General features: G+C 42.6%; 1 protein-coding gene and 1 long non-coding RNA gene across 2 annotated transcripts; one reads left to right on the top strand and one right to left on the bottom strand.

The window, feature by feature from the left end:
- Nucleotides 1-36,256: 36,256 nt before the first annotated feature.
- On the bottom strand, nucleotides 36,257-50,944 carry sall3a (spalt-like transcription factor 3a). Its single transcript, XM_084026460.1, has 4 exons — nucleotides 50,354-50,944; nucleotides 38,800-41,952; nucleotides 38,306-38,643; nucleotides 36,257-37,899 (listed from the first exon to the last, which is right to left on the bottom strand). Exons 1-4 carry the CDS (start codon nucleotides 50,433-50,435, stop codon nucleotides 37,468-37,470), a joined length of 4,005 nt encoding a protein of 1,334 aa, XP_083882586.1. The 5' UTR covers nucleotides 50,436-50,944; the 3' UTR covers nucleotides 36,257-37,467.
- Nucleotides 50,945-54,013: 3,069 nt separating this feature from the next.
- LOC311024551 lies at nucleotides 54,014-113,654 on the top strand. Its single transcript, XR_014598312.1, has 4 exons — nucleotides 54,014-54,108; nucleotides 54,296-54,371; nucleotides 100,041-100,118; nucleotides 113,390-113,654. It is a non-coding gene; the product is annotated as an uncharacterized lncRNA (long non-coding RNA).
- The last annotated feature ends 30,525 nt before the right edge of the window (nucleotides 113,655-144,179 follow it).

The raw sequence follows: 144,179 nt of genomic DNA, 5'->3' as shown, positions 1-144,179 counted from the left end.
ATCTGAGAGGATGGGAGCTTAATACATGATGATATCGAGTGTGTTTCCTGTACATGTGCACCATGTTTACTTTACCTTTACTTCCATTGTGAAATAATTAAATTGAAATAAACAAAGGCCTGTTTCCACCGGAGACGTTTAACCAAATACATTTTCATGTGCTTCAGTCATATTGCTCTCATGTTACTTTCCTGTGATTCATAAGGCTCTTGTCCAATCAGAGAGCGGAGGCCTGAATATGGGATACAGATTAGTGAAGGGAACTATGTCATGTGCTCTGAAACTAAATACAAAGTTTGAAAGTTTCTGACTTTGGCAACTTATAGTATGAAAACAAAATTAAAAAGACACCACAGTATTTTTCCACCCAACTGCGTTTATGCATAAGTTAAATTTTCTGCTACATGCCTCCACTCCACCAGCCCCCAAAAAACAAAAGAAGAAAAAGAGCAGAGGTATCAGGGCTGAAACTTCAACGTCATCTTGATCCAAATCCAGATTGGGGCCTTTGTCACATCACCTCCCTTTCTGGTAACACCTAATATAACATAAGGGAGGAAGGCAGCAGGAAAAACCCAATGTATCAGTTTGTGGTGGTCAATTAATTATGTAATTTTGTCAGGTGTGCTCTTGGGTAGTGCCACAACCTTTGCCTAACTGATACTTTGTGTACTCAAATACTCAAAGTGTGAATTCCCTTGACCCTGACATATACTGTATAATGGGTTAACAACAAATCACTCCAAACAGGCAACTAATATCACACTCATGATCACAATAATAACCTGAATGTCAATCAAATCACTGTATTATGCTTAAACCATGTAGCAGGGAATTAAAAAACAATAACTAATCACTTGGTGTCACTTTTCATCCCTGCTTCTCACAATCATCAGCATAACTTCCTGCCCTGCCCCCCATTGTAAGAGGCTTCCATCAATCCGCACAGCGCTGCAGGGGTTAACTACTCTAACTTTATATTATCAGACAACAGCGCTGCCTTTGCCGTTACTATATCTGTCCACATAGGAAGCTATCAATTTGAGAAAAAAAAAAAAAGCACAACCACTACGCACACATCAAGCAGTCTATTCTCACTGGGACCACCCAGGTACAAGAGGTAATTACTTCAACATCTTCGCGTTACAGCAACACTCTCAACCCCCAGCAATACATCATCTTCATATCTTGGCTTATTAAAGACTGAGCTTCATATGGTAACATCGCAAATAATACGTCCTCTTCTCTTGTCCTGATTTACGATTGGCTGACTTCTCCGGTAGCATGTCTAGCTGTACTCAACAACCAGCCTGTCCATGTATTTATACTCACGTTTTTCCCCCCTCTCTCGCTTTCTGAGAAATTATTGTCATATCTAAACATCGCTGCAATTACGTTTCCCATTCTGCTGCGCCGGTAATGTCATTACCAAGCAATAATGTGTCTGACACGGGCGGCGTGTATGCCGACATCTGTTCATGAGCCACGCAGCGTCCCCTCCGATATTCACTTCCTATTGTGATCATTTTCAATTGATTCTTTATGAGTCATTTCGGAGCTAATGGCTTGTGAGCGGCGCGGTGAAGAGAGGACCTTTGGGAGGAAGTACCCAGACTGACAGAGGGGATCAGAGATGAGTCGTGTTCGAGACGGAGGGGAGGGGGGCGAAGACAGAACAAAGTGATCAACAATCTGCTGAAATGTGTGCATAAAAGACCACAATCACACCGCTCTCATCCATGATTATAATCTAAAGTGCTAATTATGTTGCGTCAGAAAACTACAGTGAGAGGTTGACACTCTACAATAAAGCGCATAATTTCCAGTTGGAGGAACAGAAAAACGTTAATATGAGGGGTGGAAGATGGGGTGAGGAGGATCTCAGTTAAAGGAAATAGCTAATAAGGTTTAATGGTGCGTGTCAGGCAGCCACAGTATGCAGGGGAAACACAGCTGGCTTCATTTTGTAAACTATTTGATATACACATCTATCCAGCTCACAATTATCAGCTGCTCTCAGGCCACTGGGGACAGTTTAGGATCACCAATCAGGGACTTTTTCTCCACACTCTTCAATTGTCAAGGAAAAGGCATTATGGTTCTTCTGTGAGAGCAGACAGGCCAAGTCGCACCCAGCGCTGCTTTGGGAGACTTTTAGATGCATAATGTCCGAGAGTTCATCACCCTTGGAAGCAGTGAGGCGTGTGAAATATAATGAAACATTGCAACATTAAGGCAACAACCCACATACTTGAAAACAAAAATGCGTTCAATGCCTTCTAACTCTTTGGCTATTCACAGGGACTGTTTACCTGCATGCAACCATGAGCCACTCAAATGTTATTGGTCAAAACTACAGCACTCCCGATACCTAAAATCGACCAACTCAGGCTCTCAAATGTCAGTCAGCTGCTGCTGTGAGACCCACGCAGAGGATTGAAACGTTTCCACAGAAAGCTGCTTTATGCTCTTTTGTGAAATGGAAAAAAACATGTACAACAGCTGTATTATCATTTCTTACACAAAACAAGTGAGAGGAGCTTAAATTTCTGTTTGCCTTGAAGAAAAAAGTCACGTTGTTGTATTGTATTCTCCAGGAAATGTATGTGATACTCTATACTACACCTCCACTATACACACAATTAAAAGAAATTATATTATGTTAAGCATAACAGACGATTCAAGTCCCCGTTCGAGAAAACGTGAACGCCTTTACACACAGGATCCTTTTTTATGACCCAAAAGGAAGTCTGCACTTGTATTTAAAACATAAAACATAATTGCTTTGCCTCCAAACTTCGGAACCTTTGTGTTTTTAGCGGTTGAGTGTTCAACTTCCTCACAAGGGTCAAATAATTGTCAGTGTCACCGGCAGATTTAGAGACTGAAGCACCGGAGGATAAACCACTGGAGGGGACAACACTATATTCTCTGGCTGGTAGGATTTACACTGTACTGCAGCAAGGATAAGCCCATCATTAAATCATTATGATTGCAACCCTTGACTCCTGAGGTTTTCCCCTTTTCCTTTTTCCTTTTCTTCTCTCTCCTACCCACCACAGCGTGTGAACAAAAAAAAAAAAGAGTATCCTGAACTTCAAAAAATTGGATGTTGTCTAACAAGCCACTTGCATTTTAAGGGGCCTCATTTAAACTATTATGTTCTTGTGGTTTCCTGATCCTATTATAAATATTTGAAGGGAAGTATTTATCATTGAGATACTGTATATCAGCCCAGATGGATTTCCTGTGCAAGCAAAGGTCAGTGATTTAGATGTATAAACATGTGAGTGGGAAACTCTGTGCCTTGACCTGAAAATCATAGCCCGTGATGACAAACAGGGGCATGTGGTCAAGTGTGGCAGCGGATCCCGTTAGATACACTCGGTCTGAACCCTAATACAGGTACAGTCTTTTAGTGTCAATGGAGATTAGTGGAAAGGCACATCATATCCTACAATAAATCCCTTGTGTGTTGCATTGAGCCTCTCCCTCCTCTCTCTCTCCCACCAGCTCCGAGGCGGCCTAAACAAGCGCTGCGGTGCCGCGGCTCGCCACTGGTAACGCCAAGTGTTTATCGCACTGCGCAATGTGCAGGTGACAGTAATTATCAGCAGATGATAGTGGCAGTCCCCAATGTGGACCAGATGGCGATACAAGGCGTCATGCATGTACAGCTGCGGGGGGTGGGGGGCGAGGAAGAGGGTAGAAAAGACCAAGATAAAAGGCGAGGGAAGGAGAAAGTAAAAGACCCGCATGGCGGGGGAAAAAGCCACAATAGGTTGCCTCATTTTGAAATGTGAGAAGTCAAAAGAAGCTACAGGTGATGCTTGGAGCAGCATGATCTGGATCACACCACTTGTTGTAAAATTGCATTGAGGAAATGAGCCCTGCATGCCACGTTAGCTCTCAAAACCTGTGCACACAGTGTGTAAACTCTATTCTGGGGGATAAACCCTTGCACATACAATGGCGCATGCAAAGCACAGCAGCGACGGTCACAGCCACTGTGATCGGAAACCACACAAAGTGGCGATTACTGTTTGAAGTCAATGGGGGAAACTGATGACTTATACCGCAAGGCACTGGTTGGCGGTGAGCTCTCCGGAGCTTCCTTTAAAGGCAAATTTACTCCAGATTTCCAATAATATGAACTTGCTATTGCTCTATGTATGTCCTCCTAATGCATGCTGGGATGGACTCGAGCTACTGGTAGGAAAGTAAAGGATTCATTTTGGATAACTTTGGTCACTTATTAACACAAAACTTGATTTTATGTCATTTCACAACATAAAAACTTGTATTCTACATTCTCAAATTAACAGAGACACATTGGCTGAGGCTCACAAGTTGCCTGATGCCAAAAGGTTTTACCTGCAACTCCACAGCTCACACCTATCAAAGGCATGAAAGGTGCACCACTCTCTTCTACAGTAAACACAATACAGCTCAATCAAAATTAACAATATTGCACAAAAATGATTTGTGACTGCAATTGTCCAAACACTAAAACTGCATGTTTGCCATCACCGCACTAGGAACTGCATACCGCATAAAAGAAATCCGACGCTGTGACTGTTCTTTCCGCGGGATTAGGTGTCTCGTTAAATGCCACTCGAAAAGCCCCATTAGTTCATTTCCCTCTTGGTTAATTAACATCCGCCCCTGACCTTTCCAACAGATAGGGGCAACTATATCTTGAAAGTCAAGGTTACGAAACAATGTATCAAAGCAGATTGATTAGTGATCACTGGACTGAGGGAGCGAGGCTTTGGCAAAACGCTGCGACACCAGTCACCCAGGTGACGCTCAACACAATATGTGGAAACCAAGGAGGAAAATATGTGTCACAAATAACAATGTAATGAGTGGAGCGGACAAGCTGGAACTAATTATTTGAAACAGCTATTCTAACTTGTTTTTTAAACCAATATTACTATTTTATACATATATAATTTATACAGATTATTCAAATACAATGTGAAACAACATGAATTACTTTTCCAACTGCATGAATACATGTGTGTTTATGGAGCCAGGTTAAACACAAAAAGAAATGCTACACACTTACAAATATCTGTATCACAGTACCACATTCAAAGCTTCTGCAATAGGTCAGAGGGTATTATAATCTAGCAAAATGGGCGCATCGTGGAGAAACGCTCGTTGCACCCTAGGGTGCTCTTGATCCTGCAGAATGGACTTGTACTCCTCTGCCATTACGATGCAGAAGCGCACTCATCAGACCTAATGAACACCGGTAGATTATTAGGTTACATATCCCCGTCTATGCTGCACAGTGAGGGACAGAGCAGTTGAGAGCTTTCTGTCTGCTGAGGCTGTTTAGATTGTGTTGTAACCTTTAAGTTCCCCTGGCCAACGCGTGTGCAAATTCAATAACCAACATTTTGGTCTTGTTGCAGCTCTGCGAGTTGCTTAAAGGGGCGCTCCACTGATTTCATACACGAAGATCGGTTTCCTCGTCACAAGAAGTGCTATTTGGCTTTGTGAAAATAATCGTGCAGTATATTGTCTTCCGTGGCAGATGTTGGAGAAAATAACCCTGATGCAGTCATCACATGGCGTCTTCACGTGTTATTCCGTGGTGGTTACCCCTGCTGTTACCCTTATAGTCACACCATTTGAACAGCCTAAATTAACTACTTTTGCTGTGTTAAGTACTTCATTTAATTATGAAACCAGATTCAAACAGACTGTGTATGGCTTCTTTTAAATTACCTGGATCCATTCTGTTTGTGTTAATACTGGATTTTATTTAAATGTAACTATGCAGGCAGATGCCAGCAACGGTGGCTTTGCGGCCATTGTGCCACTGGTGCGCTGATACTTCCTGTAGTTCACCAAGAAATATCGTCACTGTCAGAAACTCCCGATATCTCAGACTCAACTAATTACCACTAATAGGCTGATGGTTGAGGTTGTTGTTTTTTTAATGCTACTTGTAAAACAATAAGATGTGAATGCACGCCATAAGATGTAATGAATTATGGGAAATGTAGGAACTAATGTTTCTGGAGCTTGACCTGAGCACTTAAAGTCTTCAGTTCATTTCACCATTTAGCTTTTTTATGGAAGTGTTGCTAGAGTAGCCCTTTAATGTCATATATCACATAGGTCATCTTTGAAAGGTAATGGATACACTGCTGTTAGCATTCAGCTTTATACGGCTCAATGTGTCACTGCTTTTGTGATTAAAGTCAAAGCCCAATTACTAGCTTTTCCAGGGGCTTTCAACCACATTTCATGGTTTTCATCACGGAAGGAGGACTTTGGCTCAGTTGACAAGGTGAGGTGTTGTTTTTTTTCATGTTCCTACTCGAAATGTCCCTCTTTATCATGTGGCGTTTCCATTATTTTATCCAGCCGTTACATGCCTCCTCTGGGAGCATCCCAACTTTTCACCCCTGTCTCTCTCTCTTTCTCTGACCTGGAATAGCCCCCCCTCTCCTCCACTCAACATAAGAATAAACAGTGATGTATGAAGCACGCCATGTCTCCATTATCCACACAGGTCGCCTTTAAAGCAGGACTCTGATCCCTATTCATTACGTCAAAGTGTGTAAGAGACGTTTCTATTACCACACCAGATGTCCAAATCAGCCATGTTGTTTCAGCGCTTACTGTGCCCAGCCTCCCCCGTCCCAGCGTTTATTTACGTAGGGGAGCTCTGGCGGCCGGGGGGAGTCCGGGCTAATTGTGAGCAGCTGTAATATCACAGGGCCATCATTAAGAGGGCAACGGCTTTGCACACAGATTCATAATCCAGCCTGAAATGGAATAGCAGCAACGTCCGCCGATCGCTACTGAATTACCAGATTGTTAGTGTGGCCTAATTTTTACACTTTGTTTATGAAAGACTAAACCGCTCAGCGTGATTAGCACCCACAACTGTGTGATATTTCTCCAGGGAGGTGGGGAGGGCCAAACTGCACCATCAGAGGGAAGCTGGAGCTACGCAACTCGAGTCGTGTGGGTCCGCGTGTGGAGTGATTAGATGCCAACTAATCAACAGGTGGTTGAAATCTGAATATAAATTCCAGGCAGTGTTAAGAAGCTTAACGTAATCTAATTGAGTCATTTCTCGTTAAGAAACAACATCAAGAAATCTTGAAGCTGAACCAAAAACAGTTTATTTATCTGGTTTACTGGTAATTTATTGATCAGTAACTCAAACTAAATTGTAAAATTAAAAGATATCCAGAGCTGGTGATGTACTCTGTAAGTACACGAAGGGACTGGAATAACCTGGAAACCCCCACCTTGGTTCACTCCCTGGTATTCCAGCTGTTTATAGAACAAACCTGAAAATAGAATGATGAAATATAGACGGATAATGTCACAATAACCTTCAATTCATTTACTTAACGGTGTTTACACAAGCATTGGCAGAGTGCTTTGGGTGCCATTTTTGTCATATCTCCTTGTTGATATTTGAATTTGTCAGTGCATGTCGAGACTCCAAGATGTTTTCATAATCTGGTTTTATTATAAGCAACACTGGCCAATGTTGAAAAATGAAGTCAAAAAGACAACAACGCGGCCACCGCGTCCATCCGCTCGGCAGACCGGACCGAAGTGGACCACACACAGTGTTTCAGTAAAGCTTTGCATAAAGGAGATATTAGAATACAAGCAAACTGCAAACAAGCCCCCTCTAGCCACTCAGCATGCTTTCTCTGCGTGCTACGATTTTAATAAACAACGGCGTCATTGCAATAGCATGATTGCAAACGCTTCTTTTGAATATGGGCCTTTCGGTATTGCATGTAGACAAAAACGGAGTGTTTGCAGAACATCAAGATTTTCACATCCTGTATTTCAAAGTGTGTTTTGTGAACGCTGTCTGTGTTTGTGTGCGAGAGAGAGAGAGAGAGAGAGAGAGAGAGAGAGAGAGAGAGAGAGAGAGAGAGAGAGAGAGAGAGCGAGAGCGAGAGAGAGGCAAAGGAAAAAGTCAGAGACATAAAAGGTTTCAATTTCATATTTGAACTGCTTAGAGAGAGCTATTTTAATATAAGTTGTCACTGATAAATACATATATGAGATCTACTTATATTTTCGACTCTGATGCTTTCGTCATGAGAATTTTATTTATAGTTTTTCTTCTTTTTCCTCTTCATTATTCCAGCCGACACTGACAAATGAACCGAGTCAGGTCTGTTGAGGAATCACCTCACTTTTCCAGTAACACTTAAGATATCTGCCTCTTGTCTGTTTATGCTGAAGGTTTATGCAGCCAGACAAACAGGGTTATTTCAAGAGGGCCCTTCTCCATTTTCATGAGCGAGCATATGCAGATTATAATCTCTACCAGCGTCCTGATCCCAAATCAGCCCCTCATTACCGGAGCTTAGCTAAGAAGATACAGCATCAATATTAGATGACAATGATGGGAAGAGGTGTAGGGCCACTCATAAGCTTATAGCCCCCCCCCCCCCCACCCCTCCTCCCTCCTCACAGCACCTTGTTCACAGCAGGGCCAAGGCAAACGTACACCAGATACATAGTTCTTCTAATACTTTCTTAATATTAGGTGAAGATTGAGGAACATTGGGCAAGTCAACAGTGAATTGAAGGATCTCTATACTACTATCTCTAGTGTTTAAACCTAAAGCGAACAACATGTGACACAGGACCAGAATCTCCATATTCTATGCTATCCACCTCGACTTTCTCCCTATGATGACTCTGCAGTATAACAATGCAACATTACAAAAATTGGGGGACATGAATTGACAGTAAACCATGCGGCAATTAGAGTAGTCCAACACATACTGGGTGAAGTATATCAACACATTCGACTGGCATTACGGTTGGATTTTGGCTATATTTTTCTTTCTCAGATGTCTGATGGTTTGCATGCTTAGCACAGGCCACTCTGACAGATAAAAACTCACTTCATAGACAAAAAATGTGAGACCAAGAGTCGACAGCCATGCTAGCAGCACTGTGAGGCTGTATTTCACTTGCTTTACGCCAACACAAGCCTGATCAAAATGAGTTACAGTATTCACCTTAATTTAGCCTGTTGGCATGCTAATTAGCACTAAACACAAAGGTGATGTGAGGCTCATGAGAATAGTTTTGCACCATAGCAGCAGTGTTTATCTGTTTTAAAAAATATGAAAATTACTTTTTGCAAGCCATATCAGACATTTTTAAGTGAGTGCAATAAGTACTCATTAGTGAATACTTTCTAGGTGTATACTTTAACAACACTTTGTTCATTAATGCAGACTGTTCGTGGGATTGAATCCAGGGATGATCTTCAGCATGACTTTGGAATTAAGCAGTCTTCTCGCTCCTTCTTTCATCAGAGTAGTTATGCTTCTGTCTGCGTATTCAGAATGCAACTACAAAGTGCTCCTGCTGGGTTCCCCAGAGGCAGATCAAGGTCAGGCCAGGAGTTGCACGGGCAGTGGGACAGTACACTGTGTGTGTGTGTGGGTGTGTGTGTGTGTGTGTTGGGGCAGGGGGAGGTAGACGGTGAGAGGGACGCCTCAGGACCCTGACAGCTCCGGTTGCCTGAGCCATGACCGCCGGGTGGAGGAGGCTAGCCGCAGATCGATGGTGGCGGAGCTGGATCCCTGCGATAGGGGGGCGATTGGATGCAGCGCGCTGGGACTGAATGACATAAGCCCAGACGTCTAAGTGTCCCATTAGCAAGACAGCCGCTCATGTCCTGGTGCTCTCCTCTCCCACCCCCTCGCCGATGCTGGCATCATATGGAAAACGGCTCAGGTGTTCCCCTCAATTGCTTCGAGGACGACTGCAGCGCAGAGGGCAGCAGCTGACACTGGGACAGCTACAACCCCTCTGCATGTGGCACTTCTGATCCGCCATATGTAACCAAAGCAATTATATCTTTATGGCCTTCATGAATCAGTCGAGGGAGCAGCAGCCCAAAGTGCATGTGCGCACGTGTGTGTGTGTGTTTACATACATATGCATCTTCGTATTTGTGCGTTTGCATATGTTTACAGCTAAGCGGAGCAGGGGACGCCTGGCCACGTCTGCGCTTTCTCCACACTCAACTCACAAGACGGCGCGCTGTGGTCAGATTGTTGCGGACCGTTCCTAAACAGATCAGAAATGATGACAAAACAAGGGAGGCCACACACAGAGAGGGCTGCTGTGACACACTGCCTGCTGGGCCCAAACACAGAGGCAGAGCCAAGCTTAACTAGGCTCCGCTGGAGGGACAGCCCGCATGTTTTATTACTCTTCCACCCACCAAATGAGCATATTTACATGTCCTTAAAACGTGCTCCAGGGCTAGGAGATCCTGCCCACGGTGTCCATCAAACTCCGTGATTATAACATAGTCACCGACATGGCGTCAAGCAGGGGATTTGGAACTAGTAATATAATCTGTCAACACCACGAAAAGCTGTCTATCTTCATGAAAACGGAAGAACTTTGGCCGAGGAGCTTATCAAAATGAGCCCGAATAGTGTATAATTCTTAATAGAGAAAGTGCGTCTCTCATGCTGCGTATAGACAGACAGACAGACAGACAGACAGACAGACAGACAGACAGACAGATAGATAGATAGATAGATAGATAGATAGATAGATAGATAGATAGATAGATAGATAGATAGATAGATAGATAGATAGATAGATAGATAGATAGATAGATAGATAGATAGATAGATAGATAGATAGACTTAAAGTACATTTTACATATAGACTCAAGTTTTGTATTATTGTGAAGTTCATCCCTGTTTAAAGTTTAACCCTGTCTGTGCCAGATTTAGTGTTCAGTAACTATCCCCACACACAAAAACCTGTTTTTATAAAAACACTAGATACAGAGCTTTAAAATCCTTACTTTTGTTTAAAGACAGGTAGATAGACTTATAACTCTTTTTGGTTATATTCATTTCCTTGATATTAACAGCACCCATGGGCCCCTTTTCCTTCCTTTCCTGATTATCAAAACCAAATGTCGAGTGTACATGGGTCCTTTAGGTTCCCCTAGGGGTCTGGGGGTCCCATGGCTTGTTGGCTGCTTTACTCAGTTGCTAATCCAGGCTTGCTGATCAGCCTTGATGATTATTATGGTTATCTAGTTGCAGCATGAATCCTTCTCCATAAACTGTATAGTGGTGAATCATACAGTAAAAAAAAGGATACCACAATGATATTGCAACATAAGAATGTGAGTGAAATATAATGCATTCAGACGTCTTTGATTGCTTTTGTTAACAGAGATGCGAGTTACACAGATGATGGAGTGGAGAATGAATCAGTACAGGAAATGCTCTCTTGCTAAGCCCTGCGTGTGGCCAAGAGAGATGGTCATAAACAAAGCTCCTCTCTGTGACTCCTCTTCACTCTCTAGTGCTCTCTGTCTCTTTTATACCTAACTGTCAGTCCAATCCTGAAGTCACGCACTTATGGCGCGTCTTAACCCGCCTTAAAATAACTTTTCACATATGTCTTAAAAAGTCACTTCAGCAGTCCGGCATCACCAAGCAGTCACATTGAATGGGAACCACGTGCCTGGACAGAAATGTGGGACATTTGAGAGAACAAAGTGAAAATAAATACTGTCTGCATCTGAATTATGTAAATAATAAATAAGCCAAGGAGCATGAACTCCAAACCTCTGAATAACTACAAACACCAAAATAGTCTCGGGGAGCGCTGATCCTGGGAGCAGATGTGCAGGAAGTTACTCTTTTAGCCTTCTGGAGGTCCACAGATGACTGTGAAGACAAATTATTTTTGGACGGCTGCCATGCTTACTGTAGGATTGTGATGACTGTATGAACAGAGATATTGAATCATTTTAGGGTGAGATGAGCTAGATTATGTGTCCATCTGTCCATAGAAACACTAACGCAAACTTCTAAAATGACGGAGATGAAAGTTACTTTTTTTAGTTTTCACATGGAAAAGTCAGCAGTATATTATCTATGGCAGTTTAAGGACATGTCTGTTGTTTGTAAGGAAATTTGAATTTAAATCTAAAGGAGTCTGGGGTTTATGTTGGTGCAGATTAAAATCAGAGGCAGCAGAAAGGCAGGGAGATAATATTGCCTTGATCCTCTTCCCACTGTGCTCGCCTAATGCATTCTCCCTCTCACTCACTGTAATTGCAATGCAGTGATGTCAGCATGACAGGTGAGACTGAACGCGAGACAGCGTTGAATAAGCCGCCGCCACAGTATCAAGAGCACAAAAACGTATCTGAGACACTCTATGGGGTGTCAATTTAATCATGCTTAAACCAGGTATCACCTTCCTCCCTGATTCCACCATTGACAAAGAATCCTGCATACTGCGTTGCACAGAGCGCAGCTACGGCCTCCCGCTTGATAAGGTATCTGTGACTGACGCGCTCAATGACACACACAACGCTTCGCAGTAAGCATTTGATGGATGGTGACATGGAGGATCTGGCACGAGCTCCCCATCACCCCGAACCGGCAAATAAAAGACGGTTTCAACTGACATCAGAAAGAAGATTCAACAAAGTAATACAATTGGGGGATAGAACGTGAAAAGAATTCGACACAAAGTAAATAACGCCATGACTCACAGAAGCAACATTGGATACGCTCGGTGCTCAAGCCGCTCTACCTGTAAAGTCAAACTGAGTCATAGCATTGACACCCTCTCCCACCCATTACTGGCCCCCCAGCCCCCATAGACAGTCTGCGGGCAAACAAGAAATAATTCATTCGGCCTCCCACACAGGAGTGGGTGTCCTGTATCAGCCTGTGCGCTCCGCTGCCTGTCTGTTATCACCTGCAATTGAGGGTAATCCACAGGACTATTATACTGCAGCTTATTGCACGGGAGAATATAGCCGCCGTCTGCACCAGCAGCCCCTCCTCCACCACGACACCCACCTCCTCCTCCACCACAGCCAACTCATACCTCTGGAAAGTTGACATTTGTACTGTAAAAGTGTACAAGTAGTATTAAAACAAAGCTGCATATCACCGAACAAAGTAATATGAGTGTATTACCCCAGATGTGTTCTCTTTGAATATCAGGTTATCGAATAACAGCACTTGAAGCAGCAGATTTCTATTATAACTACTTTATTGTTGGAGCTGGTTGAGGTGGAGCTAATATGTACCACTTTACATGCTGTAGTTCAGTTAAAAAAAAAACCCAGAAAGACTCAAGTACAAGAACCTCAAACTGTACATTGATATAGTATTTGATAATATAAAAATACACTAAAGTTACTTTCCACCACTATTAAACAGTTTGTGTGCGTGTGTGTGTGTTATGAGAGAGAGAGAGAGAGAGAGAGAGAGTGTGTGTTTGACCAAATAAAAAAACATTCTTAGATCCTATCCAATCATCTTGTTACCAATTATGTCCATTTTAATAATACTCCATGGAAGTTTTTCATTTGTCAAACAGACTAATTAAGTCATTCATAGTACTCATCAGCGGGAGCTTATCTTCTTTAAGAGTGTTACAATATTTCATTATGATACATTAAGATGTTGTTGCTACTTTACACAACGCGTATCGTTTCGATTAAATTATTAAATGATGTTATGAATGATTGCGTGTTTTATTTTATTTTTTCTAAAAAAATAATTATCCGAAAAAGTTCTCTGTAGCCAAAAAATGTGTTGGAACGAAAAGCATAAAAAGGAACCGGTGAGGTTTGAAGTTGATGTATAAAAAGTAAATGTTCATATCAAGTGCAGGTACTTAGTTCCTTTCTATGACTGCATAGTTACCAGTCTGCTACATTTTTATAACTATACTTATGGACGGCTGTAAGCACATGAGCAAAGAGGTAAAAGGTTAGATTTCTTACAAGATTTGTTTTCTTCTTAGGTCAAAATTTTTCCTGTGTTTTACTTAGAATCTACTTTGTCTTTACTGTTTAAAGACAATAATACGATGTCATCAGTTTCAGGGGAAAAAGACAGAACTCTGTAAAGAGAAAAACAAAACAATTTGCATGCTCTCAGTCAACAATAAAACAGCATTTTGGAGGGTTAATAATTAAACACTAAGTTGCACAGTCACACAAATACCCATGCTCCCACAGCCTCTCGTGTTGCCACGGGGCCAGAGAGGGCATTGTACAGGGAATTGTCAACATTCCCATGATGAGCCTGCAGGCCCTGTGGTCCGAGGAGGTGTCGAGATGAGGTGGGGGCCAGAATTGATTGTAAACGCTGAATTATTCAACCGAGCCCTCCGCCATTTGAGTGAGTTTCTTCGGTTACGATGAGAAGAGCTTTCATAGCAAAACAGGAGAAGATTATCTTCCACAGGCCCCCGTGGAGGCCCTGAACGCCTCTCATTAATGAGACAAAGCATCTACAGCCCAGACACACAGATACAGGCGCACGGACACAAATTTACACACGCACAGAAATTCAGACACACGTGCCTAAAGTGCTGCTGACATTGATATCTGATAGCTGTACACATACAGCACACTGGCCCACTTCCAAATCATACTGGCCCACTGCACAGGATTATAAAAAAAAGGGAGGAAAAAGTAAATGAGCATGAAACTATAAATTTGTCCCAGTTTTGAGTTGTCTTTCGAGCATTACAAGTCTCTCAACACTAATCCCTTGAAATACATAAAAAGCTCAACAAAGTGTTACTACTTTGATATGCTCCATTCATTCAAGTGTAACTGAGAAGCCCTTCGCTCACTTGAACAGCAGATACATTTTCAAAGAATAAAAAAAAACAAAAAAAACAACAGGAGATGCCAGCTAATCCATGGCCTTAAGCTGTTAAAAAATTCCTTGAAAAAAAATGTCCTTGTGATGTCTGTATTCACATATTTACAAGATTCCCGGAGCGTTCGCTGCACTTTTATTGATAAAAAGACGTAAAAAGATATCATGAACCGTGGCTGTCAGTTCAAGGGCAACATTTGCTCTTCTTATTTAAATATGGTTTAAACCCGCCGTCAATCACGGCACGCGCTTCATTACGGATAAAATGAGCGAGGGGCTCAATAAAAGTAATTATATGTAAATGCTTCTCCTTTACAGTGTTGTGGACCTGTTAATACAATTCAGCCTGACTCCATTTACAGAAAATCCTGATGACCTCATGGCCCATAATAAATCTACCTGATCACATTAAACGGTCAGGGAGCGAGTAAGGCATTCACTGTGATGTGCTCAGCACGAAGGTGAGTGGGCCTCGGGATGCCAAAGATATGACTGCAGAACCGCAGGAAATTCTAGCTTGGTGTTGTGGGCCCTTTGGCCCGGGCTATCATTAAGGACTTGTTGAAATTTTAATTCTCTGATCACATTAAGTGCTGCGGGAAGACAACAAACTCTGCGGCGCAGATCTTGGCGGTGTCATCTCTACGTTGAGAGGGATATTTATAAAGGTCCTTCGGTATAAGGATGCTCGTTCTGGTGTCTTATGGAGGCTTGGGTTACACCTTTGCATAAGATGATGGGTGTGTGTGACAGCTCGTTTCACCACCCGGACATCCTCACTGCTCGGGGCATCTCTTAGCAGCATGAAATCAAACAGGTGACATGCCACCACAGGGAGGGATTGACACGAACCTGAGCCTTGAATCAAACCCTCTCGACTACATGCCTTAATGCTCAGCCTAACTCTAAATACATTTATTTCTAAATCACACAAATCTCTGGAAGCTCGGTTTACAACGAACACAGAGAGAGACTCCGGTCTCTGCTAAGGTAGACATGTCTCTACTATATCTTTATATTAGTTGTTTACTGTTATATTAATGCTTGAAATATCAAAAAGAGAACATTTACAGTCATGCACACATTTGTTCAGAAGATGTGAAGGTAGAAATAAAACAACAATAACTTCATAATAGCACGGATCACTGTTGGAGGCAGCCATAGAGGAAATATTGTCCTTGTTAACTTCATACCAATAAAGAATATTGAAAGAAAAATTAAATAAATCTATTGTAAGCGCAGCAATATATTTAGTGCCATGTCTTCTTCTGATCGACTGATCGAACAGCACAGTTCAAACACCTCTTCTTATTCACACTCTAATTTGCAAGACATCGGATTACTAGTCCAGGTCATGCAGATACACAGCCCTTTTAAGGTCCACTCTGACCTCATCAGTAATTACAGGTCATGCATTATGGAAATTGGTTTTCTGTGTGTTTGACAGGGTCAATTTTCTGTCAATATTTCTGAGGTCTTATCGTTCAAGGTCTTGCCTCAGTTCTCTACACGCATAGCACGAAGGGAAGCCGAGCTCACTGCAACAAACAAGTTGAATAAAAAGGGAAGGTAATCTCCTCATTGTCCCCATATTCTCCTGACAACAAATGATGCTTGGTGACGGCTGCCAAATCAAACATAAACAAATGGAGACCTCTTTCCCCTCTGGCAACCTGATGAAAGCAAGACCCGCTGAGGCCTGAGGTTTTGGATACATCGTTTGTAGGAAGAGTTTTCGCTCGGGCCTAATTGATACTAGTTTTATCCTGTTCCAACCCTCAGGGAAGCCAAAGGTGATGTTTTTATAAGAGGATCATGTAAATAAAGGCTACGCAAGGAGAGGACCCCTACCAGCAGAGCATCATGGGAAGGGGCTGCAGGCAGGGCCCACACAAGACGCTCATCGTGACACCAAAAGGTTAAACATGGACATCGTGCTTGTGTTAGATTTCCCTCTGACCCTCTTGACTACAGTTTGATTAGAAAAAGCCCTTTGGAAATGTGCACTGCTGGTCCCTTGAAATTATAACAGTTATTGCAATTATTTGCAACCCAATGATGCTTTTATTTAATCTTATAAAGTACATTAAGGACTAAAGCAGAAATACACACTGACATCATATGCTCTGTTTTATACACTATGTGGTGATGTCCACACATAGACACAAGTGATTTGGTTAAATATGACTCTTGTGATGATGTGACAGCTGTCAATCAAACCTTGTAAGGCGCAAATAACCGAACCAAGACCGCCTGAAAAGTGGTTTGTTTGTGGTGTGAAACCAAAGGAACAAACCACAGGATTTTATGATAGCAGATATGTGGTTTTTAATATGATTTAAAGCCTAACTAACAAACCCATGTGCTGATTGTGAATCTGGATTTATAGACATGTATAAGTACGTCAGCGTGGGGAATTCCCCTAATTGATAGGTCAAAAGGTGTTAAAACTGCTGTGCTTGTTTCCAACTCTGTGCACATTTTCAGTTCATTAAGTCCATAAAAAAAGGTGCAACAGTGATCTCACAGTGATACGGCTCATGTGCGCTCTCCGACATTTGCATTTACACCCGTCATCTGAGATCTGATATGATTGGTCCCGTCTCTACCATTATTAAACATAACATGCACTTGATTTGCGGTTTAGCAATGCTAATAATGCTTATAATTGGTTATTTCTCTTTGACAGTAAATAAATGTGCTTAACTGGAATCTGATTTCCCCACACTGGTCCTGATGATGCAGGGTGACTATTGCTTAAACTATCCAATCAACACGTTTCCCATCAGTCTGGGTAACTTTATGTTTACTCCTCTGGAACAGGAACCAGACCTGAAGTAAAACTGCAAAACTGTATGTTTCACTTAAAAATATCTAACTCAGGACAATGCGATAATCTTGTGAGTACAAAAACATGTTCCAAGACGTAGTAGATTATGTTTTTATACAGGAACCATTTGAATATTGTGAAAAGAAATACAAAATAAAGTTACAAAACAAATTTCAAAGTTCAATTATTTGTGCCTACAGCCAGGTACGGATACCTTTTGCAACTGTTCTTTTTGGTTGTTTTTGTAAAAAGGTGACAGAAATCCGAAGCTAAACCTTGCAGTGCTTTTGACCTCTCAGTGGTATTATCTGATTACACTGCTGGCAGCCAAACAATACTACACCAGAGGAGCCAGGACAGGAGCTAGACATACCGTACACACATTCATTAAGCTCAGCTGGTGAATGGCTTTCTTCTTGGTGAAACGCAGCTTGTGCAGTGGAACACACAATGTGAGAAACCCTGTCCTAAGTGGGGACAGGTATGAAAACTGTACATTTACAAGGCTGCAAAAGGGAAAAGTACATATTTCATTCATAATGGTTTCATGTTGCGGGAAAGTCCAAAGGGCAATGAAAAAACACACACACCTGAAAAGCTGATATCTGAACAAACCAAAGCAATACGACTCATTACGATACAATATACTTGTGTTGTCCCCTGAGGGACATTTGTCGTGGACTCAAAGGCTGCACACATAAATGCCTCGACAGTTACACTGAAAAAAGCAGCATATAAACAAACAATACAGCACCAGCTGTAGCATTCACAACAATACCTTACACATAACAAAAGTATTGCACACATGGTGGTAAAACACATTATGCCCACACCCCATAGTAAAACACCATGAAACTATTGCACAATCAGCCTCAAGCAGCATTGCTTAAAAGTTTAAGAGGAAGGAACAAAATGAACTTTTAAAACGGTTGAGCTTAACGTGAGGGACTCAATCATTTAAAAATAATAATAATAATTTGTTCTTTTTAAGTCAGGACAGCACTTCACAATTTTTTTACGGGAGGAGGGATGAAAGAGGGAGAGTATTATTATTATTATTATAGTATAATTATGGTTTTTACTGAAGGCAGGATAGTCTATTTTGGGAGAGCAGGGGAGACTCCTTTTTTAATATCATATTAAAAGGAGATCAAAATAGTCACGTAAAAAAATAGCTTTCATGTGTGCCATGCTAATAGCTGTATACGGTTTGGAATATGACTGTAATGATATGTAATGCATATTGGTCATCCACAAATTCATGTTCCATTAAGACGTTGAATAATTACATCAGGGTCCATTATTTTAAATGATTTATGCTTTTCCTCTTTTAGTAATTTTCTGTTTTACAAACCCTTATCATTTTCATACAGTCTTAATTTGACTTGTTTGCTTTTGAAACTAGTGGCCTCTCAATGATTCCATTAACTCAGTGGTACGCTACACTGGCATATGAGGATATAATAAGCAAAACACAAAACAGATTGCTTTTCTCATGATATAATTATTTTTTCTTTATGCAGATGATTTACTGAAGGTTTAACCACAGGGTAATTTCCCACTACATCACCTGTCACAACTGCAATAAATGGCTATGAAAGAAAAAAGAAAAGAAAAAAGAATGCGGTCGCTGTTCTTTGCGTTTTGAGAATGAGCTAATTGTCAGAAAGTTGGCAGCTGAATAGAGCCAGAGAGTTTAATCTGACCACAATGACATGTTTGATTGGCCAGGGCTGGGGGTGGGTGGGTGCCGGCGGTTGCGGGGAGGGTAGCCCTCTCCTGTGGCAGTGGAGAACAAACATAAATCTTCTTCAACAATCTATTTTCCATCATACTTATTCACAGGGGACATCTCAAAGTGGTCTTTACCCTTTCTGTCAATGGCTGCCCTCATCCATCAATTTCATAGAGAATTATACCCCAGATCGATGTAGTTCACGACCGCTGAGCATTTGTCGAGGGGTGGTGGAGCTGCGGGGGAAGGGGAGGGGGGGGTGTATGTGCCGCTGCTTGCTCTCAGAGGCCCGAAAGCTACTTTGGGTTGGTCCACTCGCTGCACCTCGCGGTTGAGAATGAGAAGTGATGCAAAGAAGTCGAGCAAACGCAGAAACTCTCACAGATAAACGAGACGGAAATGAACGAATGAACGAACGAGAATCGAGCCAGCCTCGCAAAAATGCCACGCCACTACGAGCAAATTAAAACACAATGTGAAATGGATCGCTGAAATGTTGCATACTTACTTAAACACCAGCAGGCAGAGGCCACATCAAACAAGACTTATAGTTTGGCAAATGGCATATTAGTTCTTAACAATAGATCAGGAAAAAAAAGACATCCAAGTCCTTCAGAGCACAGCCTTTTAAACTTGTGTCCTTGCTATCTGCTTGTTGTCAAACTCTATTACTCCAAAAAAGAAGCTCAATTTAAGGAGAAGGACACACTTATAATGGGCGTGAGGGACAAGGCCCCGTCTAGCCATTGTGCAATATGCAACAATACCATTACACACCCTCTGACAAAGATATTCAGGCTGGATAATGGAGCTATGAAGAGCTGTAGCACAATGCATAATTGCTCCTTCTGAAACATTCATGAATTAAATGAGGGGGGTGGGTGGGATCAAATTCATAAATCAAATTACAGCACCTTTGCTTCTGCACGCTTAAACAGCCGAGCACTCCTCAGAAGTCGCTTTTCAAATTGCAAGGCGGCTAAAGTAAATGAAGTAGGCATAATTATGTGTATCTTCTCACTCCGGCATTGTCTTCGATGAATTTTTAACAAAGGCGACCATTAGCTACAAGCTAATACCAGTTAAGCCTCAGCAAAGCTGAATTATTAAATCTGTCAGCCAATATCCTGTTACAGGCTACTTATGAATAGTTGATTTTATTTTGTATAATTGACAAGGCTTATCGTACAGCAGGGCCTTTCTGTGGCAGCTTGGGTTTTGAGATGCGACGATATGCGTATAGTGCCGCTGGTACAAAAGGCCTCGGCTCACGTCAGGTTCATTTACTGCGGCTGGTCGGTTTCCTTACAGGCAGGATCTTATGACCCATCATAACCGCATTATGGAGCGGTGGAATATCAGGCAGGAGCTGCTTCAACTGTATGCCTGAATGAAAGACAATTATTATCATTATACAGCAAAAGGACGACCGCACATGTGAAGCACATATTGAATGATGAAAACATTTAAATGTAGTCTTGTAGATGCACAAACTTTATATTGGCAGTAATTAACTGTGAAGGAAAAAAAGAAAAAAAATCTACATAAAGTAAATGCGTATGCACAAATAACTGCTCACATTCCACTCCTAATATGCAAATCTCTCTCCCGCACACACACTCACACATACACACACTTAAGACATTAAGTCCTCAACCTGGACCAGGCTTGTGAGGGTTATTGGCATGTACACGAGATTGATGAAAATTACTTCCAGAGCATTTATTTCTTCTAATACCACTGAAAGAGGAGTGTGCACTCAGGAGATATTTGATCTGAATTAGGGAAACTGATGAAGCAATTGATTAATTGGAATTTAAGCCATCAGTCACCGGAGCCATCAGCAGCATCATTTACATTCCAAACAATCAGCTGAAGGCCCAATAGGACACTAAGTATTAATACGCAGGAGTCAATGTGATACCGCCACTTTGCCACCAACCCTTATTGACAAGCACAATGACAGTTTTAATCCCCACCTGATCAAATTGCATATATTTGGGGATTTCCACACCAATTCAATATATCTTATGAATTGTTAATCTGGTAGGAGGAGCAGGGGCTTTAAGCCATAGAGATTTATCTTTTCCTTTCTTTAAGGTGAAATGCACTGAGACAGAAGGGGAAGACGAGATCCATTATTAATTACTTCCCTCCGTTTTGTTTTGTTGTTGCTGGTATATTGTGACATGAATTGTTTTTTTAAAAACAAGAAAAGTACCCCTTCACTGACACTACATCACGGTCTAAATGTGTTTCTTTGAATTGATTTTAAACGTAATGATATTTCCCGCAATTTACTATCTAAAGCAATAAAGATTTAATGCAACTAATATTGAGGTCAGTTTGGACATGATAGCATTTCGTCCACAACTACCACTTTGGAATGACTGTTCTATGATACTTCCGAATTACCTTCTCACAAAATCTATGTTGGCATCATCCGGGTGATCACGATTTGGCAATGGCACTATGGTGTATGATGTCATCACTAAGAGACCAGCAAGCCATTTGATGCATCGGCTGTGACATGCAGGTGGCGGTTCATGTTAGCATCCACCCAAATGAGCTCAAAATGTTCCCGACACAATATTATGATACTGTAAATACACATAAACAGCTTTGGAAACGGATACTTCCCGGGGTGAGCCTACAATAAAACATCTGACATTAAAACAACAGGCTTGTAACAGGAAATTCTTTGCATACAAATAGAGACTAAAAAAAAAAAAAAAAAAAAAGCAGAAAAAATAACAGCACCAAAAAGAAAAATGCCAGGACTTTCTATGAGTCAGACTGAGGGTTGATGCTGCGACTCATAAAAGGACATGTGTAACCTTTAACTTTGCTTCTACGCACTACAAATAGTTTTTCTTCTCATGCTCTGGCACAAATTCACAGACGCAAACATGAATTACATGCCGGGGCTATATGATTCACAGAAGGCACTGATTGTTCTCTCAAAGTGCCCATTACAAAGGCCTATCATTGCAACATCAAACCCTCCTTCCCATTGACAGTGCTGACGTTTTCCCACTTGGCCTGAGCCCCCTACTGACAGCCACCCCCCCCCCCCCCCCCCCCCTCTCTCTCTCTCTCTGCTGCACTCACAATGTTAGATTTTGCTGAAGAAGTTAGTCATTAGTTGAAACAGCAGAGTGTTGTAATGAAATCTGCCGGGCACAGCAATAGTGTTTACTGTTGCCAGTTTACTTGGCTCCATGCTTTTTGTTTATTTATTTATTTGGTGTGCAGCAGCACAGCATCACTGTAATGATGTTTGGCCCTGCTTACATGCGAGTGGCCGAGCCATTCCTGTGTCATATCTGCACCTGGATCACATCTCTGTAACATTTAAGGAGCTGTCCACCATGTACGCTGTAGCTTAATCATTTATCAGCACCTCATCAGAACCCACTGATGGATTATTCTCAATAAAAACTAGTTGGTTAGCCACATGGTTGGCTTACTGGGAGAAGTGCTCAGCTCCAACTGGGTTCTTTTCTCCCAAACCTAAAGCCCTAATTAAGTAGCCAAAGCACTAAGTTACACAGTTTCAGCCAGCGGGAACCACAGGAGACAGGCTACAGCAGCAACGGCAGCATGCAGGCCCACTCACTGCGATCGTTTCCTCAGACGGGTGTCAAAACACCCTCGGTCTGCCTCCCATCAAGTCCCCTGCGCCGAAATAGGAAGTGAGCCTCTGAAAGGAAAGATTAAAGTTTTCTGGAAGTGCTGTTGGCAGCTGCACATGCCCTAAAGATAAACTTTATCCGGCCGCATGTGCAAAACTTAGCCGGAGCTATTTGTCATCTTCCAAAGTAATACATTTCCAAGTGGGTTGGATTTTAGACAAGAACATGAGACTGGCCACCGCATTGTGGTCTGCTAGTGGTCCACTGTTTAGATGCAGGGGGACGAATCTGAATCACATCCAACACGTGCAAAAACAAAGTGCACCTTTGCTATGTGCACCTCTTTATGGAGAATTCTCTCTTTTTAATTATTTTACCACTGGTTGAGAAGCTTAAACTGCTTAATAATTCTATCTGTTCCTTTCCATTACTGGGTACGTTTCTTTCACAGAAATGTTTGAGTTAATGAGAAAAATGAAAGGAGGGAACATCTTGCTAAGGAAGCACAGTCCATGACCGACATGACAGCGAAAGTCTGAGATGGATACAGACAGTTACACAGACGATGCTCTCCCTGACCCAGAGCAGCCGTCCAAGGTGGACCTATATGTCCTTTTCCATAGACTTTTCAGCCTGTGCACACAACTGATTATCAATGAGGCCTGTACAATAGACTTCCTCAGTGTAGCCTCACTAGAAATAACCAAAAAGGAGACAAAACTCAGACATTTAAACAAAAATGTTCAACAAATAAAAATACTGTGGACCACATACATGAAATAACACTTCTTATAGACTCAACAGTAGAATAAAGCATCACCATAGCGGACAACACAAACGGTTACGACTACTGTTCCATACACCTGAATTTTAGAACACGTATAATTCCCGGAGTGTCAGAATCTCCTTCAGATCAGAAGAAGATGAAAGGAAGAGGAAAGGTGGATGAATAGAAAACGACAGACTTTAGATACAAAGGAACAGGATCGCTCTAGAGTATGATCATCGTGTTGCCGCATATGTACCACAAATCTTTTTGTACCAGTGGTTCTTGCATGAGGCCCAAATTGCTATTCATACCCACTTAACCCTCCCCAACACACACACACACACACACACACACACACACACACACACACACACACACACACACACACACACACACACACACGTATACACAACCTGCCAATCCATGCCCTTGTGCCAGCTAGCCATCTGGTCAGAACACGATCATCATATGCAATCTGCCCACCCAGGCTGGCACTGATTCATCAGACCAACACTCCAATTACCCTCATCATGCCAACAGTACAGAAGAAAAGCAAACACACACACACACACACTCACACACCACAATGAGACCCACCTGTGCAGGGGTGGAACGCCTGCCAGATAGACTTGTAAAGAGAGGTCGGTGTGTCATAAAATTGAAAGACTCAGCTCTACAATTAGACGCGTTTCCAAACATAGTACGACACTCGATTAGCCTTTATAGTGTGTAAAGGAAAACTGTGATCATATGTTGCGAGGTTGGATTCATCTCCCACTAAATCGTCTGTCTACATCATCACAATGGATTAGGGCTGCGAGGTTGTGACCTTTGAATGATCAATAAGCAAACACAGTCAATGCCCACCCAGGATGCACACGGTTGCCGATGCAAACATAAACGAAGAGACAGAACATTAACTTAAATCCATCCACGTATCTGACGGGGTTTTTTTTTTGCTGAAGTTTTCCGTGAAATTAAGAGCAGAAGTTTTGTAAATGATGGATTTCGTCTCATCAGTGAAACCTGACCACTACGTCTGTGGCCCCTATCAGCTGATAAGCCCACTGGCTCAACATTGATCCATCTCTCAGCCCATCTCCCTTTTCTTAATTTTAATTTTCCCTTTCCGAGCCCATGCTTATTCATCCCCTCTGCTGTATGATCCATGGACCATGAGGCCTCGGCAGCACAGAGTGCCAGGAAGGGTCACTGTTAATTATATCCATTTAATACCCACTTATGTCTGCAGCGACGTCTTCCTCCTGGGGTCACGCAGACTTCGCCCTGCACTTTATCCAATAATCTCACAGAATATAGGCTCGGATATTCCGAAAGATCAATGTCATTAACAAGAAGCCACAGAACGCATTTGATTATGGATGTAATTAGTACAGGCTTGAGGGGACTTGCTCCTATGCACAAAGAGGCAAAATCCATTTAGTATCAAAATTGCCTTAAAAATGGACACCACTTTGAGATCATTTTTGCAACTGATGACCACCATAATGCAATTAGTATCACTAATGACAGGGAATTAGGGCTCATATACATAATACTTATGTCTAACTTTGACGGATAGAAAAGCGCATTAAGTGTGGCTGAGAGCGAGTCATGTTCCAAGTTGTGGTGAGATGGTTCAATTTACCATCGCCAAGTCAGAGTGGGTGATGTTGGATTGGGTGCTCGTCCGTTCTTTGCCAATTTACCTGTGGTGGAAAAAAAAGGCAGTCCTATTGGGCAAGTGTCTCTGGGGACCTGTGAAAGGTGACACCGTGGATGCTGCATTAAGAGGATGAGCTTTTAATAATTCTGTCACAGGGCCGGGGAATATCAGGCCGGGATCACTTTACAGCCCAACTAAACATCCAGCTATCTCTCCCGCTGACTTTATCTCTGCGTCATCAGATCGCTCCTCTCTCCTTCGTTTCATTCTTTCTTTTTTGTGTCTCCAGTGTGGTCGCCGTCAGCTTTTTGACATCACAGAAAGCACCTAGAGGCGTCGCTACTCATCAGCGATGCACTGGGTTCATGCAACTAAGTCAGCCACATCTCTAGTGAACGATAAGTTAGTGGTCATATATATGCTGAATATGCACCAACGAGCCTTTGATATGTCACAATAAGCTCTGCGGTTTTCTGCTTATGTAGGTGGAGGAGCAACGCATACCTCTTTACTGAGGACAGTCTTGGCCTGCAGTGGAAACCTGTTGCGAGGGATGTGAGACAAAATGACAGGACTGAGGAGAGTTTCTGTGGCTTGTATTGGATTGCACTGCCCTGAAACTCAAGCCTGCGTGGTAACAGGGTACAGCCACTTAAGATGGCAAGATAGCCATGGTGATGGACAGTTTGATTTTTATTTATATATATATAATATCCATGGCTTATTATACTTTGCAGAAGGGAGAGACGGGGGACAGAGTTGAAGTTTCCGAGTGTAAAACATTCTATAAACTTGTTTATTGGTAAATAAACACTCACATGGGATGATATTAGATATTTTTTTCCTACTTTATTTTAGTTCCAGGGGCTAAGGTAACTAATAATCTCTCACTTGCACACATGGCTCAAATGTCAGATCATTTAATACATACATTTATAGGCACCAACAAATGATAACATGTAGCCAGTGTACAAGTGTACTCCGCATGTTAACAAAACCTCCCATACACCATCAAACATCTCATGATACTCAATTATAGGACTGCATACGTCTTGTAGATTAGAGGACCTTAGCAAACGATGGAAAAAAGGAGGGGGAAGCCTGCTGCATAATGTCTCGCTGATTTCACTTTATAGTAGACTACTAAACCGCCGTTAAATGCACACATGCTAAAATCCCTCTCTGTTTTCCATCAAGCTGCTGTGTAGTGGCCATGTTAAATGTAGGTGGTAAGCTCATATATCTAATTATACAATAGCCAAACATTTTTTGTTAATGAAATGGAAGGAGTGTAATTGAAAACTTCAGCATAATTGTTGCTTGGTGAGTGGCTGGCTTCGGAAAAATTGCACGTGTAGGAAGAGGTCTCAGCATGGGGGTATCCATGACTTATGAATCAAGCTATTTCAAAAATCCTTACAGAGCGGCACGTGGGCACTCACGCCCTCACTCATTATTATCATTATTATCGCTGTTAAACAAGGAGCCAAAAGCAGCAACATCACTGGAAAGAGCAAAGAGATTCTACCAAATCCATTTCCCCTTCTGGATAAACTGGTCATGTGCTTTGCTGACTTAATGTTTGCATTTAAGATCTTCCTTGGATCTCGGAGTATGTAATGGGTTAAAAAAGGTAAGGATATGGATAACTTGGGACATCACCTCATAGGTCCTTATGCAGAGAAACCAGAGCAGCCAAGACACATAAAGCCAGGTTGGAACGGCTTGGCAGCCGCGCTAACAATGTTTGTCACAACTGCCCTCTTTCCATCCTGAGCTCAAATGAGAGAAGTCGGAGAAATATGGGATTACCATGAGTTATTTATGACGCTGAAACCCAAGAGCCCCCTTTATGAAATCATCTCTGCTGATTGGGTCGCTCTTTCGCCGCGCAGCATCTGATATGATTTCAAATAGGTTAACATCAAAGTCGCCTGTGTAAAGTATGAGTAGTTTTGCACACGTTCAATCAAAATACAGATCTTTATCGGCATCATGCTGATTGACATGAGCGGACTGTTGTGAAACAGATACCGCGGCTGTCATAGTCATTATGGATTGTTCGGTTTTCAAAGATACAGCTAAGGGGGGAAAGGAAAAAGCATGTGGCCTTCACGCTGAAGTGTTCTTTAGCCAGCAAAAGACAAAAAAGTTTGGCGGAGGAAAAAGGACAACCTCTTTAACTGTTCTCTTTCATACTTCTGGAATCAAAAGTGTAAGTGATAAAACCAGAGTCAAGTGATAAAAAGTGCATTTGCAGTAAATTTTCCTCCATTTACACCACGTGACAAGACTGGAACATATGTGGGCTTTCATAGGTGGAGCAGAATGGCAGCACAGTCAATAAGCAGGTTCGAAGCAGAGAACTACACAAGGATACAATCAATGGTAGTCCATAGTTAATGAACTTTCTGACCTTTAGGAAAATGTACACTGCTTAACCAGATTCTACGTATTTAATAATTCAGTTAGAGAGTAAGAGAGCTGAATAGAGGAGCATCTCTCACCCAATGTAGTCGGGGATATCATTTTGTCGGGAGACAACGGTTGACGTTATATTGCTGTGGCCAACAACAAAAAAACTCATTATGGAGACATCCATTTGTGGGGGTTTTAATAAAAAAGACTGAATTGAAGGCACTGGACTAATGGGAAAATCTATGCAGAAAACTAAACTCCCAAATGAGGGTCCTGGACATTTGAAGTCATTAGTGTGGAGATTGTGGTCAGCAAAGAGAATTTACATATATGGCTTTAAAGAAAGTATCCGGAAGAAGTTGAGAGTAGGGAGAAGAGAGGAGGAGACAGTAGCTTGATCTGCCATTGAGATCTTCTGAATGGGAGATCATAGGTGCATTATTGATGTGTCGCAGTTTGAGTTTCAGCTCCAGAGGAAATGATAAGGTGTAATGCAATGGTCTACTGTGATCATGGACAGCTTTGTCCCACATACTGTACAGCAGGGCTGCTACGGTGGCTGCTGCCACACCATATCTCTTTGTCTCATTGAAGTACTGTTACTTTAAAAAAAAAAATGGGATGCAAAATACATTGAATTACATGTCAACTTATATGCGCAACATCAGCAATAACACGCCTTGTGTCCAAAACTAACAGATGGGCGCTCTGCAGTCTTTGCATACCACTGATTGCCAACTGCCAATAAAACATCACCAAAGCCGACAACATGGACATGTAAACAATACATCTTCACGGGGGCTACACAGCCTAGCCTAGCATATTTCTATGGTTTTAACATACCGCGTAGCGCGAACACGCAACTACGTTGCCAGGCAACGTCAAGTGGTTGTAGACTTCTCATCTGAAATACAGCAGTGTGTTGTTGTAATTTACTCACCGCCAAGCTCTCCACAGTCTGCTCCAGGTTCAAAACAGTGAGCCAGTCCACTCGTCCGCAGTTTACCAGTCCACTCGGCCTCTCTGGTCCCAGTATGACGAGTCCTCTCGGCCTCCCTGGTCCCAGTGTGACCAGTCCACTCGGCCTCCCTGGTCCCACTGCGCTCCTCAAATTCTCATTCTCAAACAGCAGAAAGTCCTCACGCCTCACTGGAGGTCAAGGTTCTTCAGTGAATTCGGAAGTCATCCACCGTTACCATGTTAGCATTTAGCGTGTTAGCTAGACCCAACACTGTACGTAAGAAAACAGTGGGTGTGTTATTAATTAGGTAAAAAGATGCCTGAATTGCTAGTCCCGTTGGTCTTGGCGCGTGGTACGTCTACAACCCGTGACGTAAACGTTTGCGCGCTGTCATTTCCGTAGCGTCACCTCTGTTGACGTTGAGCTGCGCCCTCTTGAGGCAGCAGACACACCTGCAGCTCCTTCTCTGCTGCAGAGACTGATTTCTCTCCTTTCTTCTGTTCCCATTCTCACACCAGAACTTTTCCATGTCACTTTTGTTTTGACTCTGTACCAGATGTGAGTTGAAATGTAGCAAAGTAATTCAAAATTAATTAATTTAAAAAAAAAGTACACAACTTTCAGTGACCAGAGTAATAGGCCTTATTCATTAATCACCTTCTGTGTTTATGATGAGAGTACTCAGCACATGATTAATGCCTATTAGTTACAATAATTTGCATTGGAAGTGTGACATGTTAAAGGTTTAGCATGGACACACATATGGTTTCTGAGACAGTCTCTCACAAACTGGGCAAAGTAATCAACCAGCCCCAGTTGTTTAAGTGGACATCTTGCAATGCAGAGTGCATATGAAATGAAGAGAATGTCTAATGCCAAAGAGGAAATGGATGGAAAAAAACCTGCCTCCTAACTTGATTGTTATTGCACAGTGCTTACGGTGTTTTCTGGGCCTGCACATGCAATCAATAGCCCCAGGCAATTTTAAGCGTGATCAGTTTGGATGGATTATTGCTTGGCAGGAAGGCTTTTACATTGATCCTCTCATCATGTCAATCACTGACAGTGACAACTCTGAACTCTTCAAATTCCATACATCAGCAAGTACTGTTCACAATCTGGCCGCATCAAAAACAGTATGAGTCAAGAGGGTGCTTCGGGATCTGCTGAGACTGGGCTTCTTATATTTTAATGCACACTGTAATGTATTTCAAGGCCCAGTGCAATTGAAGTGCTGTGCATCATTCATTCCTCTGTGCAGTTCTCTATTGCTTATAGTAGCCACGACAAGAGCCAATAGATACATTTTATTTGCAGAGTAAACTTTGCAGCGCTCTATTACCAAAAGTGTATTACGATCACTTATTTAAGGGTCGCTATAAGAAACTTTATTCACTCTTATAATCTGTAATGCGTTGGTTTTAATGATCACACAGTTCCACCAGAAAAAGGTCAAACATCATGTATTAAAATGTGAGAGGACTGTAAATCTGTTAAGTCAACATGATGTGGAGTCTGTAAAATTTGAAACCAGAGCATTAAATAGAGTTGTTTGAATAATAACAGCCGCATGTTGAGCTGCAAAATGTTTGCATTAGATTTCAGTGGAAACAGAACAAGAGCCCACTCTGCCATATTTGTCAAGTGCAACTGCTGGAGTAGTTTTGCAAGCCCTGCCTTTATTCGTTCCTGCAGCTACTAGCGGAGCTGACATCTCATCTAATGAAGAGCAGATAGCAGAGACTGGTTCAAATCAGTGTTGGGAAACTGGGGCTGGCTGGTGAAACACAGAGTGAGTTGTAATATCCTCAATTTCCCCCAGCTGGAGCAGGCTAGAAGCATGTAACTGATAGTGTCGCATGCATATTTTAAACTACAGCCCAGGTGTAAAGTTTCAGGGCTTGCAAGGAGCTGAACAGATTTGACACAGTTAGGCTGTAATACAGGTAGGAAATGAGTACGCATCGACTAAATCTGCTAATAGTTTATGGCTGAATCTGCAAAAATCGAAATGGAAGTTACCATATTTACCAGTTCGGAGGAACCCTGCTTTGTTACACATAAACCGAACCAAAAAAAAACACACATTGTCCCCTGCAGCAGAGAATAGGACCTTTTCCATTTCTCTATGATGTTAAAATTCTATGGCAACCAAACCACTGCGAACAGAGCTTCAATCAGGTCTGCCCCAGCACACATTGTACATCCAAATCTTTGTCCACATCTTTCCCCCTGTTATCTACATTTCAGAAATGAGACATGACATCAAAGTTGGTGTGTGTGCATGAAATAAAAGGAGGGTTTGAAAGAAAGTCAAAAGAGTGGATCACAATGCACATAACAACAGTGCAATTACTGGCAACTCTATAGGCCCATACACCAATAATGCAGTTAAACCAGCCGATTAAAGCTGAAATAAGTCAATATTTACCATTGCATAACTCAATTGCAAAACTCCATTTTCTCATAATGGCCTTTGATAATGAGGAAGCTCTGCGTGGTCACGTGACCGAAGTGGAGCCTAATCATTGGACTGTTACAGTAAGTCATGACAGTTTATTGGCATGGAATTCCATAATGCCGCGGATCAATAGCAACCCAGGAGGCTTTCCTCTCAGCCGGATTTGACACATTTGAATAAGTGCCGCTGAGGGGGAGCAGGCTTATGTTGAGAGGACTCGATCCCTCAGCGAGCCAACGACAAGTTAACCACTGTGATATTCATCTGCCGGGGAATAATCCCAAGGCGAAACAGACTGACACGGCAGGTACGAAAACCCTAATGAGAAGCATCAAACTTTCCTGCTTGAGGACAGGGGGGGGGTGGGCGGGGGGAGGGGTCGTCAAAAGCCATGAAAACAGTGCGAGCAAACGATGCCCATACGTTCTGAGAATAAAAGATACAATCAGACTTTTGCCCTTCTCACCCCTCCTCCTCCGTTGAGATCCCTGTGTTGGGAACAGAATAATATAAGGCTTGAGGGAGCAGGTTGTGAGATAAAAGGCCACATCACAATGATGATCTCTATCGATCGGCAACCTTGGGCACACAGAGGAGATCCGGCATTTGTCACGTCGAAGCTGAACCCAATAGCTGATCCACGGTCGCTCTCTGATGAATTGGCCCCTGTTCACCAAGTTTGTTTAATTGATGACGCGTTCTCTTTCAGGTGGACCACCACTGCGTTGCACGGATTCATTGATTTTCCAAAACAGCCCCCCCCTCCCCTCCCCCGCCCCACCTTTCTCCGAGTTCCCCCCCCCCCCCACTTTCTTTAAGCACCCAACATGCCCGAGACAAAACCCACCCCCACCTCGGCTAGACCTCGGAGACATGGCAAGAGGAGTGTACTTCAACCTGTTCTGAGCAGCCAGTTCCACTTCCACAGATGGATATACAGTGCCTCTTTGTTAGTATAGAGGCCTACTAGGTGTATCAACTTAAAAGTATTATGAGAAGTGAGCAAAAAGTCAGGTCTCAGCTCGCATTCCTCAAAGGAGAGACAGAGCCGGTAGCTAAGGGTTATACTGAAAAACGCACACATTTAGCTGCACAAAACTCATCTCAGATGTACCTGAATGTCAAAGCTGTCACGGCACTAATGCCCATTAAAGCTGCGGTTCTCCTGACTTAAATTAATAGCGATGCTTTCCCTCGAAGCCTTCTGAAACCTTCTCACTCTCTCAGCCCTCTGTGGTGAGCGGTTATAATAACCACTGACCACGCAGTAGAGTGCATTAAAAGAGATTTCTTTTTGTCGTGGAGCTTGTAACCACAGGTGTCTTCTTTGGTGTGCAAATAGCGAAAAACCGTTGATCCCACTGTTAATGTTTGGAAAATGCTCAGGCTATAGTTGCGCCACGCTTCGGCAGCTCTCAACAATCCATACAGGAAAGAATTTGAATTTGTAGACCACACAATCCTATTCCAGGGGATCTGGAGTGCGTAACTTTGTCATCTTGAGAGCCTGCATGAAAACTAACACTTGCCGGAGCAGCCAAGCAAACCAGTCAAGCGCTAGGTAGGCAGCTTTCGGCCATCAAAGGGAAATTCCAGCCTAATGGAGTTTCAGAGCTTCCAGTGTGTCCCTTCTACCGTCTGCAGAGAACACGATTACCTGAGGACTGTTATCACACACACAGGAGTTTGTACTTCAGGTGGATGCACACGCTTTAGACAGGCAAAATTATTATTATTATGGGACTTTTAAACAAATAAGGATAGCAAGCGAAGCAACCTAGCAAGCTATGCAATGACACAAGAGTGGAAGCATTGACGTTAAAAAAAACAAAAAGGAGAGGAGCAGTAGCAACAAAGGCAGAGAAATTGGGCAAAATAAAAAAAAAGGCATACTTTTGGATTTAAAGCACCTATCTCAGATCCCCGAGCCTTGAGAATGGGATTGGATTACTGTCGGTTAGATTTACTCCTGTGGCTCTTCGCCACTACATCATCGTAGGGCCCCCTGCCTCTGGATCAATGGGGATATTTACTGCGCCTGTTTCAGGGAGACTCTCACAGTAGGCAGGGCATTAAACAAACAGCCGACAGCCCCCGTCCCAATGATGGCCTGTCTGTTCACACTGTGCCATGCCCAAACGTCACGCACATTCACTTCAAACAGGTAGCACACAAACACGAGTGAAGTGCAGATAAAACAAAACCAGAAAAAAAAAATAAGGCCAAGCAATTTGCTCGGCACGGTGAACAAAGAGGAAAGCTGCCACATTTCAAGAAAAGAAGAAAGTAAAAAATATATATATCCGAGATGGATGGAAAGGCATGTTATGTTTACTTTTAGATTATTAGCCCTGTAACCCCTCCAAAAACTGCACTTGTTAAATTCCTCTTAAATAGACGCACCTCAAATCCTTCATTCTCTGCATGCGGTTGCTCATAAACATTCAGTTTTGAACCGTAAACATTCCATTGTCAGCTATTGCTTCATGGAAAAAAAAACAGTCACATAAGGGCAACAAACAATAACATCAAAATCCGGGTAAAAACGCTTAGTTATGGAAATAACAATTAACAACAGCGTCACATTAATAACCTCATTTGACCCGGTGTTGAGGCATCATAATTGAAATCACTTGAGGTGAAACAGCCCTCCGCCACAGAGTGTTTCTATGAACGCTGCAGCAAACGGCCTATTGAAGAAAGAATTGCCATTATGGTGTCAAAACAACAGTCTTTACATGCACGTATGCTGCCTGCCTGCAAGAGCGTCAGCTAAACGCCAGCGCATGAGTGGAAGAATGAGTGGAATGTATTTTGCTCCTACCCAAATATGAGCAAAATAAGTGCCTTCATAGAGAAAAAAACAGTCAGTATGAAATTTCTTCATTACTCGACAATTCCACTGACTAAGCCCGCGCTATCAGCTGACAGTGCAGTGTCAAACAATGGGCTTACAAACAGCAGCACGCATTACCGAATCAGCCCGAAGAGCTCCCGGAGGGCAGACTTAACTCCCCTCGTTCGTCAACATGAAAAGTAATATGTGTGCGGGAGTCAAAAGAAAAAAAATAACACGAAAATAAACACTCAGGGCTCAGTGGTGAAAGCTGATGTAAGCTGGACTTTGAGGGACCAATCATCGCTTCAGCCACGGCGGTTAACGTTCCCGCTGGCTTCCAGTCGTGCTGTACGTTGCTGCCTGTACTCCTAATATATTTACATTTAAAGGTTTCCCAGAGTGGCTTGGCTAATTAGCACGTGTAATAGCCGTCGCTGCCCAGAAACACCTGGCGTGCATTAGATTGACAGGCAGGATGAACACTGAGGAAATCAGATGTTCAGATTTGTCGATGTAGCGTGGCGCTAACTGTTTTTCTATTTTTTTTATTTCTGAGCGATTTAACGCCACGTTCTGACCAAGTCATGGGAATGTTACTTTTGCACAGTGAGGAATTGGCCAAAGTCAAGTGAATCACATCTGCCGGTCCCATGGCCACAGATAAGCCCTGAAAAACGCTTTTGTTCTGAGCCATTAAAGTTAGCATTAACTTTCATCTTGCACCTGATGTGGCGGCACGGCGTTCACAGCAGGGAGAGATTTCTCTTTTTCTCCATCTCTAAGAGCATTTGGTGTAATTCTCTTTTGTCTCTTTTGTTGTTTTTTCAAGAAAATGAGAACATGGGTGTGTGTGTGTGGATGTGTGTGTGTGTGTGTGTTCGCTCACATGTGGACCATGTGTCAAGTGTACTGCACCGCAAGGGCTGAATGCTGGGAGGAGGCCACCGCCGATTTACCGTGGCGTTCACACACTTGGTTGTGAAGTGAAATGCTTTGGCACACTGCTGGACAAACACACAGATTGTCTCGCACACAAACATGTGATTTTCTATGACACAACAAGCAGGGCAACGTTTAAGGTTTCTATACTAATACTAATTCCTGCCATATAGTCACTCATGATTTGCAGTATTGTGATATGGATTGTGATTCTCCTCATCAAACATAAGAACGTTTCTATGATTGCTATAGATTAAATAAGCAATATCCATTAAAGGATGAGAGCTTTTGCCCGGATTAACTTCATCAGTGTATTTAAGGAAATTATTTTTCATAATATGGCATTTTGCAAATGCTTTACATATTGTGAGACTTCTTTTTACTTTTGTGTGTGACTAATGAATGTATTGTTACATTGTTATCCCTCTGATATATAAAATTCCACAAATTAGTGGATGATTCGAGGATGTAAAGGAAAATCAACAAATCATCAGCTGCAAGTTGTTTTACTAATCAATATACTCATCTATATAGGAGAACACACACACGCGCACACACACACACACACACACACACACACAGAGAGACTCACAAACATACACACGCAGAGAAATTATTCAAGGTAGATTCAACAATCTTTTTTCTTTGCAAAATGAAAAAAAGCCCATTCATAGCAACAACAATGACTATTTATCAAAGGCACAAAATTAAATTATTTTTGATGGGCGTTTTTAAGGGATTTCTTCCCCACCAAAGCCACCATTAAACATCTGAGAAAAATAAATGTTTCCCAAAAGAGAAGATACATTCTCTTCTGAAAATAAATGGGCCATAATTATGGAGCATCTAAGAAGCAAAGCCAGGCGATTTTGAAAGTTAACTGCTCATTCCTAATTAACTAATCATTGTATTAATAGTGAAATGTCAAGTAGAAAAGTGGTTAAATAAATAGTAAAATAGGAATGATTTTTAAATAATTGACAAAATAATACTGCTATTTTTACAATCTGTTGAGACGTTCTATTATGAATTAGGCCCACAACACAATACAAAATAAAATGTTGCCTGGTCCTTTTCTTCTGCCATAATCTTTAAGCTCCAATATCTTGAAAAATGCATAAATGAAAAAAAGGGATTTCAGTACATAACATTAATAATAATAATGATAATAAAGACACCTCGTCGTTGTTTGGTCATATGTATCCGGTGTTTCGGATTTAATTTACGGAAATAAAAGGGTGACACAGAAAAAAGGGAAGACATGAGGCAGATAAGGAAACCATCCAAACACACACATGTTCTCTTTTTTTTTATTTAAGAAGGTTTTGATTGAGTGATGAGTTTGCATTCTGACGAGTAGCACAGATGCAATAACAGAGAACCGACTCTGCAAATTGTAGGAGTGGCACGCTGAAAAACAATGAAAACAGCACGGGATAGATAGCCCAGTCAAAAGGTTAACGGTAACTCACAGACAAAACGTCTTGTTTTTAAAAAGTGCATTCACAAACATGACAAATACTCTCAACTCATGATGTCTATTTTTATGTGATACAAAATATGCATACCTGTTTTAGATTTGTCTGTATTTCTATACATAGATATTTCTTCAAAAGGATCACTTCTTTTTTCTTTTTACAAAGGTTAAAAGCAGGGTTGTGGTCATAGCAGCTTCGGATATCTCTAGCCTCTTTACCATGTAACGAGATACACATAGTCTCAACAGATATCCAAATAAAACCTACAATTTTCTCTGTTGTTTCAACTCAAACGACATACTGTCTTTATTGAAAGAGATACTCATGTGTGAAGCCTGCAGTTTAGAAAAGAAATGGATCAATAAAATGCTTGGGCCATTAAATATATTTTTGTATACCCGCTTTTTTGTCAATATCATAAATACTAAAGACACAGGACAATATTATAAGACAATGCTGGGAGACTAAATGTAAAGATTAAAATAGTTCAAACATTATTTTTTTCAAGTTTTCTAGTTCATGAGAAAAGAAAGAAAATCAGGCGAGCACAGAAACACTATACTTCAATCTTTTCTTCAGTCTGTCCAAGGCCCTTTTATATTTAAAAGAGCAATCAAGGGTGCTAGACAAAGGCCAGACTGTCTTTTTAAATTCTGTTTTAGTCCTGCCCAGATATGATGCTTGGCCATCATAACTGAAGCAGGATCCTGGTATTTCACGGAATTCATAAAAGCAGTCAAACATACTGATAAAAACCAATAAGTACCATGCAAATCTTGCAAGACGACATATTCTCAAACAAGAGACAAAGTATTCTTCGTATAGGCGAAATAGTGAGGAGGGGATGGGTGAAAGGCAAAGACCTCTAATCAATACTAAATACTATATTTCCAAAACAAAAAACAAAAAATATTTAATCTGTACATAATATAGTACGCATGAGTTCAGACTGGATCAGCAGTTTCTTTCCTTATTGGTGGATTCTTAGTCTCTGCCAAACGCCTACCTTGGAATAATACAGAAAAGTATTTTTAATTGATCCCAATCTCTTTGTTCTCCTCCATAAATCTGGAGAAGGGGCGGCCGGCCCCGACCTCCAGACCAGCCTTCTCCATACCCGCCATTGGAGGGCTGCTACCGGCATGAACACGGTCCATTCCTCCCGGCATGGGTCCCAACGAAGTCATTCCCGTGCCACCGAGGCTGATGGGCAGCTGGGTGATGCCTCCGTTCTGGATCACAGAGATCTCATTGTTCTTCATGGCCAGCCCGTTGGTGATGGCGGCCGCATACTGGTTCCAGAAGCCCGGGTCGACGTTCATGGCCCGGGCCGCCAGGTCCTTCTGGAACATCTCGCTGAACTTCATGGCGTCGCCGCCCAGCAGGGCCATGGGATTCTCCACAGACAGTCGCCGGCCCCTTCGAGCTGGGGCGTTGTTCCACATGTGTGTACCCATGTGGACCTAAAATTAGCAAGAATATAAAAAGAAACATTGTGAGTCGCAAATCTTACATCCAAAGCAAATGCAACATACAAGCAAACATTTTATGAATGGGAATGGAAGGTGAACAGGCCAGAATTAAATGAAAAAACAAACATGCTTTTGGAATTATTTTGTAATAGATTAAAATGATTTAAATTGACATAAAATGCACAGATATCACAAAGTCATCAAGCAGCTTCATTTCAACCAGGAAACCAGGAGAAACACGAAAGGAATGGGCAAGAGTGGGGACATGCAGCACTCCAAAGGTCTTTAGCTAGAATCGATCCCAGAGTGTTACATGCTACGTGGCATGCATCTCTGCAACCACAATGACCCCGTTTATGTAAAATTCTAATTGATGCTGCATTAAACACGCTCGTACCTTTAGATTGCCCTTTGTGGTGAAAGCCCTTCCACAAATAGAGCAGGCGAAAGGCTTTTCCCCAGTGTGTGTGCGCTCGTGGATTTGCAGGGCACTGGCGGAGGAAAAATTCTTCCCACACGAGTGGCAGTTGTGCTGCTTCGGAGTGCGTCGTGGAGGCGGGGGAGCCAACATGGGGTTGAGGCTGGGGCTCATGGTGCTCTGGGGTGCTGCAGCAGGAACCTGGATGCCCACGTGCAGGTGAGAGTTGTCGCTCAGAGACATTGACTTGCCATGTCCATTCATCTCCATTTTGATCATGTTTGATGCAGTGCTGGCCAAATTAGGAGTGCTCAGCCCTGAAAAAGAGGAGTTGAAATGAATATTAGAACGCTTAAACATTAAAACTGCATAGGTTAATTTAGCAAATTAGGAGGCATTTGTTTACATTAATATAGGCACACTAAAAATTACACAATAGTGTAGTAGTTTCAATTGATTTTGCACATACACACCTCGATCTCTATTTAGAAACAGCATGCTGAAGTGGCTCTCCTCCTTGATAAAGTGCCTGCCAGGTTGAGTGGCAGTCAGGTCAAGGGCCCCGGTGCCTTCACTTGCAGAAAGTGGAGATGGGGTCTCTGATTTTTCAGACTTCACTGTTGCCAGGCCAGATGTATTGTTCTCCTGGCCCTCCTCCACTGTCATGGCAATGCTGTTGTTGTTATTGTTGAATGTAGCTGGGGACTTGGATCGCTGGCTCTCAGAATGGCTGTGAGCGGGGGACAAATGCTGCATCGAGCCAGAGGACTCCGACAAAGCAGGGCTCCCCAAGCTTTGACCTTCAGCGTCCCCCACTGCAGACAGGGAATCAGCGGCAAAGCAATCTGTCTCCCCTCCAAAGCTGAAGCCGTTCTGCATGGGCTTTTGGCCAAACGAACGGGTCATGTTGGCGGTGGAGTCGATCATCTTCATCTGGTTCTCCATTGCAGCAATGCTAGAGATGATGGAAGGTGGTGGGGAACACCCAGGTGAATACGGTTTACTTGGGTCTATTTCTCCCTCTTTAAAATCGGCTTCGTCTTCCATAGCTTGCTCCATTTCATCCAGAAGATCATCATCGTAACTACTCATCGCATCTAAGCTCTTCTCATCAAAAGAGAGGTCGGTGTCCATCTCCTGCAGGCTTTCGGGGACCGGAGTGTTGGGGATCTGCCCTCCCATGTGCATACGGATGTGTTGCTGCAGCACAACGGCATTGGTGAATTTCTTCTGACATATGGGGCAGGAGTGCTGGACCCGGAGTGGAGGTTTGGATCGATGGACGCCAAAGTGTGTTTTCAGGTTTCCCTTGGTGGTGAATGCCCGGCCGCATATCTTGCATTTGAAAGGCCTCTCGCCAGTGTGGATGCGGTAGTGCATCTTGAGGGCACTCTGGCAGCTCAGAACGCGATGACAGATGACACACTGGTTTGGGTCAGTCATCTTCTTGTCAATGTTCTCAACAAGCTGTTGCAACTTTGATGTCTCTGAGGTTTGCATAGAGTCTAGGAGGCCTCCAAAAGGAAATTTGGCCTTGAACTGATCTGAGAGCATGGGGAGGACAGGATGGGAGACGGGATTAGAAAGAGAGTTAGGGCTAGTGATGGGTTCAGTGACTTGGCCATTGCTGGGCGGTGTGGTGGAGGTGATGGTGGAGGAAAGGACCACTTGAGTTAGTGTAGTTGTGGTGGTGGTGGTGTTCTCTCCTGGCCTAGAGCAGCTTGGCGGAAGGAGAACACCTTCAGATTTCAAGAGAGGAGGGGCGTCGCTCCCTAGACTGGGTTTTGGGGAGGGTGAAGTAGTGGTCATGCCAGAGTCAATAAGGATATTCGGGGACAAAGACGCACACTCGCTTAATGGTGGAGATGGCCTCTGAGGGGACCTGTTGAGCGGCGTGAGGCTTGGAGAGTCGCAGAAACCTCCCATCATACTTGGCAGCGTGGGGGGCAGCTGGAGCCCGACTGACGTGGGTACCGTGGGGAGGACGGGTTTGCTGTCTAGCCACGTGGTTACGGGCTTTTCTGGGGGCAAAGACATACCGTATGGAATGCCCGAACTCGTGGGCACGTTGTCCAGATATTCTGGCACGGGGTATGGGTTCATCTGAATATGGGGGTATTTTTCTTTGTGCCTCTGGAAGTGGACTTTCAGATTGCCCTTGGTGGAGAAACGGTTGCCGCATATGTTGCACTTGAAGGGCCTCTCTCCAGTGTGTGAACGCAGGTGGATCTGTAGGGCGCTGTCACTGCCAAACACCTTGGCACAGAACCGACACTTATGCTTGAAGAAGGGGTCCTCAGAGCTAGGCTTAGTGTCAAACACAGACACATTTGGGGGCTTCCCCTTGCGGTGCTTCATCAGAGCGGCGAGGGGGTCGAGCGCGTTGGCCGTGGCGGCGATGCTCGCCAGCGGGTTGGGGAAGATAACGCTGCTGGATGAGCTGTGAGGTATCAGCGGTAGATTGGAGGCAGAGCTCAGGAGGCTGCTGTGGCTCAGCGAGGGAGGGCTTGTGGAGTTCCTGGGAAGAGCCGAGATGCTGCTAATGCCACCGCCTCCCGTCACACTACTGCTAGTGCTAATGTTGTTTGTGAGCGATGACGAGCAGGAGGGAAGTAGAGATGACAATCCAGTTCCACTGGGCGAGGGGAACACCGAGTTATTCGAGCATGCGTTGGGTATTGAAGAGTTGGACTGCTGGCCGCTACTTTGTGGGGTTTGAGAGAGGGGCCCTTCCATCGCTGAGGTCAGGGGTGAAGGGCCTTGACCACTGAGAGTGGCCGGCAGCCTAACAGGCAGCTGATGGACGGGGGGAGTGATGAAGTTGTGTAGCTGAAGCTGACTCACGACAGGAGGGGCACAGGAGGACACAGGCCCCTGGTTTCCGGCAGCATTGCTGTGATGGTGGTTCAGAGCAGGCTGTGAGGCAGACTGTCTATTCATCAGAGCCACCTGACTGCGTATTTGTTCTATCAGCTGCAGCTGGTGTATCTGCTGCTGCTGCAGGGCCATGAGCTGGTCCAGGATCATGGGAATAGCCATGGTGGAAACCCCGCTGCCCACCGCTGCCCTTACACTCTGTGAAAACTGGGCAACTGCAACCCGGGTGCCATGCAGGGTCTCCAAGGTAACGTTAGTGCTTGGCATGGCGTAGCTTGTGACAGTGGAGGGGACGACATCATTGAGCTGAGGTAGGGAGCCGTCTGGCTCAGGAGATGTCACGTCTGTCTCTTCAGGATCCATGTGTTTTTCCGGTGATAGCTCAAGCTCCATAGGCTCGTCCTCCTTTTCTAGGACACTGACCCCATTTAATGTCGCTGTCTCTGGGATGTCATCCCCCTCTCCAGCAGGACTGTGGATGCCCTCCCTGGGGTCCTCGCTGTCTGCCTGCTCGCTAGGGCAGCTGGGTACAGGGGAGAGCTCTGTAGGGTACTCTTGGGAGGGGTCGGGCGTAATCTCATTGTCATTCACAATGAGCACCAGGGGGTTTTTGGTGCAACTCTTTAAATGTTCACAGAAGTCTGACCACTTGAAGAATTCAGCGCAACACTTCTCGCATACATGCGTCTCTTCGCTGCCGCTGCGGCTCTCGTTCCCGCTGTCTGCATCATCCAGCACCACACCTCGGGCTAAAGGGGATGGGGGGAAAGAGAAAAAGAATTCATGAATAAATAATCAATAAAGAATCCACACATATTTTGCAGCGCAGTGCTGCAAAGATTTAACCTTTGATTTTTTTCTCACTCTTTTAACATAACCAAAATCAATATTCTTTTTATTTATTTTTTTTTTACTCCAAACAAATTGCCCCAGTTCACCAATTCTCAGGCCCCAGGTCTGTGCATTCACACTCTCTCCTTAGAGCCAGCTAATAATTTTCTTTGTGCAATCCATCAAATTATGAGGGCCTATCAATTGTGGATACTGCCGCTTAATGAAATTCCATAGAACCTATTGATTTCCAATATTTCATACAATTCACGGCTGCCTCATCTGTTGGGTACAAATCAGGTCTTTGATGGCCCCATTAGGATTCTCCTCTACCGTCAAGCACACTCATTTCCACATGAATTTCAAATGCCTGGGCCTTTTCATTTAGCATTGCAAAGGTAGTACTTTCGCTCTGAATGTATAAGCAAGGGGAATTTTTTTATGACGTGATGAAAACTGTGTTGTCAAAAGTAAAAGCGGGGATCTAATCAATCTATAGCACTTATGCATTTCCTGCACCATTCACTGTTCAGTTGGATCGTTTCAAATATGTACAACCAAAGTATGCATTTTAAATCATGTCCATTTTGAAATGCTCTGAAATACAAAACACTACCTTTCAGTTAAGAAATCCCCAGTGTTACTCTCTCCCTCTCCTGTGCTCTCTGAAATCAGACTCAACAAATCACATGCTAGTGCCATGGCAGCAAAGTCTCTGATTAGTTACACATGTTTAATCACAGTTGTAGGAAGCCACTTCCTCTTGCACATGCAACCATCAAGAGTCAAACAAGCCGACGCAAGCTGGACCCGGTTCACACCTGATCAAGACCATGGAAAACCGGTCTACCTTGCTTGTTTATTTTTTTTTACGTGTTCAAGCACAGCTATACTCTATGTGTGTGTATGTGGTGTTCGTGGCAGTGTACGCATTTCCCTTTCATTACGGGTGGGCAGCGTTCTCAATCACTGCAACAGCACCCTGCACTCCTGTTCAGTTTCTAAGTCCAGCACATGATATGTTGGTCAAATAAACATCAGAACTATTTATATACAAATTAAACTATTTTATATACACATAACACCAAAAAAACACACACAAACACATTCCTGAATAAGGTATGGAAGTAATTGAATACATTTATGCAAATGTGCTTCCACTAATCGTAGGAGCGCCAACTCACGCAACTAGGACTGAGCTACGAATGTAAGAGATAAATACACGTTGAGAGTCACATTACCTAAAAAAACGACTTGCGTGTCACAGACTGTACCTGTTTACTCAACATGAAAGACCTCGCAATGCGTTGCAGATGAGTAATCGTGAGATTCATCCAGTGCTTGTCGTCATTTTAAAGGTTAAAATGGAGCAAGCCATGGCGAGGCAGACATGAAGCATTTGTGCCAATTACAGTGACTCATTAGTAAAGCGTATTCATCACTCCTCCTGTAATTTCTGGCCAAAGGGGGCACGAGCTATCAGGGTCTGGTGTCTGTAACTTAATTAATTATCAACAGAAAGGCTTTGGACAGACTCCGTGTCCTCACTGGGGGCAGGGCTGACAAAACAAGATATTACTTTACTTCATCATGTATGTTGCCAGGTTAAATTATAATAATAAAAAACATATGTAAAGCAAATAAAGGAAAATAAAAACCTGCTTTTCATTTTGGGTTGTGAATTTTTGCAATAGCACATCGATCCTTAATTTTCCAGTCAAAAGTCAACAAACTCAGTATGTAAATTTGAGTTCAAAACAAAACAAATAATGATAATTTTCTTAATTTCTATGGGTTTTTTTTCCAAGTGAAAAAGGTGCAAGTGACTGGAAACGGCAGCGACATGTGACAGCAGGCTGAAAATCTCTTTAGCCCAGCAGCGGACAGCAGAACTCATTTCCATAATTGAGGGTTGAAAGGTCAACGCAAATGAGTAGGCATTGTGTTGAGCTGATTAGTTATTAGAATGGTATTACTGTCAATCTCTTTTATTCATTCATACAATTACAAGTGGGGGTCTTTGTATGCCTCTGACTTCACACACACATACACACACATACACACACACACACACACACACACACACACACACACGCACACACATTGTTTCACACGCATATGTAGACAGAAAAACAACATACACTAATTACGTACATATGTATAGGGATAAACATTTTTTTTAAATGCCACACAGACACACACACACACATTCTTTTTGCTGTCTCCGGATTAATAAATAACTGTAATGTAAATATAAATGACTGTTCTTGCACAGGCCTACCGCATCAAAATATATTTTCTATACTAAAAATAGAGACTTTGAATTGTTGTTTTTGAATATTATGTTGGAATCCCTGTTTTTTTGTGCAAATGCTGTTCTCATGCATTTCCAGTTTTGTTTTCCAAAGGAATATAGTCACGAATATTATGACGTTAATAGCTTGACACATTAATCTCATGCAAAAATGTGCACGCTTAAAGCAGATTTAAGAAACCACTGAGTGATTCTGATTTTGCTGTGGTTTCTGGCAGTTGAACTTTGCAACACTTACTCAATATTACAATATATGCCGAGTGCCACTTACTGCAATATTATTGAAATAATATTAATAACACTGCATGTGCCGATGAGCTCAAAATAATACCATTTGCATTCACAATCACCATTCACTCCTGAAACAGTGGGGGCCGTCGTGTTGTGCAGCTGTGTAAAGACGACATTTTGTGTTTTTTATGTGCTTGCAAGACAGTGAAAAAGTGTGTGTGTGTGTGTGTGTGTGTGTGTGTGTGAGAGTGTGTGTGTGTGTGTGTGTGTGGGGGGGGGGGGGGGGGTATTGATTTTCCTATAGCATGAGAAAGGAAAGGATGAAAAAAAAATCCAATCCGTTTTTCATTCCTTTAAGAGTCTTCATTTACTGAGATGCAAATATTAAGCTGGACACAGTCAATAGGGGGATTGTAGACATTGAATCTGTGTGTCCGCTATCTCTCTCAGCAATCTTTGGCATGCTAACTGAAACCGCTAATCTGGCATATTATATCAGATGAGGTATTCACGCTTTCCACAGATTCTGTGAAAAGCCACAGAGCCGAGCATTGAGCGAAGCATTGAGCAATTACAAATTCTCCCATTCTTAACAATTTCCAGATTTGCTTAATGAGCACACACACACACACACACACACACACACACAAACAGACACTGACACTGGTAACATTTATTCTACGTTAAGGCAACGATGTCGCTATCTCATTTTAAAGGGGTCGTGTCAAGTGTCCGGATCCCTACATTTAAACTATTTTCATCTTCAATCCTCTTCATCAAACGGGGAGATTTTTCATTTACGTTAATGCCGACAGTGAGAACACAGCCATCTTCAAAAAGGGCCAGCACTTACAGCTTTGCTAGAAACGCCCCTCCTTCTGCTCCTTTAAAATGCAATCTTCTCAAGCATCTGGGGATAGCTTAGGACCCTTAAAGAGAGATGCATCACTGTAGGGCCTGTCCAAGTTGAGAGGGGAGGGCAAGACAAAAAAAGAAAAAAAAAAGAAAAGAAGAGGCCTGCTGGATTCAACAATGTGGGAATTCTTTGATTACACATCATCCACTCTATTCTCTAAGAAATTCATTATTTCACTTTTTTTTTTAATATTCAAATTGATTTGATTGATGTATCATGGGCATGTTGCCACATTTTAATCTGGTGATTTATCTGTCAGCAAGGGATCATTCAGGCCATCAATCATTCTGATTTCACTTTGATTGGGCACTTTTGTGACGTGTTGATTCCCATTTAAAAAAAAGGAAATACCAGAATCTGTTTGGCACATTGTTTAAGCATTGCATTAATTCCTCTTAGTACCTATTACTATTTGTGTGTATTTGTTTTTTTCAAACAGCAGATCCTTAAAAAAAAAAAAAAAAATTCTGCACGACTGCTCGACAGTCATTTGCTCCGTGGCCATAAATGCATAAAGCATCTCCTTGAATGATCCCCTGCATTCTCAGACCTGCGGAGGCTTGAGTGTCCTCTCTCTCTCTCCCTGTGTGTGTGTGTGTGTGTGTGTGTGTCATCGGCCTGGTCAGCCCTACTGCAGAGTGGTACAGTCATATCTGCACTAACAGAGAGGCCTTTGTCATCGCCTGCAGATGTGGAGCAGCCAAAACATTAACGATTTGTTTGTGTAAGCATTTGCAATACAGTATTCAATGACGGCACTCTGTCCAGATGACTGTGTCATCCGTCAAGATGGCTCTCTGTGTCTGGATGCACAGAGGTGAGGAGGAGGAGGAGGAGGAGGCTTTAGGATGGAATGGACACTCGTCCACAGCTACACATTAGATTCTATCTTTAAAATTAGATTCTTGGCTTTCAAGTAAAAAAAAAAATCATTTTACTTTTATTTCACACCCAAAAAAAGGAAAGCCCCATCTACAAACTATTTGCCCATGGCTTTACTTCCTGAATGAATCAGTGCTAAAAATCACTGAAACAAACCCAAACGAAATCATCCGAAGAAAAACCACAAGTGATAAAATGCACCTCTTCAGCGGACGGGCTGTTAGCTTTCTCCTCGATCCAGTAAAAAATCTGCTGTTTTGTCTTATTTTAAAAAAGGAGTCCTGTCAAGTTCTTCCTCTCAATCAGGATATTACTTGTTTGTGTGTGTTTTCGGTGCCGAGAAGTAATTAGGACACGGCCATATTTGAGTACCTTCTTTGGCACAGCTATGTGGGTGGTCCAGAGGCCTGCACCCAATGGTGAGAGGGGATTAAAACAAAAGCCAAACAAAGCCCCACTGCAGGGGAACCATGTTGTCACTGTCAGCGGGGATTTCCTCACTGTATTAGACTTTTTGCACCTCATAACTACGTACATTCCTGCCTCGAGCATTGTGCTGTAGAGTGCTCTGCTTCAACATCGTGACCGCGACAATTCAACACAAACGGTCAGCGGTCAGCATGACGACATCTGTGAAGAAGGCATCAAAAAATGAGAACTCAAAGCACGTTTGTGATCATCCACCTTTTTTCCCATTAAAAGCATGACCAACGTTATTTTCCTGAGGAGTCTCCTAACATGTGGAAAACAGATTTTTTTTTTAACAACCAATAATATTGGTTGGAATTGATCACGTACGTCTCCGTCCACAGCTTTGGGATAACGACCTTTGGAGATTTCTCTCTCAATAGCACGAGTGTGCCCATGTGCAATACGCACACCGCTGCCTCCCACTCGTCTCCACACGCACACCTTCAAAGACAGTGGATGCAGGGAAGGCGGGTGGCGACATGAAAAGCCCCGTCGCTGTTCACACTTTCTAGGACACGAGGAAGCTGTGCTGCCAAGGTCAACGGCACACATGTTCTAATTGTACGAGGGGTTTGACATCCAGAGGCAGGACCTGGCTGGGCCGGGGCGAGACAAAGGTTAAGTCAGCAAGCTTTATAAAAGCACTCCTAAGCAGACGCCCCCCCTCCTCCTCTCTCTTCTCATCTCCTCATCTGAACACACACACACACGCACACACACACACACACACACACACTCACACACACACACCCCATGCCCCCAGGGGGCAAGTGTCCGGAAGGCCTGAGGGGGAGGTGATGTGCCAGACAAGAGCTTGTTGGCACTTGATTTTAGTTTTTCATCTTTTCAGGGATGCAGCACATTAAAGAGGTCCTCACTGAGCTGCAGTGGACAGCAGAGGAAGAGAAATTCTCACACACACACACACACACACACACACACACACACGAAAGGTCGGATCAAATTGAAGATTTGGAGGAAAAAAATGAACACACAAGGAGAACTTCATAGCTCGATTATCTCGCTCTTTTTTTTTTTTTTTTTGCTCGATGGTCCATTTCAGTGGAATGTGCTGCAGACAGAATGTGTGTCCTTGAGCACAATTTCAACGCCACCCTAACGCTCGACTCTCTCTTCGCCCACCAGCCCGAGCACAATATGGATTTTAAGTCTAAATCAAGCAGCGACTGACAATTGGAACTTCTGAATTCCTTCGACATTATGTGCAATGATTTGTCAAGGCCGGCGATCGATAGTGTCGTCAGGAGCCGCATCGAGGCAATAGGCAGCGAGGAATCTGATCATGCTGCAATGATACAGCGACAGTCTGACATTTGTAGCTCGTCTATAAGGAAGCTTTGGATGAGACACGGCGTTATTAGGTTTATTTAAGTGTGTATGGGCTCCACTGTGCTCTGCCAAAGATTTGGGATTGTTTCACTGCGACGTCTGTCGTGGAAACAAGCGAGCCAGTAATAGCTGCTCCAACGAGGACAAGGAAGAACATTCCACAGCCACTTCCAGTCTCAAGCACAATGGTGTAGATGCTGTAGGTTACCCACAACACGGTGTGTGTGTGTTTATTTTCAAGCATCCATATTGGAGTGTGTGTGTTAAAATGGAGAAAAGAGTGTATGGATTTTTCCCTTATTCTGTTTTCTGCATTGCAAATTGCAGTTCTGACTTTTTAAGGGAAATTCTACCTGCATGTAAATCACTGCATGTTTCATTCCGTGATCCTACAAGAGAGCAACCTGATGGACGTTTGGTATCCCTCGCCACAATCTATGAAGGGTTATCTCCATGTTGAAGCAGAGAGAGAGAGAGAGAGAGAGAGAGAGAGAGAGAGAGAGAGAGAGAGAGAGAGAGAGACAGCGTTTGAGTTAAAACACACTGGAATGACAAACATCCACAGAGTGAATGGGACAAAAGAGCCAAGAGTCACCAGTGTGATTTCCCAGCCCTCACACCAACATTTCCCCATGCAGAGAGAGCTGCTCCCCAGAGATTACATCACACATTTGTATTGTAAAGAAGCCCTGCAAAGTGTGTGACTGGGTGTGTGTGTGTGTGTGTGTGTGTGTGTGTGTGTGTGTGTGTGTGTGTGTGTGTGTGTGTGTGTGTGTGTGTGTTGGCCAACATGAGCCAAGACAGTGAGGTATAAATAATAGCAGAGATTTATCACCCAGCCATGAATATCCAAAAAGAAAATACATCTTTAAACACCAAGAAAAGTGTGGATCTTAATAGTAAGACAAAAAATATAAAATTAGGAAATGAATTCATCCTAAATCTCAGAGATAAAATTGGATTTTATTCTACATTTATTGCACTAAAATACAGCAATTAGAAATACTGAAATTTAAAATATATTTTTTAATTTAAAAAAACAAAACATGTAATTGGGTTTTTGCACCACAAAATATAATAATAATAATGCTAAAATTGTCGACGTGTTCCTATATAATTACAGCATTACGCCTTGCCTAAGATGTGACTTTAGCTCTAATAATGATCGTTTTATTGCGCATAAGGCTGAGCACAGAATAAAAGGTGAATTAGGCTTTTTCCCCCTTCCACATGGCGAGGACGAGCCCTGTCAACTCATCTTGTCGACATTGTGAGCAAAAGGGAACAAATCAAGTGTGCTAAATTTATGTGAGGGGGGTAAACAAAAACATTTCCATAACAAAACGAGGCTTCGACCTGCAACAGGATCCGCATTTTGCTCCTCGGAGAGCCAGACAGGCGCTCAGGGACAAAAGACACTAGTGCAAAATAAAAAATACAATTTAAATAATCCTTTTTTTAAATATATATCGAAAAAAATATACATTGTGGCACGCTTCACTTATTTTTCCGCGGAATTAAGAATCGCACAGCTGTGAGGGAGAATATCAAATATTTTTCAACTTTCAACTCAAATGCTGCGCGTGTGCACGTGTGTGCATTTGTGCATTGGTTTTGGCGCGCGCGCACGCACACCCAAAGTCAACCGTGTGCGATTTCAAAGACGCGGTTTAAGAAAGCGGTCGCGATATTTGACACACGGTCAAGTTATTAAATAAATTCAGGATGTCCAAAAGGCCTCGAGCACATAATCTAAAATACAGCAGAGTGTGAAAATGAATATAAATAAATACATATATATGTTAAAGTCACCCATCAACCCAGCAGCCGAGGATGCGACGAAGCCTGGACGAGGTGCAGGTTAAACTGACACAACTTCTTCAACGACAACCGTACACTTCCCCCTGTCCACCGAGCACTTGGCTTAACAACCGTATCATAATAGATTTATTAAAAATTACCGCGTCCGTATTTGACACATAAATCTCATCGGCCTCCAAACAAATAATCCAAATAAATGCAAACTTTTTCATCCGAGATGTAACTTAAAGAAGTAAAAAAAAAATAAAGAAAAGTGAAATGAAGGAACAACAACAACAGCGTGAAGCAGAGCTGCGAGGAAGGGAAGTTTCTCAGCTGGATCAGATCCACTCACCGTGCTCGGAAATCACCCCGGCTATTGCGGGATCCTCGTCCGACTTGAGGTGCTGCGGCTTGGCTTGCTTGCGTCGGGACATGCTGCTGGCGTCGGTGCTGCTGCTGCCGATGCTGCTGCTGCTGCTGCTGCGTTCGCGCTCCGTGATGTCTCTGCGTTTTGCAGATACATCAGCGAAGAGCGAATGAATCAACACACGCGCGCACAAAAAAAAAAAAGTTCGCAAATAGTCTGGTGGCGGAGCGATGGGGAGGAGGTGGTGGAGGAGGAGGGGAGAGAAAGAAAATACACACACAAAAAAAAATCTGAAATTAGCCGGTGTTGCCGCTGCTGCCGCGCGTTGGATTGCGCATGTCGGTATAATAATTACGATAGTGAATAATGCCTCGCGATTAATGGCACCGTGTGAAGGTGGGGAGGATTGGCTGGAGTCCAGCGGACGCGCATTGGATATGGTAATGAGGGACGGACTGAGCAATTAGCCGCTTCGCTCTCAGACTTTATCCGTCTCTTTTCTCTTTACTATCCAGCCTCCCCAACAACACAACACGACACAACACAACACAGCAAAGCTCTTGTTATGCCCGGCTCACGAGAGGGGGGGGGGGGGGGGGGTCTTCAAGGGGAACGTCACACACTTTTTTTTTTTGCCTCTTCTTTCACGCACCGACTCTAAAGTGCTAAAGATTCACTTCTTTTCCGAAGCATCTCTGTTGTTCATCTTTCTGACCTTTATGATCCCTCAGAACTTCAGACGGTCTCATAAGTCTCATATCTCGAGAGCTTTGGCTCGGTAACTTTCGTGTGCGCGCGCGCGCGTGTGAGTGTGTGTTGAACGCCGAGGTTGAACACGCGCACCTCCTTCTGATTGGACTCAAACGAAGCGATGTTTACAGTCTTTTTGAGATGTTTCGGGGCTTTAAAGTTGTCTCGTGTTGCTGGACATGTTTCCGGTTGACTCGGTGCAACCGATGAGAGGAAAAGTGGACAGGACGAGTTAAAAAAAAAAAGTTCTTGACGACAGCAATAAAATTGTTACCGGGGTTCTTCTTCTTTTTTCTTTTTCTTTCAAATCGCGCAGCTCCGCTCTCCAAACTTTGACGCGGGTCTTCCGAGATAGGAAAGCGGTGCCACGATGAGCAACAGTCCTCCTCCTCAGTTACAGCACCAATGTCAAAGTGCTCAAAAACGCATCTGTCCCGAAAAAGAACAAAAAAAAACAGAGGAGTTGCTTCAATGCTTCCGATCGGCGATGAACTTCCCCTCGTCCTCTCCGCAGCTCCCCGGTGCTTTGCGCCTTCGTCGCGGTGCGCTCTCCAGAAAAGTGGCTTTTTTTTCTGGATGTCTGCCGGCCAAAAAAATAAATAAAAACACCTCCGAATGCCGCTTGTTTCTCCAAATTACAGCATCAGTCAGTGTCTTTCTCCCCTCACTTCCGCCGGCTCACACGGAAGCCAAAGTTTTGAGTTATCTTCTGGCGGACCGCTCGCGCTGTCGGTCTCGCGGCGTCGGGCACGGCTCCGTGTGTGTAAGGGGACTGCGCCGTGTGTGAGAGTTAACCCCCGAGCAGAGGTTCAGCCCATTGCTTTCAGCCACCACTAGGATGTACCACCACGTTACTGTTCACTGGCTCGTCCTCGCGCTCCACTGTCAACACCCAGATTTGACCTCCCATCATAGAATATCTCGCCTCTGTCATATCAATCACCAGAGAGTATTTTCTATTATTATAATTAATTATTATGACTCCACGGAAGCCTTTCCCAACACAACGTCCTACCTTTTTAATTCACTTTGTTTGTAGCTTATGCAACATGTTACACACGGGCAACCATTGGACATGTACTGCTTTGTTGACAGTCATTACATTCTAATATACAGTAAAAAGATGAGATTTTATATCGTCCTGTAAGACGTGATGTCCTATTTAAAACATCATAGCAAGATAATGTATACATATTTTACACTTTGGAAGCTTGTTTCTCTCTCTCTTCCTGTGCTGCTCAATAAACACATTTACGTTGCAAATGTGCATTTGCATTAAAACCTCTGGATGCATGGGGTCACATTAATGGGAAAGGGATTGGAGGGATTAAGATGTGGGAGGCCGACTAGCATGTAAATAAGACAGGGAAAACCTTTTTATTGATACATATGATTATGAACAATGTTAAGTTGTCATATATGTTTTACCTATTAGAAACGTCATGTTTTGTCACAAGATATTTTAATTGGGAATTATAAAGACTAACTGGTTTTAATATTAGGGTACACGTTATTCTAAATAATATTGTCCCTTGGTTATCCTGTTGGTGTATTTGTTCCAGCGTGTAAAACGTGCATTTGTATATAAATTAGAAACCATTTTACTGTAACGATAGATCCTGAGGTTTTTTCTCTTTTTTCTGTAGGGGGGGGGGGGCTCAGTTAGAGCGCCCCCTCCCCCTCCCTCGCCCCCTCCCTCTCCCTCCTGTCTGTTTGACTTGTCTATTCCCCTGTGTGCACCTCATATGAGAGACAAATCTGTTGACAACAAGGTCGTCCTGTGAACAAACTTTCCTTTTTTTCTCCCTCTCCTTCTCCCTCCATCATCCCCGTGGAAGTTATGTCCAAAAGGCTGTTATTATCTGGTATTAATAGATGCAGCCCCAGGAAGACAAAATCAGCTATTGATAATTGCAAGGAGTATACGGCAGCTACTGTATCGATCGGCGTGTCCTCCACTCCCCTGGTACCGGGAGATAAGGAGACACACTCTTTAAAGCAATATAATTTCTTTTGACCTATCTGCTTGCTACAGACTTATGATGAATAGCCAGAGTGGCCGAAGTCCTTTATCACCAAAGTTACCCCCTTGATATAATATTGATTCTTTATAACTAGCTCGCCGCACAAAAATCAAACTGTCCACTTGGCCATCATCATCATCAATATCATCACAAAGGCGGAGGAATGAAGATCCTCCGCGCCTCTAAAGGCGAGCCTTTACAATCTCCTCTGTAGGCCTAATCTTTATTTTGCTGATGATGAAAGGAGAGGGGAAACGAGGCGAGGTGCCATTTAAAACGAGGTGCCACTTAATCCGGTATGGACTACACACACACACACACACACACACACACACACACACACACACACATAGAGAGGGGGAGAGAGAGAGAAGATCTAGACCCATCAGGTTTTGCCAAACAGCTCGGACTTCTGGGAAAAGTAATTCATTTGGTGCGAACATTTTGATCCACGAAACACATGCTTCCTCCACACCAATCCCATCATTTTCTACAGCTGACATAAGACAGTGGATGGAGGGGGGAGACTCACCCCCCTCACCCCCCTCACCCCCACGGAACCATTAAAATCACTATGAATTAGGGAAAAAAGCTAAACGCCATATAACACCAAACGAATAGCTCTTTAATTGACTGCAGCGGGAAAGTAAAAAAGGAAAAGGAAAAAGCAGGTTTGTTTTATGATACAGCTGACACCGGATGCGCCCCAGAGGCATCTTTTAACCTTAAAGAAGCGGCTGTTTTTTGCTGCATAGCTGGAGCCCCATAGAGGGCTATATTCAACGGGGCCGCTCTCTCTATTCACCGAGAGAGAGAGGGGGGGAGCGATGCTGGTGGGAGAGAAGTGGGGTAGGAGGGGGGGGGGGGTGGAGGAAGGAGGGAGGGAGAGGAGTGAGAGGGAGAAACGTGTAATCACCCAAACAACCGTTTTTACCCATTTCACCCCCTCTGGATCCGTGTCGCAAGGTAAGAAAAGGGCTACTTGGCCGTCTACACCGGCCCTCTCTGCACCCTAAAACCCGCAGCGGCTTCACTTCTCTCCTCTCCTCTCCTCTCTCTCTCTCTCTCTCTCTCTCTCTCTCTCTCTCTCTCTCTCTCTCTCTCTGTCTCTCTCTCTCTCTCTGTCTCCCTCTCTCTCTCCCTCACTCCGCAGCCTGCCGCGAGCCCATCCGCCTCTCACTGCGGACACCGCGAGGGGGAGGCCGGGCCGCGAGGAAGACACCAAAGAGGTAAATGACGCTTGACTTTTCTTCCTTTTTCCCTTTTGGGTGTAACATACACGAGGAGGGGGAGCGCGAGGACCTGGTGTGTGTTTTTCTGGGATCTTGTTCGGATCGGAGAGAGCGTGTGTGTGATCATCCGACTACGCTAAAGTGGCGCAGTCTGGGGAGAAACCGCGTCCGGCGAGTCCGTGTCCAATCAGACGTCTTTGCGCCGCCGCAACTGGTGCCGAGACGCGTTTGCAAACGCGCGCGCGCACACAGACACCGCAGGCTAGCAGCCTATAGCAGCCTATGGCATACTGCTGAGGCTCCCCTTCTCCACCAATCAGAGGCGACTTGTAACTTTGTTTCTCTCCTGCCATTTGATGATCGTACAACAGAATCCTCGAATCCTGTTGATCGTTACTAATTATGAGATTTAACAGTGAGGTTATTATTATGATAGATATTGAGTATTGCTTGTTACTGTCTAATACTCACATAGTGTGTATATCAATCACTATTACATAATCATGACGTTGATACTTTCATTGGGAAATTCCTTTAGATTAGTAGGACAAATTAATTGGTTCATAAGGACCTTGTTGTGGATTTCGTGTCTTAACTGTAATCTTAATAGTTATTTATTAATATTAATTATGATATTATTATCATTATTATTACTATTATTATTATTATTATTGGATAGTGAGTTTGAAACAATCATGTTTATTCTATTCTGTACTAATCTATCATCTGTCAATATTCCTATAATTATTAATTTACTCGAGGTGTTACCTTTATTACACTGCATTCCTTTCTGATTATGTCTATACAGATCTTTTTCCGTTATATTTACTATTATAATACTCCTATAAAACTCTCACTTTGGGTGTTTTATCTTATTCTCAGGAACCAGTATTTCATTTATTTTCAATATGTTCCGTGAGTTGTTTTTTATAAAAGTTTACGGCACCGCTTGGCATGGGTTACTTGTTAGTGTCTTTAGCAAAGTGTTGGTCACTTCAGATATATTTTGTTCATTACCTTGACATTTATTATTATAATACTATAATATTCTTAAATCATTTGTGGTTTTATCTGGTCGGTAACTTCTCGGTGTTCGGTGTTGAGTCTTATATATAAGGGTCTTCTCATTAAAGTGTTGTCTAAACTATTCAGGAGTGAGCCACTCGTCAAGTGTGTGTGTGTGTGTGTGTGTGTTGTATTACTAGTAGACACTGAGCGAAACCATAGCAGCTGGATGACATGACTTTAACAGTGTGTTTTTCTTTCCTGACATGTTTTCCAGCTTTGCTCTGCTCTACACATCCATTAGTTTGATATGTAAAACACACACACACACACACACACGAACACACACACACACACACACACACACACACACACACACACACACACACACACACACACACACACAATTTGATACATAATTGTGGACATCATGCATAAGTAATGACTGTTGTAGCTGGGGCTCTACTAAGTGGCGACTGGCTGTGATCCTGCACTGAAAGCGGAGTGTTTTTTGCTCTCACATTTATCACAGAGTCGGAGATTAGGAGGTATTTGAAATCCGTGTGATCGGCAAACAGTTTTTCCCATCAAACGTCAGTGAACCAGACCATACATTTTTTTTCAGTTATCATATCATGACCCGCTTATCTCGCTTCACGTGAGGCGAGCTGAGGCAAAATGTGACGGCCGCGCTCGTATACCTGAGATGAGGAGAATGTGATCTGACTGGTCCAATCAGGCCTAATTGAAATGAATTGAATCAACCCATTTCTTCTGCTACTGTAATTAAATTAGTTGCCGGGGTGTAATTGGACATCGAGTTGGCACTCGAGAGGAGATGACAAAATGCTCATTGCTGCCACCAAAGACTATGTGTCAAATTCAGTGTGAGAGGCAGCGCACCAAATGCTGGCTGACACGTTGACAAGGCTGGTGCTTCACTCCAAGAGTCTACAAACAAAACCCTCCCATTATCTGCCAGAATGAAACGCTGCCTAATATGCGGAGGGATGTATATATATAGACGTCTACCTACATGTGATTAAAGCAAACTTCAGACGCAGTAAGTGTGGAAATATAGGCACATGTACTGTATATACTTGTGCATCAAACATTTACACTACAGTTAAAGCCTTTATAGTCCAGAATACTGTTTTCCCGGCAGCACCCCGAACTCCTACGAGAACCTCAAAAGACATAAAATTGTTATAACGTTTGCAGCTCTTCAATAAAGAATGACCCTCTTAATCTTTGGCAGAGAAACAGAATGTAATAAATAAGGAACGAATTGATGAATTACATTTTTAAACAACTGCAGATGCTGTGGCATGAATAACAGTGTCAGTGTGATATGTGATATTTAATAAAACCCCCGGCACTCGCAGGGCAACATATCTGCCTAACCCTCCTAGATACAGATATATGTAAGACCATTAATACACGTTGATGTTTGAATCGGAGGCTCGCTATCACATATCTCACATATCAATTTGGGCCTCGCAGGAAGGGAAGCGGTTTTAGTGCTCCGAGGCCTCGGTCATCTGTGGCTGTAATGCCGTTTCCAAGAACAATGAGCAGAACGGGGCTAAAGTGGCACTGATGACACTTAATCTCATTGGAATTCCTTGTCAGGTTTGACCTTGGAAAGATATTAGCCACTCGACAAGTGACTGTGTGTGTGGGAGGGGAGAGGTGTGTCGGCAGTTATGTGATTGCAAGTTGTTTGTGTGTGTGTGTGTGTGTGTGTGTGTGTGTGTGTGTGTGTGTGTGTGTGTGTTTTCTGAAGTAATCGCAGGTGAAATGTGCTTTAAAGAGCAATTTTAGATTTTCAAACCGAGGACGCCTTGTTTGATCCCCTCTTGCCGGTGTAACTGGGGGCCTGAGAGCAGCCAGCAGCCAGACCAGTGGGCTGCAGGGATCTGTGGCCCGGTGATATGTGTGTGCCACATTGTCTGTTCAATAGAGGCCTTTGAATTTTTAAACAGCATCAGTTACTTCATACTGTCATTGTTTTGGCACCATTTGCCTTGCTTAATCCTGGTAAGTGCATATCTACTGTCTACTGTCTTACTGACAGCGTTGGTGTGTGTGTGTGTGTGTGTGTGTCAAGAGAGGGGGCATATATAGAGTCATGATTCAAAGTGTGAAAGTTAGCCTGCTGATAAATACAGTAAGCAGCTACTGTTGCATGTCCATTGTAGTGATTCGACTGCCTTTAGAAGTTGTGAGGGTTTGTGTGTGTGTGTGTGTGTGTGTGTGTGTGTGTGTGTGTGTGTGTGTGTGTGTGTGTGTGAGTGCATGAGTGTGCTTGATGCCATCCAAAATGAGAGAAAAGACCGGAAACAAAAGACAGAGACAATAATGTTCAGTATTGGCAAGGTTCCTCAGACATTTAAAGCCAGCCAAGTTTAAACAAATGCGACATCTGTAAGGTCAGAAATGTGCATTTAGCTCCTGAAGTGACTGCTTCTTTTCAGTCATCGCTATCTCGCAGAGGATCCGCTCCAACTCATCGTTCCCACTACAAAGATGCACACAATGCCAGCGAGATGAGGTCGGTTGCAAAAGGCCTTTATGAGTAGCAAAGAGTTAAACTGATACCTTTAGTCAGAAATCTGAGATGTGTTTTTGTTTTGCCACTTAATGAATTTCAGACTTTTGTTGTGGAATCAATGAGAGAAATAGGTGTCCATGATGAAGTTTTGTAGGCCGGGAATGATGTTTTGGACTCCATAAGCAAAACAAAATGGAAGAAAATGTGCTGTGATGTTTGAGCGAGACAAGCAACTGGCATAATATGAAGCATAATTATATGATAGCACATTATTGTTCTTAGAATATTGGTTTTAAAAGTAAAATGGTGGAAAATGATGGTGAAACAAAGACCTTTATTGCTATTGAGTTAGCCGGTGGCTATTTTCCGTTCCTCCACTTACAGTACTGATGCACCGGTATGTCTCCGGTCCTTCAGCTGCTCCCTTCCCCTCTCTCTGTCTCCGTCTCCACGGTAGAAATATTTGTGCAGCCAACCCTCCTCTGTATATGCTCTTCCCTCTTTGTCCCTACGCTGACTTATTTATGGTAACCCGCTAATGAGCTATACGGTCTTTTGTAGTGAGAGACAGCATGTGTAAACATTTAGATTTTTTTTCTCCCTTTTTCTCTCTCCCTCAAGTAAACGACAAGATCCGCCAAATTAAAAGGCACAAAGTGAAATGAAATCACGGAGCAACCTAACACCTGATCAAATACAAGGTTACCCATGCAGTGTTTTGTGCTTTGCCGTGTTAATGCCCTACGTTGCTATCAGTCTGCCGTGTGTTTTGGAGGACTGCCAGCCAAGCGGAGGAAGAGCACCTATTTTGTGGAGAGGTAATTGCTACACAGTAGCTTCTGATTGCCAGTATCTTTCACTGGGAACGGCCCCGGCTCCCTTTTCACTTGCACCGACAGCCTGATTACAAATCATCTTATTGATTTGATGAGTGCAAGATGTTTGCTAATAACTGTTCTCATACCATCTGTTAATCTTTGTTGTGATTAAAGAGGTAATCCCAATAGCCATTATTCCCAATGACAAGAGCGGGGGATCGTTCTCTTACACAAGCTTTAGCCCCTCACGGGCTGGGGGGGGGGGGCTTGAAGGGGTGCAGCACCAAGGATATCAGTGATCTCCGAATGCAATTGAGAAATCTGCTCCACCTTCCACATAACAAACGTGATACAAAAAAAACAGAAAGAGAATTACACCCCTTGCTAAAAAAAAAAAATCCATTACCTCGTATAATCACGCAAAATGATTTTTCTTAAATATAATAATAAATCACAGGCTGGATCAATAGCCTGCGGACCAACTGCTGTGCCCTGATAACGCATCAATCAATATTTAGTATTTAGATTTTAATTAATACCTCGCTGGGCCTTGGAGCCTGTTAACACTGAGAGGAATATAATCTGTGATAAAAAAAGAAAGAGTAAAGAAACTGATAAAAAGCGAATGCGGCGCTGTTTGCATTCCACAGTTGTTCCTCATATCTGTCATTGATCAGTCAATTGCTTAGCTGTGATTAAAGAGCCTTCAAAATCAAGCTTGGTGTGTGTGTGTGTGTGTGTGTGTTGCATGGGGGGTATGGATGCGTGTGTTTACATGGCAACGTGCTCATCGATCATGTTCTGGATGAGCCGAGCTTCAGAAGCACCTGCTGCAAAACGCGAACGCGGAAGATCACAGACTAACGCGTGAAGAAATATCACAGCCAACGGAGTCCATATTGATTTTGAAGATACGTCAACAATTTTAAAAACAGCTTCGGCCTCGCTTCACAGGGTAACACAATAAACCGCACGGGCTGTTATTCGTCATCCTGGATGTCGTAATCCTAATCTTCGCTCTCCTGCGCGGTTACAGGTTTCCAAGCAGAAACTGTTGCTCGGGCTTTAATGGCTGATTCTCTGAAACTTCTCTGCAGCATAAAGACCTGCAATTCATTGGCTGCCGTGTGACAGAAACACTTAGGCAAATAGTTTCAGAGTGATGCATTTAAGTCATTGCATCTCCGATATGCACGCAATGGCCCCCTCTCTGTAATCTTTTCCTCTCTGTAAGGGTTTTACGTGTTAAACGCGGGACTGCCAACTGTTTCTTTCAATTGGATTGACTCATGTGGCATTTGTAATTGGAATCCTTTTCTGTTATAACGAGATTAAAATAGATAAACATAGAAACAGACGGGCAGAGTTTGACCATCAGGAGCGGCATGGCTAACACAAGCTTATTAAGACGCATAGATAGAACAGGATTCCGTGTTAATCCTTTGAACTGGTGCTGTTGACGTGTAATCCGTTGACTCCAACTTTTCCTAATCAGTACCGGAGACAAACATAATAATGTGATTATATTTATTATACGGTGATCGAGCACCTCCAATCAAAGGTTTCACCTCCATATAAGGCGTGTAATTCTGTTATACACGGCAGGAAGTGGAGCCTCTCGGGGAGTTTGACAGTTTTTTATTATTGTTGCATCTCTTTCTACATCGGCATTATGTTGCACCATAGGGACTATTTGAGGAGGAGGATGAGGGGATGTTGGCTGAGGGCCGTGGTCAGTCCCTGGAAAGTCAAGCTGAGAGGTGAGCTACCAGGACGCGTGCGTGTTGTCCGGGGTTTCTGCTGGATTTAAGTGTCCCGAGGCTGTCTGCTCTCGAAACTCCGCGGGTCAACAGGATAAGGCCACAGCGAGTGGCCCAGCCGAGCTGATCCCTGACACACATATCCACTGTCGCGCTGGCACAAACAGGAAGACACACGAGTAAACATCCGGCGGAGGTCAGCCGAGGTGGCTTGGATGTCAGTCAGGGCTGGTTGGTCGATGGCGTTGTCACAAAAGCCGAATAAAAAACACATTTGTTAGCGATTAGTCAGCGCATGAGACACAATGCAGACGCGTCGAATTGCAGTGGGAATCCTCTGAGATCACCTCATCTGACGTCATAATGTTGATACAATAAGACAACGTCACTGCAGTACACAGCTATCACATTGCAGTTATCCTGGCAGATCTAGCAGTCTAGCTGTTTGGTAAAGCTCACACACATGCGCGAGGCTGGGCTGGATTGGCCAATCCCTATTAATCCCTTCTTACTGTTAGGCGGTGCCAGGAGGGGGGCCCGGTGCAGGGTTGGCATGGGGGTGTGTGTTACAAGAGTGAGTCAGCTGATGCCGGCATTACTGTCATTGAATTAGCGCTTGTATGGCGTCACACATAATGGCGCAGGTTAAGGCAGGTAATGCAACGCAGGAGCTCTGATATTCTTTCAACTTGTCTTCTGGGCAGCATTTATACACATTCAACCTTTTTGGTTTGAGACGTTAGCGGCGGGTTAACTTTGACACGTGAGGATTATTAGGGGCAGGTCTCATTTGAAAGTCAGCTGTGTTGCTTTAAGGCACAAAAGGAAACAAGGGAGCTAGTGTCAGTAGGCTTGGCAATTGCAGATGGTAGAAGGTAGAATGAAAAAGAAATCCAACATTTTAGTCCTTTCAGGTATGGCGAGGGTGGAAAGAAAAAAAATGAGGGTCTTCATTTTGAGGACCTCTGGTGTGAGGCTAGTTTCCTGCCAGCTTGTAATTGGATTCTTTCATTGCACCTAAAGTAGTGTTATTATGGCTTTTCATACCGATTATTAGGAGATCGATAACTGATATTTGTCTGCAGTAAAAAAAAGTGTCAAAATGTGTCAAAATTTAGATTAACACACATTTAATTTACAGAACCTTCCAACATGAGCTGAACACAAAAAGTGCAGGAAGCTATCGGCAGCATTATTATAAAATTGAACAAAGCAACAAATAAATAAATACTAAAGTTCCCTGAAGTTTTCATGAAGTTAAAATAAAAAAAAATAAAGACCAGAGCCAAAATAACGCATTTTAAAATGAAATTATTTTATCAGCAAATCTTCTTAAAAAAATGAGTGGTACCGATAACCATAAAAATTCTGAATATCTGATATCTGGGCTGATAATTGGTCGACCCCTAGCATTGATGCCTATGATCGAGGTGATTTTAGGAACATAATGATGAAATCTGCATTGTTCTTTATCCTGATGTTAGACCGGTTGAATGTTTTATTTTGCTAATGGTTTATTGGCTAAATCCCGAAGATTGCTGTTTTCCATGTCCCCTCAGAACATAAATAAAGTATAAAGTGAATATATTTTGCAGTCCGCTGCTCATGTTAATGAAGAGTCAGGCGTTACTTATTGATGATTAGTCATTAATTCAAGCCGGATTATTTCTGATACATTTATTTGAACTGTAATATCAGAGAAAATTTTAAGTTTTTCTCTCTGAATATTACCCGGCCGCCCAGACAAATGTAGGTTGTATATTTACACTTGCTTCACTATAAAAACAAGAATATGAATCTCTTATATTGTTACATAAAAAAGCAGAGCATGGAAACAACATGTGAAATGTAACGAGTGAAATCAAGTTAAAGGAGGGAATGAAGACGGTGGGTGGAGGAGGATGACGGACAGTTGTGGAGACAGGGTTGTTAGTTTATGTAGGCTGTGGGCTGAGTCGACTGGAAAATTTTGATCACTTTAATTTACTATATCCAGCGTTGCTTCTCTCCCTGTCCAGCACTTTTATCAAGCCCTGTGAGCCCGTATTGATTTTTTTATTTTCTGCCCAGGATAAGAAGACAGAGAGTTAGGGAGCTCTGGTGAATGGAGAACTTTCCTCAGATTGCTGCTATTCTCCAGCTTATTGCATCCTGTCGTTTGTAGTTTCAGATGATGTCCAGTACGCCAAGGCTGCTCCAGCCAATAAACAAGGTGACTAACAATGGAAGAGGGCCAGGAATGAAGAGAGGGAGACAGGCAAACCACCACACCACACACAGATAGAAACCGGGGGGCTTTGTTTCACGGCTACGTTCACACTATTTTTTTTCTAAACAGTATGTGCTCTAGTTTTTACTTGCTTGCATTTAATAATCAGAACATTTCAAATTGCTCTAAGCATGTCGTGGGAAAACCCCCGAAACATAATTTGTTCCATAAAAAAGTCAAATTTATCGTCATTTATCATCATACTAAAATAAGAGATACAAGTAAGCGTAATAAAATGCCCACTAATGCTTTTTCTGAAAGTATTTCACATTTTGTTTGCGTTTTCGATGATTTGGAGTCTAACTTTTTATCCACCAGGACTTTTGCCATTTTCTCCTCTTTTTCTCCAGCGTATTTGTCCTCAAAACAAGGCAGCAGAGTATAATGTATTATTTGTGTTCATGCTCATATTCCAACATGGCAACCTGCCGTGAGTTACCATGTTGTAATTTAGAGATTTAGTCTAGGACTGAAGGCTAGAATACTATTTAGTGTTTTTGTATATTCTGGTTCATGTGTGTCTCCCTGAGCAAAATTAATTATCACCTTTGCCCCAAAGAAAATGCAATTAAAAAGTAGAGGTAATGGTTTCTTCCACAAAATGAAATGGGACGATGGTTTTGTCCCCAATTCATTGCTTTTTTGATAATGTGTGTATCAGACAAATTGTTGTACTATTCCATAAATCTTTTTATTTCCTAATTTTTTTTTATTCCTTCCAGTGGCAGTGCATTTGCATTTCCGAATGTTGGGAGGGTGTGTGTGACTGTGTGTGTGTGTGTGTGTGTGTTAGAGAGAGAGAGAGAGAGAGAGAGAGAGAGAGAGAGAGAGAGAGAGAGAGAGAGAGAGAGAGAGAGAGAGAGAGAGATTAGTGACAGTCTGATAAAAGATGTCTCCAAAACCCTAATTAAAATTGAATACCCCTGCAAATGCAAAGCAACATGCAATCTCCAGGTATTTCATTTAGAGCAACTATCTCAGTGCGAGACTGTTTTTTATGTCTTTCTTCGTTGCACGCAAATAGCTATCCCCCTTTCGTTTTATTTTTCACACTTTCACACACATCTGCCACTGTCTTTGTCAAACCTCATGTTTGCTCTCCTCTCCCTCCCTCGATGTCAGACACAATGACAAAATAAAATCAAACTGAGTAACCCGTAGTGTGTCCCTTTATTTTCCAAAACACTTCCAAGGTTCAGCTCATTAAACTGCAGAAAAAAGAAAAGATAAAAAATCAGGGCTCCTAATGCAACGGTGAGCACAGCGTCAAGGGCTTAGTATATTCATAAGACAAACATGCTAAACAATTAAGAACAAACTTCTTTTTCTATCATATGCTGACGTTGGTAGTGCTTTAATATACAGTTCTTCTTTCCAAATAAATATGTTCATGTCTGCACTGATAATTATGAAGCAACTAGATTTAGCACCGTCGAAGTACCGCTTGAAATTGTTAAAAATATTACAATTTTAAGAATAAAAAAAAATGTTGTTTATGTATTCCTATTGTTGAAACTCTGCTCGACCAGAAGAGTCAAAGGTAATAAACAGGCACATTTATTCACAAGGAACAGAACAAACATGGAAAGTCAGTGATCAGTAATGTCAGAATGTGTGGAAACAAATAAAACCAAGAGAGAGATCTGTGTTCAGGTAGTGAGCTTTTATAGGTGGAACCACACGAGGCCCAGGTGTGGCTCATCAGCTGACGGCCGCGTCCTGTTACACGGAGAACAGCCGGACCCCTAGTGGACTGGAGGGATCTTATTATTATTAAAGCTGGGGGAGGGGGGGTTATTCCAGGAAACGCCTCGTGCCGGATGAACTAAAAGTGCATGTTCCCAGTTTCTAATTCCTCGTCGACTTGTTGCATCATTACACAACCGTGGCCCATCCTCGGTCTTCAAATATCTGCTGCAGCTTTTGGGAGTAAAACGAGAAGAGTGATTGTGCTGTACAGTGGAAAACCTGGTTTGAGAGTTGACCTGTGTTGTGGCTGCAGAAGCACTTTCACTTCCTACTGTCTGGACTCAGAGCGGCGGCCATGTGATCTCACTTTAGAGGAATCCACACACACACACACACACACACACACACACACACACACACACACACACACACACACTGTCATCAGCACTGATGGCCTATGTTTTCCCCACCAGTTTACATGAATCAGTTCACACTCTTTGGTCCGGAGACATACTGGGCTGCTATTCCTGGATCAGATATCAGCCAGTCATTACATTCACATACAACCTTGAACTAGATTATTTTTGCACATTTCTCATTTTACAGTTTAATTCCTGGTTTCAAAATATGAATGTTTTTATAGCAGGAAGCATTTTGGTCATGGACTTTGTCAGGCATCAAATTACAATATCAAACAGTAATACGTTTAAACAAGGTGGGAAGAACCAATCAAAAGTAGAGTCTCAAACACTTAATTAATAAATGACTAATTAATTAACGTGTCAAAATCTAAAGAAAACTAAATAAAAGATGAGGTGTGCAATCATTTATCAGCAAGAAATGTTCAAATAGGATACATATGTCCAGGACTATGCTATATTTTGTCATGAAAAAAAGATTTAATTATTACAGCTGTTGGCGTGTAAAAAAAAAATATATATATAAAACAGTATCCAGTAGCTTAGGCTGTCAAAAGCCCATACTGCCTGAACGTTCCTCAAAGCTCACACCTATAATCATTTTTACATGGCTGCCTGCAGAAAAGTCAGAGGAAATTGCTCTGGCTTAAGCTGCCGTTTAGTCATAAGGATATGGTCAATTTGGTACCCTGCCAAAACCATGCCCCTGAGTCATTTTACTGTATGTATTTTTTGTCATCCATTCCCAGAACACCAGTTGAATCATACAGCAAATAAATAATCCCCCAGTGCAGAGAGTTTAAGGAGTTGAGCAATATGCGTGTGTCTCTAGCACGTGTTTGCTTTCCTTTAACTACACAGAAGGGCCCTTTTATTCAGGCCGTTGGTAACTTTGCAGATGATCTCTTGTCATGTTTACTGATTCCCGTCATCGCCGGAGCGTGTAACGACGAGGAGCGCGGCTTGACAATTTTCTGCGTGGAGTGACGGGCCCCGTGTGTAAAAGACATGTTTTCTTCACTCCGGGATCAATAAATGCTGTTAGCCAGCATGAGAAAGCGTAGACCCTTACCGGTGTTATCGATGCACCATGTATCACATTATGAAATATATGTAGGAGGAAAGCTGCCCACGCGATTAGGGAGTCCTCATAGATCAATGAAGAGCAAGAGCATTAATATAGTGTCTGCTACGCTCACTCCCCTGGACACCCCGGGTTATTTTTTGCTCTCGGGCTGAACACTGATGCACGTGGACGTGCTTTCGTGTGAACCGAGAGAATTAGATTTGCCTGTTGGAGTTACAATCCAATACCTATCATTGAAAGGATTCTTTTCACTCCTGTAGCCAAAGGTCTCTCATTTTAAGCCACGGCAGTTAAGATTGCATTCCTTTCTCAGATTTTAAACTTATTAACATGTTAGAAAAATCTACTTTTCATTCATGGTGGCACCGTGTGTGTGTGTGTGTGTGTGTGTGTGTGTGTGTGTGTGTGTGTGTGTGTGTGTGTGTGTGTGTGTGTGTGTGTGACAGCAGTCTTGACCTTGAGACTGAGAGTGGAAAAGACTGTGTGGCTGTTTCATGTTGTCAGGAAATGTTCCTTCTCCAGGCGATTTCACTCTTTAATCCCATGCTGAAATGTAGCTGTCTTCAATTAGCGCCTTATTTTAACCCCTTTTTTTTTCCATTTTTCGCAAAACTGCAGAAACCCAGAAGACATGATGAGATTCTTTTCTTCTTTTTTTACACCCTTGCTGTATTCCTAACATAAAAAACTCTTTTGCTCTGCATCACAAGCGAGACATTTGGTCATTTTCACCACATCCAGTCGAGATCATGCATAAACTGAACTCCCTTAAACCTCATTTCCCACAATGCCAAGTCAGGCCTGCGTGAGCTTCTCATCTGAATATATATCCCCCACTGCGGAGGACAACGGAGGCGTGTTGTCATCCAGCTGACCCTTGAAGTGGCCAGATGAAGGGCAGGGAGGAGGAGGGGTGAAGGGTGGAAGGGAAACTCGGGCCAAGGTCAAGAAAGCTAATTTGTTTCCTGCGTCCCCTGCCGTCCCTGAGAGGCAGACCACACACCGGCCATGCGAGAGGGGCTTTAATGTGGTTAAGGGCGCATAGCATGCCGCTGAGCTCATCAGCTACTGGGCCCTTTATCACTTTAGGAAGCAAAAATATGCCCCTTGTTGTGTCTGACAGTCTTGTTGTTGTGAGGATTAAGAAAACAAAACAAGTGTATGCCAAAGGAAAGTAGATCCACACAGTAGAGGTGTTTGTGATTATTGCTTTTAAATCCAAATATTTGAAGAAGCTTTCAATTGATATTAAATGAAGAAAGTGCAGCAGAAAGTTGAAAACATTAAATATGCAGGGATGGAAGAAAATCAGATGCTTTATGTGTCAGATGCTAATAGTATTGCAATGTAAACATACTTATGCATCATTACACATTTGAATGCTTATGTATTTCTATGTAATATTAAATGATCATGACTTATTATCAAAGAAACATCTTTAAAAAAACAACAACAAATATATACATGTATTTTCTTATATTGATTTTATATGTATTTATTCAGAGTTTAACCCTGAAAAGCAGATAATCTGCTTTGTGTGGTTTCAGTTTGATTGACAGTTACCAAACAACCCTGAGATTCTGGTTCAAATTAGGCAAATCCTGACAAACAGATACATCAAAAATCGAAATCTGTCATATAAAGTTACCAAAATCAGAAAATAGTATTCCAATCACTTCATAGTATGAAGCTGATTGAGAAAATACCTTTCTGGAGGTGCACACAGACAATGAATCTGTTAAAAGGAATTGTGTTTTAAAAGATAATTACAGGAATGGAGTAAATTGACTCATACTAGACTTATAATAATATGAATGTGTGTGTGTGTGTGTGTGTGTGTGTGTGTGTGTGTGTGTGTGTGTGTGTGTGTGTGTGTGTGTGTGTGTGTGTGTGTGTGTTTGTACCATTCAATTTCGGTTAAAACTTTCACTTCAAATTGTCTAGTCAGCAGTTTTAGAATTATTATCTTTATTTCCATCATATTTCCAGTGTGACGTTCTGTAAGTTTGTTCCATTTCGTAGATTTTTCGGTCGATGCTGAAGTCGGCCACCGCCTGCTGTCCGTCAAACGCTCGCCGGATTAGTTGACATGAAACAGCGTTTTGGCAGCTCAGTGCCGACTCCTTTTAACAGTCAGAGTGAAAGAGGAAATTAATGTATTCGCCACCTCAAGGGCACACATGGTACCTCTGTGGAACCTGTAAAGCAGCGGTTAATCACCGTCTGCGTAAAGCTGCAACCTTCGGTGGGGAAAAGCCATCAGGCATGGAGAGAGAGAGCTTATATTATGGAGCTCTTTGGTTTGACAAAGGCCAGACCCCCTAATTCATGGCCTATGAGTGTGTTTATGACACGTAGTTATTGAACGGTACTTTCTAAAGAGATTTTAATAAATATTATTATATTTGGGTCATTATTTGCCTTTCAACAACACTGTACGCGTGATCGGAGATGAGTTTGCCAAGTTTGTGGCGGATGAATATACAAATTAATGGACTCAAAGTTACCAAAGAGATCCGTTTTTTTTTTCTTCTTCTTTTTAATTAGCACCTGTGAGCTGTTTCCCATTAACACTGTGCACATTAAAAATCCCTCTGCTTTTTCTAATTAAGTAAAGTGGAAACAGATTAGATGGCTTCTTTGAACAAAGGTCAGTGATTGCACTTTGTCTCGCTCCTCTGTTTGTTTGTTTGGCCGGCACCAGGAGAGCGCCTGCCACTTCTTCACAGAATGTCACTTCACCATCACTGTTTGTTTTACGGAACAGGCTTTTCTCACCCTCCGTCTTCATCTCCTCTCCATCTGTTTTTTTTTTAGAACATGATCAATAGATAAACACGTGCCTTTCGCTACTGACAGCTTTGTCATTTTTTTTTTTTTTTTCTCTTTTGTAAAAGCTAAAGTATATTCTGCTCCACAGGTGGGGGACAGAGGAAAGGAGAGGCTGATGCGATATGGATTTTTCTACAGATATGATTATAAAGCACGTGGAATGTTAGATTAAAGCCGGACTGATGAAAGATAGGCATCAATCGGCGATGTCTCTGGAGAGGCTGTAAGGCATGACATGGTTGTCAAGAAGGTGGAATATGGTGACTCATCGCTCCCTAATCTCCCTTTCCTGGCCAATTGATTGGACTTTCATATCCATTAGCTGCACTTTCATAGCTGCTGTAATGAATGGCCGGACCACAGATGCACTTCCAAACCAAACTTGTCTCCTAGACCGAAAATAAAAAAGACAGCAGAGCATCACAAAGTTATCCTGCAATTCACTATAAGGATCTCTTCACATGCTGATTTACATAAAACCGTGAAAATCTGTATTCTAAAATATCCGCGTTGGGGCCATAAAAAGTTTGAAATCCATTACAAAATGAATGTTTTAGCGGTTAAACAGTAGATATGTTATCAATTAACGTTTAGCAAATACTTCAAGCATGAAAAGTTCCCTTATGCTGATTAAAAGCATAACCCGACTGGCATTACACTTTAAACTTTTTTGTTCTTTCAAATTGCTAAATGAACGTCATTCAAAGGCGATTGTTAAGATTCCCTTTCTCACACGTACAGTACCAGGATGTGACCGTTCTGATATTTTGGTGTGTGCCTCTATTGCAAACATGTACAACCTAATATTTTACTACATCCATTTAAAGCCGAGCTCCTCTGCGCTTCGTAGCCGGGAGGCTGCGTGTGCGTTTTAGTGCGCGTGAGTCTCCGCGTGCCCCACCGGCGAGCTCACGGCCGCCTCTCTTGCACTGTGCTCATATGGCAGTTACAGCTGATAACGCCGTCCCCACCGAGGGCATCATGGCGGAAGCACAGCGCCCACCTTCTGGTTTCCCCCCCAAGGCAAACACTGTTAGTTACTGTCTGTAAGCACGCTGCCGCGGTCGGCACTGTTAGCACCGTTAGCACCATTACCCGCTACCAGTCACCTGCCGATTTAGCCGTCTCCATGTTGAGAGCCGTGTGGCGCCACTAAGATATACTCTGAATTCCATATTGGGCGAGGGAGTATTTTTAGTTCCCATTGAAAGTTTTCTGTATTATTGTTAATGTGGAAGAAGTTCATTTCAATTTCCATTCCATCACAATGTGATGCCTTATAGTAGAAATGTGATGAAAACAAGTAGAAGAGTCATTTTGCTTTCATTATTATTGTGGCCTGTATGTGCCAATCTTTTTTTTTTTTTACATATTTGTGAATTCATATTTCAGGTACAGCATAAACAAACACAACCCCAGTCACATTTCAGGATAGAGAAACCCTCACTGAATCAACTTTTAAAGTCCCCGCTCGTTTGACAGCGTTTCATCTCAATGGGATTCTCACTGGTACACTGTAGTGTGGTTATCACCGACGTAGTTTCCCAGCCTGAATGCCTAGTTCCACAACACAAAAAAAAGTTACGCATGAGAAGAAGCTGACAAAGGGAGCCAGACGGGAAGGAGAGAACGACAGAATTTAATAAAGTTCAACAAGGCAGAAAGGATTGCACAAGCAGTGAATAGCGATTCTGCTTTTTTACCCCCTTTACAACTTCTGCCTACTTAAACACTTTTACACCCCCTCCCTTTATCTGCGTCTGCATTCATGAGGAATAGCTGGACACAGGGGAGACGCTCATTCCCTTTTTTTTATTTGAATGTTGACCAAGGATGGCCACCATCTGTGCAAACTGTCTGACTCTATGACTCTCCAGCAGCATCTCCAGCCATAAATATCGGACAGCGCTCCAACTTCTCAGATAACACACACACACACATGGCAATTTATTCTCTTGGTCTGTTTTGCCACTATTAAGGCTTTTATCGCTATTTTCTTACAAACAGAAGTAGCCTGTCATTTTCAACAAACAGTGATTTCTGTGTAAAATCGTCTCGCACCCTCCCCGTCCCATTTACTGTGGCATCTGGGGCTTTTGTTTTTCTTATTCCTCATCATAAAGAAAACCTCTCCAGTCTTTCCAGAAACCCAGCCTACACTTATCTCTTGCTGTGTACTTGTTCCCCCCCGGTCACTGAAAAGCCTTCCACTAAGCTCAAACACACAAGGGGAGTGGTGGAAACGGGGGTAGATGACATTGTTTTCAGTGATATGGATGTACGGCTAAAAGACAAAAAAAGTGTTGGTTGAGTGTTGTCATGTCAATAAGCCATCAGTCGCACCACTAACAATAACTTAATGATTCCCCAGCAGTAATACATTTATGAATAGAGAAGTGTCTTCTTCAGCCCAGCGGGTGTGCCCATTAAAACAGAGTATGAACAAAATAATTGTGATTTGCAGATAAAATCCACTTTAGAATGGCATTCCGACTGAGGAATTGTTGAAAGAGCTGTAATTTTCCACTAAAACATGACACACAGTCACAGGAGCCCTGCTAATCAACTTGAAAGTGTGTGTGCGTGTGCATGTGTGTGTCTGTTTTGAAGTCTGCGTTTTTGTATATACAAATGAAATGATAGCAAACACATTTATTAAGGTAGTTCCATAAAGCAAGATGCTGTGACTTTCTTTCTTTAATGAATGTCTATTTTCAAGCCCTCACTGTAGCTGCAACAAATACTGAACTATTAATTATTGATAACTCCCTTAGAAGTGTTTTCATTTATGTTAAAGCATAAATGAAGTTGTGTAAAGCAACAACAGCATATTGGACTGTCTGGGATAAACATCTTCTTTACTGCAGTATGTCCGTTCAAATGTTACACCAATGTGAACTATAGATATTTTACCTTTTTCTATAATTTAACACGCATTAAAGGCGAGACTAGAAATATTGGATAGAGTGGGAAAATCATTTGTCACATAAACATTACTTGCATTACTTGCACTTACATGATGTAGCCTACCAGCACCGTTGAGACAATGCTGAAAGAAAGTCAATTAGGAACACACAATGCAGGTTCAACAAAAATATGTCAAAATCTGTGTCGGGAACAGCATCAGGGTGGTTGGGTCTGGTCAAACACAGGACTTTCACCCAGGAGACCAGCATGGTTGTCCCGCGTGAAACCAAAAGTCAAAACTGAGTTTTTGTATAATGACGTAGGTTATGTTAAAAGATCTAGGTGGGATTTTTATGTTTCTAAAACCAAACCAAATATTTGTGTTGTTTAGCCTAACAACGTAGTTTTGTTAACCTAACCTGCTAACCCCAAATTCTCTCCGAGGTGAACATTATGCACTGTTAAGACTTAAATTGTTTCTGTGGTGGAAGCATGTCATTTTAACACATTTCTGTGTTATGGGTCTGGTAGTACAGAAATATAGGAAAAACAGAGTTTGAAGCCTTTAAGCCTTGACGACATTATTTGTTACGCAAGCTTCTGCTCTACTGGAGACCCAGAAAATATGTGTGTGATCATCACGTTTCCCATTTGTTAAGGTTTGACGGGCACACTTTTATTTACATCATCTGGACCTCTTCTTCTGTATTAGTTTCATGGCACCTGACGGGAGACTGGATGGAAATGCATTAATTTGCAGATTTTCTTGAAATTGATTAAAGTCGAATCAGCCTTTTCCTGTGAGAGGGTTGTTGCGTCATGGACAGGCTGATCATATGTTTTGTTGGTGGTCCACTTCCCTGCGTAGTTCATCCCTCTTTGCTTCTTTGAGTGTGTGCAGTCTAGACAAAACTGAAAGTTAGATGTCTACCTATTGAGCAACAAAATCAGCCAATATATCTTGTTGTATGTCAGTGATACGCAATCATTTCAGGGATTTACTTGAGATGTACACAAGTTGATGGATACCTCTTGTGATCAATTAGCTAGTAAAACAAATTGACCCAATTAAGAAAGAAGTTTGGTGTGTTTGAAAGGTGTCAATTTGCCAGAACTGTAATGCCTCCAAGTCGGCAGCTGTGTCTTTGGAATAGGGAGATAGCCATCCTGTTGTTTTGGAGTAATAAAATGTCTAGACACCAACTAACATGAATTTCCCTGAAGAATCCGTGTCATCAGTGTGAGGGTCCTGCCCTGTACTCTGGGGTGCAGTTTGAAATACTGTCTTTTAAATCGATGCTCACCTCTCCTTTTCTCCTTTCATTGAACGTCGAGGTCTCCTGTCAAGACCTTTTGTCTAAGAAAACAACCAAGTTGCTGTAATAGAGTTACATCAAACTTTTCACACTTGCTTTCTGTCACGGCAAATATCAGACTATTTAATTATGACTGGTCATGTCGGCGTCTACAAAATGTGACTTTCACTTTCTGGCAGTTACTAATAACTTGTCATGTCTGCTTTTCTTGCTTAATTAATCATTAGCAAATAATCGTAGATTTAGCAGTTTAATGCTCAAGTCTGATCTTCAATTGGACTGTTTTGTTAGAATTACACCGCACAAAACAGTGTTTACATCCATTGTGAACACCCCCCCCCCCCCAAAACAAAAACAAAAAAAAGCTGTTTCTACATGGAGCAGCAAAGACATGTAAGGTGATTTAGAAGTGGTACTTTTTATTAACTTTTTTTCCTCCACTTTCTACATTCAAGAATTGGCACTTTGGACGGATGTCCATGGAAAACGCCTCCATCCATCATGCTAGCTGGATTTTCCACAGTAGCGTTATTGACGCAGTAAATTAAAGGAGACACACATCAGGTAGCCGACAGATCGGAGGCACCGGCAGCAAACTTCTAATCGCCGCTCTCCAACAGTTGTCTGTTTTACATCCATACTTCTCATTTACATCTGCCCCTTCTCCATTCCATTTTATTTACATCTAAAAAAAAAGAGTACACCCTGCTTTATTTATCTGAAAGCACGCATGCGTCGGACATAAATATTCAATTTTATTGGGGGTATAAAAGTAAGAGATAGCCCTGCTCTTAATTTTCTGAATTTGCCATAAGAATTAAATGTATTTATTGATACTTTTATATTGTTAAGCATAATTATTGGAAAATAATTATGAGTATAATTACTGGTGCGTTTTAGCCTCTTTTTTTTCCAAGTTGTTTCTTACTTACCTGAAAAACTTTGATTTGTTGAACGTGTTAGATGTTTTCCAAGAAAGAATGGAACTTAATTGAACCCCAACAGAAAAAATAAGATTTTCTGCCCCTCTACATGTCCATATTTGACCTTCCTGTGTCTTACAATGGCTCTTTTAGTGAAAAGCCTTGAAGTCTTTTAGAAATGTCCCCCTAAAACCTCAGCTTAGAAGTCCATGTCTTATTTAGTCTTTTTGCATGTGATTATTACAGCAGGAAGAATTACCGGGGTGTCAAATCCTTCTCCTCCTAGTTTATAATTCAAATGCTGTGAGGACACAAGGCCTTTTTTAATTTGGAGTAGGTGTGCAAATAGGTAGGTGTGCAAATATGTTTGCCGTTCATTAAATGATCATGATATGCAATAGAATATTGTTTTGTTTCCTGAAACCAAAGTGGAGATTGAAACACTGCCCTGAGACTTCAGCCGTTGAACTAAGGAGATGCATCAGGGGGGAGACTTGGAAAAATGCTACTTTTATGTCAGTGCCTAGATCCTCTAAATGGCATGGCAAACTGCCCTGGTTACCATGGCTATGAGGGGGTTTGAGAGCACATTAACCATGAGGATTTAGGTTTCTTTCTCTTTCATTATTTTTTGTCCTTTTCAAAAAGACTCTGTCAGACGTCCTTTATGAAGCTGATTTATGATGTTCAATATCAGTGTGTGTAGATCATGGAAAATTACTCCGAAGAGTTTATGAGCGAGAGGAATGGGTGTGCAGAAGTGTAAAGAAGGATTTCCTCTAGAGAATTTTTATGTCATTTAATTATGTCAAATCCCACAGCATTTGGAATATTGTTCATTGGCGTATTTCTGCCTACATTTCTTTATATTAAAGGATTATGCTATGAAGGAGTATTAATGTGTGAAACAGGCTGCAGGTTTTATGGCTTAATGAAGATTAAATGTTTTGGAAAAGCTTTGGCATTAAAAGGTGTATTCATGTGCTACAATGGCCATATTTGGCTCCCGACCAGCCCCTTGTTAATTGTGCAATCTGGAGTAGTAGACGCCTGAAACGTGGGACGTGGCTGCACCCAGACGGCCGTGAGTAAATGGAGCTCTTTGTGTCCACGCGTTTTACCTATGACAGACAGGCAGCTGATAAAAATAAGATCATACATAAAGAAGTATCACTCCACGCTACTTTTTGCCGGAGATCCCCCCCACCACCCCCCTCCGCCTTGGGTCGGAGACAGCAGATTGATTGCGGCGTGACAGAGTGACATTGCATTCTGGGAACCCAGGACTATGGCCATAAATCCCCGGCGATTCAGCTTTACAATGGCCTACTGTCTAGCCATCAGAGGGTAGGAGGTTGTTACTGCATCACCCTAGTGAGCTGCTAGGGTACGACCGTTATGCTAAAGGGGGGAAACGAAGACACCGGGGGAAAATAGTCAGGATGGTAATGAATTATGAAAAACTAATAGAATGAAAAAAAAAGAGGAAGGGGAGAGGAGAAAACCTTCTTTGGTGAGTGGAAATTTCCCACGCTCCAAAGCGCTATGATTCTCTTCAAGTAGATCTGTCAAATCAAAGCCTCGGCTGTATTAGAAAACAAATAAAACACATGAACAAATAAACACTCCAAGTTTCTTATTGACCTTGGAGAACCAGCTGTGTTGTGAGTACAGAAAACTGCCCCCCCACCCCCTCTATTCTGGTGAGAGTGTGTGTATGTGTTTTCTTACTTCTGTGTGTGTGTGTGTGTGTGTGTGTGTGTGTGTGTGTGTGTGTGTGTGTGTGTGTGTGTGTGTTTGTGTGAGCAGAAAAGAGCTCTTGAGCATGTTTTTTTGTTTCTTTTTGTCTTCTTTCAAGATGCATGCGTTTGTGTGTTCCTTTGTGTTTGTGTACAATGAATGGAAGCTACAGCATTTGGTTGCTTAAAAACAAATGTATTGATAACTCCCATAATTCAGCTGGCCATTTGCAGTCTTGGGATACGAGCTTGAGAGGGTAAATCTTACTGGGCTACATGACCTATATAGTAATTAATGTTTTGGAGACATCAAATATATATTTTTTTACACTATATCAATGTAAATTTAAGAGTTATTTCCAGCCCTCACCTGGGGTCACACACACCAAATATACCACTCTGAAACAATTAATAGTAAGTAACTAACCAGATAACAACATAGCCTCTTCTGGCCTTTCAAATTTACACTAATGATTATATTTACGTTTTGCTCAACTTGCTCATAACCTGCAGACATGCAGCCATTGTAGATGGCGTGCAAGTAATTGTAAGTTGCTTCATTTAGTCTGACCCCAGGGCAGCTGTTGCTACTATCGTAGTTTACTATGACTGTGTGTGAATGAATGGAACCCGGAACCCTGTCAGAGCGCTTTGAGTATCTTGAAAAGCGCCATGTAAATCCAATCCATTATTATTATTATTATTTAAAAAGATCACCAGCCAAATTAGTTGGGCGCCACTTTTCTAGTTGTACCTAGCCATGGAGATCATTTTGTTTTTTTATTCATTTGCCACAATGAAACACGAATTTTACTCGTGTGCTCAGAGTAGTGAACACATTTAAGAGTAACAAAGTAACCTTGACAGTGTGTTGGATCATCCAGAGTTACAAGGGCATGTGTCACCATGATGTTGCCTGTTATTTTCTGTTATGTAATACTTTGAGCACCACAAAGAATCCTACTCTCCTCTATTGTATTTGGTCTGCAGATGTGACCTCTGCAAATAAAATGTGTGTGTAATTTGGGTGAACCAACCCTTTAAAACAAATGGAACAGACCTGGTACTGTAAAAGAAATTAATTCCACCTATGCTTCTAGCTAACCGACATGTTTTCCCCTCATGAATAAAATGGGCACAAAGACTATTGGTGATTTTTTGGCTCAGTAATGGGTGCCATACTTCAACCAGCGGCGTGTACCCAAAGCCTCTTCCTCCTCCCTGAAGCGGGGAAGCAGCTCTACCGTATGACCTCCTCCACTGCGATCAGGCCTGCAGCACTTGTCATCTCCCTGGTGGCAGCTTAGATTCTCCAATTTTTAGGTTAATTAATCAAAAATGATTTCTTTTCTCATTAGCCATGCAGTTGGTTTGCAATCTGCAAAATCGATGTTTTACAGATGTTTCCTTGGGTTTTGTTTTTCGAGACGGCGCTGATTTTTATTGGGTATAGATTTAAGAGGGTGCTGAGGGATTGTGAGTTAACTCAGCCACACACAATCAAACACACACACACACACACATGCGGCCACAGACACACCGAATGCATATTATGCATAGTCACATGCTCAAATAAACACCGACGTGAATACAGTACGTTCAACGCAGGCACAAGCACAGCAACTTGGCTCCATAACTTACTTTCAGCACCGAGAATCTCAGCGTTCTCGCGGTGTGTCGAATGCAATCTGTTCATCTAACCGATATGGACGGCAGTTCGGCTCTCTCTCTCTCCATTTTGGTTTCGCCTATATCGAGTCGATCGTTGCCAAACCCAGGGGGTTGAGCCACACACACACTCTCTCTGGGTAGCACTCTTTAATCACGTAACAGCTTCTGGTTCTAGTTCCTGTTGGTTGTAAACAAATGTAATGTTGCATTTCCTGCAGTCTAGACATAACAACAAACCTGGCAGAACCAGAAAGGGGAGCGGACTGCGGTTGCTAAGGAGTGGCTGGCACAAGTCGGGCACCAAACCAAGGCCGGAGGTGTGGAGGGAGGAGTGATCAAACGTGCAGCCGAGGGTCTCGGACATCTTCTTTAGTACTATTTTGAGCTTTGCGTCACTGACTAGGGTCATAAACCTGAGGTAAAACTTGAGTTAGTGTTGTGGTCATTTGTTAATAATAATTAGTCTTTCATTGTCTTGTTGTGTTGAAGATGTATTTATATCATCCCTTTATTAAACAAAAACGTTCAGATTATTTAACAATTTCCCATTCATGTTTCTTTCTGATTGATAATGTACTTTTTAGTTGGAACGTACCCGTAATGCCATCTGCTGCACAGTTGTTCTGCTGTGTGTAGTATACGGTTTTGTGTGTGTGTGTGTGTGTGTGTGTGTGTGTGTGTGTGTGTGTTTGTGTACACTAGTCCCCACCCACCGTTCCGCTCAACTACACAGGAAAAAGAAGAGGAAGCAGAGGAGCAAAGGAGCCCAAACAGAAATTATTATTGATTTAATCACATAATCAGCCGCAAACACTTCAGGCCAAGATAGCAAATCCATAATAGCCTCCCCACATAACCACCCTTACAAATTTACCATCAAAGCCCTCCGCGCACACACTGCAAACACGGGAACCCGGGGTCACCTTCAGTCGCCGGCAAAATATTGATGTTCCTAATGCTTCTATATGTTTTTGAGTTAAGCGTTATCAATCACCGATAAGGAGCCTGATGTCTCTAAAACATAACTCCTATGGCAGAGGGATTACAGCATTGCTTTTCTTGTCATAATCTACGCATATCTTTGCAGACAAAGGGAGGGGACGGTAAAATCAATGTTGTCAGAGGCAGACATTTCCCACTATGGCGGGTCCAGTCGGTCTCTAGATGAGATACAGGAACGTTGCTTCAACCTTTGAGACATCAAAGGTTGTCTTTGTGAAAGTGCTCCCGTTACTGTTTCAAGGAAAAATTATTTTAATTAAAAAAAAAACATGCATCTAAACTTTAAAAATTGCCTTCATGTTTTCTAACATTGTAATACTGCAACAATGAAGACTTTTTGATTAAAGCACAATAATAAATGGGGTGTTGAATGAATGAACTTCATTGCTGATTAAAATAAAAATGTATTGTTTGAATCTATAAAGACACACAATGGAATGCTTTTGGCATCAATAGCCCCTGAAATCCCTTTTTTCTCACTTTTATTTCCCAAAAGTAATTTAGAACAACTGAAGAGTGTACGTTCTGTTACCTTGAGAGCAGCTGCAAGGCCTCCGTGACTGAATATTGTGGGACTCGGGGCACAGAATCGCTCCTTTAAGCAGTCTGTAGCAGTCTGATGTGATCCTCAATGTTCCCCTACCTTTGAATGGATGGTTGAGTGAGCAGGAAACACACTAATAATGTACAGCGTACATGGCGAGATTTAAATAAAGAGCGTTTACCAATATTAATATTTCTATAACAAGGCTGCTGATATACTCAGTCGTGTTTATTACCGACCCTTTAACTCCCCACTTAAAGCCAGATTCCTTTAAAGGTACACTCCATGAAATGTTCCAAAAAAATCAAACCTGGTTTTGACCTTTCAAAGCCATTCAATACATGACATTCTGTAATTAGCTCTCTGTATATTAGTTGTAATCTTACCTGCCAGAGTGGAGGTTGTCTACCAACGCACAAGGGAGACATCATTTTACTGTCATGGTCACAATGCTTTTGTAAACATGATGCAGCTGTAGTAAAGAAGGAATCTGCATTAACATGGGTTGATATTTGATAAAAGCCCAATATTTGCCCACTTCGACTGCACAGGGAGAAAGATGATTTGCCTAATTTTGCGTGGCCACAGAACAATGAATTGGATTCAGATTTGAACACTCCCTCAACATCCATCTCTCAAAGAGATCTATCCGTTGAGTTGCCTATCCTTGTCCATCTAGCCCGGGGCTATGGAAGCCTAATTGTTTACCAAAGGGTTGCGGCTCATTTGCTCCTGGAGATTGGGCCTAATTAACACTAACTTGTCTGAACACCGAGGAGCGCTGTCCACTCCACTTTAATCTAATCTGTACTCTTTCAAAAAATAATGAGATCATTTACACCTCATTAACGAGCAATGTAATGTCTGGGCATTAATCATAATGATTGCTTATCATTTCACTTTGCAATATTATCTCCTCTAATGAAACTGTTCACACAACTGCCAAGAGGGCCTTAATTGGTTGTGTGAAATCACGGAGCACCCGGCAGCTTGCTGCAACGTGTGTGAAGTTCTAATTTGCATGGTGGGGAATTTGAGGGGGGGGGGGGGGGGGGGTGGAATCCCTTAGGAATGTGAACGCACACGTTTGCATGGTATTGAAATGATTTGTGAAATTCTGTTGTTATTGAACTGTATGCAGACAGAAATTGGAATTCCCCAAAAAGTAGGAAATGTTTTCAACACATTAAGTTTGCAACGAGATTCCCGCCGCCCCTCTCTTTGGCATAAGATCCATGCCAGTGGTGGGTGTGATTATCCAGGTGACACGGCACCCAGACTGATCCCAGCTTTGTGCCGCCACCGTAACGCCAAGGCGTGGAAAAACACCCATCCAATGTTCCACTTTATTCTCACAGTCTACTGTAAATCCACCCAACTGGTCATCCCCAGCACCCCTGCCCCTCCAGAGAGAGGCTAAACAGCGCTAATAACAGTTAAAATATGCTATCGCTCTCCAGTGCGTGGACCACCTAAAGAGGCCATGCTTGACTGGGGGAAGGAGAGCGCTGAGGCTGCTCCGTGCCCCGGCAGGCCAGGCTTAGGAGGGCTTAGGTGCGGATGTCATTTGCTCTTTCTCCCTGGTCGGAGTGGCTAGCTGCTAATTGTGGCCCCTGGTCTGTGAGTTGAGCTTGTGTCGCTGAGGAGCAAAGGCTTGCCCAAATTGAAATTTGCGCAGCGTGTCCGAGAGTCTGGGTGACTTCCGCTCCATCGTGGATGCAGTTTTAAGACGCAGTCATAATTCCTTTTTCATCATCCAAAGAAACACTATTTTGCCTACCAAATGCCATCATCCTTGCAGGTAGCCGAGACCACTCTCCACAAGTTTAGGAGTGAAACTCAAAGTCAAGGCCAAGATCTAAGAGACTGAATCTCATTCAAATGTGCTCTTCAAAGTGTATTTAACCCTGACCCAAGACATAAAGCCTAACCATCAAGGAGAAGCAGAAGAAGACATACTTTCCTAATCCCTCTAGGGGAGATATTTATTTCAAACAGGCCCAAAATACACACATGTGGACTTGTACACATGCTTTAATGTACGGAGAGATGTCGGAGCAGGGGAGGCTGCCTCATTGGATGGACCCCAAAGTACTCAAGGGCACCTTGGTGGCGCTGAGGAGGCGAACTGGCACCTCTCTGTTCCCGAGCCATGTCCCCACGGACGAATGCCACCCCAAGTCATTGTACTTGCAGGCCATTAAAGGACCTTAAAGCTAAGGGTTTGGACCAGGTAGACATTTCGCCGGCTGTGTCAGGACCCAAAAATGTCTAAGACCAAGGAAAGTCTGAGTCCAAACACACAGGACACCAAGACAAGTCTAAGGTGTCAGAAAAGTGATCCAGAGATTACTCTCAAGTACCACGGCTCTGCCTCTTAGTAAACTCCTCTGCCACTATCAGATCATCCCATCATTTCCACTCGTCTGCCTTCCTGCTCCCCAGTGCGAAGCTGTCAGCTCCTCTCCGGCTTATTAAAGGCCCCGGTTAACATCCACTGTATGTCAGAGTCAAACGCCTGCGCTGCCATAACCACGTGCTGATATGATTTATTCTCTCCCCCGAGGACCTGTCTAATGAACAGAAATGTATGCTCAGCAGCCCCGTACATGTAACCCCAGTGTGCTCAGAGGACGGCCGCGCTGTAATATGATAAGTGCCTTGTCGATAGGCTGTATGATATGCTAATCATACTAAAACACGGTGCCGCAGGCTCTCTCCTTGTTTATTTATGAAGGCTTGACCTGAGGGAGAGCAGTAATCGGATTTTCTCTGAACTCCCTAACCCCGGGAGCCAAGGGAACCGCCAATCACACACATCTGAGTCCTATAATTCCCCCACCTCGATCCCACTGTTCCCCCTCAACCCCGAGCTGAAATGGCAGATTTATGCAATCAGCACTGTGTGCGAATTTTCCTGTCCACATTTGTCCCCGGCACACGTCAAGCGCTCAAATCATTAAAGTAAATATTAATTGGGACCGACGTAAACAAGTCGTCAGCAGCCACGCCGACCTGAGTGTGTTATTATGAGTTATTATCACATATATTATGTTATTATACATTTTGGGCAAAAAGTTGTATTAGTGAAATATAAGTATGTGCAGTTTTTTTTATTTCTTCTGAGTCACTCAGGATTCATGAGTGCATGGAGCTTTTGCCAAACTTTGCTATGGGTCTTTAGAGACCAGTTACTTAAGTGACATAGATGAAACTACATGAAATAAGTTACTAATATGGTATCGAGACCAAAACACATTTTCTTTAAACACGTTTGTCATTCATCAAAACCCTCCAAAGTCATAGTCCGCTAGCCTGCAGAGAACCTGACACCCAGCAGGCACAGTGCCATCATGTTACTGTCAGTTAACCATCACAAAGAGACATTTTAACTGTAAAGCAAATTTGAGGAACAGGAAACGTGCCTTATAAATGTATTATTATTATTATTATTATTATTATTATTATTATTATTATTATTATTATTGTTATTAGCCCTGTGATAGACTGGCGACCTGTCCAGGGTGTACCCTGCCTTCGCCCAATGACAGCTGGGATCGGCTCCAGCCCCCCGTGACCCTAAATACAGGATAAGCGGTAGAAAATGGATGGATGGATGGATTTTATTGTTATTATTATTATTTATTATTAAGTGTGAATTGTCTGTTCATTTCTAGGGCCAGTGTCACCAAAAGAGACCCACAAATACCTCCTACATACCATGAACAAATACACTCGTACATGCTTTAGACTCCTAAAGATTCTGTGAAAAAACAGAAAAAAAACCATGTATTTTTTATGGAATACTGGCTTGTATGAATGAATCAGGCAGGGTGTAACAGGGTGCTGGATCTCTAAAGACCCCCCTGGAGCGTGTAGGAATGTTCACGCCCAGACAAGTCAGCGTCCCTTAGCTTCAACGTGTCTTGCCTTTGACTTTGACTCTTTGTGTCTGGCTATAGATTGGCTTGTCGTGACTACAGCTCTCCGACCACTGCAAACACAAGGCTGTGCAAACATTTTGAGGAAGAAGAGGAGCTGCTTTGAATGGCTAGTGGACGTGTAGTGTAGAATGTATATCAGTATTTTTTTTTCTTTTTAACAATCTGTGCAGCTGCAACAGCGAAATACATTGCCTTCACAATTATATACAATTTCATTCTATATCAGATTTTTTTCTTTTTCCCCCCTGATTTTTTCATACAGTGTTAGTCTCAAAGTATTAAAAAAGTGCAAATGTGTGTCGGGTTTGGGTGTAAATCGGAGCTCGGGCCTTGCATCTGTGAGCTCGGAAACAAAGGTTTGTTTGTGGGCCTCAATCACTCTTGCTCATGAAAGCAGACACTTGAAAAAAAAAAATCCTTCTCTCTTTTTTTTTTTTCAGGGAAACACTCTAAACCAACATCCTGGGTATAAATTTGCAAAATGCAATACAGGCCTGATTGTGTGTCGAGTGGATGTGGGGCGCATACGAATAGACCCCCGTACCCCCTTCCTCTCTCCTCCTCCAAATAGTACTACTCATTCCCTCCACCTCCCCCGACCCCTCTCTGTTGTCATGCAGCCAAGTAAGCAATGTAGAGGGGGGGCTGAGGAGTTGTGTTGTTTTTCATGGTTACAGTAGTGAATCTGGACCTCTTCCTTTTAACCTGACAGTGTAAACTAAGCGCAACTGATCGGGCCAAAAATCAGCATCTGTATTGTTGAATAGAAGCTCATGTGACCAAATCCACCAATCCGCCTTAAATTTGTAAAAAATAAAGGTCTTTCTTAACTTTTACATCTTTATGATATCAGTAAACTAACTGTATATCTGTAACATTTTAAGATGGTTTAATACAATCTCAGACAAAATAAAGCTCCATACCTATCTGTCTTCTTCATGTCGCTTTGTTGGCGTTTGGAGCATAACGTTCCACGTGCATGGCAGTCTACAGTATCAGAGAGAAGGCTGAGGAAGTCTGAATGGGACGGCTGGGAACAAGTGAAGCCTTGGCACTGACACCGGGTCAGCTCCAAGCCCCCTCACAGCCCAGCCCTCAGCACCAGGTGTTCCCCTGCATTCAAATGATACTCTTATTCATAGACTGCCCCAACTGGAGTATTAAAACTCAAAATTTGCAACTGAATGCTGATATAATCCTGGAAATATATGTCTCCATTAAAAAAGTAGCCCATTTAAAGGAACAAGGCGGTCTTTGTGTGGGGCTTTATGTATATTTATCAAGGCGCTAAAGGGAACCAGGGGTGGGGGTTAAGGAGAAGGGGACGGGGAAGGGGGGGGCAGACTTTCCAACTGTTTACATGTTAATTTCAAACTTAACGGCCCTTGTCCTGAAACTATTTATACACGGAATGCAAATCATTTTTTTCCTCCTTTTGTTATCGTCTTTTTTTTTTTGCAGACACTTGACTGTTGATGGAAAAATGCAAATTAATGTAGTTATGGAAAGTTTCGTGACCAAATTATGCAGCTGGATTTGAGTGACTTTGTGGGTCTTGTTGATACGATGCAGCCTGTTTCACCAGGGGCAAGTTAATGCCATCTTCTGGTTCGACTGCAACAGGTGTCAATTACAGTAATGACCTACCAGCTGGGTTTTTTTTTCTTTTGCATGCTGGAGGATGCAGCAGAAGTAATCTAATTAGGTTAGTTGAACCTCAGTCGGGAAGGGATGATCATTTAGCTTGTAGAGCAAAACAAAACTTAAACTTGGTGGTTGAGTTCTGACTACTGAGTGGCTATTGTCAACCAGTAAGCTGGGGTTAGTTGTGTTAGCGCCCTAAGAGGCCAGCCCGGTCTCATTCCCAGGTCATTAAATACCAACATTTTGTCATGGCCCTTGGCGTCTGACACAGATTCAAAAGGCACCCTCTGCATGAGACAGTTACAAGTCACTAGAATGTAAACCCATCAACACAGGACTTTCACCCAGGCAGCCACTGTTTGTGTCCAGTGTGAAACCAAAAGTAAATCGTTCCTATGGAGTTAATCAGTGCTAATGAAGGAAGTTGTCTGACTTTTATGTGGACATGTAAACTTGTGAAAGTCTGGGGTTTGTGTCCTGTTACAGATCCATAATTAAAAGCTGTCTATTTATTGACCATGGGAACAATCTTTCCACAAAGTTTGTGTATCGCATTTACCGTAGAGAACTGTCGTATAAACCAGAAAAATACAGTGATGGATGTAAAAAGAAGAAACATCACTGAATATAATCCAGGGTTTTGCAGAATCATCCAATATATGAGTTGATAATGAGTCCTTTCTAAATGTTATTCAATATCCAACTATAGTAAAGTCTTCAAAGCTAAAAGGACGGAGAGAGTGATTTTGGGTTGATATGAAACGTGGTCAGCTACAATGACATGGCAACACTGGTCAAGAGTCCACAGACTGAAGGAATGTGTCTAATGAAATGCAACAATAACCACACACCCACCCACCTCCTCCCCCCCTCCTCCCCCTCTCTACGAGTGAATGAGTAAGTACGTTTTATAGTTGGAGTGCCGTGGCTCCACTGCAGCTTTGTTGAAGTTTTGGATGTAATCATTCTGTTTTAATGATTACATTTAGCTGTTTGTTATTTTTTTTAGAAGGATTTGATTGAAAACTGCCATTACTTTAGCACTATCCTCCAAGGGCTTTATATATCATTGTCAATAAGTGTGAAAAAAACACTCAGCAGGAGTGCATATTTTTGGCCTTCCTCTTCGCTTCATTTAAAAAAAAAAAACAACAACTTTTTTATTCATTTATTTTTCAGAGATGCAGGAGGAGACGAGGTCTCTTAGACTGACAGCAATTAATTATACAATCACTGTCAGAGCCACAAACCTTGTGATGTGAGTTAAATGTAAACTGGAGTGCGATACTCTCATGGTAAAGCAATTTGTATGAAGGGTAAAAAACACGCACACAATTTGATTGAGAGTAGTCTGAGTGTTTCTTTGCCACTGCCATTTAGATTCAAATAATAAAACACACGATAACACTTTGGAATACGGTACACAAACTTTTGAATAATGAACCATGAACGACCTGATAATTAATGAAACGTTAAAAAGTTCCTGAGTTTCTCAGAATCGTGGACTATACAGAAGGTAATGGGGACTTACTGGAGGACAGATGGAGATAGGCCTACTATATGAGAAACCAGTTGCGAAACGTCGATTGTTGAAACAGTGGAAAGACTCAGTAACTGTAATTTTTGTTTCTATCCAGTTTGAGTGAAGTGTGTTTAACGATGTGTTAACGAGGCAGTGAAGCCTGTCTTAGTTTGGTGTAAAAGAGAAACTTGAAACTTGAATTCAGTTTTTTGGTTGACCGTAGGTGTAAGGATATTCCCTTTATTGATGCTTTGTGAGTTTATTTTGCACGTTTATCAGGCGTAGCGAAAAACGGCACCGCTGTTGCATCTTGGTACATGTAGGCACTGCTCCGCTGCAGGAGAGATCGGCTTTCTCGGGCACTGAAGGATTCATCTTTCTCTGGACATTTACCATCAGTAGATTCTTACTGAGGAATCGGTTCCTTGGTAGCAAACCGGTGCTGAATCAGCACTTCAACACTGAACCAAGGTAACTCAACATCATGAAAATAAATCTTCACTGTCCCCCAGCAAACAGTCAAGCTTCCAAAGGACACACACTAAAATATATTATTAACTAAAACACTGCTATTGTAAGTCAAAGGTCAAAGGTCGATTGAAGGCTTTGCATTATATGGTAAGCATAAAGCTAGCGTGTCCAGTTCCTGTTAGCTCCTTGTCAGCCAGGTAGATAATCATTTTGGCAGAGTTCACTCACACAGATTTTCTGGCTTTCTATTGGCCATCGAATGCCACTGAAGCCAATAGGACATCTCTGTTGCCTCAGCCTTCACTTCTGACAATAACTAAGGAGAAAAATAAGCAAATTAATTGAGAAAGTTTTTCGCTAAGTACAGTGTGTTAGCAAAAGGAGATGTTGTCAAGTTAGTTAGCACATGAATGGCTGAAATAATACACTTTAAAATGCGCATATGTGATTAAAATGTGCAGCGGACGGAGACTGGTGTTGTCGGTCCCTCCACACACACCATGCATAAATCAGTCATCACCGCTGCCTCTTTCTTTCTGTCTGATTATGATGCTAATATCATCATTTTAAACAAAGAGACAATCCCAATGACAGGAATGAGAGGCAACACTCTGGTTTTACAAAGGATGGAAAGTATAGAGGTATTATGCAGGCTGCAAGACCGCGGGGCAGAGGGTGATGCCTACAGAGAGGTTGCATCGGCCTGCTAACGTGATCACCTGAATTATGCACAATCCATTGTGTTCAAATATCATAAATTGATGCATGAACATCCCACCCCCCTCCAACACGGGACGAAATTATTATTTATGTGGCTGCAGAGAGACAATTAGTCATATTTGTATGCTGAAATTAATTGAGAGAGATGCGGGAGATAAAGGGAGAGAACAAAGGCAGCTTTTTGTCACTTCTTTCCATCTGACAGGGATAATTAGATATATGAAATTGAAATTCCTCACCGGGGGTCCTGTTGACAACTCTATTTTCTGTTTCATTCCTCTCTCCTATTTTTTTTTTTTTTTGTTCCTGTTTATGCTAATTTAGACCCAGTGTTTTCCCCTGACCACTAAAAGCAGCTTCTGATTCCATTCATTGTGAAGCAACGAGCAGCCCGTCAGCCTATTCAAGCCTCCCTTACCTGTGATTTAATGAGGGATTTAAATATTTTTCATTATAATCAGTAGAATTTAGCCATCCTTTCTTTGCCAAAGTGTACAATATTAAGTAACTAAATAAGAATGAAATAAATAACCAAATGGATAAATGCAATTTACAGTTAATTTGTGTTTCATTACAGAAACATGCTTACATATCTGTCTTTCTCTGAGAAAACAAGTTTTCACTGTTTACTTTGATAATGAGTAATAATTCAAGCTCAAACACCAGTTTGCCTTCGTTAACAGGAGTTAAAGAAATACAATTTCAAATGTGTTGTTTATTAATATATATTACACTTTTCTTTTTGATTAATATATATCACACACTGACTGCTCAGCCTCTGGCGTTGCCGCTTGCAGGTTCTTCATAAACTGTTCATCCAAAAAACGTCATACTCGACACTGCGCTACCTTGGGTCCAGAGCAATACCTGCCACGATCATTATGTCATTTGTGTGCAAAGGTTTACACGGACATCGACAGAGAGCATGCTGGGGCTGTCAAAATTGGAAAAAATCATATCCGAGGGTTCTTTCCAAAAGACAACTCAAATATCTATTTTTGTGCCCTTTCCATGTTTCCATTCAATTGTCAAACAAATATTAAAGGTTGAGTAACAATCTATTCAGAAACACTTTCTTTTCTTACTTGAAATCCTCTAAACATGCAATGAATACATTAAATGTTCTGATATAAAAAAAAATCCCAAAAATGCCCTCTGTGGCCGTGGCAGGACGGTAAAAACCCCGTCCAATCAAAAATGGCGGGTCGGAGAAAATAATTCGGATGGCCTGCCTGTCTGTCAATGCTTACTTCCTGATTGCGCACTCTGCTGATCGTGTGCACTCGTTGAGGCGTTATGGTGGAGCGTCTTTGAACAGCAGTCTGAGCGGAGGGGTTGGGACTTTTTCGGTTTGGTAATATGTTCAAAGTCAAAGACTGTGTTTTCTCCAAGTAACCTACTCAACCTCTAAGCAAAATTTGTAGACATGTCCTTGACGTAGACATTAAATTTTGTAATGTCACAAAAAAACAAAAAAAAACGTGAATAAGGTGCGTTTGTATCAATTGTTTTGGAGTGAATTAAACTCGGTAGTATTGTTTGGTAATAAGAGGAATCTTCAGGAATTTGTTTCAACTAAGTAAGTTTTAACTGTTCATTCATGCCAGCTGCTATTGGCCGTGTGTCATGTTGTCCTTGACGTAGACATTATGAGCATTTCCAAGAAGATGTCAATGGTGGAAACAGTTGTGTGACTCATGTTATTTTTCCACAATTGAATATTGATTTTCATATTCAAATATCTGTTTTCGTTTTTTTACTTTTTGCTCAAGAACTCTTGCTCCACCTTTGGACAGCACCCAAGATGTCTTAGACGTCATATATATGTACTTCACTGGGCCTTCTTCTGTGCATTTACAGCAATTCGGTCATTTGTCATGAGCACTCCATGTCATGTGAACCACCCTCGCCGCATCCGAGAGGAACATCTGATAAAAAAAAACATTGTGGTTTGAGTGGAATTATGGGTTATGTCACCTTTCACCACAAAACTAGAAGTCATAGTTTTCCTCTTACATGAGAAGCAGCTGCTGTCATGTTTCTCACAGCTGTGAAAGATAAAGTAGCACGATATGAAACATCAACACGGCCCAGCAAACACATTCAGTTCATAACGAGAAAGGAGCGAGTTCTGCTGCACTTCAGCTTTTATTGATCAATGTGTACGAGAAGACTTTCTGATTTACATCTACATTTTAAACACGAATAGTCTGAAATGTTTTTAATTTTCTGAAAGCGAGGATGATTATATTGTCATATCTATAATTTTGCATAGCTTTGGCAGTGTTAATTAAGTATTTTTGGGGTGACAAATTAAAACAAATAAAGGTCAGTGCCGTCAGATTGTTGTTTTGAATCATTCTGGTTTCCCAAATGTCATTCTCTCTTCAAACTAAAGTGCTTTGATTTTCAAAATGACAGAAATTAGAGTCAATCTCCTTATTCTCTCTTTGTTAGATGCCAAATGCTCACATCAAACAAACAAGAAAAATTAAGCAATCTCAAATCACTGACCTGACATCAGTGATTGTCCAAGAGTGGAAAAACAAAAACAAGAGAGAAAGGGGGGGAAAGTGAAGATGAAGTGTGGCTGTTAGGGGGGAAAAGGGAGGCAGGATGAAGATATGAATTGAACCGGAAAGAGCCTTGTGTCTAATGCTTGCCACATTTGCTCTTGAATGAAGGTCTAATTACCCATCGGTATTTGGTGCCAGCGTTCCCAGGTCCCGGCAGCCCCTGGGCCAGTGCGAGCACTGAGCGTCCAGAGACAGCTGCCTCCCAAACATTTGCAGGTATACAGGCCGGGGCTAATAGTCCTACCACAAGGGAGCCAGATGAAAGAGCAGGAAACTGCTGCCAGAAGCCCTCAAAGGATTAATGTAAAGACAGGACAGAGATGGAGGGATGTAGCGCTGGCTAGGCCCACCTCAACTCAAGATACCTGCCTGTTTCTGTGCCGAATGGTGGACCGGCTTTTAATCTCAGAGATAAATCTTTATGAGCTGAATCCCAGGTTTAAATTACAGATAATAGTATCAAGATGATGGAAGTGAGAGGTCTGTTTGTGTGAATGCTTTCGGGAAATACTATTCTTTCCATATAAATCTACAAGTATGAAAATATGTTTGGTTTATGTTCTTGTTTTTTGTTTTGCTTCACAGTAAGAGAGAAAGCTGGAATTGTAATCCTGTGTAGAGCTCCTGGGAGGCGAAAATGTTTTAGTCCCGAGGAACAAGCTTGTTGAGCCTACATTTCCCACAATGCAACTCTACCTGGTCTTTCATTCCACCAAATTCCACATTCCAGTTTCGAACAAAATATTTCTGTTAAAAATGTTTAATCCCGAGCCCACACAGGGATAAAGACATCGTATCTTTTTTTCCTTCAAATTTTAGAAACACTTTAAAATGAAAAATTACTTTAAAATGAAAATGTCGAATTGTGTAATTGTGTAATGTGCAAGCGTTGCAATCCACAGATGACTGAGCGGCTGAAATATAAATTCAGCTCAAGATTCTGCATGTGTCTAGTTCTGTGAGGATACACTCCACTGTTATTTATGGATTTGAAACGAAATCCCACTGTCAGGTCAGCAGTGTAATGTCTAAGTAGAGGGAAAGTGAGCGTCTATCTGCGTGGGTTGGGATTTCCATGAAAGAGCAGGGCGGGACGGGAACGTCGGCAGTCATGACAACTCCAGATCCATCCTGAGGAACAGGAATTCCCACAAGCTGGATAAACACGCAGTTTGGTGGGGATCGGCTTGCTTGATAGTCTCATCTTTGAACGTGGACATTGTCAGGACTTGGTCGTATCTTACAATAGAAATGTATCGTCCTTCAGAGGAAGTATGTTCTCCCGAGAGGATGTTGGAGTATTGCCTTCTCCACCACCATGAATTTGAAATGTCAACATGACAATTGTTGCCTCTCAGACATCACCCGGAAATCACTTACACATTTCCATGATTCCTTAGTTTAACAGCCTATTTTGATCTTAGTTTGCTGTATCCATACAACAGGCTAATGAGTGATATTTCTTGGATAGTAAGATAACTAGGACTGGAGGAATCAGTGAGGAGGGAGGACGAGTGAGTGAGGCCAGTATTACTTCATCGTGTTTTCTTAGACGGCGTGTGTCGCTATCTGACGGCTGAGGAAGGACAGAAATAATACTGCAGTGGCAGTACGAGGGAACAATGTGTGACTGCGGGCCGAATGCAAACTGTGTTTATCCTAATGGACTCAGACAGGAGCGTTGATGGACATGGGGCTAACCTGAACGACCACACATTTAAATTCTGTTTCCTTTTGGGCTTTTCTGTGTGTTTTGGTTTCACCGCAGGGCGTTAAGTCTTTGCTTCCAACTATATATTCTTGGAACTCGCAGTGTGTGTACTTTTGCGTCCGTCTCTCAGCGAGGCTGGCGTATACACGTCGACGTTTTTGTGTTTTCACATGTAATTACTGTGAATCAACTCTTTGTGCATGGCTCAAGTCATAAAACGAGAGAGAGAAAAAGAACATCGTTATGCTAGTGGGGGCACCTCGCTAAAACGCTCCAGTGACAGAAAATGAAAAGCTGTAATTCCTCCTGTGAAGTGGAGTCTGACTTGTCGGAGGAAAGCACTTCCTATCCTTTTGTTCGGATCTCAAAGGGAATTATAGGGGAGAGGGTTAGATATGGCTGTTAATAAGACCGCCGAGCCCTGACCAGATGAACGTCCAAGTGATTTAGACCATGACAGTTGTATTAAACTCATAAAACCAGATTACTTTAACGTGGATGCTCATATTTTGGACCCACAAAGAGCAGAATAGTCTAAAGTTTTTCCTGCTTGGAAGTAGAAGTCTGTTTTATAAGCAACTATGCTTTCAGCTAATTTCAAAGAAAATTATATAAAGTCAACTAGGTTGTTTGAATGATATTTTTCTGCCCATAATATACTCCAAATCTACATCATACTTGATACCAAAACTTGGTCTCGTCTCATCAGGATGCAGCTCTCCCTACATGTTTGATCAGGTTTTTTGCTTTTTGCTTTTTTTGTCAGAATTGATGCCATCAGCTCTCATATTGATAAGCGAAGAGGAAGCAGAGGGTTGGGGGCTCTGGCGAGGAAGAGGATGGGTTGAGGGGAGGGGGTGCATGGAGATCAATGGGCTAATAAAACAAATCGATGGAATGAAACCACAGAAAAAAGTGAAGTCATTAATTTGCAGAGACAGGATGATCCCACCAACCACATGCATTGATTAGAAATGAGGTCTGTGGAGAACCTTCAGGGGGTATCATATTAGTGGAGGGAAACAATGGCCGGGGTGGGGGGGGGGGGTGGCTTCCCTCTGAGGGTTTGCTGCTGTACTGATGCAGGAGAATAGGTTAACCGGCGGATCAATGGTCCTCTTCAGCATAACTCCAAGACGACAGCGGCTCTGTGTTTGCTCGCCGATGCACTGTCAACACAATATCTGCAGGTGCGATGTTTTCTCTCTGCTTATGAGCGCCCTTCCCATTGATCCGCCCCCCCTTCCTCAACCCTCCTTTTCCTTTACAAGTGTACTCAAGCATGATTATGATATTGAATACATCATAGAGTACAAAGAGGTTTGCAAATAAGGTCAGAGGTGAGGGCTAATGTTCCATTTTTATCAATATAATTATTGTTAATCATGATTTGTGATCAATAATATTGGGCTGAGTTATCTGCACCCAGGCCGATTATAAAGTAGTCCAGGGTGTTTTGATTGGAAGGTGGAAACACTCCCGAGTCATGTTTTTGACCTCATCTCATCTGTCTGTGGTGAACCAATGTACAGTACGATCCACTGAAGAGTTGAACAATTGTAATATTCAGCCTCATTAACAACCCATTTTGATCCCAAAAGGTTTAAAAAAAAAATGTGCCAACTTCTCCTTCGGTCAGGGTTCATGCGATCTGCAGACACAGCACAGCTTTTCTGCAGCCATTTTGGGGGGTGGAGGGAGAGGGGGGGGGGGGGAGAAATGAAGGTGATGTGAGATTGACGACTTAAATACTTCATCAATCAATGCTGCAGCCAATGTGTTGTTTGGTGATTGGTGGAGAATTCAGGCAATCCATCTTTCCTCCCGGCAACTGGCATTCAAGATTCTCCTCAGGTTCCATGTAATGCCTTTATTTCTTTAGTTCCAGGGTTAACCTATGCTACAGATATTTGTGTGTGTGTGTGTGTGTGTGTGTGTGTGTGTGTGTGTGTGTGTGTGTGTGTGTGTGTGTGTGTGTTGGGGTGGGGGGTCCCACTCGAACCCTTCACCTGTTATTAGGGTCTGTTAGACACATATGCTGCAGCAGAATGCGCTACACACGCACAGAAGTCAATTAATCCTCCTGTATTTTACCTTGTTTGTTGCCTGATTGGTTATGGCAGGAAAATCTACTCAATGGTTTTGCTGACTGGGCCCCAAAGCTCCTTTTTAATGCAAAAAAAAAAAATCTGTTTCACTGTCGCTGTAGAGGAACCTTATTGAGCTCCATGGAGAGATGCAGGAACACGACTCTAACCCCTGTTTTCCTCATGGATGTGAAACGGCGTATGTGCGGTCAAATCACAACGAAAGAGACGTCCTTCCGCCGCCACATTGTCGGAGTGACAGGCAGGTTGGGAACACAATCACAGTCAACAGATCTGTTTATCTTCTACTGCAGAGTCCAGGGAGGGCCTGGTCTGCTGTCCACCATAATCTCTCTGTTTACAGTAACAGTCCCAACACGTCACATTAATGGACGCGTCTGGTGTTATTCCACGTCTTTCCTTATCATCCTCAAAATCTGTGTAGACAGTACGACCAAAACCTACGTTAATCTTAGTTTATTGTTTATATGCTAAATTATTTTCTATAGCTTGGCACTGTTAATGTCAGCAAATGTTACTCAAATAGTTGTAAATATGAATTAGTTGGGGACTATTTTGTGCTGTGCAATAATTCACATTTGCTGGCAATAGTGAATGAAATGAATCAAAATCAGCTACAGTGTGTTTGTTCAACGAAACTAAGGAACAGGAATGTCCAGTCATGATATGAAACCTGTCAGCAGAATCAATTCATATTTAGTGTTGGTCGTATCCTGCCGTTGTTGGCAATATGAAGAGTACAGAATGTTGTTTGCCTTCATGGTTTCATTTCACCATTTATTGCCTTCATGTTTAAAAATGACATGGTGTTGCTTAAAAATTCCAGCAGCACTGACACATTTCACAACCTATAGATTAGGGACATTTATATACAATTTTATAATATGACATCCAAGTCTGAATTCTGTTTAGCGATGATAGAAATTAAAAGAAATAAAATGTAAATCATGCACAATGCACAAAATATCACCTACACCAGATTCCATCAAAATCTCACAGAGGGAATATGTATTATTTTCCAAAAAAGCCATGGGCGCGTCGTGTGGTGTTACTTCGAACATTACACTTCTCTCCGTCCTCATCTCACCGTCTCCACCTTCATGTGGTTATAGTAATACTGAAGCCCCTGGGTTCTGCTTAATTAAAATACATCCTTTTTGTGTTCCCCTCCGAGCCCACTGATAGAATAACTATGCAATGGGGTTGGCTCCTTGAGGAGTTAGCCAATGTTGTGTCAGGCAGCCACTCACAGCTAAATCAACAGAAACCTGCAAGGAGACAGAGAGAGAGAGAGAGAGAGAGAGAGAGAGAGAGAGAGAGAGAGAGAGAGAGAGAGGTGAGGGAGCGACATGGGGGGGATCCCGCATCGTGTAAACCCTTAGCTTTTCACACTGAGCGGCGTTTTCATGCTAAGCTCCGAGCTTGAACTGAAATCCTCTCACTTATCCTCAAATCCAAGATGAAATACTGTCAGATGTAGCGTGATCCAGGGCATCAGGTGGGAGACTGACAGGCAGGGCGAGTGGCCGATACTGGAAGAGTGTGTGTGCTCGTGCATGTGGAGGACGAGCAGGGGAGGAGGGGGAGATACGGTGAGGGGGAGGAGATTTAATACACTGATTCGTCAGAGGCCGAGTGAGTGACTCACGTCGGCTTGATGCCTGGTAACCAAGGACACGGTGGAGAATTAACCGCGTGAACTACGCTGTACTGTCCTTAACGAAGTTTTACACTTTCAAACCTATAAACCTTCAAGTTTTAATTCGTCCGTCTGTGTATTTTAAAAGCTTGGTCTTTTACAGCACGTCTCTGCATTCGATTAAGAGGAAGAACACTGGACATGGCAACAATGCGCATACTAGGTGTAATTTTGGGAGCTGTGTACGTTCTGTAGTCGGATGTGTTGTGTGGGCTGATATTTGGAGGGCGTGTATGTCCCTCATCTCTGAATAGCTCTAAGGCACAGGCGGGAAATGGAGTCCTGGCATTTTGTTTTGCATCAGTGCTCCTCTTTATTAGAGAGGAACAAAATCGGCATAGAATAATAATTGGAAAATTGTAAGCTTGCTTTCATTATAATTAGCGCGATCGCAGGATGCAATAATCCAATTATTTTACTTAAAAGCAAGTTCCCTCATCCCTCTGCAATGTGTTGCAGGATGTGTAACCTCATCCCACACCGACGTGCCGGTGGAACGGCAAACTCTGCCTCTCCCCGACTTCTCTCCCCCTCGTACATGTAAACACCAGCATGCTTGAGTGTGCTCAGACAGCTGAACATACACTGACATATGAACACCATTTAGGGGCCAACAGACGTGCACGTATACACACACACACACACACACACACACACAGACGCGCACGCACCTCAACAACATACAAATAATTGAGTAAGATTTGCTGGTACATTAAGTTTAATGTGTTTGACATTTGGAGCGGGAGGATATGGTAGGCATGAAGTGGAGTAGCCGCGCCGCGTCTTTCTTCAATCAGGGCACCGCAAGGGCTTCGTTTTACAACCCAGACGCCAACCGGGGCCCGTCAAAGCTAATTAGGGCTGTTGCAAATGGATGCAGGTCATGGCTTTCAGCGGATTGGTCCGCAGAGGGGTCACCAAAGGTCAACCCTCCAGTATGGAATGATATAAACAATCATCTATAGACCACAAACCAATCAATCCCTTTTAACACTATCCACTTCCTGGTTGGCTGCTCTCAGAGGTCAGGGGTCAATGTACAAAAAGACAACTGAGCCGGTGAGTTTGGGAGTGGGAAGCACATACTACTGATCTATTTATTTATATTTGAGCAAATCAATACATTAGCAAAATATCAAAGGTATTGTAAAAAAAAAAATGGTTTATAAAGTGGTTATTTCTTTCTGTGGCTGCCTGTATATTATTTATTATTACGTTTATTCATTCTTTTTTTTTTTTACTTTTTATTGTTATTTTTTATTGTTATTTTACTTTATTCTTTTTTAAAACATCAGAGCTCAGAAAATGTTTTTTTCATGCACTCTATAGCAAATAAAAAGAGAAAAGATGTAATCGTCTGCAAACATTTTGTTTTTTCCCCCTTCAGTTAAAACCATACATCAACATATTTTTATAAAGCCACTTGAACAGCAACACAAAGTTCTGCAATTAGCCGAGCGGAGAGAGAAAGGACAGAGCGACTGAGAGAAAGAGGGGAGGAGGAAGGTGGTGGGGTGCTGGGGGGGAGATGGAAACCAACGCTTGAGGAATTGAATTACCAGAGCCTTTTCTCATTATCATTTAGCCATCTTTTATGGCCCACCAGTAAGAGATGATGTTCCCATGACCCGGCACAATACACAGACATATTATTCAATCCTGCCGCGATGAAATTCCTGCAAATAAAACCTTTGTGCTGGGCAACAGCTAATTATTTGACAGATTGGCCCCCTTCTGGCTCAGGTTACAGTGTGGAGTGGCCATGTTTTTGCCCCCCCCCCCCCCCCACCCCTTGCACCACCAGCACTCACCCACTCTCCCCCAGCCCCAGTGCAAAGAGGGGCCACTTTGAGAAAATCCCAGAGGGCCTCATTCTTTTCAGGAGATTATATATTTCAGCCCCCCTCCTTCTCCCTTCCTCCTCTTCCCAACCATCTATCCATCCAAAATCAGGGGAGCGTGGTGTGTTTGTGTGTGTGTGTGTGTGTGTGTGTGTGTGTGTGTGTGTGTGTGTGTGTGTGTGTGTGTGTGTGTGTGTGTGTGTGTGTGTGTGTGTGTGTGTGTGTGTCAGTGACAGCAGTCATTTCATAGTTTAAAGGGTGTTCTCAAGCAGAAATATTTAATCTTCCCACGGAAATAAAGATGGTGGTAGAGACTGGGAGAGAGAGAGAGACAGAGAGACAGAGAGAGAGAGAGAGAGAGAGAGAGAGAGAGATCTGAAAAACAAACCATGTCCAATATGTGTTGTGTTACTCTGTATTTATACTACTTTGAAGATTTACTTTACCTATGCATCTTGTGTGTTTTTCCATAATACCAAATTAGAGAGTGAGGAACATTAACGGATTAAAGTTTTGGGTGGGCATGCCTTTGGCATTGATTCAGTCCACTAATAACAAGAGTTTGTCATTAGTGTTCGGACATGGACCACCAAGATAAATGCCAACACATGTTTAAATTATCTGGAGAGTAATGGCGCTCTCCTTCAGCCCTTTCCCTCCCCATAAAGGTCCCTTGTTGACTCGACTGTGCAGACATTTTGAGTTATCAGTGCAGGTTTAATCTGTTGCTTATTTTGCACCCATGCAGATGCTATAATTCAAGAGGGACTGTGCATTAAAAGAGGTGAAAACTAAACAACTCATTGAAATAGTGTGAGGGAACGCCACAGGGGAACAATGAAATTTAACTCATGCACTTTTCAAGCTTTTGAGTAAACTTCATAAAAAATACGCATATAAAAAGTATGGATTTTTTATATAGAATGATTGACATAAAAAAAATCTGTGATATTAAAATAATTGTGTTTTTTTTCTATCTCTCTCTATAAGATGATTCTCAGTTTTTTATCATCACCACTATTGTCCTGATATATTTCTATTCAAAATATTATTTTTATTTACTTCAGTCGACATAATATTCAACATAGACATATTCTTATTTTTGGCCCTGATTCAGACTGTGAAAGTGTAAAACTGAAACTAAAAGTCAATGTGAATTATTTTAATCCTGAGTGCTTTTAAAACCAAAACACTTTTGTGTACAGTCGAGAACTAAAACTGGGAACTGCTGCTTTTAGCATTTCTACTGCGTTATTGGAAATTGGCATAAGTGAAAATTACAAAAATAAGGAATTGATATCATATAATGAAACAAGTGAAGATGATTTACAGTAATGTAAATGTACAGGAAACGTGTGACTGCATGGCGTATCACACAACTTAAATGCTTAAATTCTAAAAAAAATATAAGCAATCCAACACATTTGTCTGAACAATCTCAATCCCAACTGAGTTTTCTCCTCAAAAACTTGACAATCTAACACCTTCGCATGGTCATTCTACACCTACTTGCGCCTGCGGCCGTCGAATGCTTGCCGGGCTCCGGTTTGCGTGTCTGGGATGCCCGACTACTGTGTTCACCTGGCATGAACCCAAGCGAGCGGAGCCTGGAGTATTCATTGCTCAACCTGGGTGAAGGTCATGGAGTCCAGCCCTTCCCCGCTCTGCTCCCCAATGAGCAAACATATGGTCACGGAGCACCTTGAAACATGTTTGGGTGACCACAACTACTTGGCCGAAAGAGACAGAGGCGTCAAAGGAGGTTCGGGCTCACCTTGCTAAAGCAGAACAAGGATAAGGAAGGGAGTACGAGGCTGCCAACGACAGCGGACATCGTTCACTAGTTGCGCACGCACAGGAAACCCCATGTGGAGTCACCCATCTAGATATAGTGGCGAGAAAAAAAAGCTACCTTCTAGGTTGCCTCTTCTCCTCCCTCGTTTCTGTTGATATAAATGTGTGTAATCATAAGGTACAATATCATCGCCCCGTTGTTCAAACAGCCAAGCCTCTAATCGCTTCCATGTTTCCTCAGTGTTAAGCTCATTAGTGGGTGACCTAAAGGCATGTAGGAAACAAAGACTAGTGAGAAATACACACAAAAAAAAAAAAATCTTTGGATAATGGCTGCGTGCTGTTTTGAGACAGTAAAAACAAACAGGTCTGCGGCTTTGATAATGAATATGCTGTAAACATCGGCTCCAGAGTGTGAGTTTATCGCAAACGTCCAGCTTATAACCTGACGTGCGTGCTCTCTCATGTACGGTGTGCACGCCTGGCATTGAGCCTGCGTGTGTGTGTGTGTGTGTGTGTGTGTGTCATTGCCTGTGTGTGTTTGTCTTTGGGCATGATGAGGGTGGAGGGTGTGTGGTGTCGAGGAAGATGACTTGCCGTTAGACTTTGTGAATGGGACGTGAGAGTGTCTGGCCCAGGTGGCGACTGGAAGGCCGACTTCATTAGCCTTAAAGAGGAAACAAAGGAAGATGCCTTGTAAAAAAAAAAAAAAAAAAAGTGCCATCCCTCATCTGCGAGGCCACCGCCTGACACATTAGGAATCTGTATGCTCAATTAACCACTGGCAGGCTCATTTTTCCTCTCCCTCCCTCTCTCTCTCTCTATCTCTCTCCCTCTCCCTCTCTCTCCTTCGCTCTCGATCCAACACAGCAAGCCAGTACAAACACACTGGACTGGACTCAACGCATGTTTATGAAGTTCATGTTTAGTATGATTTGCATTTAAAGGTCATACAAACTTGAGAATCTTCTTTTTATGTGGAATTTATGTTAAAAAAAAAATGTTTTCTTTTTGATACTTGCAGAAGATTTGCAAAATTTTGCTGATTGTCACTATTAATGCTTTCAAATCTCTACAAATTGTACCACTCTCTCATTGCAGAAGGAAGAGGATCAGATGTCAGGACAGGACAGGAAGTAACCACAAACACATCTCACGCTCCCAAAGTCCGATCCACACGTGAGTTCTGTTATCGGAATGTTTCACTGAAGCGTGCTCGGTAATTTACGGGGCATTTTTTACATCGTAAATGTACAGAGATGGCAGATTCCACCGCCAGTTTTCTTTTTTTGTCTAACTCAGTCACACGCAGACAAACTCCAACCCCAACGGACACTGACGACTCAAGTGACAATGAATCAGATTTCCTGCGGCTTCCTCTGCAGCCACAAAAGGCTTCGCACAGCTTCGTTCGCATTGGCAGCAGTAAAGCCAGGCACCTGTGTACACCTGTGTCTATCTCCAGGGTTTCTGACCTGATTGAGTGCAATCAGGGACATGGGGCACACCTGGGCCCAGTGTGGATATAAAAGCCAGAGCAGCAGCACCAGCAGCCTTTGGTTGGCACATCTCCTCTCAGCACATACCGCTCTGTTGTTGCTTTAGCTTTCTTTTCCTTGCGTTATCCACACAATCCATTTGTACAGACTTTCATCATGACTGATTTTACAGATTCCTCTCATTCTTACTCGTTTTGACTTACTTTTTGGTAAATAAATCCCCTTTATTTTCTAAGTATACCCTCCCATTTTTTTATCACAGTTTTATAGCCTGGCTGTGACAAACGGGCTGCGTGAAATTGAGTTCCTCTTTAATGAGCGCTGATAAAATGCACCATTAAGCAAATTTGTCATATACACGAAAGCGTGTCAAAACATCATCTTTATACGGGCCACGGTCTGACCCCAGTCCTCCCCTTTCATCGACGTGAATGTGCACACAAGCATCCCCACAGCCATTGAACATGTTGCCTTTCCAAACATTCCCTCTCTTGAGCTGGATGGCAACCTGAGGATCCTTATCTTCCCACGGACCTCCTGTGAAAAATGACTGAGTGGACCTGGCTGAGGTGGGGGGTTTTGGGTGGTGGTGATGGTGGGGGGGGGGCAGGGGGGGAGTCGCCGTGATACGCGTCAGTCTTTGATTAACGAGTTGAGCGAGACACTCTTTAAAATCACAGGGGTCACGGCTTGGGAGGCCTCCATCCAACACTTCGCCACACTTCACAGGTCCAACTTCTCTTTAATATCGGACCCACCCCTTTCTCTCTCCTCTGTCCCCCTTCCCTCCCCCCCTCCCCTTCCGTGCCTCTCTTTTGAGGTCTATCAGAGAGATGAAAAATGGCATGCAGCTGGCCGAGTACTTCCTTCCTCTTGTCGGGGGTCAACAGTTCACTGTGCTGATGGAGACCCTCACACCTTCATTAATAAGAGCACCCCTGCACTCACACAGGTCTCTTTGCTGCATCACTGGACGGATCATCACTCCTACCCTTTTTGTCTGGATGTTACATTCCTCCATTTCTGCATACGTTATTGATTATTTTGCTGATGACTGGCAGCTGCTGTTTTTTTTCATTCTTTTTCAGGTTTATAGCTGCAGAAGTTGAACATTGAATCCATGTTGGGCAATGTTGTTTAATTCCCGATGATAAAAGTACGATGGCGCACTGTAGGGGGAAAAAAAGCCGGGAGAGGTTGGTAATATTCCGAGAAAAATGTCACACGTTTGCTACTTTAAAACTAGCAAATTGTTGACTTTATATGGTAGAAAATTTGCTACTTTATAAAGTTGCAGATTTGCTACTTTATTACGATGCTAACAACCAGCATTTATGCTAGCTAAAATGCCATGAATGTCGCATTTATTTTTCTAATTAATACATCACATCCTGTGACGCCTTGCTAAGGTCCTTAGGGTGACGGCTGTTGATGGTTATTGTTGGTTAGTTTTATATGGGCCAAATTGGGTTGGGGTAAATGCTAGCGGTAGCTTTCACTTGTTGTCATAGCAACGCCATCGTAGAAAAGCCATTTTTCTTTCTTTTTTTGACATATTATGTCAAGAATATTGAGATAGGACAATATAAAAACATTTTGAACATGCTCATGGCTTTTGAATAAAATTATCACATTATCATCACTCATTGTATATGATTTTGTGTATTTATATAAACAGGGATATTGTGATTTTCTTTTCTTTTTACTGTCAACATCAGTTGCTCCCTTGCATGTTTGGGTCAAACCAGTTGGTTAGTTTGGGTTTAAAAAGCAACACAGCCTCCAGTGGCCACTAATGGGACTTTAAGACCTCTTGAAAGAGTCAATGACTAAAATAAAACATTTCCTGAATAAGAATCTAATGGCCCAACTGTTGAGAATGAATTGTACTCTGAAATAAACGTTTCTGCTTTATTGACAGTGAGTAAGAGAATGGATTGACAGCAGAGTAGTACGCTCAAATAGTGGTGCTAATCATAATGCTGAGGTAGCCTCGTTGAGCTGCTAATTACCTCCATTATGAAGATGCAGAGTGGCTGATCAGAGGAGCCTATACGTGTTTGTGTCTGTGTACACTCGTGTGTGTGTGTGTGGCTGTGTGTGTGTGCTGGTCTGCGGCGATTAAGAGGAGGATTAGCCGTCCATCCTGAGGAGGGAGGCGACCAGGGGGTACGGGGAGAGAAGAGGGGGAGGGACATGGTGGTGTTGTAGGGAGGAGGGGGGGTGTCCCCCTCCTGGAGATGAGCCCTGACCTTCTCATTTCATCCTCATTAGTATCTCATGTCAACAGAGCACCCACTCCTTAATCATCTGCTATCATCCCAGGCCTACACACACACACACACACACACACACACACACACACACACACACACACACTTGCATGGGCTACCTTTACAAACATTATTTAAAAAATGGAAAACTAATTCATATGAAGCATGAAGTGATTCACCCTGTATTAGAAACACCATCTCAGCCCTACTGACTGAAACGTTCCTAAAATAAATCAAATGATTTCTCCCTTTTTATTAATTTCCGTAAGAAATCCAACAGCGTATTTGTCGGGAGTACGCCTAAAGGACGGCGCGGTGGACAGCAGCAGCACGGCGGCGTGGCAGAGGGTGGGCTCGTCTGTCTGTGTCGGCCTCGGTGCCACGGAGGCCCCAGCAGGGTCGGGGGGGTTGGTGGCGGCGGCTCAGGGTGCCAGCACAAATGAGCTCCATTCATTTCCCCACTTCGGCATATGGTGGCCCATTGTCCTCGGCCGCAGAGGCAGAAGTGATGCAATTTGTTGGCATGTCCTGTCATTTCACAAACTGTCCGTCCCACTGAGGCCAGCAGAAGACAAGCAAGGGCAGCTTGTTGTTTCACCCCCTCCCCTCCGCACCATAACATGAAACGGTGGCAGACCCCACACATTATACCGGCATATGTAGTAAATATTTTTGATGAACAGAAGAATAAAGCAGCATCAATCGGAGTAAATCTTCCAGGAGATTATAACAATACAGTATCTGTGTCAATCCCTGTTGTTTTCAGGTTATAACACAAGCTAATCCTTATTTACAGAATAAGATTTAGTCTGATTAAGACATGATAGTCTCCTTATTTGCGTCATGTAAATACATGTGCTTCAGCAAAACAACGCATATGTAGAAAAACAACAAAATACAGCACTTGACAATTAAACCAGAACCAACACAGACAGAATGAAGAGTGAAACTCTGATTTATGAGTGAGAGTGAACTGGGCAGCCCACCCCCGGCCTGTTCCTGATTTCACTATGCCAAGCATGAAGCTACCGTCTGATAGGAGAGGGGAAGGAGTCTCGTTTAACTTCCTGAAAAAAAAGCAAACTTTTGACATGAGGTGCACATTGTAACCAATGCAGCAGCAGAAAGCAAGAAGTGTCTAGACATGACTGCATTTAGGTCAGACGGAGGAAAACATATGATCGCACAGTCACGCACCAAACGCTGGTAGTGTATGGTGTTGACAGGCGTTTGGATCACCAGGTCAAAAGTCACTGAACCCATTCCACACTTGGACGTGGTGTGTGTGTGTGTGTGTGTGTGTGTGTGTGTGTACTGCATCCCTGCTTCATGCCGTGATTTCACTCAATACTGGCTGTGTTAGTTGGAGGTGTGGTGTTCATTGTCCGCGCAGCGTGAAACCACACCCTGCTCCCACTCTCACGCGTGCACACATGCGCGCTCTCCCAGCGTGCGACGGAAACGTGGGCTTTTTTTTCTCCCACCGAGCTCCCGAGAAAGGAAATCAACAGAGAGGGAGCACCGTCAGAGAGAGGAGTCAACTTCGTTTCGGCCGCGCCGAAGATTGATGACGTCGGCCGCCGTTTTCAGTGGGAGTGAGAAGCAAGTGGCCCTCGGAGACTCATTACACCTCAGCAAGATTTGGACAATGGAGTGACACTGCTCCTGATTACCAGATTCATCATTCGTATTGGTCTGGGTGGCTCTTTCACAAATGTCAGCTGGAGAACTGTACCAGAATTAGTCATGCCCCATACTGTTAAAAAAAAAAGGACCTAAGGAAAGAAAGGTCCTCGCAAAATGACATCATGCACTTTTGTTTATTTGTCATAACACATAAAAAGTCAGTTAATCCATCTCCGTCCATCGCACAAACATTTAACCAGGCGAGCTGCCGTTTATTTAATACCCCAATCATACATCCCTGACCTCAATCCTGGCCACACGTTTCTCCCCACCTCCTCCTTTTGTTCTTCCAGTCGCCATCCTGCGCTACTCCAGATCCCTCTCCGGCCCTATCCTTAACCCCATTTGTACCCTCAACCCCCGCCTACACCCCCCCCAACCTGTCAAGGACCGGCTTCCCATGTCCATCAGCGGGTGATGGATGAGGTGGAAGGTCGTCACCCCACTCTCCAGAGTTCACTGATCCTATCAGCCATGCAGACACCTCCAAATCATAGCGGGGGACGTTACTGAAATTATACATTTTAGGGGGAGCAACCTGGAGCAGCGAGGTGCCGCTTTGCAACATTTTGCTTTTCGAGAGTTGTGTCATCAACAATAAGTCATACTTCTGAATTTCAAGGAAACCATGCAGGAGGGATTTTCAAAGTAATGGCATGCTCTAATTTGACTATGTATCCACATATTACGCACTGTTTCCTAAAAAAAAAGAATAAAAATCGATGCAGCACCACCAGAGGCATGCATTCTTCTTCCTTGCCAAAATTGCCTACCTTCATTACCCACAATGCAACCTTGACTGCTAAGTTGGAGCATGGATGAGGAGCAGACCAGGTCTAGTAAGCTCATGTGTTTTTCATTTTTAAGTATATCCTAAATTGTATTTGTGTTTGTTATTTAAACTTCTGCCATCCCGTTTCCATGTCCAAAAGACTTTAATATCGGACCCAGTACAGATTCTGCAGAGAGTATACAAAGTGGCAATAAGACGGGCTACACCAGTAAAGGATTATTCGCTGTGTTAAAATTTTCTAGCGGTGAGAAGTGTGAAGATTTATCGTATTTTCCTTACAACGAGACTTCTTCTTATTAAATAAATATCCGGCACTCAGTAGAAAAATAGAAATGATTTCCTCGAAAGTGATTTTCCGTGAAAACGCAATGAAATTTGATTGCACCCTGGTATAAACTAGTGCAGTGTCTCACCCCTGACTGACCTTAAATTGCCTCTTGGTGCCGATGGCGCTCTTGGAAAAACAGTAGTCCTATTGGCTCATTTCACATGTGTCCTGGTAAATAAAGCTATAGGATATAGTTGGAGCTTCACTCAGACCTGGATACGCCAGTTTTCAAGCAACAGAGCTCATGGCAGCCCAACGGGGCTGTGTTTTCACTCACTCATATCATTCAGTCCAAGGAGAGTGGTACACTATAAATACACAAGAAAAAATAAACAATGCACAATAGTGTCAAGCCCCGCCATTGACAGGGGGCATACATCAATGTTATTTCCCGCTTTTGCAAAAATACCTAATTCCCCTTATTTAATCAAGCGTCTCCTTGCTCGGGCCCCTCCGGCTGATTTATGACACCTGCTGCCTTTATGAGTACCTGTTTCATTTTCTTGTCTCTGCTCTGACACCTAAAGTGATAGGAATTTTATGCTTTTGATAACAATATGAGTTTCACTTTGGTCCGGAATTCATGGCCCTGTCAGTGGCCAATAAATTACCTTGGCGAAAAACATTCACAAGCTTCCATAACAAAGCATCCACCCAATGGGATTTACCTTGGGACGGTAGCAAAGAGGATGGAGCTATTAATAGAAAAAAAAAGAGGGAGAAGGGGGGCAGGGGGGACGACACAGGAGGTGACGTCTATCGGAGGAATGCAGGATCATAGTAAAAGGTCATGTCAGCGAGAGTGGAAGTGCAAAATGTTTTTCGTGACACCTCGTCAGGATTCATAATTGGTGTGCTGTCATATGAGCGTTTTGATAATGTCACATGAACATAAATGCCACGCTTTGACACACTGTTCTTCTGCTATGATGAGTATGTACAGCAGGGGAGCTCGGACACTTTCATGTTAGTAAAAAAATCATTACAGGTCATGGACCCCCATTTGACGTTATCCCAAGGCCACAGTGGTGAGAATGTCTTTGTGGCTGTTGCTTTCGGCTACGCTTGCACGACAACGGTCTCGCTTAAAACAGGAACGTACTTCCTTTGAGTTTTGTTTAGATGACATTGTTTTGAAAACGATCCGCATGCACACAGATTTGAAAAGTAGTACGCATGCCATGCAAGTAGTTGGCGGTGATAGCTGATAGTCCATAGCCCTTCCGGTACATCTGGTGATCCTCAATAAAGCTTTGTTTTCTCAGCGCAGTGGGGAAGTGGTCTTGCTGGATGGATGGGTCAACACAACATTGTATTTAACATGGGAGGCCGCTGTGTGTGTTTAATAATTGTATTATTATCACTACAATGAAGGTTGCTTAACCTTCCCATGGTAGGAATTTTAACGAAAACCATTTTTTTCCAAATCCTAATACATTGAGTTTACTCTAAATCTAATTGCTTTTGTTGAAGTTCCTTCTGTGCAAATCAAAAACAAACATTAGTAATAGCATAACAATTCTAAGACACATTCGTATTCCACCAAATCAACCACGACTGAAATTTTAGGGATTATAATTTGGTGAAATGTGCAATTATTTTGCTCTAGACCCTTTCAGAACCCCCTGAAATAACCAATCAAGAGGCTTGTCATGCTTACTGTAAGAACAGAGCTCAGGTTTCCTCATCCATCCATTGGTAGCATCCAGTCGCTTTGTCCCACAAAACCAGCTCACCCACCCACGCCTCCAGGACCCCTGAGCCGGAGCCTCTGTCCAATCTGTCACTGGTTGTACAAAAAAAAATGTGTGAGAAAGTCATACACCAAAAATTCTCATATACATATGAAAAATTATCTCCTGAATGGGGCCCCCAGAGGCGTTAGATAGATTTATATTGACACGTCACACATTCCATTGACAAATTAGCCCTTTCTGCGTTGTTGCCAAAAACCCGCCGGTTACCTTGACGATGACATTAAAGCGAGTGAAAGTGGCTCTTTACTTGTGATATAGTCAAACAAAGATGACGCACTGTACCCGCCAACCAAATCTAAGGAATAGGAAGTAAAATGTCAAGCATTTCAAAAGAAAGCTGCTGTAAACTGTGGTTACGGAGACTATAACGAATCACTGCCCGCCCCCAAAGGCCTCTTTGTCCCAACCCCTCCTGGTCCTCACTTACTGAATATTATGGGTCTGAGTGAAAGGAAGGAGAGAGAGATGTTTTTTTGTGTATCCCCACTTGAGCCCTGTGTGTGTGTGTGTGTGTGTGTGTGTGTGTGTGTGTGTGTGTGTGTGTGTGTGCGTGTGCGTGTGTGTGTGTGTGTGTGTGTGTGTGTGTGTGTGTGTGTGTGTTTGGCAGCGGGGCCTTGAAAGAGCGCAAAGAAAATAAAAGGCCGGGTCACAACAAGCATTCCGTGCTAAAGGAGTGTGAACTGGCACAGATTTCTTGGCATGGACACAATGCATGGTGGGATGGCAGCGCCCAGGAGCCAACCTGACAGAAGACAGAAGCTGCTTGGGGCCAGACCAGCGTCTCGGTGGGGCCACAGAAGAAGACGGGAGGGACACCAGATCAGAAGCAGAGGGGAAAATTGAGACAGATTTTCTTGCAGGTGTTGAGATAATAGGCGGACAAATGATCCAATTGTCGGAGCGTTTTGGGGTCGAGTGGGGGAGGGGCTCGGATGGGTTGGCGTGGAGGTTCAGAGATCACAGGAGTAGCAGGATTTGAATTACAAAGGCGAGCAAGCTGATGTATGCAAACCTGGAAACCATGGCAGACCCGGGAAGTCTTTCATATCTGCACAACTCATCATCCACTATGTGACTGAAACCGCGGTCATATGTCTTATCCAATGTGTTCAAATATGCAATAAAATATCAAAAGATCTACTCACTGCACTGGCATAACATTTTTTACATTCCTGTTGACTTTGGAGGTCACATGACATTTCTTTGGACGCCACTGTGGGGTTGACATAATTGCAATTTCATAACAATTATTGGAAGGGTTGCCATGAAATGTAATATACTTTCATGCTCCCCTTCAGGATCAATTGGCCAAATCGATTGGTCAGAATTACTGTTTGTTCAATACTTTGCTTTATGACATATAATACCAGCAAAACTAACAACGTTCCCATCAGCCTCATGTGTACATTATGTTCAGTGCCAATTAGCAAATGTTAACCTGCCTAGCCATGACATCGCTATTTTTGGCATGTTGTAATGCTGCCATTAGCATTTAGCTAAAATTGCAGCTAAAAACAACACATGAACAGCCCCACAGATCTGCTAGCATGGCTGCAGACTCTAACTGCGTACAGACAGACAGACAACTTTACGAGCGGTGCAGTTCAGAAACAATGACGGGACGAGACAAGAATTCTCCTTGGGTGAGTTCTCAGCGGAGCAAGGAGTTTTTAAAATGAATCACAATGTTTCATGGAGCCGTGTCCGTCTCCAACGCGCCTGTTGATGTTCAATAGAAATGTCCACTGACTAAATTCAAAAAACAAAAATGACATGTTTGATGTGCATATAAGCACTGGGGGCTCTGTTATTTTACAACAGCCTGATTCTGGTTACAGTATGTCACTTTTTTTTTTAAATACCATTCCTGAATGGAAAATCAAATGACCAGAAGACACACTGGAGCACTTTCTATTGCTTTCTTATTACATGCTAAAGCAGCGTATTCATACGTTACAGGTGCGGACCTTTTAACACAGGAACACATTTACACACATCCTAATCAACGAGCTGCACTTTAAATGATTCAGAGACACGGCTCGGCCCTATCCATATTCTCTGGTGAGAGAAGCCAGGATATATTTGGAACATCACACTTTTAAGTGCGTGAGCTGCAACTCCCCTGGGTCATTTTCTGCTCTGGTCTTAATTGAGAGTGTTCTGGAAAAATCATTACTATATTAATGATTTAACACAAAGTAACTACCTGCTTTTTTCCAGGAGGAAAGGGAGATTTGCTTCGAATCAATACCCATGCACGCTCATTATAAGGGGGGTAAAGTTATAGTAATTAGGCAGACACCAATAACTTTTTAATGATCTTTGTTTTTAATTGCATATTATCGGGTTGCACAGTCTGTGTGTTTATACCCAAATATAAGATAATGGTGAGGGGAGAAGTAGATTAAAGAGAGGAGGCACCTGCAAGGTTTTTTACCTCGGCAACAACAACAGCACTGATAGTCTACGGCGAGCATGGAGGAGGAGGAGGAGGAGGAATGGAAGCATCTTTTCTTTTCTTTGGTGCATTCTCTATCAGTTTTCCAGTAATGTGCCTAATGGTGTGTGTGCATTGTGAAATAACACTTCCCTTCCTGCTGTCTATTAGGGTGAGGAAGTGAAAGGACTGTCGCAAAAAAAAAGGGGTGTGAGGAAGTTCAAAAGTAGAAATCAAAACATTAATATGAGAGTTGAATCACGGGGTGACAATCACACACTTCCTTAAAGGATGCCAGGTGAAGTGAAAATTACCGACACTACAGTCTCGGCTGATGTAACCTCTTATCAAATGAGTGCAGTCTTGTGGACATTTACATTTAGTGCATTTTGCAGACGCTTTTGTCAAAAGCGACTTACAATAAGTACATTTGTCGAAAGAAAGAAACCATAACATATCATTACCGATAAAGTAAGAAAGAAAAAATAGAAGTAAGTGTTGGGTCCTCATCTGAGTAAAGTTGTAGCTGTTCAGCAAGTATGCATTAAGTACAACAGTGCTGATTGATTGATTTTATTTAAAAAAAAATATGAAACAGCAACCTGAGCCATACATTATATAAATAAAAAATAGTCAGGGATGACACAATAAAGCCCTAAGGCTTATTTCCATTGTGGTACCTATAGCACTTTGCTATGATCAAAGTGCTATAGGTAAGAACATAGAAGTGCTTTTTTTTTTTGTGGAAGTCAGGCTATGTAGAGTCCAGGTGAAGTCTGAACAGGTGAGTCTTGAGCCTTTTTCGGAAGATGGCAAATGACTCTGCTGTCCTGACATTAGTCAGGAGTTCGTTCCACCACTGAGGACCAGAACAGAACAGAGAAGAGTCTGGACTTTGCTGAGCGACATTTGTTTGATTTCAGTGATGGTGGTACCAGCCGGCCAGCTGAAGTAGAGGAGCGAAGTGCTCGCGTTGGGCCATGAGATTTGACCAGTGTTTGAAGGTAGACGGGTGCCGTTCCATTGGTGGCCTTGAAGGCCAGTGCCATCGTCTTGAATTGGATGCGTGCTGCAACAGGGAGCCAGTGGAGGTCACGGAGGAGGTCACATTGGGGAATTTGGGTATGGATTGTGTGTCACTGTGTTTGCAGTGTTGGGCTACGAGCGGGGTTCCTCGTTTCAACTACTTTTTCTCAATAGCGCGGCGGCGTTGGTGCTTTCTGAACCAAATAGCTTAGCTCTTTTATTCATCTGTCGTGAGGGAACGTCCACACGCGAGCCACAATCTCCCAAGCAGGTCACCTCGATGTAGCTCTATAACGTTTACTACTTTTTCCATGTTGCTGTAGCTTAGCGTGCTCCACTTCAGTGTGATGAAGCTTAATTTTCTCTAGAGCAACTGGTAGCTTAGCTCGCTAAACTTGTCCAACACTGTGTGTTTGTGTGTGTGTGTGTGTGTGTGTGTGTGTGTGTGACTAGAGAAGTGCGGTTTTTGCCACAGTGCAAAAAAAAGCTATAAAAATATGAATGAAAATGAGGATGAAATGCAACAGCAATGGATGGCCATCTGTTAGCTCTTAAAGGGGAAGTGGTCTACTCAGTTGTGAGCATCTGAGAGAGAATAGCGAGGGCGGGAGGGAGCGGGATAAATGTGGTGATAGAAAGAGCCCAGGAATGCCAGGCTGGCAATCCAGGACTGCTCTGAATAAGTGAGCCAGCCAAGAGGTTTTTTCTTTTCCTCTTCTTCTAATTCTGCCTGATGCCTTCCTTTACCCCCCGCCCACCCCGCACTCGCCTCCCTCCCTTCCTCCCTGGGCCCGTCCTCTCTGGCCCGCTCCCCGAAACTCCACGGCAGATTGTCGATTCAATGACTCCCCTGTCAGGTGATTATCTAGGAGCTTTAATGTAATCTTCCACTCACACGTACCATATTTCAATTACGACTGCCATTGTGGAACAAGCTGCATATTCAATTCACCAATCGCCCCGCAGTCGCCGCAACAATGTCAACTGTAAAAGAACGCCAGCTGAAGGCAATTATGCATGTTTTCAGAGCCAATTATGATCGCTCTCACGGCGGCGGTTATGCCACGAGCAAGGGAGTGTTCAGAAATTTTTAATTTAATGACAATATGCTCGTGGTAGGCTTCAGCATGCCGCCCCAACTCCCAGGCCTGCCATCGCGGCATCCACAGAGGGAACCATTAAGGCAGATAGGAGAAGATTATGGTCTCTCTCAAGGGCCACACTGGGAGCAGGGGGAGGGTCTCAGCAGTGCAGGGTAGATGGCATCCACTCATCCTCTCCGCAGGATCCCAGCTGGCAGGGCTGAGTCCAAGTTAGAGAGGCAGGCTGGTTAGCTCGTCTTCCAGTTTGGACTATGCCTGCAGAGGGAGCATTAAGTCACACATTCACGCAGCGGGCTTCCTGCCTCCGTGTTTCTGAGAAGCAGGCTCAACACCATTCGGTCTGAAAGCTTTTTGGAAAAATAGTCTTGACTTGTTTTCGCCTCACGCTGTGAAAACCTGTTCGGATGACAACAATGTTAAGTGAGTAGAGAAAATGTCTGTTTGTCCACGAAAAGCTCACATTTTAAATTACTTTGGATTTAATTTGTCAATGGCCCGAGGTGACTTCTTTAAATTGCTTGTTTTGTCCAACAAATAGTCGAAAAATACAAAGACATTCCATTTAAAATGATGTGAAACAAATATAGATGCATTTTAATATGAGAAGCTGGGAAAGGCTTTCTTTTTCACTTCATAAATTACATCAAATTACTCCAAAAAATAAAAGAACTACTACTTTTAAGCATGTATGAAGTAGTAGTGGAAAATTTTAAACCCACGACAGAATAGTATTTTAGAAGGAAAGACAGATGATCATCAGCCATCAGTAAAGTTCAGCTTCTAGTGATAGAGAAAATATATGGTCCCTCGTTTGAGCTAAAAGATTTAAAAGCTCCATTCTTCAAACAACAGCATGCAGGTTAGATCTGAGCATCCCTCCCTCTCCCGGTGGGATGTTTGTATAAAACCCAGTCAGTTCTCAGGGGTAGAGGTTGACAGGAGAAGACATCGCCCCAGTCCCTGGGAGATTGGCGAACACAACACATATATTAATGCATTAAATGTGTTGACTGTGTTCAGCCCAGGGATGTAGGAGGGAGAGAGAGGGAAAGGTTAGGGGGAAGAAGAAGAAGAAGAAGGAAAAAAAAGCTGTTGTAATGTATGGTGTTGTCTTGTATAGCGTGTCTGGCAGGATGTGTGTGTGTGTGTGTGTGTGTGTGTGTAGGGTGGGGGGGTTGGAGGAGTGTCGGCCAGATTATAAGGCCTGTGGTGAGAGATGAGGGATGGCCGACTTGTAAACAAGTGACAAGCGTCCTGGATGACAATTCCTAATCCATCATAGTGCTGTCAGCGGTGACCGGTGAGGTGACGGACAGGACCCAGGAGAGGGGACAGCTGCTGCACGTCAATCCACATCATAATTTGAAAAGCTTTTTCACATGAGCTGAAAAACAGAGGGAGAGAGAGGAAAGAACTCATACATCCCACTATCTGCCACCTTCTCCTCAATCTGCCTCCCTCCCTCCCTCCGTCTCACTTTTTTCCCTCCTGTCGCTTTCTTCCTTGCTGTTCAGGTTAGACATGATGTACTTTCCTCTTCCCTTTCAGACGGTGAACTAGAAAACAACGGCATCCTTAAACGCATCTTTGCTGATGGGACTATATTCCAATAAAGACAAAAAGAGACTTCACCAAACCTGGATGTGTTCTGATGTATTTGTCCATATTAAATCGTCCCAGTGTTGTGGGAAAGAATTAGTTATCTGAAAAACACAAGTTAGATTTAATAAGATTATGAACATGTCATCGTCACCATATTGACTGATGCTGCTGTATATATATTGTTTTCTTCCTCAGCAGGGTGTCAAACATCATAAGAGTTTTCTGCTTTTTTCATTTGAGCTCACAAAAATGACACAACTCTGAATAAAAGTTTAACCCATGCATTTTGTTGAAATTGACTTTACATCTTTATTGTTTAGAGTCACACAGGCCCCACTGCCATATGGGTAAAAAATGATATAATTAATTACAAATTCAACAATTTTTTGGTCTTTTTTATGTTCTTTTGTTTACTTGCACACAGAAAAAGGTAACACAACAGAAATGACCATAAAGCACTGCACTGTTACTACACTAAATAAGAAAATGTCTCATATTGTTTAATGTAATATGGCCCGTATTCTCCAAAATCAAACGCATCATTAGGTTTAAAAAATGTAATTTTGAGAAAAATAAATTGTTGTTGCACCGCCATACAGATTCAATCACAAAGCACAGGTCGAAGAGGTTTTAGGAAAAGTCTTAATTGAATTTATGGATACAAAAAAGACCGGATGAATGAAGAGAATGGTGACATTTGTGACAATCTGCGATTTATAAAAAACAAACGTATCTTCCCAGATATGTGTTTTTACAATCTCGACTCCAGATATGAAATATTTGTTAATGCCAGGTGTAAAGAGGCCCTATGAGTATTAATCTTCCTCTTGGCGGGCTGATGTAGTCGCCCATGTTGGGTCAAGGCCCTCATTCTTTTCTGAAAGACCCCGCTTCCCTGCCAAACCAGGATTTCCGATTGAGGGGCCTCAATAACAACTTTGATGTGGACGGCGTCCTAGAGGGTGAAGTGAAAGGCAAGGGGGAGGAGGGCCGCACAATGGCCCGACCTTCCTTCTGCATCTGCACAGATCACACTCTAAATGGTCACATTGATGCCGCTTCTTAGCTCTTTGCTGGGAGTCCTGATGGAGCCAACACTGGGGACCGGGACACAGCAAAGCCTGGGCCCCTGCCAACAGACAGGGACAAATTGATTGAGATCAGGCCAGCTCTTATATCATTTAAACCCCCGCACTCACCAGTTAGCCCTGCTTAAAGCGACGCACGAGGAAACGGGAAAGGAAGTGTAAATAGAGGCGCTGTTAAAGCGTGTTCCCCCAAATAAATTATATACGTTTCATAATCAGTTTGTTGTTTCTAACCACGGTTGTCTACTGACTACTCTATATGCACCGCATGTTTTGTGAATTTCTATTCAGTTACATCCTGTAACGCTTCACATAATCAGTGAAAATTTTGGCCTTCAGTGTTGCTGGCTCAGTCTGCAGAGACACTTGTGAATAAATACAACACGACCGCACGCATCGTGCCAGAGGCATTGTCACTCTTAATGATGAAGGTGAAATTAAAAAATCCCTCCAAAACACGTTTTGTTTTTTTTACTTGAACAACTTAATGAAAGGAACTCAGGAAACAGTTAATTTCTATGAAAGTATTTCAAGCCATCGCTGTGCCTTATGAGCGGAAGGTTTATTTTCCCTCTGGGGGCCACATGCAGAGCTGGGTATGTGATGTCATCCGCCTTTGCTAAAATATGTGGACACCTTCTATCTTGTCACGTGCAGTGTTCGGATAGAACAGCTAAATCTGTTTTAATGTTATGCATGTAAAAAAAGAAAAAAGTGTGTGTTTGAATGTTTAAATGCAAGTGAAGTTTTGAGCACTTCCTGAGTTGAACCTGCCACCTTCTGGTCATACATTTTCATTTTGCATCAGTCTCTATAGTGATTTTTCCTGCACGTTTTTAACATTCAACACACAGAGAGGGTTTTTCTCTGTCCTGGTTGTACACTTAAGGTCACGGCATGACAAGAGTGGGAAGAATTAGGGAGCAAAAGGCAAAACGGTTTGTGTCGATTTAAGAAAGAGGGTAATAAGAGGAGGGGGGAGGGTAAAAAAAATCAATAACAACATAAAATTGACTTAGTGCGTGTCATAAAACATAAGTAAGTGCTCTGAGATGGAGAAAACCCGAGTCTCAATTTAATCTGTGCAAAAGCTGCACTGTACAGATGAAGTGATGTGAAGAGAGAGAGAGAGAGGAAAAGGAGGGCGGGCGGGAGGTAAGAGAGGAAAAGAGGAGGAGGGAGGACGGAGCAGCCCACAAGATAGAGAGAGAAAGATACAATAAAATCTAAAGGACAGACACTTAATTGTCATATTAAAGACTCTCTCCAGTGCTCGGCAGAGTGGAAGGTTAGCTCCCATTCATCATCTGGCTAACAGCCACTTGAACGAAATCACAATTAAAATCTGCTCAATATTGTCCCTGGGACGTTTTGCGAGCATTAATTTTTTCCCATTGATTCTCTTCCCCCCATAAATCAGAAATGTTGCGGCGCATGTAATGGTTTATGGAGAAAGGATTATGGTGTTATGAAGCTAATGTAGCAGAACCGCCTCATTTAAACACAGCCTCCCTGGCCGTCTTACAGGGGACAGAGTTATTACACTATTACACAGCCTATCACAAACACAACACACTGACACTGTTTAAAAGCTGCGTGTAATTGGACAATACTGTAGATTTACAACATTTATGATCATAATAGCAGCGTGTTAAAGGATTGGGTTTATTCCCAGCACTTAAAGCACAGGTGGTACTGCTAGGGATGTACATTATGGAGGGAAATTCAGTAATTAAAGGGTCAGTTCGCCAAAAATAATAACAATAATGTTTATCATTTTTATTATTATTATTATTTGTTTTTTATTATTTATTGACCACAAGGGGTATTCAGCTCATATGTTTAGTTTTACTGCCCAGGTTTGAATTCTTACAGTACTGAAAAGTTAATAAAAATAGCTGGTCTCCAACTTATTTCATACATTTTGTGTGCATTCCCAACATCATAAATGTGTCATAGCTCTCTCATCCCTATTTAAAGTGTATTACTATTACTATTTATCTATTAATCAGCAGAGCACATATGGCTTTAATTCTCAGTGTGCTGTACATTCCATGGATGCTACTTTGTTTCTGTTCCATCATCATCATGGACTATAAAGCTAAAGATGTCCTGCATCGAAAATGTGCAGTTACAGCATTGCTCCACCCAATTTACACCTGACTAGAGGTCTAATAAGCATAACTTAAACAAACCGTGGGTGTGCCGGGCCTTTTGAAGGGTGTTCATCGAGCTGCTGAATCATAAATTCCAGTTATGTCACTTTTAAAGATAAGAATCTCCGGGTGTGAAGTTGTGAAGCCAAGAAGGATTTGTCAGCGTGCTCCCCACAGCTGAAGGACATATTACTGTTTCCTGATGACTGGAGCCCAGCAGCTCAGTGATCCCGGCGATCCCAGCTCTGACTATCATAGCTCAATCTGAGAGGGGGAGAAGGAGGCCCAGTACCCCAGCATCAAATCATCATCACATAAAATGCTCCTGACACCGGCTAAAAAGGGAGATGGATCATGTGGCTTTGTGGTGCCGGAGAAGTTTGTCCCTTGATAGAGCCTTTAACTCAAAGCTGGTACACCCCCCCCTCTTGCTCCCATCACCACCAGACATTCGTATATGGTGTACACACACACACACACACACACACACACACACACACACACGTGCAGCTTCCCCAACAGAGGTAATTCTCTCTCTTCAGGGTCAACAGCTTAACAAGGCCAAATCATAGCAAGCACCTCTTGGCTCAAGCACTTGGACTGTGTGTGTGTGTGTGTGTGTGTGTGTGTGTGTGCCTTTGTGCATGGATGAGATAACTAGTGTAACTTTATAACATATAACAATAGAAGTGATATTAATAGGAGCAGCAGGGTGACTGCCTCCTGTGGTATTTCAATATGAAGATGAGAAGCAGTAAGTCTTTCTGACAGCCCCTCGGCTCCCAGCGAGCACATGTTAAAAATGATGAATATAAAGAGAAATATCCATAAGTGCCACGACCTGCAGTGTTTCCCATACATGGCTTTTTAGAGAGCCTGGCGACGCGGCGACGGGCTCTGTATGCACAGGAAGAACTGACAGCTTTACAGCAGGCATAAAACCACTCCACGGAGAGAATACACACACTTATATTGGCCCCGTGTCTCCAACTCTTCAGGAAAACAGCATCGGGAGGCATCAGAATGAGTTACCAACCCCTGACCAACAACATTTCACATCATTCTTTTAAATATGATACACTGCTTCAGATGAAACCAGCCAACAGTATGTTTTAATGTGCAACGTATTAATAACACCGCTATTATAACACTGACAGGTGTCATGATGAGCACTGCTTGAAGTATATTATGCGATTTATTTAACGTTTGTTTTTATAGGGATAAGTATAGACAGTGTTTTTTAAAATAACACAAAACTCAACAAGACAATAAACACAAAGTTACAAAAAACCCGCCAATATACTGAGGGATAGTAAAACTACTATGCCGGATTAACAAACAATAGGTTAGTTTGTTAAGCATGAAAGCCAACTATCTGCTGTTGATGTTCAGATATAATTTTCCCAGTGGAAGTGTAAAGGCGAATGGACAGTTGCAACATCGGATGAAGCTCCATTTATAAGACGCGTGTGTAGGCTATAAATGTGTCTGATTAGCAAAGGGATGGAGTGACAGATGATTACAGTGGCTAATCTTACAGAAGTGATGTCAGACTTTGAAGGATGCGTGATCGTCAAACAAACAACACTGTCATGAAATGAAAGCAACGAGACCTCGATTTCCTGTCGGGTGGGGCTCCTTTTCTCAAAATGAAACCACGTTCGCTTCCTATTGCAAAGCAAGGTTTTCTTAATGGTTTATAGGAAAAAGGAACATGTTGAAGTTTTTTTCTCTGTAATTATGAGAAAAGCTAGCAGTGTTGCTCTGGAACGAATGTATAGCAGCTGTTTATGTTGCACAAAATGTCATCATTTAATGTTGTGAAAAAAGCTACGTTTAACACGTTAATGGAACCAGCAAATAGATGCATCCATGTTCCCTTTTGCCGACCCATCCCAGTACTGAGGAATAATGAGGAGCCTGGAGAAACCTCAGGGGTATTGTAGGAAGCCCTTGTTGTACTACAGATAAACAAATCATTGGCTGTAATGCCCGCGTTATCTAAATAATGATATCACCGTGAATAATGCTATTTGAACTACAATAAATGGCTGCTTGATAAGAAGCCTGGGGATTTACAGCGTCTACGGGGACAAACATGATAGTAGGGAAATAAATGCGGTCCGACGCGCGACGCTGTAATTCAATCTTAAGCTAAGATCTTTACGGTGCGGCCGGGCCTCCGCCGTCAGCTGCAGACTGTCACGGAGCGCCACGTCTCCCAGATAAATTCTCATGACAGTCTGCGAAAATGCTCCCATAACCGGTGACACCGGATGATTTCCCGCCTCTGACAAGCCCCAGTATTGAGTATGATAACACTTACTTTGTCTTCATCCTCGGCTGGACTATAATATCAATCCATTTGATGATCCAGCAAACCGAGTCGAGCACTTGTGTATCAATCTTCATACATCGCTGCCTAGTGTCTAACAAAGAGCCCAGAATGGGATCATTCAATCACTCGGGGGCTCCGCCGCGTTCACCGCACTTGGCCTTCTCTCTCCCGCTCGAGTGTTTCACTCGCTGTCAGCATCTCTCCTATTTTTCATCCCCTTCTTTTCCCCGTCTCTTTCCTTTACTTACAGCACAAATTACAGATGATCATCGGACTGTATGCTCGTCATGACTAAAAGTCACGCGGTCAAATAGAAGAAACATACGGAAGGTGCATTTCTGCCCGTTCACACGCCGACCAAGTCTCTCACCTTTCCCATGACCTAACTCTGCTCTTACCCATGAATCACTGCTTTACCTTTTAACCCGTTGCTGCCATTGTAGCTACAATCTGTCCTTCATTATCTGTGACCTCCCTCTATCTGAATGTGAAAACTATTAGAGTATGTCTTCTTATTCTTTATTTTCCAGTTGTTATTTTTTACCTACATGTAAAAGAAAGATATCATATGTTAATGAGTCAGCTTTAGGCTTGCTGGTCGACTGATTTTATATTGTTTTTTGGGGATAGAGCCAGGCTAGCTGTTCCCGGTCTTTGTGTTAAACTGAGCTACTGCTAGCTGTATTGTAGCTTCATATTTACCGTACATACATGAGTGGTATTAATCCTCTCATGAAAATGTTCACCCCCAAATCAAAAAGGCATCAAAACTGTAATAATCAGCCCGTTCTCATTCCTTTGTTCCATCCCTCGGCGCCGGAGAGCGACCCACAACGCAGCCTTTAGCATCTGTAAGAAACACATTTGTATTTCAAATAATCACAGTATTAACCCATCAGCATGATTATTAGATGATTAAAATGCTCCAGGACTGTGTTGGTGAGTCTAACAAACACAGGACTTTAAACCAAGAGACCTGTGTTCGTGTCCCAAAGTGTCGTAGAGTCATTTTTAAGTTACGTGAGTTATGTTTATGACGTGTTGTCCGAACGTACTGCATGTTACTTGTTAACAGTTTTTGTTTATGTTCCTTTTTTTAAGCTCCACCATGGTGTTTTTTCCTAAAAGTATTCTCAGTGTTAGCTTTGTGTTTACTGTGACTGTAGTGGAAAGTCAATGTTTGATGGGCTAAAGTGTGACAAAGTGATGCATTTAATTTCATATTGCTACAGCTGTGTCATCCACCAACGAAGTAAAGTGTATGCCATTAAATTTGTAAAAAAAAAATATATATTGGTATTAATGCTTCAAACAAATAACTTGAATTTCTGAATTTTTTTTAAACAAATTGTCCTTATTTGGACACCAGCAGGAAAACGATATCAGCTTGATGAAATATCAGCATGCAGATCAACTAGCAGGTTTGTATTCCAAGGCATACATTTCCTACATATATCCTAAACCTTGATTTTTCACAAGCCAAAGAAATTTCTCCTCTGATTTTGAAACAGGTGGAAACACATTAGCCAACATCACTTATGCCAAGTGTATGATACATTTTACATGATGTCATGATGTTTGCAGTAAAACATCGACCTGATGTCAAGCGCTACGCGTGTATATAATAATAAAAGTTACCCGCAGTAACACACTGATTATTTCTGTGTATTTACGTGACCCGTCTCCATTAAATGTGGCTCTGCGGCAGCGTTTGGTGCACTGTGAAGACAACTATGAGGCTGTGCTCTCCCGGTGAAATATAGCTCAATCAATAGACACTCAGCAATCAACTTTTACTTGTCAGTTTTGATATATCCGATCATAGCTTTGGGTTGTTTTGCGATGTCTAATGTTCTGTGAAGATGGGCCTTTCATATTCTTTATTGTTTCTCTCTTCTTCTTTTTTTGCCCCCATCGACAAAAAAATGTCTTCACACTTTTGTGAAATAAAACCTCAGAGGGAGAGAAAGGGGGGGAATGAGAGGGGGGTGGGGAGAAGGGGGGGTTCGGAGGAAACAATGAAATTTAACCCGTTTAAAACTGTATCATTTTCGGACCATACCTCAGGGCGCTGGGTGTTTATCGGCAGGACTGGAGAAGCAGAGATCACCGGACTGGTAATTGTTTCCTCTAAATCTGCTGAGCTCTGAGGAACACCGAGTGCAGTTTTTCATCAGACAGAGAATGAGAGGGTAAAAGGACAATACTAAGAAAAGCAAAAATGCTTTAGTCCATCATGCTGGTTTTTATCACTTCATCTAACAAGTAAGGCCACTGGCCTTCCACACAACATAATTATGAACACAGCGTTTGCCGCTGCTGTGTTCACTGGAGAAAGGTGGATGTGGGTTTCTGCTGCCGCTGAGCACCGCGCAGCATTTTTTTTTTCTTTGAATAAAGCCGCCAGAAAAAAAAGGGAAAGAAATACACAATGAATTGGCATATGTACTTTAAATTTGATAGAAACAGAAGGAGAATTGAGGTGCGTTAAAAAAGCCCTCAGCGCTAACTGAATTTGACGTTTTCCTATATAGTCAAAGCTCAGCAATCGGCCTGATATCTCATTTAGAGGTAAAGTGATGTGCTCTCCACGCAGCCACCAAAAGACATCAGAAAGGCAAAGTACTGCCACTCTCCACTCGGACCAATTTGTCTCCATCACTCCAGTCATATAAACACTGAATGATTTAGCTAAAATTGTGCAGAGGATCTTATGGGGATTTTTTCCCCACTTTATTTTCATTATGATAGCGAGTATGTTAGAGGTTTTTTCGATTCTGCGCGTGCATTTGGCTTTGAAAGTCTCAGATTTAGTGCTGTGGTATTGGCTCATTTTTCATATCCATTGTTGGCTTGTCAGGGTGTCATAGCTGTTCCACAGAGCTGTTAGATCAGTCCAAATGTATAAATCATCCAGGATCTGACACACTCATTTAATTTGGGGGGCCCTGCTGCAGCAGCGGGCCTATTAATGAAAAATCCCTGCCCTGTTTGCTGAGTGGGAGCATTCAGCCTTTTTATATTTTATTTTTTATTAACATGGATATTCTGTATGATTTCCCTCAGTAACCTGGCTGCCAGCCTGGCACTTTGTCATTTATCATCATACGTTATGTTTGTCAATCTGTTGAATTCTTTCAGGTAGAAGTCATTACAAAATTCACTTTGCATATTAAGGAAGGGAAAAAAAAAATGGGGGGTAAACTCAGAGGGCGCTAGGTGAGCCAAACCTCTCGCATTCCTCGGTGCAGCGGTGGTTCCAACCCCGGAGCCTGTGTTATTGTTTTCCATCTGTGAAATAAAGTAACAGGTACTTAATGTACCAAAAACAATTTGTACAGCAGTTCTTTTCCCCCATTGAAGGCGTGCATGGCTCGCTGAGGGCTCCCCTTATCTCAGCGAGGCTAATCCATTTTCACACTGCGCTCCGGCGCTCTCATTTTACAGCTGAGGAGCTCTCCGGCTCCACGCTGGGCCTGAAATGGGACCCTAGTCACTGTGGCCCCTTGGAGTTTGCGTAGGTAAGTGTGCAGAACAAATGCTGAAAAGTCTTTAAAAAGTTAAAGGGACTAGTTTGGCTTTTTTTCCCCCCCTCCCCTCTCTCTCTCTCTCGCTCTCTCTCCCTGGGTCCCACCTGATCACCTACATTTTTTCTTGCATTTCACAGTGTGAGCTGCTGTGCTTGAGCGCTGTCACAGGAGAGTGTTTGCAATTGGAGTAGCATTCAGAAAGCTAAAAGAAAACGGTGTATATCTCTGAGTTATTCTGTACTGGTGTACACGGAATACTTCTTCTATATTTCTGTGAATATATGTGAATGCACAGGTGTTTACTATGATCTATTTAGGCATATTTCACAGCATAGAACTGTTTTCCGAGTCCATGCACTTGTGCAGAACAATACAAAGCCTTACAAAAAAATATATATTAATACCACATGTGTAAGCTGCAGCATGAGCTACGCAAATGGGAACAAGTGGGATTGATTGTGGTTGAAAATGACGACCACAAAACTTGATGGACCAGTGTTGCACATCAAACAAAAAGCCATGATTAGGATGTAAAGCATCGCGGGAGATAAATTACTCCTGAAATCACTTGAATATGAGATGCTAGTTGGATCTCAAACGCAACGTTTCCTCATTTAAATTTCACAAGGCCGAGCACTTCCGTTTCCCAGACATGAAAAATACACGTTTGTTTCCCTAAAAGTCAAACATGTGCATCACACCAGACTGTGGCACGGGCAAAAAGCTGGCAGGGCCGTCGCTTGATAATGATATTGAGGTCCCTAAGCTTCCACATGAATTACTATCTAATGGGGGCCCTTCTGGTGGTCTGGTATCATGGGTGCTTGATTCAAGTGCAGGTCGGAAGCCCTTCCTAGGGCGTCTTTGTTTGAGGGAGTGAGCCGAGACGAACGGGGATCATCCTGGTTCGAAGAGGTGTGCAGGAGAATAAACGTGTCCATCAGTTTATTTTGACATACTAAATGTTTAGTATTGGATAAAATAAAACATCCATCCGTTACAAATACATAGTTCCTTAGTGTACAGGAAATCACAAGTGCGACTCCACCATGTCTGTACATATATTTTTTTCTTTTGTAGCTTCAACCCTCACGACACCTCCTCTCATATCACTGAAAAACTGCTTTTATTCACTTGCGAGTTGTGCTCCCAAGCCTTCGCTATCCCATCATGCCAAGTCATTTAAGGCATCTGTGGCCTCTCTGGCCCAGCCTGTGCAGCCCCATCAACCCCCCGCCGCGGCCCACAACAGCGCATGCCCACTTGGCTGGGCCAGTCGGGAGGGCAGACGGGCCAGGACTCCCAGGACTCCCAAGCATCCAGAGCAGCTGGAAGTCCCATCTTCCCATCCTGCTTCTCAGCAAAACAATCAAAACACAGAAAATCTATAATAAATCAGTCTCAGGCTCTATCTGGGAAAAAAAAAGGGGGGGAGCTCAGTCAAGGATATTGCTGTTTGAACGCTGAAAAATGAATTTTCTCTAGCAGTTTGAAGAAAGCAGGCTGGACCAATGGCGTTGAGATCGCGAGGTTGTTAGTTTGAATTCCCATACCAGCTCGAAGAATGTTGGTGGGTGAAATTGATGAGTAAAGCCTAGACTAATGGTTCCCGTTCCCTACAAATAATAATAAAGATTGTTTAAAAGAGGGGGGAAAAACCAGCATGATAAATTAAGGACCTCTTGTGTATCTGCTGTTCACCATGCCTCAGTCCCGCAATTTATATAAAGGCCGAGCTGAGGTAATGTGATTACCTCTGGACTGTGCATTTGCAATCGTGCATAAGTGAATGCACAAGTCTGCTGATGTGATTCACAGTTCAAATGTACTTAGCCTCATTGCGTTAACCCCTCTAACCTAAACAACTGTAATGGAGAGCATGAAAAATCCCCCTCTCTTTCTCTCTTCTCGCACCCCCCAAGCACACACACACACACACACACACACACACACACACACACACACACACACACACACACACAAACACACACTCTGACCACCCCAAAGCTAATGCAGTTGACTCAGAAGGTCATCTGCAGTTCACCAGGAGGTTAGAGATAAAGAAACACGTATTCTCTTTTTGTGTTTGCTCACGTCTTCTGGGGATGAAAAGGAAAAAAAAAGGTAGGAGAGGGCCAGAAAGATGGCGAGATCTCGCCTTAATTTGTTAAATTTGCCCTCATGGTTTTATTTTAAGGGAAGTGTTTTTCTTTTATAATCATTTAGAAACTTCAATTTGAGCTGTATGACTCCTATAAGTAAAATCGGATTACAAGAGTTTCTTAAAAACAACGTCCTCCCCACCCATGCGGTCTATTTCGGTGGGCCCAGTTGTTTACATTAAGATGAGCTGGATTCCTTCTCTCCCCTCACTCACTCGGAGTGATTTGAAGTTTGCTCTCTCATCCATGTGACCGACGCCGAGCGGGGCCAAGCTAGACTGCATCTGAATGGCCGCCCGAGGAAGAGATTCATAATCTCAGGCGAGATGACAGGTGGATCAAATTTCTAAACTTTTTTTGTGCGAGCGGTGACAGGCCATCAGTCAGCAGGCGAGGACGGTGTTTTCTTAACCCCGGAGTAGCATTAAGGTGACATCCTGCCGCGGCGGAACCAGGTGACATATTGATGTGGAGGAAATATAACAAGCGGGAAGACTTAAGGGTTTGGAAGGAGGGGAAAAAAACATTACAAGCAAGAAGGGGGTTTGAGGGCGTTTTATGTGTAACAGTGAAACGGAGCGACCGTCTTTATGGTCTGTCGGGAGAATAGGCCTGCTTCAGCTCTGCAGACAGTGTGCTGGAGAAGTTTGATGCATGTGAATAAAAGTGCGACGAAACTAAAAGAGAGGATTAAAAGAAGCCACAAAGTGAAGTCAGTGATGCTGCTGTTAATTATGGTGATGTAATAAGGACATTTCCCATGTGCAAAAACATCACTTTTATCGATTAATACAAGGTTAAACACTAAATGGACACCCTACAGCAATTTTTCAATTTAGAACTTGAATGGCGATGGCCTCCCCCCTAAGCCGGTAGAGTGTATTGGTGAGGCGGACTAAAAAACCCATGCATCAAATCAGAGTGGAGAGTGTTGCCATAAGCATGAAGACAAACTACTCTCACGTTTCTAAGTACAGAAGTCCACGTTCAGTTACTTTGTCACAAATCACTGCAAGGCTTCCCTCCCCAATCCGTCATTTCAGGATTACCGGGGAGTTTGCGCGGGCGCTGCCATCGGCACACAAGCCTGTCACCTGCTCAGTGGGGGTAATAATTGGTATGAAATAGTGTTATGGACAGCTGAAAGGTAAGTGCTCTGATTGACTGGGAATCTACTCAGAGGATTCCTGTTTTACACTTTGTCAGGCTTCTCGGTTTCTCCTTAACTCTCTTTTTCTTCTCTCCCTTCCCCTTTTTAGTGCTATGGATTTGTTGCCATGGAGGCCTGACAATCTTACTGACACATCTGTCAGAAAATATTTTTTTTCTTTCCTCTTGATTGACATTTGCGGGGTGTAACTCTATCAGAAAACTGCAGTCTCCTGCTCATTCAGTCATCCTTTTTCTCTGACTGGCAGAGTGGAGAATGGGACAGAGAAGGGGAAAGGATGTGATGGAATAAAGAAAAAACCAAAGCCCTCATTAAAATATATCAGGAATGAATAAGGGTTTGTATATGTTTCCTTTTTTTGTAATCTGTGTCATTTTCCCGGAGTATATTCTGCGCTGACAGGAGAGCATGATGAGATTGAAGATGGGAGGCCGGGGCGCAGAGTGAGCGGTCACGGCTGCATGGCGACGCACTCCGGCACCTGTATGGAACAAACAGGCGTGGAAATCTGTACCAGATCAGGATGCGCATAGCAAATCGCACACTACACGACATCCATCTGACAGTGAACAAGGGGGATTTGTTGCGCTCTAACACCTGAGACGAAGATGGTGAGGAGATGGAAGGAGGGAGTCACTTGCATGTCGTGAAACACAAATCTGAGGGGTGAAATTACATCTTTTGTAACACAGATGTCTTTTGATGGAAAATGCCATGTTGTAGTCGACTAAAAAAAATGAGTAGAAACAGCCACATTCTGAATTTGTGAGTTAAAAATTTGAGGTAAAAAATAAAGAGGGAAAACCATGCCTCTCCCAGAGATCACGCAGTTGTTATTTGTGCCTTAATGCAGCAGCTGGTATTACTCTCTCAAAAGGCAAAGCTGTCTGCGATCCTCCAAGCCTCACATATTCTTTTCTATGGCTCATCAGTCGGAAAGCCAGGGGAGCTGTCCGGTCTCATTCTCTCACTGGAGAGCACATGTCAGGACCTATTTGCCACTGGTTACTTTGAGAGTGACATCAGTGATGACCCCTTGACCCCCGGCTGACGGAGAAATGCTTCTGCAATAGTTTTCCATTACGGAGACGAGAGAGCGCGGACACCAGACGGATATGTTGAAATGGGAAAATAGGAAAACTGGAAAAGGCATTTAGACCTGTGTTTGACCTATCATGTTTCAGTTTTCTGCAGGAGGCTTTTATGAAATGAGTGTCTGACCCATAAACAAAGCCTTTGTCATCTCCCTCCCGTGTTCTCCCATGACCGCACAACCGACGGCTATTACGGAGGATGAAGCAGGGGTCGTTACACCGGCGCGCATAGCTCCAATTCGCCAGGTTTTGTCCTCCTTTTTCGTCTGGATGCGCCTGCTTGTCAGTCTGCCTATGTGTGAATCAGCCTCAAATATATCTGTAGAGTTTCGAATTAGGGGACAAATTGTTGTGACGGAGCTTTCGACACGCCTCACAACAGGTCGGATAGCAGCGTTTCATATAGATATGAGCTGAGCTAAGTCGACAGCGACGCTCGAGACTGCCATTGCAGTTCTCCAATACAATAAATAATATGGGGCTACCAGCTGAATCCCAAATAAATGTCATCATTTCAAATAGATGTACTGTAGTGGTTTAGAAATAGCAAAAATAAAGAACGTGATAGAAACATGTTTTCTCACTTTGATGTTTTAACTGAAATATGTAATGTCATATGCATTTATACCTCTTTTTTTACTGCAAATGCATTCAAATATGTTTGAAATATATGTTTTGATGTTTCTTCCATTAAACTAAAACCCTAGAGTCATAACCCTAAAGAAACATATTTGCGTTCTTAGTGAGAGTTTGGATAAAAGTGCTATATAAATGCAGCCATTTACTATTTTAAGAGTTGTTTTCATGCCGTAAATTAACTTTTCGGTAACATTTTTTCATGACAAATTAAGGCAGGCTACCCCACAAGGCCACCTTTGTGAGATATAAATGCAACGCTGAGATAATTTGTATTCAATTAGTGTAATAATTCAGTAAAATACGTGTTTATGTTCATTTAACAAAATGTTGTGAGCTCGTGCTGCAAGTCTGTCCGAGTAACGGCAACTAAAATGTACCATATTCTCACTGCCGGCGCTGCTTATGTACTGTAGCTGCAGATCGTCCATCAGATTCATGGTTGTGACACTTGTAAATCTATTATACGAATGTTATTAAGAGCATCTGTGCCGCTTCATCAGAGCGTGATTGACATAATTACCCGCTGTAAACCACGGACGACAATGCAAACTGCGCGTGGAGGGTGTCCATTTGGAGTGCTGATTTATGTAATATGACGGGGATGCTTTGATGGGAGTATTTCTGCCTTATCACCCGTTATGCTTCCCTACAGCTCATAAAGACATATGTCACCGCGTGAAAGCTTTGCGGGTCAGTGTGAAGACACGGCAAGCATGCTGGCTAGTCAGCTACCACTGCTGGCCTTTGCCTTCATGATAAATTACATTTATGAAAGCTACAATTACCTGATTACCTCGCCGCTCTGGCACCCACTCACTAGCAGGATTCATCACGGCCCTATAATTTCATTCAAATTACCCATGAACCTTCGTCCGCGGTGTCAACACTAAATGCCTTTGTGACCCTATTGAGTGTAAGTAATGTCCTCTGCGGTCAGCACAGTAGTCAGTGAAATAATAAGCTGTTTCTTATAATGAACAGCGCCGTTGATTGGACGGACAGATATTAGAGGTATGAACATGCTAAGAAGTGACATCCCAATCACTCAGGAACCAGTGGAGGACGTGAAGGGTGTAGTTTAAGACGCGGGTGTACGGTGGGATCCGCATGGTAGCAGCTGACATCGTGACATGGCCCCCAAGACCATCTTCACTAGAGCCCCACAGGAAGCTAGTAGCAGATTATTATTTCCCGCTCCTCCTTTTCCACCGGCCAAATTGACCTCCGCAGACCTCCTCCCGATCGACACGCTCCTGTATCCTCAGACCGGCTACACCCTGAGGATTCGCAAAACAAACGTACCGCTGGGCTGCTATGGGCCCTCCCATGGTCCACCATCTCTCACTCGGCATGGAGGCTGTGCTTCTGAAAACTATGGAATTTTATACAGCACTAAGCTCTCCCATGGCACGTCGAAGGTGATCGAGTTACAACAAAGTTTCCCCATCTGCAGGAGGCGCCTCGCAACGTGAAAAGTCGGAGCGAGCATGAAGTTGATTTCCTCACGCATTCATAAATTCATTAGTCTAAACTTTTCAGTGTATCAGTTACATTAAGCCTCATTAACTTCTTTTTTCCCTGCTTTATATTAGCTAATTAGCTCAGGGGTGGCCACAAATTAATTACCATCTTCTACAGCCTCATGCAATTGCATTGTGTTTATTTAGTCTCTCCTATTAACTTTTAATCTTTTCCCACTCGTAAAAACAGGCAATTAACATTTTTTGATAAACAAAAAATGATGCTAGCTCAGGGATAATCAGCGGCTCGGCATGTCGTCCTGACAACATTACCCCGTCAGCTAATTTGACCCTCGAACCATCCTCGGGTCCAGACCGCCTCACGTGTGACTGGAGAGCAGCATGTGACAAAAAGTGTGACCCTTGTTTCCTTTTTGCTCTCGTCTTTTCTCCCCACACTTCTTTCCTTGTAATGCGGCTTCGTGTGCAGCAGCTGTCGCGTGTTTTGTGCTGATCAACATGTTTTAGATGAATAAAAGTTGATACCCTTTCTTCCTTTGCTGTGTGCGAGTGTCGAATCCAGCAATATAACAGCCGACAGACTTCTGCAGAGATGCTGCAGAAGTCTTCAATACCTCTCAGTGTATTTCAATAAACCCACACAATGGCTGCTTCATTAGCCCATTGATTCATTAATGTAGCCATCCTTCTTCCTCATATTCACAGAGCACAAACACAGATGATACAGAAAGGCAACAGCAATAATAACTCCAGCCACGGTTGAATTCCTGTTAAGGCACCGGGCGGCCGTCCGCTTTGATAAAGAGGCCCATTTATACGCTGTCTCCTAACACGCGGTCATCCTTCTCCATATTCTATGTATTGACCCGGGTTGTTCCTTTTATTACAAGCAGGTTTTTTATTGAAGGATGATTACATTGAATGATGTCAAGCGAGGGGAGAAAAGATCGACCAGAATAATGACGTTCCGGAGAGGGAGAAAGCGATGGGGATGGGCGGAGGGGGTCGATGACTCCCGCTCGCCCTGTCTTTCTGTGAGGCCTCGCAAATTGAGTCGCATCCTCGCTCATCCATTATTTAAGGCCGATCGGACTCTCTTGGCAACTATGGATTTGATAATCATTCCCATGTCCATATTAAATATGTGACATAAATATCACAGTAGGGGCTTGTCAATAAGAGAGCAGCAGTGTGAAACCGGGGCGTAAAAAAAGGAAACTAATATATGGATATGAGGCGGATAAGAGACGAGACGCTCGTGCGGATGTTTTTCCAGCTTCTACTATAGGAGCTGTTAGAGATATTGACCTTTTTTTACTACGCGAGTCTCCCTGCACCTGCGAGAAGCAATGGGATGCTCCTGAACACATTCTAAACACATTAAAATAGCCTCTGAAACATTCATGCAAAGATCATTTTGCGATGTCATGCAGCTTCAAAGTCATTTCAGTGATGTTCCCACATTTCAACCATATTCAGTTTATGACTAAATAACAAGACATTCCTATCCCAGTCCAAGCTTTACCTTGTGGTTTGTGCTAACAAGCTGAACTAAGATGGCAACCACCTGCTAAACATTTTCACTGAGTGCATGTTGTGTCTGTGCCAGGCGTCATATGTCGATGTCATACAGCTCACATGAAGGTGTGTGTGGTCATGATTTCCAGAAGGAGACATTGCTGATGATTTTTGGAGTAAACTGTCCCTTTAAGCATTGTCTAAATAAACAAAAGAATGTGCATTGTTTGTGCTAATTGTAATAAAAACTGATACATTACAGAATGTATGAATATTTATTCATACAAAAAAAAGTCTGTGTGGTCGAAGGAGCACACGTGAGCGGGAAAAAGAGGGTGTCGGGTTATAAGTCACCACATAAATAACGGTGGCGAGAGGGCTGATAACAAGAACCAGCATCTGCCAGGCAGGCAGGCAGGCAGTATGTCTCCCTTCTCCACAGTGGACTCTTCGTCTCCTGTGATTTTCTCCAGCTGCTGGCCATGAATACTGGCCTATGCACTCTAGATTAAAGCACAACACATGTTTCTCTGCAGGCTAGACTATACATCATCCCCTGATAACCAATGACAAACGCCCCTACATATTGTCCCAGAGCAAAGACGGAGTGCGGAGGGGGAAAAAAACGATGCTTGGATGTGAGATATCAGTTACTCAGCAGTTAGACTCGGTGACCAAAAAGACTCTCTCGTTAATTTATGTTGATATCGATAGATTATTTCCAAAATGTGATGTTTTTTCACCTCCTCATATCGTAATTTTGCACGGCTGTGTGGTGTACACATTTAGCCAGTCGGAGTTGGCTGCACGCTCAAAACGGAGCCGTTCAACCACGGTTCTTCAGCAACAGCAGGCAAGAACCTAATTTTCTCTGGCTTCACGAGAGGAACGTGCACAACTCTGCCTTTCCTGCTCCCGCTTGGTCATCATGGTTGAGCCACACCGGCAGTGGTTTGTGTGTCTTGGCACCAAGCATGTTGCATGTTACAAGTGTCTCACCAGATATGTTGGTTGGGTTGGGCTTTTTTCTCCATGGTGACAGTGAGGCTGAGGTGAAGTCTGAGCTCTTCCGACTCTCTCGTACTTACATGACACCTCTTGAGGATGACAGTGATTCAGTGCTGCTCAGTGAACATCCTTTTCTGTCTGGGTGGCCTTTAGTCTTGTTTTCTCGCCTTCACGCAGGGGGAGGAAGTTATGGTTAGGTTGTCATTTGAAAGGAGCAAAATGTCAGTTTTGGTATTTTCCAAGGTGTAGTCAGCATTAATTATTGGGCTGATATTTATCCTTTTAAAAGCACACCATTCACCTCTGTCTCTCACCTTGTGTCTATTAGGCCAAGATGTCTGTATGTGCTCTTCCTCTCACCAATAGGAAGTGAGGGTGAGTCCAAGTTGGAATTCAGGTATGACACCAGTCTGAAGGTGTAAAAGCAAGGCAAATGTTCTGCAGGACCATTCATTGAGGGATCATTTGTGTTTATTATTATTTGTCTCCATTTCTGATTCAGTGACGAAAACAAATTGCCTCATTGGCGTCATTTTTATCAACCGGGCCGGGCCGCTTTGGGTGGAATCTTGTCTTTGCATTGACTTTATATGCAACTCTGAGTCATGCACGTCATCTGCAGTGGGCCTTTACATTGTCTGCAGTTCACTTTTACTGGATGCTGATTAACGTTAAAAATTAAGTCTTCTTAACGTCCCTGGAGTCAACGAGTGATGAGCCTGTAAAGTATGTGTTCTTGATATTACCACAAATCAGGCTCCAATACATACATTGACTTACTACATGTGTAATTAGTAACATTTCTGAATACTATTACATTGAGGTGTTCCACTATGATGTGCATAATACCTTTTATACAATCAACCTCTTTAACCTCGATCCTTATATATATGGTACCTAACTTGCACACCTAAATTGAATTGTCCTTTTTGTGTGAAATGTCTATTGACTTGTTTCCGTGAATCAGCTGCAAAATCACACCATAAATCTGCATTATGAACATATGAGTGTTGTTGTGCCTCCGACTGTGTTGTTTCTCCGAATGTGTCATGACTTTGTGATGACTTGTCTACTCGGCATTGTTGAGGAGCATCAAGTGAAGTTAAGAACGTCACCACTCGACATCAACATCAAGCCAGAATGTTTACACAGATGTTCATCGCTGGTTCATGAATGATCATGAGTAAAGCAATATTTTCATCATCACCATGCATTCGTGTTAATATTCACATCTAGATATCATTAGCTAACAACTTCAACTGTAGATGTCTGCTGTCAGCTCAAAGGGGGCCCTAATGCCCACGCATGTTTAACAGCTTTTTCTCCGTGGTTATTCCAGGCAAATTGATGTAATTCTGTAAAGCCCACGGGTTTTCAACGGATACTACAACTGTAAACAAAACACTTAACTGTAAGCATATTTACATGTCGATTTCACACTTTTCTTTATTAGATCGTCCATTAGCTTGTGACATAAAAGACAGAGATTTCTTTTGCACATACAGGTTAGAGAGGTACCCTAATTCATAAAACGCACATCTGAGCACACAACAATCGCCTGAGTTAAGTTGGTGAACTCCAGCGTGACAAGCTACAGATGGCTTGGGCTTCGTCTGATTTTTTTTATTCAATCATGACAAGAGAGAGGGTTTATCTTTATATCATGACAATTTATGTCATGTCTGTTTGTAAGACGGAACAGAAGGCAGGTCTGCCCCTAAACCTCTCAACAATTTCCATATATGGTTTTACATGCCTAACCATCTAATTTCAAGATTATACATTTGATTGGAGTAATTTCTTCACTCATTCTTCACATCCTGCTCCTCTGTCATGTCAGCCCTGTCACCTTGCTTATTTACAGACACCTCAAAATTGTCTGATGGAGAATTTTGCAGCAATGCTGTCTTGTTTTGTAGATGTTGTTTTTTTTTACTTTAAAGTTTAAACCATTATCACATTAGAATTTTGTTGTTCTGAAATGAAAATCGAGCGCTAGGGACAATAAATGATGAAGCTTAACAGGTTTAGATTGCCAGTAAATTTTTCCGCGTGGAAAAAAAATAAGACGATTCCCTCCGACAAGCCACATCCTTCGCTTTAATGAGAGTACCCACTGTCATTGTAGCATCAGGATAGAGGTAAGTATCAGTGGAGCAGGGAAAACAAATTCAATAATAATTAACTTGGGTCATCTACTCATCTGCTATGGCTCATAAACCTTAGAGAAAATTTCCCCCAGAACTTTTGAAAGCCTTTAAGTCTCCCACATGCCTCCAAGAGATGCTTTACACAAACGAAACCAAACGCAGGTCCTTGTTTCAGCCTATCATCCACTTCACCCCCTCATACAGCATGTCTACCTTATGAATGCATGATGATGCTGAGAAGTGAAGCCTAATGTTCCATTTAGTCTATATATATAAAAATAAGTCAATGTTGATCACAATCACAATCGTTTTCTAAGCCTATCCAAATGGTTTTATTGCATCAAACCATATAGTTTTATACCTAAAATCTAAGTAAACCTTTATTTTTAAAAAAGGTCCGTATACGTAATGAGCAGAAATGCAGACGTGTCCAAAACTAGTGTTATAGTTGAAGCACCCACTGGCCAAGTATTGATGAGTTGAATGTGACAAAATAAGTATTTTTATTTGTAGGTACATAAGGTGGGACCCCAAACAATGAGCTGTGCAAAGTGAAGCTAAACAAAAGGTATGAAGCGCAGTTTCAGTTTCCACATTCATAAAACTAAATTATTAACATAAAGTCCAAACACCAGCACTAAAAAAAAAAAGAATGCGTATGTTTTTATGATATTCATGTGAGAAAAAGCTTGTGTTTTGCTATCGTGTTAAAATGTAAATCTGGGTATGTAACATCGAAAAAGGAAAATAGAGCAGAAAGGGGTGAAGAGAGTTAAGTGTTTCTCTCCGGTCACTCTAGCTCCACTGAAAACCACTTTCTCCTCGTAACATTTCTTCTACTATCTTTTACACTCGCCCAGACAAAGTGTGGCCCCGTCAGTGTGCCGGCTCTGTTGTTGTGTGTCGTATGAGCTGCTCTCTATGCCGGCTGTCAGCTGGCTGCAGAGCTAATATCAGGGCTGCCTCTCTGGCTGGCAGACCCAATCAGACTCTGGAAGCTGGGCTGATTGGACTGACATACTCCATCAAACCCAGCATCAAACCGCCTCTGACCATACACTGGGGTCTGACTGCTTCGGACATCACAGAGTAGGCCGGTGCAGGCTTTTTTAAACAATCCTAATATAGATCACAGTGGTTTTCTTTCCCACTGCCTCTCCCTGTAGGATTTCAGGAGTTTTAGTCGCAATGGTAGTAAAAGTCTCAGGTTATTTATAATGGCAGCAAAGCGTGCGCACTTTGTTGCCAGAAGAATTATTACGAAGGTTTGCGTAATCTTGTTTCAAGGATTTTGTCGGACCTTCCAGACTTTTGCACCGTGCAGTGTTTCATATCAAAGCATGTGGCATCAAGACTCGCTTTGAACTGCTTTTAATCCGAGCATCTCGACTAACCATACCGCACTTCCCAAATAAAACTGTAACTGTTGTTAGTTTGACATAATTAAGTATTTCATATAATTGGGTTGACTTTAATCATTTTTAATCGCTCCAAATATATTCTAAAAATGAAATGTTTATGAGAACATGGGATTTTTGTGGGAATGATCGCAACCCCGAAAGCCTTGGACAAACATGTCGAACCTTCTAATTATCTAGTATAGTTAAGGAAGTACACTCTGCATATGTGCGTGTGTGTGTTCTGTCATTTCCGACTGGAGGGGAGGATGAAATGCTGTGAAAATGTGTCAGACTGTGCATGAGGAGCTTCACAATGTCAACAACATTGTGAGTACCTTTAGAAACAACTTAAAAGGCACTTCCCGAGCCATTGCTGCTAATTTCCAAATTCCTAATAAGAATTGATTGCTTTTTAGGAGTAGAGGCAAAAAAAAAAAAAAAAAAAAATACAATTTCAGAGCTCAAAGCTTTCCACTGCAAAACACCTTAATGGAGCGTTTGTAAATGATTTAATTGCCTGCTTCCACTGACGAGCTGTAGCGCCAATCATACACTGTCCTCTCCGAGGCTGAAGAGGCACGCCAATCATGGGCGCCATTGTTTCCAAAACGACAACAATATGGATCGAAATGCGTGAGTGCAGCTTAGACAACATTTACCTCTCGACTCTGTATCCGTTATGTGGCAATTTAAAACCCAGGGGGTCCGACTCGCAAACTGATGCGAGGAAACGTTGGGCCTGCTTTACGGAGCCCCGGCTCCCGAAGACGCATCAGGCTGTCCTTTGCCGCCGCGGGGGGTGATGTCAGCACCACTAACCCCCCACGACATGACACCCACAGACACATATAATTAGTCTTTATTCCGTATTCAACAATGAGGGTCTGACAGTCCATGCAAGGGTGTTGCTTGACTGACGTCGTCCATTGGAGCAGATGGGAACAAGAAGACATCAAACAAGCATTTTTATTATTATTATTATTATTATTATTATTATTATTATTATTATTATTATTATGACAGCAACAGTGCTATATGATACATGTCCAAAGAACAAGTGCTAAATACTTTAAAAGGTGCAGATAGAATAGAGTTATAAAGCCGACAAGTGAGACAGCCAGAAAGAAGCGATAAAAGCAAAAGTAAACTATAAAAAGTCACACAAAAAAACATTATTACATGAATGCAGGTCTATAGAAGTGCACCTAATTCAAAACCAAAGAAAGCAAAGAAGCCATGATGTCTCATTTTAAATTCCTCCCATATAAAAGATGCCGTGATGACCTGCTGTTTTGCTTTTTGTCTTTTCACTCCAGGAACATGTTAAACTGAAAGGGCCGACGACACAATTATATTTTCTATTCCTCCTAGTGGCGATGCTCAATGGATCCACTGAAGGCGGGGACGAATTAATGATACATTTATTCATTATCATTTTAATATAGCCACAGTGCACAATCAGCTGCGATACAGCGAGGCAGAGCTGAGAAAACAAATTAGCGGAGAGCCTAAGGAATATTTTTTACCCTCTCTTCTGCATCCTCGTGGCATATGGCTACCTATTTGCAACAAGAGTTCATTTGCAGATATATAAAGGAACCAGCGCAGGGACAAATAAAATTATGTAATAAAACTCAACCAAGAAGAAATATTGCCAGTGAAACATATGGCACTGTCAAAAATTATCACTTCAGACGCTAAACACAAAATACTGGCAAGTACAATTTCAACACGTTCCACCCTAAATGAATTAATTCACTTCATTATAGAGCAGAAAGGTAGGAGTTATAATCGCCTCAATTAGAGCGAAGCCATAAAGCGAAGATAATGTATATGTAATTTCTTTTAATTTAGCTACCATCTGTTTGTTGCAATTGAACGCACTGTAATATTTAGCTTTTCATTAGTTTGTTTTTCTCTCAGCGAGACGGATCGCTGTGTATGAGCATAAGACTGTTTGAGTACAATAGAGCTGCAGCCGGGATGAATGATTTCATTTCATAATGCAGTTTGGTTGCATTAAACTCACTGGAAAGCTTCCTTTTACAGTATGTTTGTGGATGCATTTTCAAAAAGGAAGAATCGTATCACACATTTGAAAGTAATTGATGCACTTCTGCAACTCATCCATGTCCAGTAAAGATATATAAGGGACAGGATGCAGCTACTGTATGCAGCGGCGTTAATACCACAGGGTTACAGACCGCCTTTCATCTGGTTCGACTACTAAAACTCTCTCAATAGTTCTCCAGAAGCCTCTCAAGCATATGTCTCCTCATCTGCTTATCTTGGCAAACACTTGGCGGGGTAGATGAGGGGCGGATGGAGGAGAGTGAGAGTTGAGTCGACTCCTTTCCCCTGATGGCCTCGCAGGCCCCGCCGCCTGGCTCGGCTGCTTCACACAGAGCGAGCGCTCTCCCCAAACCTGCCATATGGGAGCCATAGCGCTTTTCTTTATCATCTCTTCTTTCTTTTTTTATGCCTACTGGTTGTGTGGCTGCCTTTTGTTGTTCAGGAATAATCAAATGTTGATAGCATAGTTCAAATGGACCATTAAGTATGTGAGAATGCTCTATGGAGATGGAGCAGATAAGAGACCAGGAGCCAGGCAGTCTGCCACGTTCAATAGCCAGCCTAGTGGTGGTGCTAATTTGATTATAATATAGTCATCTCCGAAGATTAGAGCTATTCAATTAAATATTCTAATTAACCTGAAGTATTAGGCAAATGATGCTAATTACAAATATCCTCAAGAGAGCCGGCTGGATGAGAGGCTTGGCTCGCAACTGATACTTCAGACCACTGTCTCGTAACAAGATGTCCTATATCATAGACTCGGCGAATATTAAATTCCTGGCTAATTTGCCTCAACCCCATTTGTTTAATGGGATTTGCATTTTGTTTGAAATTGTAATAAACATGTGTACCCGGCTCTTAACTTCACAGAGAAAGTGCACTCTTGGGGTAGCTTAGTATTTCTGTTTACACAGCGCCCCAGAACATTCTCTCTCTCTCTCTCTCCCTCTCTCTCTCTCTCTCTCTCTCTCGTTCACAAATGCACACATAAACAAACACGCACACACAAAAGCCTGGCCCATTAAACTCAAAGTGCTTGTACTGACTGCAATGTAGCAGTGTTATTTTCAGGCCCGTGCAAAATGTGAGATCATTTTTTAGAAAGTGGGTGTTGCTAATATTTAGGAATATAATGATTTTTGAGGGGGGTGTATCTAATAATCTTAATATTTTTGCATTATTTACAAACACTGTCGATGCCATCAAGAGTGCGTGCGTATGTGTTTGTGTGTGCATGCGTGCGTGTGTGTGTGCAGCCAGGTTGGACCCAAATGCATTGTCTAAAATCATGAAATCATCATATTTGACAACGGTTGGAGGAAAAGCAAAGCCATCATGGTCGAGAAACATGTAGGTGCCTTCGGTGATTACTTTATATTCATAGTTTTTCCACTCCAAGGTCCTGAATATGTCACGTGCATAATGCCGGCCCTCAGTGTGGCATTATAGTCACTCCAAGCAACGTGTTTCAATAGGCAATTTTCTCGCTGCCTAAGAACATCAGCGGGGCGCCGCTCTCAACAAAGACAGAGTATGACATGTTATCCAAGCATACATCTGTAGGACAGAACTATACTTTATTAAAGGAAAATAGGATTTGGCAAATGTTTTGACAGGCAGGGGCAGGAGGTGGGGTAGAGGGGGGGTGCTGGGTGGAGAGGAGAGAGGGAGGGGTGGGAGGCTGGATTCCTGGTTTGTGAAGGTTCAGGTAAAGGGAATAATCGGTATAGTGGGAATAGTGGGTATAGTGGAGAAAAGTGGGAAATGCCACTCATGGAGATCCAATACCTGGAGGTTGTGAAAGTTACACGGCAGTTTTGATGAGGGTGATTGTCTCATGTTTGCTATGCAAATCATAGCATGAGAGAGGAGGGGGGAGGAAAGGGGGGAGATTAAGCCGTTACTTGTATCTAAGCAACCATACAATGAAGCATGTGATCGCAGATTAATTACCATGAATCCATGATGGAGAAGACCAAAAACCTGCAACTAACCGTGCAGTTTTATTTCATGGTCTGAATTTTTACTTTCCATTAATGCCCCCAAAACCTTAAATATACATGTATTTAAATACACATTTTTGCAACTGTATGTGCATTAGAAACGTTTTTTTCAGTTTACTTTTGCTTTACAGTAGTTGAGTTTACTATTTCCATGTCATGCTTTATATTTCTACGTTTTACTTCGTTTTACTTTTTTTTTCTGAAAGTTTTTACGTAAAATAACTCATGAATAGCTTATAAAGTATTATACATTGTAAAATCAGCTGTCATTTTGAATTGTTCCGCACTAAACGGCAGACAAACAAATATAGCAGCTGGCTGATGAACACGGAGCAAAACAGATATTTCCTTCAGGAGGTGGTAGAGACCAAAAACGGAGCTAAAATAGTGGATAAATGAATCCTGCTAGCAAGTTTGCCATAAATTAAAATGTTCTCGATGTCAATGTTGTGTTCATGATTTGTCTGCGCTGTTCCCCAAATGTGTTGCAGGTTCAAAGATGTAACTAATGTTGTTAGTTTTGATGTAAAAGTATTCAATATATAATACAAATGTGTGCTTTTACCTCAGTAAGTTGATGAATGAGAGAACTGTAATGTAGTACTTGCATTGATGAGCATTTGCATTCTTCAGTGAAGGAAATAAACACCTCTTCCACACCTGCATTGTAGGAGGCTGAACCACAGGACATAGCTGGCTCCTGGTTTGTCTCTACCTGCAGTTCTCTGGCTTTGGAAGAGACAAACGGAGACAAAGGCATTTTAAATCCTCCTGAAATGTTTTATTTCTCATTTTCAAAAATGGCCACAGGCATCTCAATTCCCCAGCATGCCGTGCAGCCCAGATCACCTCTGAGCATGTTGGATACTTGATACAGCGACTGTATTTACTACTGGGGGATATCATATGAGTCGGGCTAAGCCGAGAGGGATGATATCAGCTTTTGTTTGAGCCTCCGCTACGTGGAGAGACAGTCGTAAGTACTGTACACCTGTCTCATTAGGAGAACCATGCTGTTGACCCAGTGTATTAGCCTGGGCCTAATCCTGGCGGATCTGAACAGGCTTCCCTAAGCCTCTCATATGGATAAGTCTTCCCCTGAGCCACCATGACAAGGCTGGAGCACAATGGAAAACCGGGCCTCGCTAACACATCATTATGCTCTCCCAAACAGATACAGATTATGAGAGAGGCCGGGTTTTGTTTGTTTACTGGCAATATTACTGTCAAATTATTGCTCTTACTGGCAGGCACTGCCAGAGGCTTTTCACACCACAGACACACACATTACACACACCCACATAGTCACACACATCCATGTTCACACACATTCCCATAATAAAACCAACCACATCACTTTGAAATTGGACCTGCTGAAGCTGTCCCCGTGTTTTTGAAACTGCAGGCATTTAGACATGTATTACATCATTCCCCTTGTAAAGCATTTGTCGTTACTCACTTAAAGGAACAGTTATACATTTTGGGATAAACACGTACAGTCTATAGCGGAAATTAAAGTCAATCATGGTAAATATACCGCCAGCAGCCTATTAGCTTCCATTAGCTTCAAGACTGGAGTCCAGGGAGAAACAGCTAACTTAGCTTAACATCCTGGCTCTAACCAGAGGTGACAAAATCTTCCTACAAGTGCGACAAAGTGAAATAATTAAAACAATATATCCTTTGTTTAATCTGCATTACAACCAACGTGTATGGTGACAACATTCTATTATGCTAAGCTAAGCTAACCAGCTGTAGTTATATATTTACCATACAAACATAAGGTTGATATCAATCTTCTTGTTTTACTCTTCTCAAGACAGCAAATAAACATAGGGCTATTATGTCAAACTCTTCCTCTAACACGTGGAATTTTAAAGCTACAGTACCTTTTTTTAGGTCATGATATGCCTAGTTTACCAAATTCTATCAGAAACTGAGGGTGCAAAGAAAAGGTGTCTCATCTTCAATAATTAAATTCTCTAATTTATAGAAGATATAGGCCTACAAATGAATATCTGTTATTGGGTTTGAACACACCAAAAAAAAACGTTACTTTTGAACTTCTCCGAAACAGAAGAAAGCAAGAACTCCTTTTCGGTACTCATGTCCCAGTTCTTCTGACAGGATTCCTGGGTGTTACAGTTCTTCCATTAGCTGCTACCAACCGGTGCCGCCAACACACGGCTGAGGCTTTTACAATCCAGTGAATGATACAGTCTGTCACAGAAAAAGGTGTTTGCCTGTTTCTCCCGTGCGCGTGGCCTTCGTCACGTCTGCCGTCGTCAATGTCATATCGAGAACGAGAGAGGCAGAGACAATAATGGCTGATTTGGACTGGAAGTAGAAATCAAAGCCAATCACAAAGCTCCCTCTCCACTTATTGACTCTTTTTTGTAAACATCAAGATGAGCAGATTGATTATTGAGAGGAGTTAAAGCAGTGTTGACTGCTTCTTTTTACATGTCCTTGTCATTTCTTTCGGCTGCTGTGCTTCACATTTCCACCCAGCACAGCTAGCTAGCTGGTTTAAAGCCGAAAGTTTAGATCCATGAAAGCCTGAACTGGTGTGTTTTACAAATGTTCCTCCATGTCCTTAAACGGTTTTGTGGTTTAAAGCATTGTATATCCTTTCTCTACTGTAGCAAACAACACCCAGCATGTCCATAGAGGAATATACCCAGTCTCATCATGGCCAATCTGCTCCTGCGACCCTGGGGAAGATGAGAGCTGGTGATTGAACAAAGCGCTCAGGGGAAGGAATCTGTCGAACCTCTGAGCGCCGTGTGCATCGCCGCTCCGCCTGGCAAAATGCAAATGTCAAGTGACACTCGACAAGTCTGTGATTAAGATTTAACAGAGAAAAATGTGCGGCGAGGATATTAGCCTAACTAAGACACATCAGCTGGTTCTCCTCGGGGTGCCTCCGCCCCCTTTTCACATCCTTTGTTGCAGCAGCGGGTTACTATGACCAGGACGCACAATCGGACATGTTGCAGGTAACAAATAACGCAGGAAGGTGTTCACCCAACATGCATCCATTTGACGATTGAGGTTCGTAAATTGTCCATTTGCTTTTTGTGGTTGTTGTTTCAAAATGGCAATGCAGTCTCACCTAAATAGCCACGTCCTAGTCTTAGTATCTCCAAAGCGCATTCCACAGATGCAACCTTGTGACTCCGTGATTTGTCACCAGCAACTGTTCGGGAGGTCAAACAACACACAGAGAGGGAACATGCGGAGGGATCCCACGAGAACGCTCACATACGAAGGTCAGCACTGCTTTACCAGCACTTAGCGAGCCGCCATCGTCACCAACCAATCCCTCCGCAGCAAATCTCCTCTGAAATTTAAAAAATTTAATTTGTCAACGTCTTTCTATCATATGCTCCATCACTGTCCGAGCTGGTGGCAGGGGCCAGGGGCCCGGGGGAGGGGAGGGGGGGATCAAGGCAGCTGCTCTCGGATGGGAAGACGGCGCTGTGATTAGGCCTTCACTGCGGCTGGAATTGTCCTGGACAGCCTAGAAATCAGATTATTAACTCTGATACCAGACACTCTGTCTCCTGGCTGGGATTAGCATGAAAATTTTGATATGGATCGATAAGCAATCTTTCCCCTTCCTCACAATCTCCCAAGGCTTCATTAATCCGAGTGTATGTTTATGTCAAGGAATTAAGACATCCCTGTTAGCCCGTCATCCCCTCACCCCCCAGCTCTGCTCTCTCAGGATGGGAGCATCTCATAGAGATTTATTAAATCAAGTACTGACTCTACTTACCTCAAAGAAAATTGCCTCCTGTTCCTCCATCCGGCCTCTCAGGTCTCCACATAAGCCTCTTCTGTTCTTCCAGAAAATCCACTGAGTGTTCTACCGTAGCATTACTGGACAATTTTACCTTGACTGCTTTACAGTAGACACACTATTCCAAAAATACATTATAAGAGACTGCAGAGTACCTGCCTCATGACGTGGTGGATAATCCAACCTTATTTTACATCACTGCGCTTTTCTTTCTTTCTCCTTTGCTACAAAAAGACAACCACAGAAAGATCAGTATTTTTATCCCAAACCCAAAAGTTCTAAACTAAATAGAACTGAATTACAAATGATGAATAGTTTGCAGGAAGAAGAAGAAAACAGTAAGTTAAACTCAAATGTTGATACAAATGAGGTTTAATTTAACACAATTGAATCCTAGAAGCCTCTTCGGTATTTGCAGCAGTGTGTATTATATGCACTTTTTTTTAGCTTGAAACAGAGTGAATGACGAGAAATGTATTCTTATCCAATCATCAAAGTGAATTTTTAGCTCTTTGGTCAAATGTCGTACAGCTAAACGTAAATGCATAACAGCATTGCTCACTCAACTGTAAGTGGTTTGCCAAGTTTAGATTCTCCTAAAAAGCTTCAAAATCTTGTGAAAACGAGTCAGCTCCTCCCCACCGCCAGAAGACTTCTTCAGGAATAAGAGCTTGTTGTTCTGGTAACTGTGGTAACCAGCAGTGACCCAGTCACACTGGGCTGGTCCAGTGCTGGGTCCAACCTGTGTCATGGAAGCACCAGAAAGTTTGCGCCCCAGTGGGAAGACGGGGGGAAGTCCTCTGGGATCAGACCTCAGGCACTGGAGTTTGTGCTGGAATTCGAGTTGCTACAGCTCCTAACTGAAGGTCAGTTTCCCCGCTCTCCTCCTGGTTAAGTGTTCTCCTGGTGGCAAGGAGGAGAGAATGAAAAAAGAAGAGTCAATTCTGCCACTGTTGATTTAATCCATTAAAAAATGTCTAAAGGTACACAGACTGTACAGCCTCCCTTACTTATGCCACAGAGTATCATTTTACAGGACTAATTGAATCAATGAATGAGTTGTGTAGTTCATTAAATTTGATCATGAACAACAAATATGGCCTGAAATGTTAATCTT

Source organism: Eutrigla gurnardus (genome assembly GCF_963514095.1).
Source record: "Eutrigla gurnardus genome assembly, chromosome: 14".
Classification (NCBI taxonomy): Eukaryota; Metazoa; Chordata; class Actinopteri; order Perciformes; family Triglidae; genus Eutrigla; species Eutrigla gurnardus.
This window is presented reverse-complemented; position numbering and strand designations above follow the sequence as displayed.

What these genes read in the sequence shown, in the direction of transcription:
- sall3a (XM_084026460.1), bottom strand. Translation starts at nt 50,435, where the DNA reads ATGTCCCGACGCAAGCAAGCCAAGCCGCAGCACCTCAAGTCGGACGAG. An exon ending in CGGGGTGATTTCCGAGCACG is followed by an intron (nt 41,953 to 50,353) that starts GTGAGTGGATCT and finishes CATCCCCTTTAG; the next exon opens with CCCGAGGTGTGGTGCTGGAT. An exon ending in GTTTCTAAATAGAGATCGAG is followed by an intron (nt 38,644 to 38,799) that starts GTGTGTATGTGC and finishes CCTCTTTTTCAG; the next exon opens with GGCTGAGCACTCCTAATTTG.